Raw genomic sequence first — 121,653 nt, 5'->3', positions numbered from 1 at the left:
TGACAAGAACAATTGGAGAAGCGTAGGGGCTACAGCTCTCCCTAATAATGCTGGCCTCCAACAACTGGTTAATGTGGGACTTCACCACCTCATATTCCGAAGGTGGAATACGCCGGTACCGCTGCCTAACAGGGACAGAATCCAGCAAGGGAATGTCATGAGAAATCAAGTTGGTACATCCTACATCACCATCATGGCATGAGAACACTGACTGGAACTTATATAAAAGAGCCCTGACCTGGCCCTGTTCTACTTCTGGCAAAACAGACAAATCAATCTGTTCCTGTACAGTGGCAGTCGCAGCTAAGGCTTGGGAACCTACGGTGGCTACAACAGATTTCACTTCAGTTACCCCAGCAGGCAGACTTACCATACAAACACTATTTAGCACTCCCAAAACGGTTTTAGAATGCAGCATAACATCCGCAGTTCCCACATTTACCATGGGCAAGTAGGCAGTGCCTCTTATGACCTGTACCAGCGCTGGAGAAGCCAACAAACCCGCGGGCAACCCAGACTCTGGGGGCTCAAACAGTACCACCCCCGCTGCATATTGTTCAGAACAAGTCGCTGCTACAAACTTCATCGTGCCACCTGGGATGCGTCATTGTTGGCCCCGCCCATCCGGTACGTGTGCGGGCATGAAGACATTAAATTAAACATACTTGAAACACTAGAGCCGGTCAATTCCCCAACCGCGCCTTGGCTCGGCGACACGGTGGGGACTAGTTTCCCGACAACGCAGATGGACCAGGCTGTCTACCCTCAGATGACGACGCAGTGGGCAAAGGGGGTTGCGGACGAGGGGGAACACGCTCCCCATCGCACTCTCTAGCAAAGTGGCCAAGTCGTTGGCACCTCCTACATATAATGGGGTCGCGGTGAGGAGGCTGACTACGTGACTGAGGGGCCTGCAAGCGAGCAAAATTTTGAGTTAGCTTATTTAATTGCTCTTGCTGTGATCTCAGCATTTCCCTCAGTTCACCTAGTTCAGAGCGCTGAGGAAATCTACCCACCCGTGACTCACCTTGTACACCATACTGAATCCCATAGGCGGATGGAACGGAATTACTTCGTCCTCTCGTACTCCCCAACATCCCCTCCCTTTCCCATCTAAGAGCTTCGCTTCGAACTTCCAACAATGTTAACATTGGCTGACGACGTATTAACTGTTTTAATTCTCGGCGAAGGGCCACGTCACAAACATGTTCAATGAACTGATCGCGTAGCAAAACTTGTGAATTTGGCATAACATACGGCGATCGCTGCGTCACACGTTCTAGGAGACCCATCAAAGCTAGGGAAAACTCCAACAATGATTCACCCTCCTGCTGCTTTCTAGAAAAAAAATGCCTCCTGTAATGAGACATATGACTGTGAGCAACCATATAATTCCCGTAACACCAAAATAATTTTATCTGGATCATCGCCACCCCTCTAAAGTGAGGGGAACTAAATACTTGATGGAATTTAGACACACAGGTTCGTTACCATAGGAGGCAGAGACAGAGGCACTAGCGTATAAAATATTTATTAAATTCACAAAGTAGAAAATACACCTTTTAAAAGATCAGGCAAAGATATGATTCGACCAGGCATACATTAATCAGTTTTACGAATGCTTACCCCTAGCAGGGTAGGCTAGCTGCAAAAGTGGCTATTCGTAAAGCGCACACACACACACACACACACACACACACACACACAGTGAGGTGAGTGACTACAAACGACAATCCACACTCCGTGCTCCAAACACCACCAGGATACTAGGACAGCTAGCCACCCGACTCAGGGGCCTAAAACACAAAGAAAACAAATTACTAAAATGTACAAAACGAAATTAATCTAAAGCCTGATTGACTGAAACAATTACCAAAACACACAACAAAATGTATAAAATGAACAATGGTCACTTAAAGAAAACTGAAATGAAAAGGAAAGAAATAGTATATATATATTTAAAGCAAAAGGTTTAACAATCACTACAAAATCAAAATCAAACAAATCAATTGTAACGAAAACAAACAATAACCAAAAACCATACAATGATACGAGCAAAACAAAACTTAATTAAATGTAAAGAATATAAAGAACAGCCGGGTTTCGAGTCCAAAAGGAGTTATAGCAAAAAAACTTACAATTAGTAATTGTAAGAATGAAAGGTGGGCCAAAACACACAGCCACCACCTATAGTGGTAACAAAATCAAACCGCTATTTCCCCCAATCACCGGCGTTCATATAAGAACACAAGAAAATACAATGATAAACACAACAAAACAGCAACGCCGTCTTTAATCTGCTATTATGCAGGAGGCGATCTTCCCCACCCGCAATCAGGCGGACGTTCCCAAAACTTTGTCCTACAGGTATTGACTACAGCGTTACACACACCTCATACAGTTGCTCACAGCACAAGTCTCAGAAGATTACTTGAATGAAATCAGTCTAACCAGGTGGCAAGAACAGCCTGAAAACCACAGCGAAGCCAGGAATAATGGGCTATTCAAGCTGCAGAAAGGCGACTCCAGCTTTGTTAGGCGGAAGCGCACACGTACCGGATGGGCGGGGCCAACAATGACGCATCCCAGGTAGCCTAATCACAGCCTTTATAAAGCAATGACTGAGCCCTGATAGGCCGTTTCTAAGTACCAGGGGAGGGAGATTACCTTCTTTGCCACACCAACTTTTTCAACTCGCGGCCCACACAACCAAAAACATATGTTTGCGCGGCCCACTGCAAAGAAATTAACTGACCCCGCTATTGTTGGGTTAATAGTACTCAGAAGCTAGATTGTTAACTGTCTTTATCGAATGAACTGGCAATGAACAGAAAATAACTCGGGCTGGCACCGCTTGGCACAACTGCTGTTGTTCTGTAGCATATACAGCAAAAAAATATAAGATAAATTGGCGGTTAATTCTTAATCAATCAGCGAGCTTGAATAGTGGAAGCAGTTAGAGTTTAATATTTATTTTTTTGTTATTTAATTATATATATGAAATGATGTTATTATGTTATGACATTTTTACATATACTAACAATTTTATTATTTCTTTTAATATTAATTGGCGGCCCACCTGCAATACCACCGCGATCCACTAGGTGAAAACCACTGTGCTACAGAGTTCAGGTCAGAGGATTTGGACGACCATGGCAGATGTTTTGTGCTCAAGGACACATTTTTGTGTTGATATTGATGTTTGTTTTGGATAATTCTCCTGATGAAAGATCCAAATACAACCTATTATGAGCACAGAGACAGTCAGGTTTAGATTTTCTTTATCTGTTGGTGTCTAATAGAAATCATGATACCACCCAGAAAAACAGGCCCACATCATCAAAGATCCAGCAGTATATTTAACTGTGGGCATGGGGTACTTTTTATCTGTTTGCACCAAACCCGTCTTGTTTGTCTTTGGATGAGTGAAGAGGATTTTGCTTGAAACCTTCCGGAACAACATGCGATATAGGGGCTATTTGATTTATTATGAAGCCTCATCTCTGCAATTTTTCAGCTGTGATCCTTGCAAAGTCTTCTTGCTCTTAAACTCTCCCTCGCACCGTGCATTAGGACACATCTTCTTCCAGGATTACACTGTACAAATGACAACTCAAAATTGTTCACCTTACTAAGATTTTTGCATTCACTGACAATACAATTGCTGGAACCTGAACTATCTGTTCACTCTCACTTTCAGACGTTTCTGAGGAAAAGTTCATCTAATTTTATAAATAGAGTTGATTTTATTTTGAAGTTGTAGTCATTTAGATTGAGGTCCACTTTTCTGCACATGCTCATTTGAAATTTGTCATGGCAACCAGCTGCAATGGGCTTTCCAAGGATTTTCCCAGCAGCTTCCTTCAAAAGTTTGAAAGTTTGCGTCCGCCATCTTGTCACGATGCCAGCGGTAACTTTCCCTGACGTCTTGGTCGAAGAGAAACATTCCTTCTAATTCTAGTTCAGACAATTCAGAAACTTTTTGCTTTTTCAACTGGGGATTTACACATTTCTGAATTAATACTTAAACACTATACAACTGTTTACCGGTCATCTTTGGCAATATTGCATTATTTGTAAGGTCTCAATGTGTCACATCTTTAGTTGATTAAAACTTCTTAATAATTGCCCTGATGGTGGAAATGCTTTAGATGTTTTCTTACTGCCACTTTCTATTTTGGGAAGCTCAACAATTTTGTTCTACACATCAGAACTATATTCTCTGGTTTTACTCTTTGTGATGGATGATTAAAGGAATTTGGCCTTTGTGTTCCTCATATCTATATCTATATCTATATCTTGTGTAACAGGAAGCCCCCCACCATTTTAATTGTTTTACTCCAGTGATGGATTAGAATTTAGTGTATTTTTTGAATGAAAGATCAAAAAGATAAATAATGCAGATTTATTTTCACAAGGGTAAACTCATAAGGGTGCCACTATTAGTTGTTGGAACTGTATATGTAATATGAGCAATGACCTATTATATGCATGTGTAGCGGTGTTTTCTGCGTTGTGTTTAAACGAAAGACTACGAAAGTTCTTGCCAGTAGATCCTCGTTTATTCTGTATAACACAAATGGAAATATGAGGACTCGTGCAGCACATAAACCAGCGTGCGGCAGCAATGCACAATGCGCTGTGTCATCTCATGCAGACTGGACAGCAGCAAAGTGCGCCAACCCCCCAAGTCAGCATGGCGGCAGGAAACCCCAAATATGGTCATGGCAAGTGGAATCACAAAATAATTTCCTAAATACACAACTGCTACACATGGACCAGATGTAATATGTGTCAGAGAATGACTCATCGGATTCTAGTTTCACTACTGCATACTACACTGACAAAAACAACCTAACCACAAAGTCTCAATGAACTGTACCTCTTGGCTTCTTGTAAGCATTTCATGCATTTAAACTTTGTTCAAGTGAAATTATTTTCTTTGTTCCTGGGCAATAAATGAATGTATTTGTTTTCTGATGATGATGTGCTTTATGAACTGTGTGAAAAAAATAACTAGCTGAATACAATAGCTGTTGCTACTCACAATTTTCCATTGTAGGCTAAGGAACAAAAAAGAAAAAAAGAAAGAAAACTGCATGCATTACTTTGCATAACCTCAAGCATGTCCTCTAGCACTAACTTTTTAGTAATATATGAATTAACTGTTATGCAAAAAACAAAGCAAAAAATTTGCACAATGTGATTATTAGGAAGTGCTGCATGCCAATGACAACATGCTCATAAGACATTTGGAATTTCCCTTTAGTTATAAATGACATGCATCTACTGAGCATCAAAGGTAGATTTCCTTATCGCTTTTGCTATTTTTGATTGACTGCAGAGAGTTGCAATGACATTAGAATTAAATGGGTAGCTGTTATAAGATATTTAAAAAAAAATTTATTGTTACATTTAGGGAAAAGTTACATTCTCAAAAATATACATTCATACATTCCTCAACTCTGATATAACTTTGTTTTTTGTTTTTTTTTTAATCTGCTGAGCTACGTGAAACTCTGTGTGGGTGTTAACCACAGACTTCCAAACTACAGTTTTGCTTCATTACATAAAATATACAAATGCTACAAAACATTTTTTTTTATGTGTACACCTGCATTTAATAAAAAACCCATAAATATGATAGATCAAAAACAGATATAAGTCAAGTCTGCTTTGTTGTCAAGAATTATTATCAAAAATGTAGAAACAACTATACAATAAGGCAATCTAAAAAAGACACATAATACAATTAAAAATCAAGTTAAATAAAGCAGCACAAGGCACATGGCAGATAGAGTGCAAATCAGTGAAGTGAACAAACAGTGCAGAAAAGACCAACTGGATTGACTTCTAAAAGATCTTTGGATGTAATGGAAACTGAAAAGACAAGAGTTGCAACAGTGCTTTGCCATGACTTCTGCAGGGATGATGTGTTTTTGTAGGTTTTTTGTCTGATGTCTGAAATAAAGTGAAATGATGTGACCATTGTTTAATTAGTTTATAGTCTAAGTTTAGCTTTTTACCTCTGACAGTTGTATGTAGCTTCCGAAGCAGGCTTCATCTGTAAAGATTATTCTTACAAAACGTGTAAGAAACATGAACTGTTGTTGGCCACAAAGCATATTTTCTGCAATAATCCAAAAGCCAATTGAAATTGTGGTTTAAGGGAACCAGGCTGATGCACATTTTTGGATGGCCCTGCAAAAATACATTATCACTGGCCAGATTTTTGTGTGACTCAATGTTGTATTTGTTTCATAAACCAATCCAGTTGGGCTAAAAATTACATCCTGTATTTTTAGATAAAAAACATTTAGACACTCATTTCCAGGCAATAAAAATTAATACTCATCAAGTTTGAATACTCATGAATTTACAGTTTAGGATAATAACAGTATCATGTGCTTGGCTCAGTTTTCCATTTACAGTGTAACAAATGAACTGGAGGTAATGCCCACTGCAGTTTTTACAGTCTGGCTCTTTTGGGAAAATCTTGTCCTTCAGAGTAATTGCGAGTGGTTCCACAGTGAACGCATGAGCAATGACAATAATAACACATGAAGCAATGTATTCAGCCCTCCACACTAAACTCCATCATCTTCTCCATATTTCTCAAACCATGGATGGACAGAGCTAGGGACGCTGGAGATGATGGACACTGGTTCAGTTTCTTCATCTGAAAGTTTGATTTCTGTTAAGACATCACATATAGAATTTACTTTGGCCACGTGATCTCATTGTGTTTCTTAAGATTATAAATAACAAGAACAAACACTGCAACTGCAAGTTATCTGATCTGTGAAGAGTATAAGTGTAGTGAAATGATATTTTGGAAATCCTTTTCCCTACATACCAGAGTCATCAGTCACGTAGCAGAACAGGAGTCTCCAGACTCTTACTAGTGGCCTCCACAGACATTCAAGCATGGCACCTGTGGTAAGATTAATATATATTTATTCTATAGTCGGTTACATTACCCGTTGCACAAACACTAACCAACACGAGAGAGAGAGAGAGAGAGAGAGAGAGAGACTAAAAAAAAAATGAAAATCTCAGACCACAGAAGCACATCCAGGATGTTATATACAGATAGCTATTCCGCTTTTGTGGCGGAAAGAGTGAGAAACATTGCCCAAGTGACCAAATACCTAAACACCTAAACAATGTATTAGCTTTTAAGTAGACTGCTAACAACACAACATGTCTGTAGTCAAGTTTTTATAATGTACGCTGTATATTTATTTTCTCTTCACAACTTTTTTTGGTGTGAATAATGCTTTGGCAATATTGTGTGTAAACACAATCATGCCAATAAAATTGCCTCCTTTAAACTGTATTGAAAATTGCTTTTACGCAGCGGGAGGAAGAGGGTGTTTGGCATGCATTTAAAGTTACTGTAACTCTTCAGTAGACAGAAAGCAGGACAGAAAATGTACCATCAAAGAAAACGTACTGCAGTTATAAGCCCACAAATCTCACCTCCGTGGTTGATTTCCATGACAGTCACTGGTCTTCGAAGTAATTCCTGTAGACTACTTTGAATAAGAGACAAGCTGCTGTGAATTTCCAGCTGTAGTTTGAAATGCCCCACTTTGCAGACTTGCACAGAATGGGTCACTGAGAAACATACCGTAACATTTAAGAGATGTGTTCAAGGCAGTGAGACATCATTCCAACGGGTGCCAAGTTGAGCTGTTTGAGGGAACTGTTTTAAGGTTGAAGCCAACTTTCGATTTGCTCACAACGAGTGATGATGAGTCATTGGTGAACGTGCAAAATTTGAAGAGGGGGTTTACATAATGTGCCAGACATAAACATTCAAGCATTTTATATACTGAAGCTAAATAGATCAGCCTTTTACAGCAGATTTAGACAAAAAAAAAAACAACTTCAGTCGTATATAAAATAAATATGATTATATTTGCAAAAACAAATAGGCTAGTAACTTTTCCCACTTTCAGTCAAACCTTTCTGAAGGTGTGAAATGTTGATATACATTGATATTCATTCTGTGCAGTTGGTAACGTGAAAATCTTGATGTTTTGGATTCTTTTGGAACTATTTTCTTAGTTATATACTCTGGTATTTTGGAAATCCTTTTCCCTACATACCAGAGTCATCAGTCACGTAGCAGAACAGGAGTTTCCAGACTCTTACTAGCGGCCTCCACAGGCATTCAAGCATGGCACCTGTGGTAAATATATATATATATATATATATAGCCTATCCTTCAAACCATGGTCTCAGGGTTTTGCACTATGTGGGTGAAGTCTGTGTGTTACGCGTCTGCACTGATTGGTTTGTGAGCGTCTCCGCTAATTGTCATCAGCAACAGCTGTCACTCATTACTCGTCCCTATATATTGGCCTGTCTAGCGTCTTGTGTTTGTGAGAGCGTTGTTTCATGTACTTCGACTTATGTTTGCTTTCTTGTGTGTTTCTGCGTTGGATGTCCGTGTCTCTCCGGAACCCCGTCCACTCTACGCACATCACCAACAGCAAAACCACTTACCTTCGGCTCGCTTCCCCGCAGTTCCTGTGTCACGCTCTCCTGCTGCCAACTCATCTCCTCCATCTGGATCCTTCACTCACATGCACCTTCCTGGACTGTGTCTTCCCTTCAGCGTCATCTTTGTCTCTTGTTTTTGTCCTGTTTCATTGTTCTCATTAAACTGTGTTAACTCGCACTTGCTTTCTGCCACTCCATTCACCCCGTCGTTACAGAACGCTCTCACCCAACATGGAAGCAGCGAGCACCACTTCACTCTCGAATTCATCCATCACAGCGTCCACCGCATGGATCAGCAGCAGGAGAGTATTGTGAACACCGGACGTGCGATCCAAGCGCTGGTGACACAGGTGTCCGAGCTCACCCAGCAGATCCATCAACTCACCTCTCCCGCTGCACCCACCGCACTGACCGCCTGCGCCGCCCGTCCCCCGGAAGACCTCCCAGGACCACTTCCGGCCAGAGAGTTACTCCGGTGAGCCTTCCTTAACCAATATTCCATGCATTTTTCATTGCAGGCCTGCAGCTTCGCGATGGAAGAGTCCAAGGTTGCGTTTGCTCCTACCCTTCTCTCTGGCAGGGCCGCCTTATGGGGGATGGTGGTGTGGGAGAATCGACATCCGTGTTGCACCTCGTTCCACGCCCTCTCCGAAGAAATGTAAAGAGTGTTAGATCGAGCCGCAGCCGGCAGGGAGGCCGCTCACCAACTCTCGGACCTCTGACAAGGGAAAATCCATCCTGTTCTGTACCCTGGCGGCCGTGTGCCAGTGGAACGAGGCGACGCAGTGGGATCGATTCCTGCATGGGCTGGCCGACCATGTTCAGAAGGAGATCTACCTCCTCGTACAAAAATGTTAAACCCAATTCTTTGTCACGTCTTTTTAATCCATCCGAACGCCCGGTGACTCCCGAGTTTATTTTACCTGAGAAGATAGTCGTCTCAGCACTCTTATGGGAGGTCGAATCGAAGGTCAAGACGGCCTTAGAAGGGGTAATGCCTCCGCCCGGATGCCCACCGAATCGTTTATTTGTGCTGGAAGAGTTACGGTCCGAGGATATTCAGTGGGGTCACTCCTCTAATGTTGCTTGTCATCCAGGGATAAGCTTAACCAAGGGTTTAGTTAAGCAACAATTCTGGTGGCCACTTATGGCTCGCGACGTCCACGATTTTGTTTTGGCTTGCTCAGTTTGCGCCAGTGGTAAGTCATCTAACCCAGTGGTCCCCAACCTTTTTAGCACCAAGGACCGGTCTAATGTCAGACAAAATCTTCACGGACCGGGCCTTAAGGTGAGATGGATAAATACAAAATAAAATGATACGACTGGCATAAAAACTGTGGTATATTGTAAATATAATAAACATAAATCCACTGTGTATTCATATAAAACTTTATTAGAAGTGTCCTTTTAACATCGTGCCAACAACATAACATGAATAACATCCTCTCTGCCCCCTAACCCACTTTTCAACGTATGGTGACGTTGAAACATGCCTAAAAAATAAGATGCACCACAAAAAAGAATATAAAATCCACCGCTCACGGCTCTTCTGGTCCAGTCAGCGCAGGGCTGTGCCACAGTGTTGTTTTGTGTTGAAAATGTAAAAAATATATATAATGAGCGAGTACATCATGAATCCATTTTCCAAACCGTGTTTTTGTCTTTTCCTTAATCACTACGGTACCCTTATAATAAGTGTTTATATTCAGACTATTTTAATCTGGTTGGGGTCGGCAATGCTGCAGAATAGCACAGTACCTGCGTGACTCGCCATAGATGTAAACAGAGAGAAGTAGCTCCGGCTACAATGTTCTTCCACTAGACACGAGCGCCAAAAGTTACCAACTGCAGCTTTAATGTAAATAATTTATTCCTTCTTGTGCGGCCCGGTACCAAATGACACACGGATCGATACCGGTCTGCGGCCCAGGGGTTGGCAACCACTGATCTAACCGACCTCCAGATGGGCTTCTTCAACCGCTGAAACAGTCAACCGTTCTTCAATCGTCAAAGCCTCCCGTAAACGTTGTGGGTCAAAAAGTGTGGCTTTCTACTAACAATATTCCTCTCCGCTCCGTTTCTAACAAATTAGCTCCCAAATTTATTGGCCCGTTTCCTGTCACCAAGATCATTAGTCCGGTGACAGTCCGCCTCAAACTACCTCCTGTGTACAGGAGGATACATCCCGCCTTCCATGTGTCCAAAATTAAACCTGTGTTTTATTCACGTATTAATCTGCCTACCCCGGTTCCCCCACCGCCACGTCTCAAAGATGGGGAACCAACTTATTCGGTAAATCGTATTCTGGACTCGAGACGGAGGGGACGAGGATTCCAGTACTTGGTGGACTGGGAAGGTTACGGTCCAGAGGAGAGGAGTTGGGAACCTGCTAGGGACATACTGGATCACTTCCTTATTGATGATTACAATCAGCAGGTACAGTTGCAATCAAAATTACTCAACCCCCAGAGACTGCAGTACTTTACAAATACCAGCTTTTCTGAAGATCCAGGATAAAATAAAAATTGTATCTATAACAGTTCACTGGCATATTAAAAGTGATATTGTCAATATATAATGTAATACTTTGAGTTATAAGATTTTTTTTTTAAAACTGCTATGTCATAATTATTCAACCCCTATTCAACATTGCTGTTTTTAAATCACTTATTTGCATGGTGGGGAATAAAACAGTCTCAAAACACAATTAAGCTTTTAGAAACTCTATTAAAAACAGAATTAGCTTTAGCCGTTACACATACAGTTAACCCATGCATGTGTTGAAGTTGAGTAGCAAAAATGTCAACAGAGATCTCACAAACGCTAAAGAGAATAAATATCATAGTACTTTAGAAAGGCTAAGGCTATATGAAGATTTCCAAGACATTGAAAGTTCCTAGAGACACAGCTCTCAGCCTAATTCCTTATCTTAAAGTGTGTTTTACCAGAAAATCTTTGAAGTTGTGGAAGAAAAAGCACAATATCATAAAATGTTTAATCAGAGCAACTGAGAAAAATCTGCAATGTACAGCCAAAGACTTGCAAGATGACCCGATGAAAGGAGGAAAACCATTTCAAAGCAGTGTGTAAGAAGATCACTAGATACGTATTGCCTTTATGTTGAGACATCTTGTAGAATACCACTCTTGATCAAGAAGAACAAAAGGACAACTTGAACTTGATAAAATACATTTGTGTAGACTTGGGGAGCTCTGAAGGAATGTTTTATGGAGTGATGTGACCAAACTGGAACTTTTTAGACCCATAGATCAGCGGTATGTCTGCTGCAAAAAAGGCAAAGCTCATAAGCAGAAGAACACCATCTCCATCCTCAAACTTGGAGGTGGATCAGTCCTGTTATGGGGTTTCTTTACTGTAGAAGGAAGTGGAAATCACGACTGTATGAAGGACATCATGGATTCTTTAAAGTGTAAGGCCATTTTGACAAGAATTGTGATGCCTTTGGTGCAAAAACTGAAGCTGATGATCAATGGACTTTCCTGCAGGCCAGTCATACCAAAGCACACATCCAAATCTACTTCTGCTTGGTTCAGGGATCAGTCATAGAATGTACTTGAGTGACCTGTTCAGTCTCCAGGCTTAATTCTCACTGAAAATATCTGGTTGAGTTTGAAGAAAGCAGTGGCAATGTGAAAACCAAATATTATCAGTGATTATCAAGCTTCTAAACACTTACAGACAGCGTTTATTGGTGATTTTAAAGAATAAAAGATTCTGCACAAAGGGGGTTGAATAATTTTGAACATGAATGTTGAGTGCCAATTCGAATTTTATCATGATTCATCAATGTTCCGTTCTCAGAATCACTCAAAAGTGTATTAACAAACTTTCTCTAATACTTTACTGATGCCTTTGTTAAATTGATTTCATAAAATGTTATCCTCCACAGCAAATTGTCTTGCAAGTCAAGGGGGTTGAATAATTTTGATTGCAACTGTAGGCCCTTCTGGGAAATCCAGGAGGCGTTCTTAGGGGGGGGGGGGGGGGGTACTGTCTCATATCTCAGGGTTTTGCACTATGTGGGTGAAGTCTGTGTGTTACGCGTCAGCACTGATTGGTTTGTGGGTGTCTCCGCTAATTGTCATCTTTGTCTCTTATTGTTGTCCTGTATCATTGTTCTCATTAAACAGTGTTAACTTGCACTTGCTTTCTGCCACTCCTTTCACCCCGTCGTTACAATCAGACACCACTATCATGTTTTCAAATGAACAATGAGTAAGGAACGATATTTATTAAATGCAGTGGAACAAAAAGTAAGATATTATACTTTGAAGTAAGGCAAAACTCCAATAATGTATTCATTTACATTCAGTCTGTACATAATTTGATAGCTTGATACTTTGTCTTATTTTGGGACTATTTTCTTTGAGAGAGAAGAAATAAACTTCCTAACTGGCTTTAAATATTCCCATTGAACTTTGGTATAAACGTGTGTGCTGTATACTAGCTCTAATATTCTTCCTTAAGATGAAGCAGGAATGAATGAGTGATTGAATTAATTTGACATCAGAAACCTAAACCTGTTGGTCAAATCTTAGTGACAACACGTGGCATGGCTCTCAGTTACTATCAAATAGACAAGATAATGCTCTAATGCTGCTCTGCATGAACCAAACCCAACCCAACAGGTCCAGAGCTCCTCCTCCGTGCATGGGGCGAGAGCGCCAGTAACTCGACATCAGCTCCTCTCGGGAAGTGCAACAGATGTGGCCGGGGCGACAATGATTTCAAGGGGGACAATCCTCTATCGTATAAATGCTACACTTATAGTTCTTATCAATCTTGATTCAAGTGTTCTGTATTGAAAAAGAACAGAAATGCCATTAGAAACATACAATTTAACACTTCAATGCGACGTCATCAATCATTTAAAATGAATAAATTCAGATGCAAATAATCTCATTTTGATCAAAGCACGTCCAGTTGGTGAATGTAAGACTGTCACGTGTTTCTCACCTAAACTGTGCTGATAATACCTTCATCTTCACCATGACTCCACGGTCTCACAGTGCTGACACCAAGAGATGGAGCCGTTTCTTCAACTGAGAACTGAACATCTGTAACACATATTCACATTAACTTTAGTCAGATTAGCTTCAGTGTGTTTAAACTTTCATTAGTATTCGTCCTCACCAGATTTCTCATAATGTCCACAGCAGCACACGAAACGGCACCGATATGAAGTTGGTTCGACGTTTGACATTTGGTCAGAGATTCAGCCTCTGAAATCTTCAATAATTCTTTAACGATTTAGCACATTGACAAGAAACATACTGTGTTGTAATTGTTTTCAAATGTAGAAGAGAACACACATTGTTTTCTATTGGTTTTAATCTGCCTTACGGAATTATAACTGATAGACTTCATAATGTAAAAGTGCAGGAAAGGGGCTATCTGCAAAGTGCAAAACGAAGAGAAAGATTCCATCTAAATGCTTCACTTGTGAAATGTATAAATAATAAATCTCAAATCAAAAGGGTGTGTCTTATTATGTGTTCATAAAATAACATTTAGCTGTTGGTTTCATTCACATAACTATAACACAACAAAAGTTATTGAAATGTACCGACTGAGAAAATGCTTGCAAAGCATTACAAAGATTGTGCAGTTTACCGCCACCTAGAGGAACATTGCACTTGTTTCGACCAAGTCTGACATTCAGAAGATTAAATAAATTAATTTAGAATGCACACATTTTGATATGCAAATTTAAATGGGTGTGTCTTGTTATTTGTTCAAAGAACAATATTTACAGCCATCTTTTACTATAACATGTAAATCAGGATGCATACTATTTAATTAAATTTGAATCCATTAACACACTCATTTTTAAAACATATTCCATCTCAACTTCAAAGGGTGTGTGTTTTATACTGGCTCCTAGAAGAACATTTTGATGGTGGTTTTAGCCACAGAACTATAATAGAACTCAGACTATTGACAATTAAACCAATACATCATTTAGTTTCAAATAAATCTTTCTAGTCTTCTATTTTAGCTTCAAAGGCTGTGTCTTGTTACAGATATCTTATGGAACATTGTACAGTAGTTTTCATTGTCAAAAGTGATGCAGAAGTCACGCTATTGACTTTCAAAAATCAAATGCAAAGCCTTCCCAAGAGTCTCCAGTATTACTGAGGATATGCATCAATCTTTCATTCATTATCTAGCTCGGCTGTGTGTTCATCTTCAGTTCTCTCTTCACAGCAGTTCAATCAAAAAAGTTAACAGCTTAAGTCATTTGTGGATTAATGTGTATTGGAGACGCGAACTGTTTAAAATGATTCAGTTCGATTTAGTGAACTGGTTCAAAAAGATCCGGTTACATTGAGTGATTCGTTCACGAACTGGATATCCAGACTGCTTTGTTTTGAACTCTCTCACAACAGACACAGAAGAGAATACAATGTTGAATAAAGTCGTGGTTTTTGTAATTTTTGGACCAAAATTTATTTTTGAAGCTTCAAGAAATTCTAACTGACCCTCTGATGTCACATGGACTACTTTGATGATGTTTTTCTTACCTTTCTGGACATGGACAGTATACCGTACACACTCTCAAGAGGGACTGAGAGTGTTTTTTTTTGTTTGTTTTTCTGCAAGTACCTTGTCAGTATTTTTACTGTCTTTGAGGCAATCGGGGGGACGTGAAGGCAAAAAGTCAGTGGAGATAATCAGAATACTTACCAAAATTTGCTCCTGTTCACACTCGCCTTCTCTGCAAGATTCAGTGGGTGATTCAGATCTCTCTTTGGACAGCGGTTAGAAGACTTACAGATTGCTCACGTGAAATCTACGTCATCAAGCTCAGTTTGAGTCTGCGCAGTTACGATAGTAACCCGAGACGTTCCCTCTCGATATGAGGCGGTAACTCAACATTACGTCAGCTAAGACGTATATGGGAACTGTATAAAATCCCGCCGTGAGAGCAGTGAAGATAAGCCCTGAACGGAGTCAATCACCCCCTCACATAAGCAGAACAGTTCTAGCCAATGGCCGTGTCACTAAGAGTGCTTGCATCTGATAGGCGGAACTAGACCAATGAGACATTTGCTCTGAGCCTAACAAAATTTGCATAACTTCAAGCAATAAATCGAAATCTGCACTAACCAGGGCAGACACAACGCAATAAGCACTCAAGCATGATAGTTAAACAGAGTCGACGGCGTTTGCGGTGACTACTGCATAAACCATATAATCCATAACACAGAGTTAGCAGCCATGGTAACTACTGTATAGCTAGTTATAACAGAATGAATAAAACTTAACTCACCGAAAGTATATGTGACGCTACAGAGGGTACATCCAGCTTGTAAAACCTGGCGATTGTGTTCTGGGAAGACCAGCCAGCAGCAAAACATAAATACTGGACAGACATACCTCTAGACCAGGCCCATCAGGAAGCATTTATATTGTCCTCGCAGAATGAGCTCTGATGTTGAGGGGATAATCCTTCCCCTAGCATTTGATAGCGTCCACGATCCAGTGAGAAAGTCTCTGTTTAGAAACAGCACGTCCCTTATTACATCCACCAAGCACACGAACAGCTGGTCCGACTGACGAAAGGCAGCCAAGCGATTCATATACATCCGTAAAACCCTAAAATCCCGGCGCTCTGAGCATCAGCGTCACGCGAGGCTGACGGCTCAACAGATAAGGCGGGCAGGGAAACAAAACGGTGTATTGAGTGACTTCGGAACGAAACCCGGTCTCGGCCGGAGAGTGACATTACAGTCGCCAGGTCCGAAACAGATGCAATATCGTTCACCAAAAACTCATGAAAGTCTCAAAGGCGTTTCGCAGAGGCGAGAGCAAGAAGCCAGGCAGTCTTCAGGGAAGCTCCTTAACCGCAATCGAAGCTAATGGCTCGAACGATAATAAGAGATAGAGCCCTCAAAACTAGAGCGAAATCCCACGGCGGCACCGAGGGCGGCCATGAAGTACACAATCTCCTTGCTCCCCTGAGAAAGCTGATTACCAGAGCGTGCTTACCGATCGTTTGCCCGTCAACCGGGGAACGAAAGCGGCAATAGTGGTCACATACACCTTCAGCGTGGATGGTTTCAAACTCCCGCTATCCATACTGTGCTGTAGAAATCGCAAAACATCCGACACGGAACAGGTCCCCGGGTCAATATAAATGTCCTTGCACCATTTTGTGAAAACTCCCCTTGATGGTGCTCGCGTCTCTGTAAGTGTGTTAAGCACTCGTGAGTACATGGTGTCCCGCTTATTAGGGTCCCCGCAGCGGCCACACATGAAGGTTCCACAGCTCGGGGCTGGGGTGCTATATTGTGCCGTTCGCCTGAGACAGCAGGTCCTGCCTGAGGGGGATTCGCCATGGGGGAGCAATCGCTAACTCTCTCAGGTCCGCGAACCAGGGCTGATTCGGCCAGTTCGGGGCCACGAGTATAACTGACGCTCTCTCCTCACTGATTTTGCACAACACAGGCAGAATCTTCAGCGGAGGGAACGTGTAAGCCTGGCTTCCGGCCAACGCGATGTCAGAGCATCTCCCGGCAGGGGGGAGTGAGATAGCGAGAAGAACGTCTTACAGTGTGTGTTCTCGCTCATGGCAAACAAATCCACTTCCTCCCTCCAAAATCATTAGATCTGATCCTGGGTGAAGCCTCCATCTCCTTGAGGAATCCCGTTCCTCGAAAGCATGCTCACTCCACGGTTCAAAGTACCGAGGATGTGCGACGCTCTTATGGAGATTAAGTGTCGCTCCGCCCACAACAGGAGACTCACTGCCTATTTGAATAAATTGTCGGTTTGAATCAGTACATGTTTCCGCTCCAATTTCGACCGAAAGGCTTGCAGGGATAAGGACACCGCCTCCAATTCCAAACGGTTTATGTGCCACCTTCTCTGTGACTCCGACCATAGGCCTGAGGCAGGTACGCCCAGATGCACTGCTCCCCAGCCTGAAGTAGACGCGTTCGTAGAGAAAAGAACTCCTGGGCTGAACATATCCGGGCTGTTCCATGGTCTCAGAGTGCTGACGTAACTGTGAATGACCGTATGTGCTTGTGGACCAAAGACCACGCCCTCGGCGGAACTTGAGTTACAGCCAAACTGTAGTGGCCGCAATGTAGCAGACCCAGATGGCACACTGAAGAAGCCACAGCCATCAGTCCCCGAAGCCTTTGCAGACTGAGAACTTCCTGTCGCAGAACAGGACGTTTTTGGGGCAAAGTCAGTGACGGACTACGCCATTGAAGCGGGGAGGTCTGCATTTGAATTGGAGAGAATATCCGTCATGAATTATTCCCAGTATCCACGGTGAAACGCGAGGCTAGAAACACTGGCGGGAGGGTTCGCGTGGACTACTCTTGCACCCTCGAGAGGCCATTATAATCATGGGTTGTGGCCCTGTGCTGTTTGAGACAGGGCGAGTGACACAGTGTTGGGTGCAAGAATTTGAATACATGCTTCTATAGTAAAATTTTACTCACACAAACATCATTTAAACATATATAGCAATCGTCACCCATAGTGACATGGGGGACATGATGCATGATGCATGTGTTTTTGTGGTGTTGGCACTCTCGCCCCCTCGCGAGGCCATTATAATCATAGGTTGTGGCTCTACACTGTTCTGAGACAGGGCGAGTGACACACTGTTGAGTGTAAGAGGAAGTAAAGCTCTTTTGTTGATTGTGTACATGCTTCTATTGTGGAACTCACACAAACAGCATTTAAACACACATAGCAATCGTCGCCCAAAGAAACATGGGGGACATGATGCATTTGAACATGGCGCTTGGGGGCGGGGCCTCCCGCACACTCACTCTTTCACTTTATTGGTCAGTCAGGGAGATGGCTCGGTGGCCAAGGATGGCGCGCTGGCTCTCTTGCTGACCCTGACGTTTCCTCCCAGGCTCTTACCACAGCTGGTTTTGGCCGAAACGAGCGTCCGGTTCAGAGTGGGGTGCCACGGCGGGCTGTTTTAGCTCGTCTTAGAGCCTGAAGAGGTGCAGAAGAGCGGAACCTCGCAGATGATGACTGGAGTGAGTGATGGGGCATCACGTGGCTCATTGACTTGGTGCGCTTTCTGCGTCTCTGAGAAACGCTCCATGACTCCATGGTGTCACCAAAGAGGCCGGAGGGAGCAACTGGAATGTTTAGGAGCGTCCTACGGTCCACCTCTTCCAGGTCAGCTAGGGTAAGCCATAGGTGCCTGTAAGGACTACCATGAGCCCCATGAAACGGCTGAGCAGGGCGCTTAGTAGCCATCAGCGCAAGATCAGTTCCCGCACGCAGATCCCTGATGACACAGCGCTACTGTGCCGCTGTCTGCCTGAAACACCTTGAGTATTGCCCTGGCATGAAGAGCAATATGGGCCGTGAACCGCACGGCTTGGAAGGCAGGCTGTGGTCCGAACCCAATGCAGAGGGAGACGGCAACAGGTGCATGGTAACAGTCTCCTCCCAGCTCCGTGATGGCCTTTCTGAAGACCCTGACGAACTCCTCCTGAAGGTCTGCTGGGCCCTCTTGGTCGGGGTGGTCCCACTGAGAGGCCCAAACCTTTTCCGACGTCGAAAGTGACATGGGGTCGTTTTCCTCGCCAGCTCCGAAGAGGATGAAGTTCGCGAGGCGGAAGCTATCGTCCACCAAGCCGACGTCAAACTGGCGGCAGTGGGGCTCATTCCTGCTGTTTACCGAGCCACTCTGGCTCGGAGGGCACGCACTGGTAGCTCGGCACAGTGGGTGCACGTGTGGTCCGTTTGAGGCTCCCAGGCAGGTCAACACAGATCTGGTGAAGGTCCGAATCTAGCATTAGCAGCCATCGGATGCGGAGAGGAAATACAGGGTGAGTAACGTTAGTCCTCTATTGCAACTTCCACGATGACTTAGATAAGACTTCTAGCGTGAAGAAAGAGATTCTGACGTCATTTTCGTGCCCATGCATTTTATACTGCCCACTGGCCTGTCAGTATTTGCATGCTTCGCTTCAATTGGCCAGCTGTCCCCAGCTGGCGTTAGCCAATAAGATTTAAGCGAAAGTGGAGAAGGGAGGAGTTCCCATATAAGTCTTAGCTGATGTAATGTTGAGTTACCGCCTCGAGAGGGAACCACTGTGCTACAGAGTTCAGGTCAGAGGATTTGGACGGCCATGGCAGATGTTTAGTGCTCAAGGACACATTTTTGTGTTGATTTTGATGTTTGTTTTGGATAATTCTCCTGATGAAAGATCCAAATACAACCTATTATGAGCACAGAGACAGTCAGGTTTAGATTTTCTTTATCTGTTGGTGTCTAATAGAATTCATGATACCACCCAGAAAAACAGGCCCACATCATCAAAGATCCAGCAGTATATTTAAAGGGGGGGTGAAATGCTTGTTTTCACTCAATATCCTGTTAATCTTGAGTACCTATAGAGTAGTACTGCATCCTTCATAACTCCAAAAAGTCTTTATTTTTATTATATTTATAAGAGAAAGATAGTCTGTACCGATTTTTCCCGGTAAAACACGAGCGCCTAGAGGCGTGACGCGTGGGCGGAGCTAAAGAATCACGAGTGCGAGTAGGCTTTTGAGTTGAGAGCATGTGGAAGCTGTGACACAGATCCAGAGGCTGAAATTTAACAAGAGCAGCATCAGCAAAGGCGTCTCTATGTGGTATGTACTGAAACTGTATATATTTGCTTAGCGGTTTTGGAAAATGACTAAGTTCCACTTTATGTCGTCTTTTTTTTTTTTTTTTTTTTTTTTTTAAGCTGTACATGTGGAAAGTGCAGTTTGATGACAACATCGCATGTTGTTTACTTGATGTGCTTACGCGCTGATAGCTAAGTTAACAACGCAGAGATATTTGAAGCAGTTTTACTCACCGCATGTGGTTCCAACACACGATCGTGACCCTTTTTCGTTGGGACTGCATTATCCTTAAGAAATAAACGATGTGCAATCCGAAATGCAGGGAACAAACAAAAACACTTGCACAACTCCGTTGATGCTCTGTAAAAATAAACTCCATCCACTGGTCCCTTAATGCTGTTTCTCTTTTGGTAATCTGTGCAGGGTTGTCTTGCCCTGGCAACCAAAAACACACTTCTTTTGTGACTTTTCGCGACGCTCGCGCTCTGATCAGGCTGTGCTCAGCCTCTCAGTGCTCTGCTATACTGGAGCGCGCGCTCTTCCGGCAGAAGAGCGTGCACTTAGGACCCATATAAGGAAATTCCGCTCCATCTAACGTCACATAGAGCCATACTCGAAAAAAACTTTCCAAAACTTGTGACAAGGTTTTTTTGGAACAAAAATACTCCTTCAAACGTACAACTTAATTTTTGAAACTTTGTCCATGTTTAGCATGGGAATCCAACTCTTTAACAGTGTAAAAAACTCAGTATGCATGAAATAGCATTTCACCCCCCCTTTAACTGTGGGCATGGGGTACTTTATCTGTTTGCACCAAACCCGTCTTGTTTGTCTTTGGATGAGTGAAGAGGATTCTGCTTGAAACCTTCCCGAACAACATGCGATATAGGGGCTATTTGATTTATTATTTTTGGCTTTCTGACCCCAAGCCTCATCTCGCAATTTTTCAGCTGTGATCCTTGCAAAGTCTTCTTGCTCTTAAACTCTCCCTCTCACCGTGCATTAGGACATATCTTTTTCCATGATTACACTGGACAAATGACAACTCAAAATTGTTCACCTTACTAAGATTTTTGCATTCACTGACAATACAATTGCTGGAACTTGAACTATCTGTTCACTCTCACTTTCAGACGTTTCTGAGGAAAAGTTCATCTAATTTTATAAATAGAGTTGATTTTATTTTGAAGTTGTAGTCATTTAGATTGAGGTCCACTTTCCTGCACATGCTCATTTGAAATTTGTCATGGCAACCAGCTGCAATGGGCTTTCCAAGGATTTTCCCAGCAGCTTCCTTCGAAAGTTTGAAAGTTTGCGTCCGCCATCTTGTCACGATGCCAGTGGTAACTTTCCCTGACGTCTTGGTCGAAGAGAAACATTCCTTCTAATTCTAGTTCAGACAATTCAGAAAATTTTTGCTTTTTCAGCTGGGGATTTATACATTTCTGAATTAATACTTAAACACTATACAACTGTTTACCGGTCATCTTTGGCAATATTGCATTATTTGTAAGGTCTCAATGTGTCACATCTTTAGTTGATTAAAACTTCTTAATAATTGCCCTGATGGTGGAAATGCTTTAGATGTTTTCTTACTGCCACTTTCTATTTTGGGAAGCTCAACAATTTTGTTCTACACATCAGAACTATATTCTCTGGTTTTACTCTTTGTGATGGATGATTAAGGGTCCTTGGCCTTTGTGTTCCTCATATCTATATCTATATCTATATCTTGTGTAACAGGAAGCCCCCCACCATTTTAATTGTTTTACTCCAGTGATGGATTAGAATTTAGTGTATTTTTTGAATGAAAGATCAAAAAGATAAATAATGCAGATTTATTTTCACAAGGGTAAACTCATAAGGGTGCCACTATTAGTTGTTGGAACTGTATATGTAATATGAGCAATGACCTATTATATGCATGTGTAGCGGTGTTTTCTGCGTTGTGTTTAAACGAAAGACAGACTACGAAAGTTCTTGCCAGTAGATCCTCGTTTATTCTGTATAACACAAATGGAAATATGAGGACTCGTGCAGCACATAAACCAGCGTGCGGCAGCAATGCACAACGCGCTGTGTCATCTCATGCAGACTGGACAGCAGCAAAGTGTGCCAACCCCCCAAGTCAGCATGGCGGCAGGAAACCCCAAATATGGTCATGGCAAGTGGAATCACAAAATAATTTCCTAAATACACAACTGCTACACATGGACCAGATGTAATATGTGTCAGAGAATGACTCATCGGATTCTAGTATCACTACTGCATACTACACTGACAAAAACAACCTAACCACAAAGTCTCAATGAACTGTACCTCTTGACTTCTTGTAAGCATTTCATGCATTTAAACTTTGTTCAAGTGAAATTATTTTCTTTGTTCCTGGGCAATAAATGAATGTATTTGTTTTCTGATGATGATGTGCTTTATGAACTGTGTGAAAAAAATAACTAGCTGAATACAATAGCTGTTGCTACTCACAATTTTCCATTGTAGGCTAAGGAACAAAAAAGAAAAAAAGAAAGAAAACTGCATGCATTACTTTGCATAACCTCAAGCATGTCCTCTAGCACTAACTTTTTAGTAATATATGAATTAACTGTTATGCAAAAAACAAAGCAAAAAATGTGCACAATGTGATTATTAGGAAGTGCTGCATGCCAATGACAACATGCTCATAAGACATTTGGAATTTCCCTTTAGTTATAAATGACATGCATCTACTGAGCATCAAAGGTAGATTTCCTTATCGCTTTTGCTATTTTTGATTGACTGCAGAGAGTTGCAATGACATTAGAATTAAATGGGTAGCTGTTATAAGATATTTAAAAAAAAAATTATTGTTACATTTAGGGAAAAGTTACATTCTCAAAAATATACATTCATACATTCCTCAACTCTGATATAACTTTGTTTTTTGTTTTTTTTTAATCTGCTGAGCTACGTGAAACTCTGTGTGGGTGTTAACCACAGACTTCCAAACTACAGTTTTGCTTCATTACATAAAATATACAAATGCTACAAAACATTTTTTTTTATGTGTACACCTGCATTTAATAAAAAAACCATAAATATCATATATCAAAAACAGATATAAGTCAAGTCTGCTTTATTGTCAAGAGTTATTGTCAAAAATGTAGAAACAACTATACAAAAAGGTAATCTAAAAAAGACACATAATACAATTAAAAATCAAGTTAAATAAAGCAGCACAAGGCACATGGCAGATAGAGTGCAAATCAGTGAAGTGAACAAACAGTGCAGAAAAGACCAACTGGATTGACATCTAAAAGATCTTTGGATGTAATGGAAACTGAAAAGACAAGAGTTGCAACAATGCTGTGCCATGACTGCTGCAGGGATCATGTGTTTTTGTAGGTTTTTTGTCTGATGTCTGAAATAAAGTGAAATGATGTGACCATTGTTTAATTAGTTTATAGTCTAAGTTTAGCTTTTTACCTCTGACAGTTGTATTTAGCTTCCGAAGCAGGCTTCATCTGTAAAGATTATTCTTACAAAACGTGTAAGAAACATGAACTGTTGTTGGCCACAAAGCATATTTTCTGCAATAATCCAAAAGCCAATTGAAATTGTGGTTTAAGGGAACCAGGCTGATGCACATTTTTGGATGGCCCTGCAAAAATACATTATCACTGGCCAGATTTTTGTGTGACTCAATGTTGTATTTGTTTCCTAAACCAATCCAGTTGGGCTAAAAATGACATCCTGTATTTTTAGATACAAAAATTTTAGACACTCATTTCCAGGCAATAAAAATTAATACTCGTCAAGTTTGAATACTCATGAATTTACAGTTTAGGATAATAACAGTACCATGTGCTTGGCTCAGTTTTCCATTTACAGTGTAACAAATGAACTGGAGGTAATGTTTTTACAGTCTGGCTCTTTTGGGAAAATCTTGTCCTTCAGAGTAATCGCGAGTGGTTCCACAGTAAAGGCGTGTGCTCCTAATACATAGTGCATGAGCAATGGCAATAATAACACATGAAGCAATGTATTCAGCCCTCCACACTAAACTCCACCATCTTCTCCATATTTCTCAAACCATGGATGGACAGAGCTAGGGACGCTGGAGATGATGGACACTGGTTCAGTTTCTTCTTCTGAAAGTTTGATTTCTGGTAAGACATCACATATAGAATTTACTTTGGCCACGTGATCTCATTGTGTTTCTTAAGATTATAAATAACAAAAACAAATACTGCAACTGCAAGTTTTCTGCTTTGTGAAGAGTATAAGAGTGGTGAAATTATATTTTGGAAATCCTTTTCCCTACATACCAGAGTCATCAGTCACGTAGCAGAACAGGAGTCTCCAGACTCTTACTAGTGTCCTCCACAGACATTCAAGCATGGCACCTGTGGTAAGATTAATATATATTTATTCTATAGTCGGTTACATTACCCGTTGGACAAACACCAACCAACGAGAGAGAGAGAGAGAGAGAGAGAGAGAGAGCGAGAGAATCTCAGAGAGCGCGCGTCCGCATCCTGAATACACCACCCCAGAAGCACATCCAGGATGTTATATACAGATAGCTATTCCGCTTTTGTGGCGGGAAGAGTGAGAAACATTGCCCAAGTGACCAAATACCTAAACACCTAAACAATGTATTAGCTTTTAAGTAGACTGCTAACAACACAACATGTCTTAGTCAAGTTTTTATAATGTACGCTGTATATTTATTTTCTTTTCACAACTTTTTTTTGAATGAATAATGATTTGGCAATATTGTGTGTAAACACAATCATGCCAATAAGATTGCCTACTTTAAACTGTATTGAAAATTGCTTTTACACAGCGGGAGGAATGGGGTGTTTGGCATGCATTTAAAGTTACTGTAACTCTTCAGTAGACAGAAAGCAGGACAGAAAATGTACCATCAAAGAAAACGTACTGCGGTTATAAGCCCACAAATCTCACCTCCGTGGTTGATTTCCATGACAGTCACTGGTCTTCGAAGTAATTCCTGTAGACTACTTTGAATAAGAGACAAGCTGCTGTGAATTTCCAGCTGTAGTTTGAAATGCCCCACTTTGCAGACTTGCACAGAATGGGTCACTGAGAAACATACCGTAACATTTAAGAGAGGTTTTCAAGGCAGTGAGACATCATTCCAACGGGTGCTAAGTTGAGCTGTTTGAGGGGAACTGTTTTAAGGTTGAAGCCAACTTTCCCTTTGCGCACAACGAGTGATGATGAGTCATTGGTGAACGAGCAAAATTTGTAGAGGGGGGTTACATAATGTGCCAGCATACACATTCAAGCATTTTATACAAGGGTGTAACTTTTGTTTGAGCGGTTTGAGAAGTGTGTGGGGGGGGGGGGGGGGCACAAAATGGGGAATTTTTTTTCGATTTGAATCCCATTTACATACAGTTAGGGACTATGGTGATACAAAATCCAGGAAATAATTAAGTTGATTATAATGATAAATTCTGCACAAAAAAAAAAAAAAATAATAGGCTACTATGTATAAGAAAAATATGTCTTACTTTATTTATTGTTGAATAGCCGAGACTTGAGAGAATAATTTTACAAAGGAAAAAACTTTCACTAAAAATTTTCACGTTTTGTGTGTGAATATAATTTAAATAATGTGAAACACAATTTCCACCGTTAAACAAATTTTTATTTCAAATTAACTGTTAAATCTGACATTTGTCAGAGACACATCTACCAAACCGCAGGTACACAAGATTATGTTACACAAGATGCAAAATTGAAACACAATCTCACAAACATAAAAACAAACATGCAACTTTAATATAAAGATTTTTTTTTTCATTGTCCTCCATCTATCAATTATCAACTATTCAACCTTCTATACTGTCCTGTCTCCTCAAATGTAAGAACCAAACACATGCTTCCTGTTGTCATTTGCCATGATGAACTCCTGGCAAATGTTTTCCTTGCTGACTTTATCCAGCATTTATTTGTGGATGTGACAGACTGATACATTGTTAATGCGAATCTGCTACATTGTGCTTCTCAGCCAGGTCTTCAACCTCCTCAGAGCACTGAAGCTCCTCTCTGCTTCCGCAGAGGCAGTAGGAACAACCATAAGTAGTCGAACAAGTGCTTCAGTTTGGTTGAAAAGTCCACGGACTTCAGGCAACTGCTTCCTCAGAATAGTTGCGGCCTCTGAAGTGGTTGTGTATGAGTATTGGAGCTTAAACATGTTCAGCTGCACCTTCAGTGACCCTTCGTTTTATTCAAGAAACTGGTCCATCACATCAGGGTCTATATCCCAAATTAGGAGGGCTTCCTCCAGCTTCGTCAGTGTTTTCAGACTACCCTGATCAAACCTCTCCTTCAGCTGGATGTCCACAGTATCCAGCACCTTGAAGAAATCAGCTCTTTAGTATTCTTCTGGTGTTGTAGGTGTGAGTGCAGTAGTGACATTACCAATGAAGCGTTTTGGTGGACGGCGGATGTGGGGCATGGTTATGGGCTCAATATTTAGCTTGGTAATCATCTCTGTTGCATGGCTATATATCTCCTGGAACTTCTCCTCAGTTTTCTTTGCCCTCAGGGTGGTCCTTACACAATCTGCTGCAGAGATCATACCAGACACTGTTTCAGTTCACTTCTGCAGTGTACAATTAAGGCACTCCAACTCTTGAATTACTTCGGTGGCCATCATGAGCCCTAAAATTGTGGTACCTTTTCCAAACCTCTCGAGCAGCCCTCTTGCTGTCTCACCAGTGTTTGAGGCATCTGTTTGGGCCATGTCCTCTAAGCTGAGTAGCACAGACTCGTACTGACGTAGCACAGACCAGATTGCTGGAGTCCTGGTCGTCCATCTTGTTTGACACAAGGGTTGCAGGTTGCCAACTGTCCCAGATGCTGCAGCTGCAATGTTCACAAATTTTATTTTGTATTTGCCTGACATTTTGTACAGACAGCCAAGCTTGTGGACCCAATCCAGGGCATCAGATGTCAGTGATGATGCTGTACAAGCAGCCTGGGTGACCAGATTTGCACAGTGGGCGCCACATTGTACAAACAAAGCCAGTGGCTGCATCTCCCGTATCCTGGCCTGTGCTCCCTTTCTGTTGCCTGACATGTTCGCTGCTCCATCATATGTCTGTCCACGCAGACCAGACAGCAGAAGATTCAAGCGCAACAACACATCTGTGGCAACTTTTGCTTGGTTTTCTCCAGTAGTGCATGAGACTTCGTAAAATCCCAAGAAGACCTCGTGAGAGACCAAATCATGGTCTACCTGACACATATGGCTTCCTGTTCAGTTCCTTCAATGTCCTGTGTTCCATCAATAATAATGGAATATTGGAAGAGTTGCAGCATGTGAATTGAGCTAATGATTTCCCTAATTATGCTGTTTGCAAATAGATTTAAAATTTCATTCTGGATTTTGGGGGATGTGTAAGCATATTTTCTTGTTGGTAGCCATTTCTCTAAGCCAGGGTCATCTTCACATCTTACTTTCAGTAATTGGTTTAAGTTACCCTCTTCAGCTCCCTGGCGTGCCAAGAGCTGTACAGAGCCTGCAATTTTCAGGAGACACCGTCTTGATTCCTGTTGTTGTGCAGCTTGGCTGAAGATAACTGGACATTGGCAATGGGTAGTGACAGCAACTTTGTGTGCATTGCTTTGGACATGTTTTGCAAATTTTTGAGTTGCCTTTTTCCAGTTTCGGAAACCAGTTTTGACAAATGTTGGATCTGCATTCTTGGCCAAATTTGATTTTTCATGCCCAAAAGCTTGAGCACAGAAAAAACATAGGATTCCTTTGACACCTGAACTGTAGTGGAGCCAAGGAAATTCACGGTACCACTTTTCTTGGAACCTTAGGGTTTTGTTGGTGAGCTGCTGCACTGCAATGAGCTTCAGGTTAGCATGGTTGGGTTCAGCATCCTGCCTGTCTACCTGCACTTCTTCGCTTGCGCCTGTTCCCTGTCTCACCTATGAAATATGAAAATGTACTAGCCTGTTTCTGACATGACATAATTAAAATTAATTACCTGACCCTTTACACAGCACATACCTGCAACTCTGAGCTAATTCTCCCTGTCTTTAATCAGCTTCACCTCATCGGTTCTCTGATATGAAAGCATGGCATAAAAAAATAAACAAAAGTTCATCACAAGTGAAACTATATTATAACAGTCAACAGAAAAATATCAGGGCCTGATTCTATTTCTCTCCCACCACACAAGTGAGCAGGTAAATAATATGAAACCACACCCATGTGATGATGTGACCATGTTAAAAAATATTCTAAACAAATAACAACACGCAATTTGGCTCCTACAAGGAGAACATTTAATTTGCTAATATTCAAACTGTATTCACTATTTATCATGTACTCACCTTGGCCTTTCATACAGCACATAACCTACCTGTAACGTTGTGCTGCTACAGCTTTTCCCTATCTCACCCTCTCTGTTCTGAAGCAGCTCCACCTCATCTGTGTTTTGATATGAAAACAACTGAGTTATGATCATATTGAGTCCACATAGCCAGAAAAGAGTCTCTGAATGTACATTTTAAAAACTGGGTGTGCTACATTAATTTTCAGATTAATGTGTAAAAAAAACTCTGACTGCGTATCAATAACTTTACAGACTAGACTGGGCTGATGTGTGAAACTATACTCAGGTTCACCACATAACCATAACACTATATTAAATATAGGCTAACTCAGGCTAGCTCAACATTAAGCCTTTTCTGTGAACAAGTAAATCAATTTTTCCAAATTAACTTCCATTTTAAATGAACACATATTATAAGTGAACAACAATAGCTCAAGTTTAGAAAAACATTTATTATTAAGACTTATTTTATTTCTGCATCTGAGTATAATGAGTTGAGTAGCCTATAACAGCAGCCAGAGTCTGCTTGTCATTGAGCCCTTTCACACACACAGACTTTTCTGGGAAAATTACCGTAAATTGCCATAAAGACGGCAGAAAGCATGCCATAAAGAGATCATTTGTAAACGGCCTTTCAAAAAATACCAGTAAATTCGTTCCGGCAATTTAAAGGAATGAGCAGGGCCGGCGCTAGCCATTTGGGTGCCCTAAGCACAAATGCTTGACAAATGCAAGTAGTAACAAATGCAAGTAGTAACTATTTGCGTTACTGTAAAAAAGAAAAAAGAAAAGTTGCTACATATCAGAGAATTTTTACTTTTTTTTTTTTTTTTTTTTTTTGCAGTTTTCACAAGTCAGTTGAAATGAGTAGAACAGACAGGTACATAACTTTCAATATTTATTGCACGTCAACAGACAGCAAGAGTTTTATCCTGCACTTCAAGTATTATCTTTGTAAGAAAGGGTGTTTTTGGCCACTAGCTTTGTAGATGCGTGTCACACATTACATGCACGTTCTTTCCTTTGACCACAATGAATTTGAAGTAGTGCTTATATCTTCACCTTGAAAATGCCAGCTTTTCATCGGATTGCTCCTGACTCACCATCTCGCCATCTCTGCTGCGAATCTTTGTGTAGCTGTTGCGTGTGTGTGTGTGTGTGTGTGTGTGTGTGTGTGTGTGTGTGTGTGTGTTTTGCGCCGCTGGCGCTGGCTCGTGTGACGACATGTGTGTAAAAACACTGGCTCTGATTGGCTACCATGAAACACATGACTCTGCCTTAGCCAATCACAACCGCTTATCTCGTCATTAAAAGGGGGGGTGAAATGCTCGTTTTCACTCAATATCATGTTAATCTTGAGTACCTATAGAGTAGTACTTCATCCTTCATAACTCCAAAAAGTCTTTATTTTTATTATATTTATAAGAGAAGGATAGTCTACCGATTTTTCCCGGAAAAACACGAGTGCCTAGAGACGTGACGCGTGGGCGGAGCTAAAGAATCACGAGCGGGAGTAGGCTTTTGCGTTGAGAGGTCTGGAAGCTGTGACACAGATCCAGAGGCTGAAATTTAACAAGAGCAGCATCAGCAAAGGCGTCTCTATGTGGTATGAACTGAAACTGTATATATTTGCTTAGCGGTTTTGGAAAATGACTAAGTTACACTTTATGTCATCTTTTTTTTTTTTTTTTTAAGCTGTACATGTGGAAATTGCAGTTTGATGACAACATCGCATGTTGTTTACTTGATGTGCTTATGCGCTGATAGTTAAGTTAACAACACATAGATATTTGAAGCAGTTTTACTCACCGCATGCGGTTCCAACACACGATCGTGACCCTTTTTCGTTGGGACTGCATTATCCTTAAGAAATAAATGATGTGCAATCCGAAATGCAGGGGAACAAACACAAACACTTGCACAACTCCGTTGATGCTCTGTAAAAATAAACTCCATCCACTGGTCCCTTAATGCTGTTTCTCTTTTGGTAATCTGTCCAGGGTTGTCTTGCCCTGGCAACCAAAAACACACTTCTTTTGTGACTTTTCGCGACGCTCTCGCTCTGATCAGGCTGTGCTCAGCCTCTCAGTGCTCTGCTATACGGGAGCGCGCGCTCTTCCGGCAGAAGTGCCTCAGGACCCATATAAGGAAATTCTGCTCCATCTAACTTCACACAGAGCCATACTCGAAAAAATTTTTCCGAAACTTGTGACAAACCTGAAGAGGTTTTTTTGGAACAAAAATACTCCTTCAAACGTACAACTTAATTTGTGAAACTTTGTCCATGTTTAGCATGGGAATCCAACTATTTAACTAAAAAACTCAGTATGCATGAAATAGCATTTCACCCCCCCTTTAACCCACAGGTCTGCTCACTCGCTGTGTGAGTAAGGGGTGCGTTCGGATTGCATAGTTTATTAAATCAATGCATAGTAACGCACCGCATTTAACGTTTAGTAACGTTAACAGCGTTGTAACGACGGGAAAAGTAATTAGTTAGATTACCGCGTTACTGAAAAAATAACATCCTTACTTCACGCCGTTCTTTTAAAACTAACATTTTTATTTAAAACATTGGATCTTACCTGCAAGCGACGCAGGAGCATCATCCCGCTGTCTCTTTTTTTTTTTTTTCGCCCCCGAATCGTGGTGCCTTTTCGAGGCCATGTCTGAGGTCGGTGTCTGCCAAATTTGACGTTGATTGAGGCATAATCGAATAGACCACTGGGAGGTGGGGAAGGGGGGTGGGGCACCAGAGGGAGACTGGGACAGAGATTCACCTTTTTCTCGACTCATTTGGTCTAGGCCTATATTACTTTTGTATTGCTTTTGTATATTAACATGCTTTTAGAAATATTTTATTTGTTATTTATACTAGTAGCCTATTGTGATGATTTTTTCACGACCCAGATTTTTTGGTGCCTTCTTGCTACACTGCAGCATAGTAAAATGATTCTCACACTCCTGTTTATGTTCTTTATTTATTATTATTCATCTTTCAGTTGTTCCGTTATTTTTGTCTTATGTTTTTAAATTTCAAGTTGAAAAAAGTCTTGTCTTAAATTTGTTTTCAAGTTTAAGATTTATGACGGTATTTTGAACTATTTGACTTGCCGTACATCCAGTCACGCTTCTTGCGCACGCTAGTTCTGATCGTACGTATAGTAACTCGGCAACTACGCAAGAATTGTAGTATGTTTGCGTAAAGGGGAACAGACATTCCGAGGGGAACAGAATCGACTGCTACACCGGCCCTGGGTATGAGAAGTTGTAACATTACCAGTAAATTGCCGGAATTCTGCTGTGTGTGAACGCAGAAGGAAAATGACCGGTATAGTTTAGATGGAAATAGGGTTTCCTGCAATTGGTCCCTGGTAGCTAGATTTGGCACTTTCACACTGCCAGTGATGACCCGGTATATGTGCGTGCTTTCACACACAACCCTTGAAGATCCCGTAACGACACGTGACATAAGTGCTAGAGCTGTAATCGGGCCTTAAAAGTTAGGCCCGACAGGACCCGAGCCCGACAAGTACATTTTGATTGACAGCTTTTTTAAAGCCCGAACCCGTTTACAGCCCGACATTATTCAAATGTGCGCACGCACACAGCTCTTTTGCCTTTTGCCAACAATGAGAAATTTATTCATGTTTTAACATAATTTACTTATAACTAACGTAGACTAGACCACTTGGAAGTTGGAATAAAGAAATAAAATAAGTCCTGTGTCACATCGTAACATCTCAGCATTCTAGACATAGGCTCATTTAACCTATAAATAGACCAACGCACCAATAAAAACGAGTCATTTAAAAAAAATTAAATTAAGATAAATTTTAAATTAAGATGGGTATTTGGCAATAACGAAATTAAGATAAAGGCTCCGCCGGATTTGCTTTATTTAATAAAAGAATAATGCCAACATTAGCGTAAACACTCTGTCAACATTATGCATTTAAGACTCAATGAATATTTAGTTATCATTTGAAAAACCTTTACTCACAGAGATTAGGCTAGGTCTACATGTTTTTGTGGAGGAAAATGATTGAATCCACTGTAGATGTCTTCAGCGCGTTCCTGCGCTCACTGATGGTGCGTCATTATTCACTCATTATTCTCATTATAAGCATGGTCAAAACTTTTCCACACCTCAGAGTTTGCTTTAGTTGCTAGTGCAACCAAAACGTAATCACCAGAGGCAAGCCTCCGTTACACCTGCTCAGCATTCATTTTCGCATCTTTCTCGCGCTAATCGAAACACATCACATGACCGCTCGTTTACCTCGCAAACCGGAGCGCAAGCTATTGTATTGAATGATACATGTCGTTCGTGAATGAAATGACTGAACTGATACACACATGTCGTTCGTGAATGAGTTGAATGAGCTAATACATCTCGTTCGTGAATGAAATGACTGAACTGGTACCCATGTCGTTCGTGAATGTCTGACCAAACAATTAAAATGCTAATTAGGCAAGAAAACCTTGTGCTTTGTTCATCTGAACAACTTAATTAGACTTTATATATTGAATGCGATTATACACACATTTTAATAAAGCCAGATCAGTTTTTGTAACAAGTGAATACGTTCGTTGACTTAAGACATAACAATGCACTCTTTTTTTTGCCATCTGCTGGCTTGTGTAATACGAAGAAATGGCCACTGAACGAATCAGTGAACGATTCTGAACGAATCATTTTGGTGAACGAACTGAAAATGAACGAATCTCTAGAAAGAATCATAATTTCCACCACTACCTTGAAGATCCCGTAACGACACGTGACATCAGCGCGTGACGTGTAATGTACGAGTCGACAACGCTTGGCACGTTATACTTTAACTGAAGCAAGCAAACGATCTCGGCGTCAGCGCGGAAAGTGAGGAACTAACTGATCTCTGCTTCATTACAGTTTGCACATATGTTTTCGTTGCGAATGTTGATCTTTCTTCAAAACAGCCGGTAAAAGAGTCGCGCGATAACGCGCGTCATCACTTCGATACCGAATTAGATCTGGCTTTTGTTCACACAGCGCTCGTTCCGGATCGATTACCGCAATGTTACTATGTCCCCGACCCGGGTTCGATTCGGTAATCAATTCCGGGACGTGGTTGCTTTCACACAGAAGGCGACCAGGCAATGTTACGGGAATATTGCGGGTCCGACGTGCAGTGTGAAAGGGGCTAAAGGGGCTTTGAGGATGTTCAGCCCATCTTTTTTTCCAATTCAACCAAAACAGCTTATACTACTGTTTCAGCTATTAAAATAGTTCAGTTTTGTATGTTTGGAGCAGTTTTTGATCATTAAAAAGGCCTAGGCCTATAAGTTTTGTTTTTAAAGTGGCCAGCACAGAGAGAGAGTTTACATAGCCTATGTTTAATCAGTTTAGCCTTCTCAAATCATCACGAATTGTCTAAAATAAAATCTAAAGATATAAAACAGTTCAAGCATGTAACTATGTTTTAACGTTAAACACAGATACATGTGCGCTATATCGAATATTTTGTGCGGAGAGTGCACATATAGGTGCCAGCGCGATCATAATATAAAATAAAGAAATAAAAAATAAAAGAAAACAAACATGCTTTCTGCCGTCTCTCTTGAACAGGAGAGCTTGCAAAAATAAACCGAAACTCAGCGAATACATGCCTCACAGACAGGAAAAATATATATATAGAAAGCTTTAAATTATACTACTTAACGAAATAATAAAAACAAACAACAAAAAATCTCAATACAATCATAATCCGTTTAGGAGGCGCGTCTACATTCTAAAAACTGCTGGGTTAAAAAATAACCCAACCTTAACCACGCTGCTGGGTCACTATTGGACAGAACACGCGCTGGGTTGGTTTGACCCAAGTGCTGGGTTTTACCGTTTAACCCATATTACTGGGTCATTCATTTGACCCAACCAGTGGGTAAAATTAACCCTCTTGCTGGGTTAAGTCAAACAAATAGTTTAGTCAAATAAATAGTTATTATTTCATAATAAATAGATTATTTCCTGTCTCACTGCCTTTATACATTAGTTACAAATATATTTTATATTACGAATGTAAAATAATTATTGTCTCTGTAATACAATAAACCAGAGAGGCCATGTATATGTGATTTCAATCTCATTTAATTTAAAACATATTATTTCTTTAAAAACAATAAATTTATTTAATACTTTGTTTGTATACAATATTGAATACATTCTTTAGCCCCTACCATCCCAACCCCCACCCACACACCCTCTGACATTCACCCTTCCCCACAGACTTTATAACAAATGTCAATCTGTCCAAATATTCAGGCATTAAAAGTCATTAAACAACTAATTTGAACTCTCATACGATTACAATTTAATTTATTAAGATGTGTTGATTTAAGAACAGCAACAAAATAGATTTTAAAATCATCTCCATATCATGTGGGCCTGAAACCACTGTTGTCCTCAAAAACTTTACAGAGGAGGACTCTTTTCCTTCAATTTGATATACAGCATGCTGGAGAAACTCCCAGGTGGGGAGACACTGCTTGGTGTACTGAACATCAAAAACAAAAAAAGCTTTAAAGCAAAGATCAACCGCCTCCAACAAAGACTCAGTCTCAATGGCGTGGCCCGGAATAATGGCACAGGTCTGTGATGTCCCCCTTGTCTCATCACTGAGGCACAGAATGTGCAGCAATGCTCCAGTCATCTCATGGTTTAAATATTCAACCATGTTGGTCCCAACCTGTTGATTACACACAATAACTTAGAGTGCTGTAATATAACTGACATGCTAGTTAAGCTTTTTTGGTGGAAATATAAAAAAAATTGTATTGCAAACATTAGCAAATATGACAAAATTTGTATTTACATATTAATAGAAATGGTTATAAAATAATATTTTGGACTAATATTATCAACATTTAGGGATTAAAAAAAGTCTAAATATTACTGTAATGTTGATAGTGTCTTTAACATTAAAACTCACAAACCCGCTTGTTAATCTCCTGACTGGTAGCACTGATGATCATTTAGATAAGCTTAGATCATTTTCATCTTAGATAATTTACATTTATGCATTTGGCAGACGCTTTTATCCAAAGCGACTTACATTACATTTCAAGATACACATTTACATTCTTATCAGTTTTTGCTTTCCCTGGGAATCAAACCCATAATCTTGCCATTGCAAGTGCCAATGCTCTACTGTTTGAGCTACAGGAAAGATAATGTTACACAATAAAATGAAAGATGACATGCATGGTAGGGTATCATGTAAGTTTACATTTTAAACCGGCGCCTGTCCATTGAAAATAATCCAGGCGGAAATTCCTTTACACTACTAATCAGAACCAGATGTGACGACACATACTTTGATAAAGGCCTATAGTTTTCATTTAAATGTTATTCTTCTGGTAAAATGTTCTGTTCTTTGTTTATGGTTGTTTACTTACAGTACTTTTTGTTTTCTCATTTACTGGTTTGGTTCATTTGAAGCCATTTTCTTGATGTGGTTTAAATTCTAAATAATTGCTATAAGAACAAGCTAAAAATGAAGCACCATCACCAGTACTCTGACTTGCGATATAATAGCTTTATATTCTTAGTATACAAACAGACATTTCCAGTGAAATCGGACTCGACAGCTCAAATTATAAATCATTATTATAAATGTACCGTTGTGAATCGGGGGAAGTTAAAGGATTAGTTCTCCCCAAAATGAAAATGTCCTAATAATTTACTTTCCTCGGTGCGAGAGAAATTATAATTTATAGACTTTTTAGTGAGTGAAAGTGAAAGTGACATTCAGCCAAGTATGGTGACCCATACTCAGAATTTGTTCTCTGCATTTAACCCATCTGAAATGCACACACACAGAGCAGTGAACACACACTGTGAGCACACACCCGGAGCAGTGGGCAGCCATTTATGCTGCGGCGCCCGGGGAGCAGTTGGGGGTTCGATGCCTTGCTCAAGGGCACCTAAGTCGTGGTCGTGGTATTGAAGGTGGAGAGAGAACTGTACATGCACTCCCCCCACCCACAATTCCATCTGGCCCGAGACTCGAACTCACAACCCTTCGATTGGGAGTCCAACCCTCTAACCATTAGGCCACGACTTCCCCAGCCAGTGAAGTCGTGGCCTAATGGTTACCTTCAATAGTTCGGATTGAGCTGATCAACAAACGGACAGAGAACTACGCCATCACATCAGTCCGAACTATTGAGGGTAAAAAGTCTATAAATTATTAAAAAAAATTTTTTAAATGACCTATCGTTTCACTAGATAACAACCTCTTCTTCAGCTGTGATTGTGTACAGCCCGTTTAAACACTTCAAAGACTTTTGAAACTGCATTGATTTGGACTTAAAAAAGAATGGTCACCAATGAAGTCCATTGTTAGAAGAAAAATCCAGAAATGTTTTCCTCAAAAAACATAATTTCTTTCGCACTGAGGAAAGAAAGACATGGATATCTTGGATGGCATTGGGGTGAGTAAATTATTAGGACATTTTCATTTTGGGGAGAACCAGGGCCGTGCACAGACCTTTTGAGGGGCATGTGCTGAAACTGAAAAAGGGCACCCCCCCCCCCCTTTTTATATCAAGATTATTTAGTAAGCCTGCATAAAAGGAAGAAATGGTCACATCTTCATGACAAATTCAATAACACAAAATAATAGTCTCAAAAGCTTTAGATTTATTCACGATTAATAACAACCATAATAATAATATTAGATAATTAGATAATATAGATAAACAGGGTTTTAAGGGCTTCTTTAAACCTAATACAACATCAACCTTCTGTGAGCCATGTATCTGGCAAAAATGTTATACTGTGGTGGACCAGGGATGTTGGTCTCTTGAAGGTCTCTTATTCACTAAACTTTCCCTAAAATAAGCCAGCAATGAAAAAATAAATAAAAATAGTGTGAAAAGTACAGTTGCAGTGAAAAGCATTTCTGAAGGATCACGTGACACTGAAGAGTACTGATGTAATGATCCTGAAAATTCAGCTTTGATCACAAAAATAAATTACATTTTAAAATATTAAAATAGAAAACAGTTATTTAAAATTGTAAAAATATTACACAATATTACTGATTTTGCTGTATTTTGGATCAAATAAATGAAGCCTTGTGTAACAACAATGAGTTTTACGTAGTAATTAACTCAAATGATATATAGGGAATTTGAATAATTAATCAGGAATTTGATTAATATATATCTCAGATGACAGTTACATTAAATTTGATTATGAAAAATATCTCAATTGCCTATAACAATAAATAATCACAGGGCACTGTAACTTACTCATTAATATGTCAATATTACATTCTTCATATCAATTATTGTGATATCTCTTACTGTAAATTACTGCAGATCAAACCGTGGTATGTCCAGCACACCACTGTAGACCTATCAATTTTCAATAAAGTTATCACGCCTTATAATTCAAGGAAAAGTATTCTCTGGCCATGAAAATATTATCCTATCCTTATGATAAATTTAGTTTCTAAATTTAGAGCTTGTAGCTATAGATCAGACACATCTCAGTGACTCGTAATGTGAGTGGGGTGGAGTCCAAGCCAATCGTCAGTATATGGGTTTTTAATAATTAAACTAGTAATACATCAAACTACAAATCACACAGAGTAAATATGCGTACGACAATACAAACAGTAAGCTTTATACAATACATAACGAATCCAAATAAACGAGAGAGAGAGAGAGAGAGAGAGAATAGAGAGAGAGAGATCACATAAGGAGCTCAGGTATGAAAATCATAGTCAGTAACTTTTGGAAGCCAACAACAAATCAGATCATAACAACACTTTAAAGCAGCATTTAAATCTCCATAGAGAAAGTGATACTTGCAAAATGTCCAAATGTGAGCGTGGCGTGAGATCGGCGTCGAGCTTGTGAGCTTTGAGCGCTGTTCCCGTTGAAACAACCATGTGCCATGAAACGGAGGCCATGTGACGCGCGTGCACGCTGCGCTTGGCGTGAGCGTGGAGCACGTGGTCCTTTGTTCTGTCCTCGCGCGGTATTTGAAAGGTTCAACAAACATTGTTCCAGAATTCGTCTTCCTTGCGTGGAGAGGCGAATAGTTGAATAAACTTAGTAAAGAAAAGAAAAGAAAAGAACGAAAACGAAAGCTTCTAAAGGAGCCATTAAAATGGCTTTTTCTCTCAGCCCCTGTGCGCGGAAACAACGTTGGAGAGCAGCGTATCCGAGAACGGGGAAGAGGAAGAAGAGAAAGGCGGACCTTGTCTGGTCAATTCTTATAGCTTGAAATAGTTCACGCCCATTTTCGAGGGAGCATCCAATGAATGTCCGCGATCTGAAGCGGAGGGAAAAGTTCCTTTGTCTCTGTGGAGGCACCCCCCGGTGATCTAGTGCTTGTCCAAATTCCAGGGATTATTCTAGCAAGTTTGTAATTCAGGTAACATACATATTTCATTACTTTTTCTCTAGATAAATGGGTCTGTCAGAGCATGACGATTAGAACAAGACTAAACATAATAGATATATGTGATCAAAACATGAAGTTACATTCAAATGTAGAATTAAACATTTAAAGATTTACACACGATAATAAATTGCAGATAGTCCCAATTTATATGGGAAACATCTAATGTACAAAAAGGAAACAATACTATATATACACATTTAGACTACATTTGACCATTCTTTCCTAAGGCTTAGATTTCCTGTTCTGTTGCCCAGGGGTCATAAAGCTTTACGACCTGGTCAGGAGTGGGGGTTGCAGAAACATGACTCTTTGAGAAAGTATAAGGATTAAATCACGCATTTCCACTTATAAGTCAGCACTTTAACCATTTACCCAGGATTAACCATTTTTATGCAATACACAAACATTCAAAATACATATTAATAAGGACTTACAAAAAAAAAAGTAACTTTGAGAAAGTTTCTTTGTGTGTGTGTGTGTGTGTGTTAAGGAATTTGGGGGGGGGTTTTCAGGTTTCCTTTGAGGCTCGCATGGGTATCGTAAAATAATTTAAGTCCAGCCAGGCTGGCGCCAGGCCAGGCGTTTAGTACAAACAGGGTTTCATTTGTGGCTTGAATTGAACCCATGAATCGATGACCTGCATATCTGTTACACCTGGAATGAATCATGAATTACATTCTGTATGATAAAATATAAAGATTTCAGTGATCTTCTGTAATTTTTTTTTTTTAGTTACTACTACATTACTGTAGTAAAACCATGTTTTACAACATTTTATAAAGAGAGTATACAGAGAGTATACCATAACATGATTAGCCTAAATGTTAATAAATTAAGTGTATCAGCAATCATAAATCAAAGAAGAAATTTCTTAGAAATATGTTATCTAGGTGAAGAGGATCACTTGCGCTTTGTGTAAGTTCCAGTACGAAAGAGCGCGGGGGCGCACCTGTTATGATTTTCCGATGGTAAAAACAAATTATATGTTGTTGTATTACTTATCAATATATCGTTTTTGACCAGCGAATGTGTGCAAATGTGATTTTTTTTTTCTGTCCGTCATTAAAACGGCGACGGCGCCTGCCGCTGCCGGCATCACATTACATTTTCATCTAGGTTACAAACTAGTTTTTTTAGCTATATAGACGGAGCGCTCAGTTTTTCCTGTGGTAAAATGCATTTGGCCAAATTAGCATTTTATAAAAGATGAAATGCAACTGTATGCACAGGCTGTGTTGGCTATGTATTGGCTATGACTAGATGGCAAATGCTAGCCCTCTCTCTCAGGCGACGTCCCACATGTCTGAGTCAGTGAGTCAGTCAGACATCAAATAAATAAAACATTAGCCTTTACAGACAGTGTTTAGTAGTACTTATTCAAACAACAAGATATTTATTTACCCTTCGCAAAACTTTGTTCAGCTCAGCTGTTGTCTATACTGTGCGGCTGCTGTGAAACTTCAGTTGATTCAATGAATATAGAGGGGGCGGAGTTATCAGCTTACTGACAGCTTGAGGATCCAATAAGATTTACACAAGCTCGTTTTAAGAACTTTCATTTGGGAAAACAGACAGACAGACGTAAAGGGTGACATATAGCATTGATTAAAAAAAAAAAAAAAAAAAAAAACCACCAAAAAAAGGGCACTTCGGAGTGTAAGGGCAAAAAGGGCATGTGCTCTGCACAGGTTGAGCCCTACCTGTGCACGTGCCTGGGGAGAACTAATCCTTGACTGGGACACTGGGAAAGGACACTGATCTTTCATGTACTTGCTCAATAACAGATTTTTGTAAAAATTTGTATCCAAAAAAAGTTACGAATTGCAGCTTTCCTTAACTTTTACGGGTAAAGCTGCAGTCCATAACTTTTGACGCTCTAGCGGTTAATAAACAGAACTGCATGCGTTTTGCAGAAGAACATTGTAACCGGAGTTACTTCTCTCTTTTTATGTCTATGACGAGTCACACAGGTACTGTGCTCCTCCGGCAGTTTAAAATAGTCTGAATATAAAGACTTATTATATAGGTTTACCGTTAGCGATTCAGGATAAGACAAAAACATGATTTGGAAAATGGATTCATGATGTACTCACTCATTATATACTATTTTTAAATTTTGAACACGCACACAAAAAAAAAAGGTTATGGACTGCAGCTTTCAAAATTATAAATATTGTAAACTATCAATATTGTTACCCTGAATTACTTTCATAGTTATCAAGCATATCAAACAGTGCAAACGTCCACCCTTATTGAAGTAGAAACACTAAAGCAAAACTTACAGGTTGCATGTCAATAAATGACTTCTGGGCCTCCTCTGTGGTGGGTCTGAAGACCTTTCCTCCTCTCGTGTAGATGGATGGGGGAAGCAGAGTTGGCAGGACCTTCAAAGCTGTCTCCTCTTTAGCAGCTAAACAATTTGACCAAAATACAAAAAGTTGCATTAACATTTATATAGTATTTATATAGTATCTCTTCATCACAGAACCTGTTAGTGGGTGGGATATATTAGGCAGCAAGTGAACATTCTGTCCTCAAAGGTGATGTGTTGGAAGCAGAAAAATGGGTAAGTGTAAGGATTTGAGCGAGTTTGACAACGGCCAAATCGTGATGGCTAGACGACTGGGTCAGAGCACTTGAGGGGTGTTCCTGGTCAGCAGTGGTCAGTATCTATCAAAAGTGGTCCAAGGAATGTATGTGTAACATAATATATGTGTCAGACTTTTATGTTAGATGCGATTAATCGATTTTACAGCCCTATAACCAAGAGTGTTGATTCGATAGCCTTTTATATAATAAAAGTCTTATATATGGTGTTCATTGGAAAGCTTGCTTTTAAAAAGAATTCGAAACAAGCAAGAGATATTTAAGCTTTTTTAATTTCATTTAATTAAAAAAAAAGACATTGTTTTTAGAGCTACTTCATGGAAGGCTGAAATGCTTTAGGTAGGTGAACAAAAACAAAATTATGACAAAATTATAACATCATAAGAAATAGCTTACCTGGTGTCATGTCACCCAGTACTGAGGGCAGTTTACCCTCTCGCTGGGCATATGGAAGAATTCTTTCACTTATCGTGGTCCAGTTTTCAAACAGTTTCCTCGCTGCATCAGGATACAGGATACAGAAATCTTGTAAATCTGATACATTTTGAAAACATAGAAAACACATGTAACTAGAACAATACGGTTAAAAAAAATGTGCTTGCAGAAAGTACCTGTTAGGAAAGAACATAGTACTAAAAGATGTTAATTTGACAGATTATCAGAAATTAAAGGAAAAACCAACATAAAATATCTTAAGTAAAGTAAAGTTTTCACTATCATTGTATCCCTGATTGAAGGGGATTTGAAAAACATATTTCAAAACATTTTCAGGGTGATACAAGACCACTCCACGGGTTTATTTTGTGATATCAACCAGCTGGATATATATTATTAAATTACTCTAAATTGTAATAACTAGGGCTATATTATAGATCATTGGTTTAAACTCAAGCTTTTGAAACCGGATTTCAAAGTGCAAAGTTTTGAAAACGATGCCTTTACTCAGTAACGTTACTGTCTCTCTCCATGTCAACAAAAACTGTCGGCGCATAATTATCTGATAATTATGTGTTCACATGGGGAGTTTCTTGACGAAGTGACATCGCCAACTACTGACCCGGCATGCATAGTGTATACAGCCTTTTAAATCATTTTCGCAGATCCGTGTAAAAAGGAAACGTATTTAAAACGTTGACGTCTGCTTTTAATACATCGTTGCCCTCTAAACACTTGTGACATTTCGGCCCACGGTCATATCCGTTTTTAAATCGGTGTCATCTGTTAGTTTATAAGACTTTATTCAGAGCAGTGCCATGACAAGTATAAAAGCAAGACTGTAAAGGATAAACAATAGGTTACTGTCGTAACCCCGGTTCTCTGAAACATCGAGTGGAGAGATCCACCTATGGGAAGGGCATCCGTACCTGACCTCTGCAGAAGCATCCAATTGCACCAAGTCTGGCTAGACAGACAGAAGCGCGCAGCCAATGCCAGGTAAGGCCCCGCCCCCTTACCTAGGGGTATAATAATGGCTGCAGCGCTGCTATTCTCCAGTAAGTATATTCGCTTCTCGTGTGGCAAGCGTGGCAACGCTGGTGGATCTCTCCACTCGATGTTTCAGAGAACCGGGGTTACGACAGTAACCTATTGTTCTCTTTCATCATCTCGTGTTCGAGATCCACCTATGGGAGAGACATGGACAGCTCCCCGATTGCCCAATACACTCACAGTGAGGTTCTAAAAGCCAGAGAAGGACGGTCGCCCCAAAAAGGCGGTGCCTGACACGTCCCATACTCATGAACTTGCAATACTGATGCACAATCGTGACTACTGTGCATATGCAGCACATGAAAACATTTTGCATCACACACATGATAACCAATGTGCATATAATTACACCCAGAAAAGGACTGTAAAAACATGCTTAGTGACAGGGATGTGCATGGCCAGCCAGCCCATTCACTCCGTCGTCACTTCCAACAGGGTTGCAGGGAAGGGCTAAGCAGACCCCACCCCTAAAACCGAATGTGCTACCGAGATATTGGTGACATCCAGCCGGTAATAACGCACAAAGGTATGAGGAGAAGCCCAACTAGCAGCGGAGCAGATGTCCTTTAGCGACACTCCCCTAAACAAAGCCCAAGAGGTGGCAATGCCCCTCGTGGAATGAGCTCTGATGCCCCCTGGTGGCTGCATACCCTTTGATTCATAAGCCAAAGCTATAGCATTCACAAGCCAATGTGAGAGGCGTTGCTTAGAAATAGGATTCCCTCCATGAGGGGGTGCCCATGAAATAAAGAGCTGGTCGCTCTTCCGGAAAGCACTGGTCCTGTTCATATATGTCCGTAAGGCACGGACGGGACACAGAGCATTTAGCCTCTCATCCTCCAGGGAGGAAAAAGGTGGAGGGTGAAAAGCGGACAGCTCCAACACCTCCGAAGTGAACGCAGGAAAGCACTTCGGCATGAAGGCCGGATTAGGCCTAAGGGAAACCATATCTCCACTAAGAGAGAATTTAGTGCACGAGGGATGAACCGAAAATGCATGTAGCTCACTGACACGTTTGGCTGATGCCAAGGCCAAGAGCAAAGCTGTCTTGAAGGACAGCGGCTTTAGGGAAATACTTCCAAGAGGTTCAAAAGGATATTGAGACAGAGCCTCCAACACCATGGAGAGATCCCACTCAGGAACCGTCCTCCTGATGACTGGCAAGCGGCGACGGGCACCCTTCATAAATCTACGGATTAGAGGATGCTGCCCGACTGTTGAGCCCTCAAAGCCCACATGACAGGCCGAAATCGCAGCCAAGTAGACCTTAATTGTGGAAAAGACCTGTCTTTTTCTAGGAGGTCCTGGAGGAAACACAAAATATCAGGAACTGAGCACTGATAAGATGTGAGACCACGCCCATCACACCACCCTTCGAACACTCGCCACTTACTGCCATACAAGGATCGCGTAGAAACGGCCCTGGCATTCTGTATAGTAGCAATCACACGCGGCGAAAGCCCAAGTGCGCTTAGGTTCGTCCTCTCACGGGCCAAGCCCAAAGAGCCACCCTGTCCGGGTGCGGGTGATAAATCTCCCCGTTCGCTTGGGACAATAGATCCGTGCGGGGGGGAAGGCGCCACGGCTCGGCATATAACAGAGGGATTATCTCCGCCAGCCATTGTGCTTTGGGCCACCTGGGTGCTATCAGAATGAGAGACAGGCCCTGCCCTCTCACCCTGGCCAGTGTAGGAATTATCAGGCACAGGGGAGGAAAGGCATACAGCAGCACACTGGGCCACGGGTGAGCCAGTGCATCCACCCCGAGGGGCGCGTCCACGTCCTTTAGCGAGAAGAACATAGGACAATGGTAGTTTTCGCGCGAGGCGAATGGATCTACGGTTGCCTGTCCGAATCTCATCCATAACACAGCCACTATCTGCGGGTGAAGGCGCCAATCTCCGTAGATTGGGTTTCCCCTTGATAGAAGATCCGCACCTCTGTTTAGAAGGCCCGGAACATGAGTCGCGCGTAACGACAGGAAAACCCGTCCGCTCCACACTAGAAGCTTGTAAGCTAGAGCGTGAAGTTTCGACGAGCGCACGCCGCCCTGACGGTTGATATAAGCCACTGTCGTGGTATTGTCGCAGCGTACGAGCACATGATGTCCCTGCAGGCGAGGCAGAAAATGATTCAGAGCTTTCCATACGGCCATAAGCTCTAAATAATTTATGTGCGCTGAACTTAGTCTGCTCGGCCACAGACCGTTCACCGTTCTGCCCTCCTGGGTGGCGCCCCAGCCTGTTAAGGACGCATCTGTCGTCACAACTTTCCGCATCATAACCGTCCCCAGAGGGGTTCCCTGTGCGTAAAAGTCTGCGCTCTTCCAGTGGCGCAAGGCTGCCGAGCAGGCGCGTCCTGCAATACTTTCTCTTTCGATTCGGCTATGATGAGCCAATCGTCTATGTATGTCAGAATCCTCAGACCTGACATTCTCATGGGTGCTAAACCCGCCTCCGCACACAGACAGAAACACCGGGGGCTCAGACTGAGCCCAAATGGCAGAACTGTGAATTCGTAACATGTGCCTTGGTAGGCGAAACGAAGAAACTTCCTGTGTGGCGGATAAATGCTTATATGGAAGAAAGCATCTTTCAGGTCGACCGATGTGAACCAGTCGTTCGGTTTTATGGCGCGGGCGAGCGAGCCATGAGTCAGCATTCTGAAATTGTATTTCCTCAAATGTTTGTTCAACACACGAAGGTCCAAAATAGGACGGAGAGCGCCGTCCTTTTTTGGGACCAGGAAATAACGAGAATAAAATCCCTGATTCATCAGACTGGGGGGCACCACTTGAATCGCTCCCTTGTTTAGGAGGGAGGATATTTCCTCTTTCAGAATGTGTGAGGCGTTCTCTTCCATGTGTGAAGAGAGAACGCCGTTGAAATGCGGGGGTTTCATTGCAAACTGCAGTCTGTATCCCTGCATTATAGTACGCATCACCCACTCGGGAGCCGAAACAGTTCGCCAAGCCCATTCGTGACTTGCGAGCGTTCCCACCCGAGCTGCAGCGGGGCTGTGTAAGCCCAGCTGGTTTATTTGTGATACAATGGCGCCATCTAGTGGACACACCAGGGGCACCATGCAGGGGTTCAGACAGATTTCCTCTCTCCGCAGGGAGATGGACTCTCTCTGCAGAGAGAGATCCTCTCTCCATAACGAATTCATTTGATTCATTTTTTAATGTGTTTTTTGTTTTTTTGTGTGTTTTGTGTTGGGGAAACACTGGGGCCGAAACCTTTATTGGTTGGGTGAGGGGAACAGAGTGTATGCGGTGTGGTGACACTGCTTTTGCACTTTTCCTCACAACAGGCCCCCTGAACATGAGGGGGGAACACACACCGTTCATTAAACACATGGGCTGGGCAGCCTCGAACGGGGAGGAACCGATCCATCCACGGGAGACCCTGCGTTTTTTGAACGGGGGTCCTGGGACAGGAAGAGAGTCCGAAGGGCTCGAGACCCGTGAACGCGGACTCGATGTCCCCATCAACCGAACATCAGGCAGGCCGCTTACGTTTCGAGTCGATGGGGGAAGGGTTAGGTGTTTTTTCGAGTCGATTTTCCCCAGTGCTTAGCAGGCGGTGGGTTATTCTGCCGTTGTGGGGGTTTGTTGCGGGGCCTTTCCTTGCCCTGGTGGAAGTGTCGTCCCATGGCTGGAATGTTAGGCAAACGCGCAGGGGTTGTCTGGCGTGGGGCCGCCTTCCTAGGGAGACATAATTTGAAGGCCTTGTCCTCCTTCTTTTTGTCGTCACACCGTTGTTGCATCAATGCGACGGCGGGACCGAAGAGAGCCCGGCCGGGCTCAACCGACGCGCCCGCGATGCGCCGCTTCTCACTGTCAGGAAGGCCTGACAGGTTAAGCCAGAGCGCGCGCTCTCCCACCACAGAAAGCGCCATAGAGCGCCCAGAGGCTTGGACGGCCTGCCGAGCGTTACGAAGGACGAGGTCGTTCACCGTGAGGATCTCCTTCCACAGGGGTAGAGAAGGAGTTCCCTTTTCTAGCTGTTGGCCTAATTCGTCCAAAAGCTCCGCCTGGTAGGCGGAGAGGAGAGACGAGACGTTGAGGGCCCTGACAGCCAAGGCCGAGGACTTGTATGCGGCCTGGTGAACTGAGGCGGAAAAACGGTCCATCTTGTTTGGCAAGACCGGCTTAGGGGGAGCGAGCAGCCCGCCCTGAGCGGGGTTAAGGTGCCTGGCGATGGACGGCTCGATAGCGGGGGGGTCACCCATACCATGAGCTGCCATATCTTTTACTTCAAGCCCCGAAAGGCCGTGTTTGAAGTCGAGCGGGTCGCTCCAATTGTGCCTCATATGCTTAGCGCACGCTGGAAGGACGGGGAAGAGTTGTTTCCTCGGACTGGGAGATGGTCCCAACACTTTTCCGTCGTAAATATCCCTCTCCTGGTCGGTGGCGCTCTGTGGAGCCGGCCACTCAATGTTGAGGCGAGCGGCCGCTCGCTCACACACTTCCAGGAGGATGGACTGAGGCAGGGCTGCGTGGCCGCTAGCCTGGGGAACGCCAGAGGGCAGGATGGCCTCCTCGTCCTCTGAGACCCCGAGAAGGGCCGCATCATCCTCATCGCCGGAACCGGCCGGTCCGTCGGCGAGCATGAGGTTGCCCGCGAAGATGTCCTCTTCGGGGAATGCGGGATTGGGCTGGTCAGCCCAAACAAGTGAGGATGCGCCCCGGGAGTCCCCCGGTAGCGCGTCGTCGCCACCGTGTCCCCCATCTGAGTCAGAAAAACCGAGCTCGGCGCACTGGGTCGCTGCAACTTTAAGACGGCGTCGTAAAAGCTTTCTGGGCAGCATAAGGCAATTACTGCAATTTTCCGGGTTCTCCAATGCTTCTTGAGCGTGTTTAAGGCCCAAGCAAACCACGCAGAACGGGTGAAGATCCTTAGCAGCGATTAGCGCTCCACACGCGGCCGGGCAGGCCCGTGATAGGCTATTCCCCGGAGAAGCGGTAGGTTTTGAAAGCGACATACCGGAGAAGAAATCGGAAAAATCCGTGGCGGGCAGCCGTGGGAGCAGGTGAACGACGAGAGCGTGGGCGGCTCTGAATGCAGAACACAGCAGAAAAAGGCTGAGAAGACGACAGTCACGTCTGGCGGAGGCTGATCGGTCGATATGTCCTCCTGAAGACACGAAGGTGAGCAGCGTAATCCAACCGAACTGTGTCAATGCAGAGATCGCGAGAAGCGAATGTCAACTGGAGAATAGCAGCGCTGCAGCCATTATTATACCCCTAGGTAAGGGGGCGGGGCCTTACCTGGCATTGGCTGCGCGCTTCTGTCTGTCTAGCCAGACTTGGTGCAATTGGATGCTTCTGCAGAGGTCAGGTACGGATGCCCTTCCCATAGGTGGATCTCGAACACGAGATGATGAAAGAGAACTCACCGTGTTTTAATGGCATCCGCAGTAAAAAAACAAAAAAACAAAACAAAACCTGTATATAACTCCTAGATCTATTTTTCCACAGCTCATATTGACTGGGGAGTTTTATTGAATTTTCTCAGACAAATATTTTTGAGTGTTTCAGCAGAACACAGTAAATAGCAGTACAACTTGCTTTTAGAGATGCATGTCTATTCGTCACAGCCTCCCATGTGAATGGCAAAGATGGCACTGTTATGAATATCGTAAAAAACATTATTTGGCTTCAGAAATTCTTCGCGCACACTCGGCCGATGACCACTGTCTTAATAACGTTACTAAATGATTTGTTTACAGAAACAACCCAGCATTTTTTGAGTGTAATGAGGAGATGATGAGTCAGGCAACTTCATCATGGGACACGGACTCAGAAAACACTAGTTTATTAGTAAATAATTCAAATATATTTTTACAATTTCCCTCTGTCACATTCATGGTAATTTTTCCGGTGCTTTGGGACATCTTTTGAACTCAATTTGAACTCAGAACTGTTTACCTGCGCTGATAGACTCACTATCTGATATGAATTTGGATCAGCATAGGCTACATTTGCAATTTACAATCGTAACTACATTGTGCTATTAATCCTTTCAAGCCGATTTTCATTAAATTGGTCAGCTCCTGACAGCATCGGGTGTTTTATTAATGGTTATTCAAACTAGTCGTCTATTAGGCTACGATGTCTCTGTAACAAAAGCAGTTGCATGAATAGCCTACTAAAGTTTGAAACAAAAAATGAAACCATCAACAGAAAATACTGAAAAATGTAGCCTATTACCCTCCATGTTTAAAAATACAAGCGCAGCTGTTTAGAGATTAATGACGACGTCACAGAATTTACCTGTATTTTGGAATGGATGTGTGAATGGTGCTTTTCCGGAAAAAAATGGAATGTTGTTGACTGTGTTAACAGCTCATTTTTTTATTTACCTGTAAAGTCGTTCCGGTAATTTTACGGCAATTTCCTGGTAGGCTATTACTGTATGACAGAGGCTATATATTACTGACAGAAAACGCTGCTGTTTAAAATGGACACCGAATGTTCTAGGCAACATTAGCCTCTTTCACACAGTAATACCAGTTAATTTCCGTAAAATTACCGGAACTACTTTACAGGTAAATTCAAAAATGCATAGAATAAATGTTTAGGTTAGCTAATGGTCTGAAGTTACCTAGCAACAGTGTATGTTATCGTTAGCTCATCAACAGGTGTAGACCATAGACTGTAAAAAATAAGTAACGTTAGACAGACATTTTGATTACCCTGACCTGAGCTAATTTACTGAACCAACAAACTCACAATTCCTTTCTTTTTTTCATCCATGAAGACATTAAAGTCATCTGTTGCTGGCGTTTCATGACTGACTGCGATACCGGCTGCTCAGTAGAACTTTCAGTGCGCTTACACTATTTAGTAAATAGTAAAAATTCACTATTTAGATAGACGTCCCTGCCTGTACGCGGACGCGCGCATCACAACTGACAGGCATGATGTCTGTTCTGCTCGGCCCTGCTCCTCCCTGACGATGACGACGCGCAGTAAAAAAAAAAAAAACGAACGGGATTTTGAAAAGTGGGGGGACATGTCCCCCCTGTCCCCATAGGAAATTACGCCCGTGATTTTATATACTGAACCTAAACAGATCGGCCTTTTACAGCAGATTTAGATTAAAATATAAAATAAATAAAATAAAAAATATACAATAAATATGAAGGTGTGAAAAGTTTATATTCATTCTGAGCAGTTGGTAACGTGAAAAGCTTGATGCTTTGGGTTGTTTTGGAACTATTTTCTTATATACCTACTAACTAAATATTTTCTCCTTGATATTTTGTATGTATATATATATATATATAAATATATATATATATATATATAAACACACTTGCAATTGTGTGCTGTGTACCAGCCCTGCATTTGTGCTTATGATGATTTAATTCTTTGAGACTACACTTGGCACGGCTCCTTATTACCAATAAATAGAAAGATAATGCTCTAATGCTGCTTTGCATGAATCAAACCAAACCCAACCAGAACAAATTTTTACATCAGCTCTTGTTGTGAATTTGCAACAGTTCAGAGTAATGATATTTCAAGGAGGGCCAGTCCTCCATCTCTGATTTGCTAAACTTGTAATGTTATTTCTCAATCTTGATGCCTTGTGTTCTGTGTGGAAGATGAAGTGAGCGTCCATTGGCAATGCAGCTGAACACTTCAATCTGATGTCATCAATTTCCATCACTCAAAATTGATAATTTCACTTTGTACAAAGCCTGTCCAGCCTGTGAATGAAAGACTGTAACTTGTTTCTCATCGAGGAAAGTAAAATACTTTAATAATTTGAATTGAGTAATAATAGCCATGAGCAATGACAATAATAACACATGAAGCAATGTATTCACCCCTCCACACTAAACTCCTCTATATTTCTCAAACCATGGATGGACAGAGCTAGGGACGCTGGTGATGATGGACACTGGTTCAGTTTCTTCTTCTGAAAGTTTGATTTCTGGTAAGAACTCACATATAGAATTTACTTTGGCCACGTGATCTCATTGTGTTTCTTAAGATTATAAATAACAAGAACAAATACTGCAACTGCAAGTTATCTGATCTGTGAAGTGTATAAGTGTAGTGAAATGATATTTTGGAAATCCTTTTCCCTACATAGAGTCATCAGTCACATAGCAGAACAGGATTCTCCAGACTCTTACTAGTGTCCTCCACAGACATTCAAGCATGGCACCTGTGTTAATTATATATATATAGATGCCCCAAACAACAGCAAAGCTTAAAGAGGTCCACACCTTGGACAATTGTGTGGGATAACCAGTGTGGACAGCTGATCACATTATTAACTTATAGACTGATAGCTTTTTTTTTTTAAATCATTTATTCAATTATTTTAGGTTTTTCAAGCAATCAGATTTAATAATAAATAGGCAAATCTAAGCAGTGCTAAAGCTTTTCATGGTAAACTACTTTATTGATTAGCGGGACAGCCCTGACAGGTTTCTTTGCACGTAAATGTCTCTCTATGTGCTCGAGTGTCTGTGCCTGTACGCATGTAGACATGAAGAAGAAAGATGTACAAAAAATACAAAAAAGTGTAAATCAGCCACTTATATGGGAGAGAGACCCCCAACCTTAAACGTAACCCTCACAGAAACCTATGCAAATTTAATTCGATATAAACATAATTTGGAAGCTTTCTGAGTTCATGAACAACTCAAAGCAGACATAGTATTTTAGAATTATACATTTATTATATCATTTCAAACTGTAAAAGGAAAGACACATTGATCTTTGATGTCCATAAATTTAACATGGCTTTTAATTATAACTTAATATACCAAATTAGTGTATACATTCAAGCATTTTCATTTGGTGTGTCATTGAGAAGGTGATTGGCTACAACTGATTAAGTTAACAAGTCATTTTTTAGGAGGGGGTGATTATTTTTATTTTTTCTGACATGATGGTTTTATGTCTTTCACTTGGATGGTATAAGTTGCACTTAGCAAATACAGTTGAATAAAACAAAAACTGTGTCTGTCTTCATTTCAGCCTGCAAAGCAACTAAATGTGATTATTTTCTATACCCACTGTGTGGTTAATAATGATTCTATCAGACACCATAATGTTTTCAAATGAACAACGAGTGAATATATTTTATGAAATGCAGTGGCGCAAAAAGTAAGATATTATACTCTTTCTTTTTTATTATTACAGAACAAAATAACAAGACAAGCTACAAACCCCCCACCCACCCCACCATGCATTCATACCACAACCACAATCATCCACAGTTATGACAACAAAAGCAAAATAAAACGAAGCACAAAGCAAACAAAGTAAATAACATAAGAAAATGAAAAATAAAATAAATCAATACCACTAATCAAAAAATCAATGAACATAAAACACAATAGAATTTGCAAAACATTTATGCCATAACACATGGAGCATCTTTAAGAACGTACACCTTATATTTATATCTCTAACTCAAATAAGCAGACATTCCATTTATTTTCATGCTCAGTTATTCTGTTTTTATTTGTTGCAATAAATGTTTCTAGCACATACTGATAAAACACTCTATTCTTAAAGTGTTTTATACAAAGGTTTGATAAAGTTTTAGCTTTAAAAATAAAAATTTTACCCATCAAAATAATTATATTCAAAAAATGTATGCATTTTCCCTCAAAGATACATAACAAAATTTTCTGAGGTGTCATTTGCAAAACAATATCCATAGACCTTAACCATAAGTGTATGCTGACCCAAAACTTAGCCACATGTGGGCAAAAATGTAACAAATGCATCAGGTCCTCCTCCTCATCCCCGCAGAACCTGCAACAGGGATCCTGTTCTATCTGCCATTTAAACCGAGATTTTTTTGTTGCAATAATTTTATAAAAGATTTTAAGTTGAAATATAAATCGATTGTAGCTCTAAAAATTGTTCTAAAGTAATCTTTCCATAAAATTGGATCATTAAATTCATCTTCCCAAAACAGGCATGTTCTGTGTGGAAAAAGTGCAGTGCCTGTAATATTTAAATTCCAAATATATATTATTTTATTTATCTTTACACCAGACAGACAACCATTTAAGACATCTTATTGGTGGGAGACAAACCATTAATTTATTCTTCTTTTCATTTTGCAGTTTCATTTTCCAAGTTTTAGGAATTGCAGAAATCAGCTGGTTGAATTGTAACTGATTGAGAGAAATGCTAAAAACATTTCTCAAGTTTTCATAAGAAATAAAATCTCCAGGTAAATCTAAAAGGTCATTGACAAAAATTAACCCATTTTTGACAAATTCCTCCCACAACAATGGCTTGTCTCCAACCGTAATGTTTGAATTCATCCATAGCAACTGTGTCTGAACGTCTTGAATTGTATCTGGAGGGTGGTCCTGGAAATTCAACCAAGCTTTCAGTGCATCCTTGAAGAATGGTGATAACTCTTTAAAATTATTTTGAAATATTTTATCAATATGTATTGCTTTTAATTGGTAAAAAGCAAATATATTATTCGAGAAATTATTTTTGTTTATTGTTCCATATAAATTTGAACATTTTTTGTTCAAAATGTTTGAAGAACCTCATACTAGGTGAAGGAAGAAGCATTAGTAAGTGGGTAAATTGTGGAATTACTAATGTATTAATCAGAGTTACTTTTCCTTGAATTGTCAGAGAGTTCCCCCTCCAAGGTTGTAAAATTCTATCTGCTTTTTCCATCCTTCTCTCATAATTGAATTTATCAATTTCTTTAAAGTTGTCAGGTAGATGAATCCCTAGTAAATTAAAGTCTCCATTAATCAATTGAACAGGAAGGGAACTGTTTAAAATAAAACTTGTGTCTTTAAATGTCCCAATTCTCAGAATGTTACATTTCGCAAAATTAGGTTTCAAACCAGATATTTTTGAAAATGTATTTAACTCCCTTATTAGTCCTTCTAAAGTGGATTGTGTTGGTTTTATAAAAAAGATTGCATCATCAGCATACATTGTTAGCTTAATCTCTTTACCGTTTGGAAATAGACCTGATATATCTGGATTGTTCCTAATTTTAATAGCCAGAATTTCAATACATAAAATAAAGAGATATGGTGACAAAGGACACCCTTGACGGACTCCTTGTGTTAATAAAAATGTGTCTTTTATATGACCGTTATTAATCACTCGACTAACTGGATGATTATAAAGAGTTTCAAACCACTGTATTAAGTTTTTCCCAAAATTAAAAAAGCTAAGACATTGTTTTATGAACTTACATTGAACTTTATCAAACGTCTTTTCGAAATCAGCAATAAACAATAATCCTGGTTCCTGATGGTTCTCATAAAAATATATGGTGTCCAGTATTTGTCTCAAGTTATCTCCTATAAATCTCCCCTTATTAAAACCTGCTTGATTGTTGTTTATAACATCTCCAATTATATTTTTTATTCTTAAAGCAATACATTTAGATAAAATACGAGTATCACAGCAGAGCAGGGTCAATGGACGCCAATTTTTTTTACCATTTTGGATCTTTATATTTCCCATCAGGATCTTGTTGTAAGAGTATTGAGATAACTCCCTCTCTTTGTGAATTAGATAAAATACCTTGTTGAAATGAAAAGTTGAAAGATTCTAATAAGGGTTTTTTAATTTCTGTAAAAAAAATCGTATACATCTCGATAGGAATTGCATCGATACCAGGAGATTTACCAGATGAAAATGAATTAATTGCCTCCAATAACTCCTGCTCTGTCATTTCGCCTTCACAGCTTAATTGCTGCGAAGTAGAAAGCAGAGACATTGTTCAAAGGGAAATATTGCTCAGTCACACCATTAAGGGGCTCCAATATTGCATCGTTAGAATACAGAGTTTTAAAATATTCACATTCTTCCTGCAATATTTCTTGTGGATTTGTGACTAAGACATCATTTCTGTGTAAACTCATGATATTATACTTTGATGAAGTAAGGCAATGCTCCAATAATGTAATCATTTAAATTCAGTCTGTACATAATTTGATAGCTTGATACTTTGTTTTACAATTTTCTTTGAGAGAGAAGAAATAAACTTCCTAACTGGCTTTAAATATTCCCATTGAACTTTGGTATAAACGTGTGTGCTGTATACTAGCTCTAATATTCTTCCTTAAGATGAAGCAGGAATGAATGAGTGATTGAATTAATTTGATATCAGAAACCTAAACCTGTTGGTCAAATCTTAGTGACAACACGTGGCATGGCTATCAGTTACTATCAAATAGACAAGATAATGCTCTAATGCTGCTCTGCATGAACCAAACCCAACCCAACAGGTCCAGAGCTCCTCCTCCGTGCATGGGGCGAGAGCTCCAGTAACTCGACATCAGCTCCTCTCGGGAAGTGCAACAGATGTGGCCGGGGCGACAATGATTTCAAGGGGGACAATCCTCTATCGTATAAATGCTACACTTATAGTTCTTATCAATCTTGATTCAAGTGTTCTGTATTGAAAAAGAACGGAAAGGCCATTAGAAACATACAATTTAACACTTCAATGCAGTGTTAATTTCGTTGACTAAATATTTTCGTCATTATTTTCGTCACGAATATATTTTTGCAGACGAAAACGAAACGAAAACTAAAAAAGAAGGCACTGATGGAGACTAAAACTATGACTAAATTGATTGACATTATCGTCAACGAATAAAGGACGAGACGAAAATAGACTGTGACGAAAATCAAATCAGCAGACGGGAGAGATGCGAGGAATGAACAAAAGAACCGGCAAAACAGAACCGGCAAAACGGAATAGGCGAGACTGCATGAGAGAAGAGAACCAATCCGAGCCTGACTTATTGAGACGTGAAGCGAAGGTTTTCAGTTTTTAAATGAGCTCCCGGGAAGACGGCATTCGAAGAGGTGATGTCTAAAAGAGCGACAAAATGTCCACAGCTGGGAAAAAAGAAGGGGAGACTTGTGGGCTCACTTCACGTTTGACAACGAACAAAACAAAACAAAGTGTAAAGCACGCGGAGCGCTCATTCGTGGCAAGAACACAACCAATTTGAAAAGACATTTACAGACGAGCCACACGGACATTTTCTCAAATGTAATTTCACAACGATGTTCTTTTGTTTATTGAGCTAAGCAAAATTGGAAGACTGCAGTGCGTAGATGTTGTAGCATTAAATATTACGAACTGAAAAGTACTGTAAAATAGCCCCTTCTTCAAGTTGGATGAGAGCACAATACTAATACGTAATATTATGATACATACATTTGATTAATACTAATGTTTAGTATATTTTATAATGTTCTACTTTTTGACAATATCACAAATATTTCTATATTAGTCATGTGAAACGTGAATGTTCACATCCTATCATTATACATACTAATCTAGCAATATTGTAGTATTTAAAACATACAATATTGCTAGACAAATGAATACCTTATAAAATCATGTTACTTTTTTTATCCACCCAACTTATTAAATATTTACTTTAAATGTATGCACTTATTGTTCAGCTCAGCTGTAAGCTTTAAGGTCCTGGACCTAACTTTATTTTTCTTTTATTGATGGTCAATTGGCAGCTAGTTATTGTTTACATTATCATGACAGTGTTTGTTGCTGCATAAAAGCTTTTGAGTCGAAATAAAGACACAGTTGTGTTGAAATAAAGTTGAATTTGTGTTTTATATATTTTGGTTAAGTTTGTTTCCTATACCAGCTGTAAAAAAATTGTCTAGTAAATCTGTTATTGATTTTAGTCTTATTTTAGTCGACTAAAATACCAAGCAATTTTAGTCGACTAAAATAAGACTAAAATTAAAACAAATCAGATGACTAAAACTAAAAAGAATTATAGTCAAAAGACTAAGACTAAAACTAAATTAAAATTTTGTGTCAAAATTAACACTGCTTCAATGCGACGTCATCAATCATTTAAAATGAATAAATTCAGATGCAAATAATTTCATTTTGATCAAAGCATGTCCAGTTGGTGAATGTAAGACTGTCAAGTGTTTCTCACCTAAACTGTGCTGATAATACCTTCATCTTCACCATGACTCCACGGTCTCACAGTGCTGACACCAAGAGATGGAGCTGTTTCTTCAACTGAGAACTGAACATCTGTAACGCATCACATATTCACATTACCTTTAGTCAGATTAGCTTCAGTGTGTTTACATTTTCATTATTTGTTAATTTCTTAAAGAATACTATTCGTCCTCACCAGAGTTCTCATCATGTCCACAGCAGCACAGGAATCTCCGGGCTGTTCGTAGAAGACGCCATAAAAATCCGGTTACTGTATCTGTGGTGAGAGATACTTAAATTTGTATGATTCCTAAAAAGCGAAACAATTGTGTAATCAAGTATAAATGCCATTTTACATAGCTAAACCCGCTTCAATCGAAAAAAAACGTCGTCAAAACGTATTTTATTGTCATATTGAGTGCGGAAAAGTTTATTTGCATCTGTCTAATGATGTTTTAACGCCACTGTTTATCCGTTTAAACATTCTATATTACATGCATTCGCTTGAAATGGCGATTATTATAAGTTAAGAATAATGTCGTCCACCTTAAAAACACAGGAAGTTACAGGAAGAATAAAACATTCAGTCCGTGTGAGCAAGACATAGTTTGACAATACATACAGGGCTAAAACAGAACAATTCTGACCTGTTTTACTAAGTTCCATATTGAATTCCAGTCGTATTTGTTGTTTAAAGTTCGGTGTTTTGTTATTGTCTAGAACGTAACACGAAGGGATTCGGATTTGCCGCGGTTATCGAACGCCCCCTCTGACGTGTCCGTGACGTCACGAGGAGTCTGTACTAGATCGCTCTCTACTGTAGCGATGAGCGACACATGATAAATAATGAAATCGTGAAAAAGGATTTATTCGTAAATTAGCTTAAGCGGAACGAACATTTGCGCTGCCTGATTTTCTGAGATATTAACCATAGTTCTTTATAGGCTATAATTATTTAAAAAAATTTGTAAAAGTGACGAATTAAGAAACATCAATATGTGATACACACAACAAATGTAATATTTGTATTCAGTTTAATAATCTAAACTTGGATCATAACCAATAAAATACTATAAATAACCCGAACTGCTCAACTGAAATGTGTTCATAAGGACTAAGTACATTCTTTTTTGTGACAAAGATAACAATAGAGGAAAACACATAAAAGCTAACCTTACTTACGTTTTAAAGTGTTCCTCTCTTACTCCACTGCAAGCCATCACCTAACTTAAGGAGCTCTAGTATAGAGCTAAAAAAAGTCAACATCTTCATAATACGACTTATAAAGACAACATTTTTCTTCTGCAGAATGCTGTTGTTACATCGCCAGTTGCCGGGAGTTGTTCCCGCGAAAATGACGTGCTCGACTCGTGCACTTTCCCTCTAGCTCCGCCTCTTTCCCGCGGTTCTTACTTCCAGTGCAGTCTTTTTATCTGGTTCTGCATTTTGCCCATTCATTTTATTAACTTTTACACAAAATATCAGATGCACAACAGATCTTGCAGTAGTAGTTGCTGACAATAAATTTTTATTTATGCAAGCTGAGAACATGTATTTGTGTGTGTGTGTGTGTGTGTGTGTGTGTGTGTGTGTGTGTGTGTGTGTGTGTGTGTGTGTGTGTGTGTGTGTGTTGCACACATAAATACAGCGTGTTTTACTGTCTATGATGATGAACAACACAAGCTATCAGTCCAGGTTCTTTAAAACGAATGGACCTCAGCCTCGCTATGATTGGACAAAGAGTGCACCGCCTGCTTGGATAAACACGTTTGATTGGCTGATTTGTCGACGCCCATGTGACATATATCCGCTCTCGCTCTTCTAGTGCACGTACTTTTACTGTACTGCTGACTGTAACAGTGCGAGAGAAATGTCGCTTCGCCCAGCTGTTCGTCTACTCGGGGCTCCGAGCTTCAGGAGTGTCTTACAGCCCTGCTCTGCTGGTGCAAACAGAGGCTACTCGGCCGTGGCTCAGGCGCTGTCGGTGCTGGGGAACGAGCTGGACTCTATCCGGGTCGCGGGCACGTGGAAGGGGGAGCGGGTCATCACGTCCAGCCAGGGGCCTCATATCTGCGTGGACGGCAGCAGAGGCGGTGAGCAGCAGTGTGTGGAGGACAGCCTAGCCAAAGAGTCAGTTAAACACTAGATACAACAATCATATATTCCTTAAATATTCCAGAAGGCACATACCCTAAGCCTAGGGAAAGAAAGTCAATAGCGTGCTGCAATTTCAGTTTTCAACTTTTATTTGTAGCTCCATGGGAATGTATAAAACAAAAACGTAACAAACACGTTATATAAATTGGTTAACAGAGGCGCTAAAATGTTCAAATAATCAGTAATACAATATTAATGAAAAGCTTATCACATTTACGCAAATGTATTACTTTGTTTAATTAAATATACATTTCTATAAAATTATTTAATCAAATGTATTCCTATAAAGTTATATCTTAGTTTAAAAAATAAAAGTGAGGTTAAGGGTTGGCTGAATTTATGCCTTATATTATTTAAACTCTTTTCTTAAGGTTTATGTTTAGATCCTTGAAATGAGTAGTGCAGCAGACAAAAAATATATATAATTACTAGTTGTTGTTTTTTTTAATTGTTAACCTAATTGATTGTTATTATAAGATTTCAAAGCTTTTCCCATTTACGCAAATGCCCTATTTTATTTTATAACAAAATATAAACTGAATGACTTGACTGAATTTATGATTATCGATATTTTAAAACTCTCTTAAAGGTTTATATTTTGATGCTTGAAATGAGTAGCGCAGAGAAATAACGTATATTTATTAATTTAATATTTATACTAACAATATCAACATAAAAATGTTATTGTATACACAATATATATTTTAAGTATTATATATTATATATAATTATTATTCTTTATTATTATTATTATATATTGTATAATGTATTTTTGAATACAATTGAAGTTAGGAGTTTGAATGCATATGACTGAACGTATGTTTATTATTTTCTTATAACTCTTCTTAAGTTTTATGTGTAGATGCTTTAAATGAGTAGTACAGTAATTCTATATTTACAAAGTTCTATTTACTAATATTTTTATTATTTTATATTATTAATTAAATTATAGTGGGCAGAGTTCAATAGCTCAAATTAAATATTAAAATTTTTTGTTTCTCTTCATCTTCTGATCCCATATTTCTCTCTTTGTTTCAGACATATTGAATTTCTGTGCAAATAACTACCTGGGTTTATCCAGTCATCCAGAGGTGGTGAAGGCAGGAATAGATGCTCTGCAGAAGTACGGCGCTGGCCTTAGCTCAGTTCGCTTCATCTGCGGCACACAGGTGAGGTCAAGTACTGTATTTGAACACACACTGATAGCAATGCTTGTTGATGCCTTTAGATGTATTTGTTAATCCGACTGTTCTCTAGAGCATCCACAAGAACTTGGAAGAGAAACTAGCCCAGTTTCATGAAAGAGAAGACTGTATTCTGTATGCGAGCTGCTTCGATGCCAATGCTGGTCTGTTTGAGGTTTGCTTTAACCATTCGTTCTGATATACTGAAGCACCGCTGCCAATACACTGGAACAACACATTGGTACTCTTTGCTTTAGGTCCTGTTGGGTCCCGATGATGCCGTGTTGTCTGATGAACTAAACCACGCCTCTATTATCGATGGCATTCGATTGTGTCGTGCCAAGAGGTTCCGCTACAAACACATGGACCTGAATGACCTGGAAGAAAAGCTGAAAGAATCACAGGTAGAGTCTGTCACTCATGTTACTGGATTTCATGCAAATCAGAGGTTGCACGGCAAGCTTCAAGTGCTTTATGTGCATGGTGATATTTAAATAATGCTTGGATTAAACTGATTGTGTGGTGGCTTGATATTTTGATATGATAATGATTTGTTTGTTGAAAAAACTAAAAATATATAATGCAACAATTTAAGTTAGCTATTACAAATGTCTAAGCTTCAGCAACTCAAAGCATTTGAAAAAAAAAAGATTTCTTGGTTCGTTCACTTGATTTCTTGATTTATTTACAGTCCTCTCGTCTGAGGTTGGTGGTCACAGACGGTGTGTTCTCCATGGATGGTGATGTGGCTCCTCTGCAGGGTATCTGTGATCTAGCTGAGCAGTACGGTGCCCTGGTCTTCATTGATGAATGTCATGCCACAGGATTCATGGGTCCCCGTGGCCGGTGAGTGGACAAAAGAAAAAAACACTTTTTAGGAAAATTGAGTGAAAAGGTCTGGTTAGAATCCCATTTATTTTCTCATTCGGGGGTTTAATTTTTAATGATAACTTCAAAAATGTTAAAAACAGACCCATTGTGAGCTACAAGGTTATGTATGTGTATATTTATGTATATATTTTAATTAACTTTTTTTTTTTTTAAGCCATCAACCCACATTATTTAAACTTAATATTTAAATAATCATGTTTAACAGTGCAATTTTTGGAGAAAAATTACAATACCCATAATTTTGCAGAAAAAGCCCCAACAATAAGAAAACCAAAACAAGCAAATTGTGCAAAGAGCTCTGTAGCAACACCGAAGCATTGCAAATGACATGATAGTGAATCTATTTGTTGTGTATGAATATTTTGCAATAATAAAATGCATTGTTTCTATATGTGTAATTAACAGCTTTTTAATCAACATTTCTGGATCGTTTTTATTGATGAGATTGTAGTTCTGTCATTAAAGTCGTTTTTTTGTTTTTCAAAATACTTTTTTTTTGATGTTGTGTTTCATCTTGTAGCTGGTTGGTTTGATTCATGGCTTTATGGTTCCTTGATACTTTTTTAAAAGGGGGGGTGAAATGCTCATTTTCACTCAATATCCTGTTAATCTTGAGTACCTATAGAGTAGTACTGCATCCTTCATATCTCCAAAAAATCTTTAGTTTTATTATATTTATAAGAGAAAAATAGTCTGTGCCGATTTTTTTCGGAAAAACACGAGCCGCTGGAGGCGTGAGGTGTAGGCAGAGCTAAAGAATCACGAGCGCGAGTAGGCTTTTGCTTTGAGAGCGTTTGGACATTACCGTGAGGGAAAACCCATCATCCAAAACAAACCATGGCTAACAGTCAGATTCAGCCGTTTATTTATGATCCAGAATCAGATCCTGAGGCTGAAACTGAACGAGAGCAGCAGCAGCAATGACTCGCTCCGAGCGGGGCTCGAACCCGGGTCTCCGGCATGGGAGGGGACGCACTAACAAGAAGGCAGAGATATTTGAAGCAGTTTTACTCACCGCCTGTGTTTCCAACACACGATCGTGAGCCTTTTTCGTTGGGATTGCATCATCCTTAAGAAAAAACGATACGCAAATCCGGTGTCAAAATGGGCCTTGTTTGTAAAACAAGCATCTTCGAAATGCAGGGAACAAACACAAACACTTGCACAACTCCGTTGATCCTCTGTAAAAATAAACTCCGTCCACTGGTCCCTTAATGTTTTTTTTGTTTTTTTTGGTAATCTGTGCAGGGTTGTCTTGCCCTGGCAACCAAAAACACACTTCTTTTGTGAAATTTCGCGACGCTCTCGCTCTGATCAGGCTGTGCTCTCAGTGCTCTGCTATACTGGAGCGCGTGCTCTTCCGGCAGAAGTGCCCTAAGGATCCATATAAGGAAATTCCGCTCCATCTAACGTCACACAGAGCCATACTCGAAAAAAACTTTCCGAAACTTGTGACAAACCGGAAGGAGTATTTTTGGAACAGAAATACTCCTTCAAACGTACAACTTAATTTTTGAAACTTTGTCCATGTTTAGCATGGGAATCCAACTCTTTAACAGTGTAAAAAACTCAGTATGCATGAAATAGCATTTCACCCCCCCTTTAAGATTTATTTTTGGTGTTTTTTGCCTTTATAATGATATGACCGTTAGTACACGGGAAGTGAAGTGGGAGAGAGAGTTGAGAATGTGATCGAAAAAAGGTCCACGAGCCGGGACTCGAACCAAGGACCTGTTAATGTGAAAATCGCTTCAGAGAGATCCCCATCTTAGTTCATATATAAAGAGAGTTTCATATTTCTATGTATGAAGACTTATTTAAACTGTTTAAGAAAGTATTATGTCATATTATATTACTAGTGGATGTTCATGCATCTCTTTCCCGCAGAGGAACCGATGAGCTGCTGGGAGTGATGGACAGGGTGCACATTGTGAATTCCACTCTGGGAAAAGCACTGGGAGGAGCTGCTGGTGTGTATTAATATCCAACATCATCTGAAGCACAGTTTTACATAGTCACGCTACTATGGCAGGTCAAATAACAAAAAAAATCGCAAGTTTCATTTTCTTTACTAAGAAGGCTGAAGTTTTTTTTAGCTCTTTCAAATGTATATTTTTCTAATTCTCTGTCAGGTGGTTACACTGTCGGACCCAAGGCTTTGATTGAGCTTCTGAGACAGCGGTCTCGTCCGTACCTCTTCTCAAACTCCCTCCCTCCTCCTGTGGTGGGCTGTGCCACCCGTGCCGTGGAGCTGCTGCTGGAATCCAATGTTATCGCTCAGTCCATGGCAGCTAAAACCATGAGGTGAGATCGGAGGAGGGAGTGGGCGCTCGCTGATATTTATAGACTCAATTACACTCTTTAGCTTGCGTTACCGCTCTCTTTTTGTGTACCGAAGATAAGTAGAAGAGTTAAAACTAACAAAAAAGAGTTTCCTTTTCAAAGTCTATCTGGGGTGACATTGCAGTCAAAACAAAAAGAGCTGACTTTTGCTGGTTCTGTTTGAAAGTAGGAATGCTTTTAAGAATAAGGGATTTTTGGAGTTCATTGAGCTAAAGGTAGAACAATGATCTTTTGTGTTCCTTTTCTTATTTCCCAAAGGTTCAGAAACAAAATGACACAGGCAGGGTTCACCATTTCTGGCACAGCTCATCCCATCTGTCCTGTGATGCTAGGAGACGCCCGTCTGGCTTCACTTATGGCTGATGATATGCTAAAACTGGGTTAGAATTCAGACGTGTTTAATTCATTATATTGTTTTGCTATAAAATAAATGATGCAAGTCCGGCAGCCTGTTTAAAACAATGTTTTTCTCTCTGTTATCAGGAGTGTATGTGATCGGTTTCTCCTACCCGGTTGTTCCCAAAGGAAAAGCCCGGATTCGAGTCCAGATCTCTGCAGCTCACACTGATGAGGACATTGATCGGACTGTAGATGCCTTCATACAGACCGGCAGGAAGCATGGCGTCATTTCCTAAAGTCAGAAACACAGCTGGGAAAGATGAGGACTGTTAGAGTGAGGTTTAAGTTATACATCTTCTGAGATCAGTGAAGGTCAAAGAATATTTGGAGATTTTTTTGGAATCGACAGAATAAATGACTTCCTTTTAAGATTAATATTTGCTTCTTTTAGGGCAGTCTTCTACACCAGCTATGTACCAAATTTGTCTATGTACCAGTTGAGACTTCGTGTCTCATCAGCATTATTTGCAAGTTTATACTGATCATGCTGATGCTGCTGCAACTGTTCATAGATGGGTAAAAATAAAAAAAGTTATGCCATTTAATGTCTTCTCTGGATATTTACGTGAAGGTTGTTGACTACTTAAATTCACTACTTTCAAAACAAATTCAAGACCTGAGATATACTGGCCCTTACACAGCTGTATGAAATCACACCCAAATCTGAATGTTGAATAAAGGAATGCAATGTCCATGCAACAATTTCTCAAACAATATGCCAAAAGTGGGACATGTTGTCACAATGTAAACCTGTCATTATGAAACAACAGCCTATTATAGACTGACACAAATGCATACAATTTGTTGTATGTGACTATTAAAATATAAAAGGTAATATAAATGTCAAACCATTGTTTTGGACCATTAAGATAACATTTAAAATCTGACATTTATATATAAAATTTTTGTCTTGACAACACCGTTTGAGTTTTACGCTAAAATCTATTTTTTTATTTTATTCATATCTGACTTTTGTATTCTTAATGTGAGCTTGGTTTTGAGTTCACTTGTTTAACGTGTTTAACTGCTGTAACAATTATATGATAACATTGGCGTTTTAGTGTAGAGAATAAATTTAACGGTTTTCCCTTTTATAATTGAAACCACCTCTATATATTTATGGAATTTAACTTTTCTCTTAAAACATTATAGTTTGATTACTATTTCATTAATATCAACTTTTATTTTCATATAAATAAGGTTTTGTTGAAATTCCGCGCCAATCAAAGAAGCCAGTTCCGATCCCAGCACTTTGCTTTGTGTTTTTCCCGCCAGTACTCCACTTTGGTTCCACCTTTTTCGTGACGTGGCTCGTCATGCTGCCCTGTGGACCAATAAGCGGGACGGAAAAGTCAGTGAGGGCGGGGTCTGAACTCGGCGCGAGGCAGGTTTTGCCGCGAAAGCCAGTGCGCGTGTTGCAGCGGGGATTTCACTGTTTTCTCTGACCTACAGAGAGTTATATATTTAAATTTAACATTCACAGCACTTATTTAAGTAACACTTTAGTTATCGTTTATTGCTAGGAATCTGAATATTAACAGCATGTCGGGATTTGATGATCCAGGAGTTTATTATAGTGACAGTTTCGGAGGAGGTGAAGGCATCGGTGATGAGGGGGTCGTGAAACGCAGCCAGATCAAAAAAAAGTTTCGAGAGTTTTTGAGACAATTCAGAGTCGGCACCGATCGGACTGGGTTCACCTACAAATACAGGTAACGTGCTGCGACATCAGAGGTGTTTTCATGCGTTCTGGTGGTTCTGTCTTCAGTTTTGAACAACTTGTACCTATAGTTGGTCTATTAATCGTTGGCCATCATTTAGTTATGTAACTTATTTTAGAAAATAATTATTTTTTATATTAGCCCGTGTTAAAGTTGTTGCAGATTAACCTTTAACTTGTGTCCGGTTCGTGAACGCATTGTTCTTTTGAGTGATTCAGTTGAATCGATTCATTGCATGTTGGGTTTTTATCACGTATTTGCTGGGGTAACGTTAATGTTACATTGCACTAAAGATGATATGTGCAAATATTAAACCACAAAAATAATTCTGAAAGCAAATTAGTGACGGCACTATCTAAGCCGGGAATCGTTTTCGAGTCGATTCAATTCAAATGTTCAAAAGAACCGATTCACTCTTAAACATCCATTTCCCATAATACAGTGAACAGTGTACTTTTATTAAACCGAGTTTGTCATCTTCATCTGTTTATGTTGTTGAAGTTCTTTAGGACACTGTTGATTGTGTTTTTGGTTTTCAGAGATGAACTCAAGAGGCACTATACTTTGGGAGAGTACTGGATTGAGGTGGAGATGGAGGATCTGGCCAGTTTTGATGAAGATCTGTCAGACTGTCTGTACAAACTGCCCACTGAGAACCTGCCTCTGGTAAGCACAGACTTACAAAAAAAACTTTTCAAATGAAATCTGAAATTGAGTTGGTTTTGTTTACAGCATACAATTTAAAGTAATTACCTAATTTATTATCAAGTTTATATGACCTTCCTAGATGCTGTATTGTTTATGAAATGCTAAGTGGCTTCGAACATCAGCTGTTTATGATATTTGGCTGTGTTTTGATTGACAGCTGGAGGAGGCGGCGCAGGAAGTGGCTGATGAGGTCACACGTCCGCGGCCAATAGGAGAAGAGAGTGTACAGGACATCCAGGTCATGCTGAAGAGCGACGCCCACCCGGCCTCCATCCGTAACTTGAAAGTAAGGAAATAAACTTTCAACAAGACCATTCGAAATAAAAACTGATGCATATTTGTTTATTCTACTGCTAACTTGAAGTGTGCCTTGGAGCGCCACGTTTATACTTCTACATTAAGATTTTAAGTGTTTTTCTCTCATCTTTTGCAGTCGGAGCAGGTGTCCCGTCTCGTGAAGATCCCTGGTATAATCATATCTGCTACGGCTGTGAGGGCCAAAGCCACCAGAGTGTGTCTTCAGTGCCGTGGCTGCAGAGCGGTTATCAGTAACATCCCTCTGCCACCGGGACTGCAGGGTTACGCTCTGCCCCGCAAGTGCAACACGTTAGTATATTGCAAAATATTTGATTTCTGTTTAGAAATAATGTAGCACTAACTGTTTATATGCTGACCGTGAACGTAAACACAACCACATCTGTCTTGATACAGAGAATGAGCACGTGTAAAATGTTTTAATTTGTTTTGTCGCACAGTGAGCAGGCGGGACGTGTCAAGTGCCCCATGGATCCGTATTTCATTATTCCGGACAGATGCGTGTGTGTGGATTTCCAAACTCTGCGTCTGCAGGAAGCTCCTGATGCTGTTCCACACGGAGAGATGCCACGACACATGCAGCTGTACTGCGACAGGTACAAGCTGTCTCTTGATGCAATTAACTTTTTTTTTTTTTACTAAATTTCCTTGGTTTACTCTCTTCGTGTTGTTCCAAACTAGTATGTTTCTCTTCTGTGGAGTGCAAAGCATGTGATTTTAAAGAATATTAGTAAACCAGATGGTTTCAGTTCCTGTTGACCTCCATTGTAAGGTCAAACAAACTAGTGGAAGTCAATGGGAACCGAAACTGTTGTGTTCCGCAGGAAGAAAAATGCATACAGTTTGGAAAGACATGAGGGTAAGTGAGTAAATGAGGTTTAATTTTTAGGTAAAATATTCTTTGAAGAGCTTTATGAACTTCAAGATGCATATTTTAGCTCTGAACCTGAATGAGGCATTTATATAGCACTTGACTCATTCAGTTACTCACTCATTAAGACGGGGGTTATTTTCTGCCATAGTGGAGGTTTAAGTTTCATATTTTTAGAACATTTAATTTAAAGCAGCCGTAATCTAGTAAATGCATTTATGAACTGCACTGAACCGAAAATGTACCTAAAAGTGCCTTTTTTTGCTAGTAGTTTTATTATATTGATTCTAAACTAAGAATCAGATTCAAATCAAACAGTGACCTCAATAAGCATATCAAATCATGAGATTTCAAGCCCCCCTTTTTTTAACCACTCTACCCAGGTACTTATGTGACCGTGTAGTCCCAGGCAACAGAGTCACCATCATGGGCATCTACTCCATCAAGAAGGTGGCGCAGGCCAAGGGCAAAGGTCGTGATAAGGGAGCAGGTGTGGGCATCCGAGCGGCGTACCTGCGTGTCGTGGGCATTGAAGTGGATACTGAAGGAGCAGGTGAGCATGTGCTGAAACACCTGTGTTTTGGTTGAAAACGGCATCTCTCTTCATATCTCTCACGTCCTTCTGACTGTCTTCCAGGCCGTGGAGCCTCGGGGTCTGTTTCTCCTCAGGAGGAAGAGGAGTTGAGGGCTCTGGCTTCCTCTCCCTCCGTCTACGACTCGCTCGCCCGCTCTCTGGCCCCGTCCATCTACGGCAGCGACGACCTGAAGAAAGCCATCGCGTGCCTTCTGTTCGGGGGCTCCAGGAAGAGGTGAGGAATCACACAAACTGCCTCCTCTTCCCAGCTTATGTCTGTTTGCCATGTTTCTGATCCGCGTGAAACCGTTTTTGTTAGGTTGCCTGATGGTTTGACACGCAGAGGGGATATTAACTTGTTGATGCTGGGAGATCCAGGCACAGCCAAGTCTCAGCTGCTGAAGTTTGTGGAGAGATGCTCTCCCATTGGGGTAAGACTTGTGACTGAAATACACCGTCATGTCATTCGTATGAGTTTAATGCGAAGGGAGATGTTTTTCCTGCTTTCAGTATGTTATAGATCACAACTTTTATATTTTATTTGTAACTTTATAATGATAAATTGTGTATGTGAATGTGCATAAATCAGTCTTCACTTGCATGGATGTTTCCTATAATGGAGTGAATGTGGTCTGTCTCTGTTAGGTCTACACGTCTGGGAAGGGCAGCAGTGCCGCTGGTTTGACCGCCTCAGTGCTGCGAGACCCGCACACTCGTGGTTTCGTCATGGAGGGTGGTGCCATGGTGCTGGCTGATGGAGGAGTGGTCTGCATCGATGAGTTTGACAAGGTTGGACTTTGAACATTCATGCACTCTTCAGAAAGCTTTTTCCTTCATGCTAAACTGTTGCGTTCGTCTTTTTAAAAGATGAGAGAGGATGACCGAGTCGCCATCCATGAGGCCATGGAGCAGCAGACCATTTCTATTGCAAAGGTACCAGGCCTTTTTACTCGATTGCATTGACCAATCCACTATTTCACTGATCCATGTCTTTGAGTAACGCTTGTGTGTTCACCTCAAGGCTGGCATCACCACCACCCTGAACTCCCGCTGCTCTGTGTTAGCCGCTGCCAACTCTGTGTTCGGCCGCTGGGATGATACAAAAGGAGAGGACAACATAGACTTCATGCCCACTATCCTGTCTCGATTTGACATGATCTTCATCATCAAAGACCATCATGACCAACAGAGAGACATGGTGGGTGAACAAAACCACCTCTGCTCACAGATCTCACTGAAGCGTTAGATTTTATATGAACTAATGCACAACCCCATGTGTGTGTTTCTCAAGACTTTGGCCCGGCACGTGATGAACGTTCACCTGAGCGCTCAGACGCAGATGGAGGGTGTCGAGGGAGAGATTTCTCTGGCCACGCTGAAGAAATACATCGCCTACTGCAGAACGTGAGTCTGAATCATTAAGTCTTTAAACGCCGCCTGAAATCGCATTCCTTCGTGTGTGTCTATCAAAATAACAATGCATTAACTCACGCAGGAAATGTGGCCCGCGTCTGTCTGCGGCGGCCGCGGAGAAACTGAAGAACAGATACGTGGTGATGAGGAGCGGAGCGAAGGAACACGAGAGAGAGACCGACAGACGAGTGTCCATCCCCATCACTGTCAGGTAAACACTCCCTTCAGTGTTAGGACACCTTTTGTTCCTAGATGTATGTTTCTACATCCTGGATGTAGTTATTTACAGTATATACTTCTTGATGTGGTCCTGCAGGCAGCTTGAGGCCGTGGTGCGCATCGCAGAGTCTCTGGCGAAGATGAAGCTGCAGCCCATCGCCGGAGAGGAAGAGGTGGACGAGGCTCTGAGACTCTTCCAGGTGTCCACGCTGGACGCAGCTATGTCCGGCAGTCTCTCTGGTGAGTGTGTCAGGACGGGAATGAACTGCAATGTCACGGTCTAGCTGCTATAAACGTAGCTGGAGAGTCTGATGTAGCAGAGCTGTACGATTGCAGGTGTTGAAGGATTCACCACTCAGGAGGATCAGGAGCTGATCTCTCGCATCGAGAAACAGCTGAAGAGACGCTTCGCCATCGGCTCCCAGGTGTCCGAGCACAGCATCATACAGGACTTCACCAAACAGGTCAGTTAACAGCTTCTCGAATCACTATTATAGTTCATAAGTCGTGTGTATATAAAATGTATTTCTCTCTCTCGTCTGAACAGAAATATCCAGAGCACGCCATTCACAAAGTCCTTCATCTGATGATGAGGAGGGGTGAAGTGCAGCACCGCATGCAGAGGAAGGTTCTCTACAGGGTCAAGTAGACGACGACCGCTGGGCGTCTGAAGACCGATGTGCAGAAATAAGCCACCGCAGAAATGATGTCGAGTTCAGATTTATTGTACATAGTTGTTTGGACACTTTATTGCTGGAGAAATGTCCTGTTTGTCATTCCTAATGTTTGCTGAGTTGTCTTCATCTTGCTCGAAGCTTGATATGATTCAAGTGTTACCCTCATGACGATATGCTTTACTGTCTATGTGGTTTCTCTCAGTGGAAAGAGTTCATTAAAAATATAATTTGATTTGTCAGTTCCGTGTCGAAGTAAAATTATGTTTTGTATGGAAACAAAGCATTTAAGAAAATTTATATTTTGCATCTCTTGGCAACAAAAGACAGTGTTGAATTAAAAAATAGCTTTATTACATTTCACAGAAATACATAGAAAGCATTTACAAATGTACATGAGCATTTTAAAAATGTGCACATTTTTAGAGGTTTTTTTTTTTTTTTTTTTTTATGTGATACTCTTTTCTAAAACTATTTGATGTCATTGATTTATTCCTGGGTGGATGTTTTATAATATCCATGTTTGTTCAAGATCAGCCTGTAGATTTTAGATGTTACAAAAAATAGTAAGGATTAAAAAATGATATAAATTAAAATGCATAAACTCCCATTGCAACCGTTGCCATCGTGATTCCCACAGCTAATGCCAACTGAAGCGCTGGAGAGCTGGAGAATGTTTTTGACAGAGTTTTGGATGTGGCGTCATTTCCTTTCTCACCTAAACAAACAGGAAAAATAGTATCTTATACAGGTACTGTTTTTAAAGAATTGAACAACTCGTATTTCTTGAAACTCACTTGAAGCTTCCTCTGTGATGCTCAGCAATTTCTGAAGATCATCAAAAACCTGTTGAAAATGGCAAATGCATCGCATTAACCTTTTAAAGTCTCACTTCTTTAATTTCAGCATTTATCTTGTTCTTTATAGATCTCAAAAGTTTTGGCCAGGTGAGATTTTAAATGTTTTTGACCAGTCAAGTTCACCATGACTGCATTTATCTGAGCAAAAAATACAGATAAAACTGTCAAATTGTTTTCTAAATGAATATACTCTAAAACAATTTATTCCTGTGAAACAAAGCTGATATTCAATCCTTCAGAAGTCGTTCTAATATAATAATTTGATGCTCAAGAAACATGTATTATTATAAACCGATAACTGATACCAATACATTTATTTTTTTTCAAGATTCTTTGATAAACAGAAGATTCAAAGAAAAGCACATTTGATCAAACTAATGCATCTTTGCTCAATAACAGCATTAATTTCCACACACAGGTGTAAGGTGTCACTGCTCACCTCGATGTTGAGCTCAAAAGCTGTGGTGGCCTCGTCCAGGACGTCCCGTCTCTGCTGCTCCGTGAGCTCGATGCTGTTCATTCTGCTCCTGTACAGCTGCTTGAATCTGTTGGGGCTCGTCACGCCAGGGAACGAGAAGAACGAAACCCCCCTGTTCCCACTCAGCCCCAAGGACTTCTGGGTAATTTTTCCCAGCACTTGTCCTCCTGACAGATCACCAAGATAGCGCGTGTATGCATGTGCCACCAGAAGACCCGGGCTGCTCTTGCCAATCTAAAGGGGAACCGGGAGCACAGAGTTAGAATGAGAATCGCTGGAATCTAAATGCAGTTTCTCTTCCTAAAAGAGATGGTTCCCAGACTCGCCTCTCTCAGTCTCTGGGTGTATCTGTGTGTGGCGGCCGGCACGGTGATCCTCGTCCTCCAGTGGGGTCCGAAGAAGTGCTCCAGGTCCCGCTCCAGAGCCTCCAGTCTGGCCAGCTCCTGAGGGAAGTAGACGGGCTGAACCGCGGGATGAGCGGCGTTCCTGTCCAGCTCCTCCTCCAGCGCTCGGTAGATCTCATACAGAGAACACAGCAGCAGCTGGAAACATGTTCAATACAGCTTTCAGTACTCAAAAGATTACAGTGGCTGTACTTCAGACGTCTTCAGGGATAGCTCACCCCCCAAAATGAAAAAAAATGGTCATAATTTACTCAGCCTTAAGTTGCTCCCAATCTGTATGACTTTCGGAATACAATGGAAGTCAATGGCTACCGTAAACTGTTTGGTTACCAGCATTCTTCAAAATAACTTATTATGTGTTCAACAGAAGAATCTCAAATAAATAAATAATATTCAGCAATTGTGCAAAATATGTTTTCCCCTCAATAAGTTATAGGAAATAAAATGCTGAATACTCAAATAAATAATCAGTTATCAGCTCTTAGATGAGGTATGAGGTACTTGGATATGTGCTGAATGGTAATTTTATAGTATTTATGTAGGACTGTAAGGTATTTGCATACAATGTTTGTACCATGGTACATTTAAATAATTTAAAACCACAGTACTGCCATGTGCTTTTACTGTCATGATCATTTTTGGTACTTTTTGTTAGTTCATGTTCTCCTGTTATTGCTTGATCTATAATACTGTATTTTTTTCCCCGTAGTTTTACCTTGTACTGTGTTTGTGTGATCAGTCCTTTCTGGTAGTTGAGCATCAGTTGTGTGTTCTCAGCTCGAACGTGAACGTCTTTGGTGGCTGCTTTTATCAGCTCGGACAGATCACTGAGAAGGAAACACCACACAATCCATCACAAGTAGTTCACTGAATAGATAAGCTTCTTAATACTTGAGCTTTTGTCCATCATGGACTCAACTCGTATTTTTGATATGATTCACTTCAGGCTTGAAATGCATTTATAATCACTATGAATACGATAAATAGTATTTTACCTGCCAGTGGCTTCTCTTGGTTTGCTTGTCATGGAATCCATCCCTAAAACAACAGATGTTTGTTATCATCAGATATCATCTTTATGCCCTGTAGCAGATCTTAATAAAGTTTTGTCATGTTCCTACTTGTGCTGAAGATGTCCTGCTGTGGGTTGATGCTCCTGTCCTGTCTTCACTGCGCTTCCCTGACCGCTTCACTTCACTTTTATACCTTCTCCTTCCCATCTGAGTCACTGGATTCAGTGTGAAAGGAAGTGAAAATGTTGAGTTAGTACCACATGCTTACACTAACCATGACTAGACGTTTTCTCGATTTAGAAATCTCAGCAGTTTCTCATGACGGAGCAACGTGTGTCACATGAGGTCAAACAAACCCTCAGTACTGTGGCTATAGCGTAACAAGTTGTCTGAATCGGTTTGTTTATAGGGTTAAAGTGTTTATTTAATCTAGTCTTAAACATATTTCATCTTAAAAAGATACAAATGTTTCTGTTTATTATTATTATTATTATTATGCATTACACATTAACCATACATAAAAGGCAGAAGATGTAGAACCTCTACAGGATAAAAAAAAAAATTATCACACCAACAAAATAAATGAATAAAATAAGATAATCATCACACACACACACACACACACACACACATATATATATATATATATACTAAAAACTTAAAACTATACTAAACTATAGTTTAGTCTATATATAAAAACCTACACTATTTAAGGAATACTTCAATTCCTTGGATCAAAAATGAAGGTTCTTATCTAAATAAATGTGTTCAAGTATATGTTTATGAATTCTGATCTTTAAATGAACTTCTTTTATTTTATTGGGAATGCAGTAGCCAACTTGTTGGGTAACAACCGGGCTTCTTTCCAGTCTAATAATTCAACTAGAGATGGTCAAAGATCAAGTTTGTAAATGTTTCCATGTTGTGAGTGTTTGAGTATGAACTATGATTTCATGACTGTGCTGTTTCAGTACTGGTGTTGCTAAACATGACACAGCAGACTGTGACGCATTACCAGAGCCACTGGAGGCCAAACAAAGCACCACGGCGGGACGCAGGCAAAGAGACCCCTATTATTTTCTCTCTTTTATAGTCTAACTATTTTAATAAGTCTACAAACAATATCCATGAGGGGATCTGCATGCATCACAGAGAAATTATGTGAAAAAGAAAAAGAACTTGAATATATGTTGGATTATTAGCAGAAATCATACCATATGTGTCGTATACTCACAAGGACATTATGCTTGAAAATAATACTTCATGTCTTCGAATTCATTAATTATTTGTAGTGCACCAGCCACCCAATATTTTTTGTGCTTTTGGTACTTTTAATATAATAAAAATGTTCAGCTTTTAAATTCTTGCAATTTTATAGTGAAATATAAACAATATGTTTTACGATAATGTACATTTCACGCTGTGTATTGTGTACGCCTCAGTTTAAGCAGCATGTTAATCAATCATCTTTTCATTACAATGAAACAATCGTTTCTCTAAATTCTTAAAACCTCTTTACGTCACATTGTGGGAAGATTTGCATAATGCCGCCCAAATGTTCACGCAAAGAAAAAAGGCGTAACTCATTCTCGCTGTAGTATTGTTGCTGCCGCTGCTGCCATGTTGTGGAGTCGCTGTGTGTTTTGTTGTGAAAGTGAAACTACTTGTTTGGACTTCCAAAAAACGTCCAGTTTCAGAACAGTTCAATCCAAATATTCAGATGTGTGCAATGCATTTTACAGAGAACGAGGACTGTTTCCTGTGCGAGTAGCCTACATAACCTAAAATGCCATATCCGTTTCTATAAAGTGGGGCAGTTCCAACATTGCAAGGACAGTCTGGCGCTTGCTTCTCACTCACAGTCTGTATTTACATTTACATATTTAAAGAATTTCCCATTGATTGTTAAAAAGTGAGTTTTGAGCAGTGTAGAGTAACGCTTGTTGTTTGTCATTTCTCTGATCACAAATGCAGACATGGTTTTATGTTTCTGTATACACAGTGCAACCCGTATAAAGACAGTTTAATTCATTATAATCAGTAATTATGTCCCCACTGGATGTAAGAAATGCCTTGTTTGTAATGGGTTTTGTTAGTTTTCGAGACACCTGGCATCACGGTTTACAGGCCTATCATTTCCGTCACACGCTTGAGGCCATTCAGCCAATCACAACGCACTGGATAACTGGCCAATCAGAGCACACCTCGCTTTTATCAGAAAGGCTGTCTGCTCTGTCTGGATGGTCCTTTCAGATCATGGTCTTCTGGTCATGGTCATGAAAAACAACATAGAGGAGTTAGTTTTTGCAGCTGTTCTTGCAGGACTTCATCATTTATTATGTGCCTCTGTGTCTTTTTTCTTCTGAATCCTGTTTCCTTCTGTCCCTCACCAGTAGTACACCACCCCTCTTCTGCCATCAAGGGTTATTTAAGAAAGCAGGGCATTGTGGGAAACAGCCACCTGTGGAAACATGTCCATGAGGCAGATAATCAGGGAGACACTTCAGTATCTGAATACCTGAATGAACTTTGACCTTATTAATCGTACCAAAGACCTGCTAAAATCCTGCTCATCTACCTCCAAATCTCAATCTACTTACATTTCCAAACATCCCACATCCATCATCCTGAGACAACGATCACACATACAGTTAAGATAAATAATGATTATTGCCTTGCCATAGTTTTTATAGACCAAAGTATAGATACATATACTGTTTTATGGTGTTGCAATACAATGCATAACATTTTTTTAAAATATAATTCTTGGTTTGACATGCATGTACATCACATCTCAATAATAAATTACAGAAAAGTGTTTCTGGTTATATTTTTTGTAGCATAAAACACCATTGTAGTCATTTACTAAATGAACAATGTTTTATTATAAAAAAAAAAAAAAACGAAATATTGTTAGTTAAACAATACGACATGAATGGATAGAAGTATATGTGTATGTGTGCATATATGTATATTTTTAATTATTCATTGCTGTTTTATTCATATGCTGTTATATTTCTCGATTATTTTATTTCTCAGTGCACTTTCTGCAATAATTCAAGCTCAGTATTGCAAATCAGAAAATTAAATAAACTTCAAACATTTGTTCTTAAAGAAAACAACAACAACAAAAAAATCCGTCAGTTTAGTTTATGTGTAATGCTGTCAAGATAAGAATGTTCTAAGTACCCGGTTTTAATCCAGAGTAGGACATTTTATTTTTTTTTAACTGTGATTTGTTAAATTATTTGAATGTACTTTACTTTTACATTTTGCGGCTCTTGTGTAAGTATACTGAGGGCCCACGTTGAATGTGCAAATCATAACTAACAGAAATGCAAAAAATCTTCAATAAATTCAAAACCCTAATCTTTTTCATAACATAATAAAATAAGCCAGAAATCACTTTTTTTAATTTAAAAAAATAAATAAATACGTAGGTCAACGTTTTGACGATACGTTCTCTGATTGGAAGATGACTTTAACAACATCGATGTTGATTGGCTGCCTTTATCACGATGACTTCAGACTAAGCAATGCAGACGTGTTTTACTGAAAACACCCGCAAAACATTGAAACAGCGGCGCCATTTTGGCTCAAATAGGCTCAGTGCTTGTCAGAACCATAGACAGTAAAAGAAACACGGTCAGAACACGGAACGGTTTGTATTCAATATCACAAAATTGAATTAGAAATGAAATTTACGCATAAGCAAATTAAAACTTAGCTCGAAATGCAGTTTTGAAAAATACTGCTAGTGTAAAAATGCCGCGTTAGGTTTGTGCAACAGATACAGTATTTTCATCCTGGCGGTTCTGACACTTACATGCTGACATTAGTGCAGCATACGCCTTGTTAGTATGGACGTGTCCTGCCCACTGGTTTCCGCCGCCTCGGATGGCGACCGGTCCAGTTCGGAGGGAGAGTACACGGTAGCGAACGGACCCGCTGTGAGAGACGGCGAGAACCGGGAGGAGGAGGCGCCTGAGGCTGCAGGTGCGGTCGGGTTCAGTATCTCGCGCCTGGACACGCTGAGCGCGCGCAGACTCAACCGGACACGAGCGTGCGCGGACACCGAGCTCCGGTACCTGCACCTGCTGTGGCAGCCCGGTGAGCTGCTGCAGGCGGGACGGAGCTCACCGGGCAAGATCACATCGAGCAGGGTGAGGCGGCTGGGAAGAGCCCGGAGGAACATGGGGCCCATGGGAAAAGACCTGTATGGTGTGTGCATGAACAGACATGGCATACATTAATTCAAAATAACACTTCTATTGTAATTAATTCTAATCTCGATGCATTGCCAACGATAAGATACATAAAATATACAGATGCAGTACGATGCAATGAAAAATATGATGCTATGCAATTCAGTATGGTGCACATAGTTGCATATATATATATATATATATATATATATATATATATATATATATATATATATATATATATATATATAAACCAATCAATGCCTTGTTTTCTCCTCTAAGCTGTGAAGAGGCTCAGAGAAGCTGCCAACTCCAATGATATTGACACGGGTGAGAATAATCAGCATGACAAAAGTAGTCACTCTTGGTGCTAAGATTTGAAATTAAAGTCGGTCCACTTTTTTCCTTTCTAGTTCGTAGATTGCTGGAAGAGGACACCGATCCTTGTGCTGCTGATGACAAGGGCAGGACAGCCTTACACTTCTCCTCCTGCAATGGCAACGAGAGTATCGGTAAGCATTTAAGGAGAACTTCACTTCCAGAATAAACTATCACACCCATGTCATCAAAGATGTTCATGTCTTTCTTTCTCCAGTCGCAAAGAAATTAAGATTTTGGAGGACAACATTCCAGGATTTTTCACCATATAATGGACTTCAAATCATATTGATTCTTTTGAACCTGCACTAAAACTGCAATTTGGACCATCAGTCTTTTGGCCACCATTGAAGTCCATTAGATGGAGAAAAAATATTTTCCTCTGAAGACAGAAAGTCATGAACATCTTTAATGACATGATGGGAGTGAGCGGATTATCAGGACATTTTTATTCTGGAAGTTAACTAATCCTTAAACTTTTCATAGTGGCATGAAAATGAATGTCATTGGTGTCAAATTGCATTGCATAACAAAATATCAAACCGAGTGGCATATATTTTCAAGTAACATAGTGTTAACACGAGTTTTTATTTTTCATCAGAGTAGTTTTGGAGAAAGGATGCTCTGCAGTGAATGGGTGCCGTCAGAATGAGAGTCCAAACAGCTGATAAAAACTTCACAGTGATCCACATGACTCTAATCCATCAGTTCCCGTCAGCTGTTTGGACTCTCATTCTGACGGCACCCATTCACTGCATAGGATCCATTGATGAGCTAGCGATGTAATACCCAATATCTCCAAATCTGTTCTGATTAAAAAACAGACTCATCTACTTTGAGGTGGCCTGAGGTAAGTACATTTTCAGTAAATGTTTCATAATTCATTTCCATTTGAGCTGTTCCTTTAAGTATGGCTTAATTATCCAAATACTTTTTGAGGCCACTGTTTTCCACTATATTTAAACTCTTTCTACTTTCTCTTTTCATCTCCTCTTTTAACGATGTAGTTCAGTTGCTGCTGAGTTATGGTGCTGACCCAAACCAGAGAGACAGCCTTGGAAATACACCACTGCATCTGGGTAAGGATGTGCAGAAGCAGATTACTTTATTCACGTAATAATTAAAATAATTCTGTATGATTAAATCTATGGTCAAAGCTTATGGTGAGTTAAATTGTCTTTTACAGCTGCCTGCACCAACCATGTGCCTGTCATCACAACCTTACTCCGGGGAGGTGCGATTGATTATGCATCTAAATCTTACTCATCTGAGGTTTTTCTGCTATTTCGTAACGATTCTAAACGTCCCCTCAGGTGCCCGTGTTGATGCTCTGGACCGTGCTGGAAGGACTCCTCTTCATCTGGCCCGTTCAAAGCTCAACATCTTACAAGAGGGAGACTCACGTAGCCTAGAAACCCTCAGAGGAGAGGTCACACAGGTGATTAACAGATGACTGAGAGACGTCATGCACATGCGACCTTCATGCTTCTTGTTAATATTTCTACTATGAAGATTGCCTGGGGTAAAAGCATCTCCCAAATGCATGATGTAATGACCTCCAGGTAAACGTAATGATTCCTAATTTTGTGCTGTAGTGCCAGAATGATGTCTGAATATGTCTGTAGATTATTCAGATGCTGCGGGAATATCTGAATGTGATGGGACAGAGCGAAGAGAGGGAGAAACTGGAGCACATCTCAAACCAGCTGCAGAACACATGCACCAGAGAACAGGTAACAGCCGCTGAGTTCACCTACTCTTTCCCTTCAATATTTTTAAATAAAGAGCACTGTTCAGTTCCAAGAGCTATATTTCAGGGAAACAACTGAAATCTTTCATATTTAGTATGTAAACTCTTTTATAGAGATGCATTGGTTATTAAACTCTGGCCTTTTTGGATAAGCCAGTAATTATTAAAATAATCAATGTACATTTATTTATTTTTTTATTAAAAATGAAATGCATTACAGCTTGTATGCTACAAGTCAGCGAATAGTAATGTTTTATGTTTAAGGCTCTGTAGTTTTTATTGTGGGGGCAAAATATGATGGGAAACGTACAAATGCAAAGTCCTCAAGCCTGATGTATCATATCTAACGTACACATTTTAACATGATTTTGGGATAATCAGGTAAACCTGAGTTGATTTACTCCAGTTCTTCTTTAAGATATTGTTTAATGGGAAACCACTAAAGGGGGTGTTTAAAATGAAACTGAAAGATTCTTGTTTAACAAAAGTATAAATTATAAATCAGATTGTAGTGCAAAGTAGATTGTAGATTAGGTTTTTCAGCTAGGTCCGTGTTGATGATTTAGAGGCCTTAGAACGTTGTGTATCAAATACAATACAGTACAGTAGGCTTTATATTGTTAATTCTACAATACTGTACGTTTGATTTCACGGTAGTTTTGGGACATTGTAATTTTTTTCATATGATCCACAGGTGGACGAGGTGACCGATTTACTGGCCAGCTTCACGTCTCTCAGTATTCAGATGCAGAATACAGGAGACAGGTAGAGAGATGGATGGAAGAAAAGACATGGAGGATGAGACAACTGTGGGTTTTATAGAAACTATTTATATACAGTTTATATATTAATGACATGCCAACATATACAGCACAACTGTGTAATTATGGTCATTTAAATCCAACTTTACCTGAGAAAATTCGAAATTGCCTTCATTTTATTTTTGTTCCTGAAACAATTCTCATTCGTTTCTGTTATGCCTTTTTTGTAGCCTGTTATGTCGCTGTTTACTGTATATTAATTTTTGTTAAGTGACTGAAAGAGCCAAATAAATGACATAATGCCAAGAGTGTATGTGGACTCTGTTTTTTGAAACAACTATGTAGTAACTTTAACACTAAAGTATAAGCTGTGCATATGCAAATCGCTTTTATTCTCCTTTTAAATGTGAGCAAAAATGGGTGCTTGCTTTCATTGCTTTGATACACTCTCTGCTCTCAAAGTCCCTCCTCCTCATCTCTGGCTGCTTTTGTTGTTGACTCCTATCAAAGATGGCGTCGCGCGCCAACTAAACCCACATCCAACCCGAGGTAATATCTCACTGATTATTGCACAACACTTCTAATATCTTCACATAAATCGCATGCATTCCGTGCCATTATTGCAGTACTGTAGAAATCCGTTAAAATTGCATGGTGGGAAGGCACCGTTAACCGAGTTGTAACCCGATACCGGCCTAAGTGCGCCGCAGCCGCGGGACCGAGCGCGCGGGACGATCCGGCAGAGACTCGCGACACGTCCGCAGCTGCTCGAATCCTCTTGAGCTGAAACAGGGAAGCGCTGGATCCTGATGAAGAGAGGGGAAGGGGGTGTGTGAGTGTGCATTTCTTCGAAAGTAGGCGGGAAAAGTGCAATAATGCATGTTGAGGCTGATCTTCTCGATCGTGCAAATGTCAATGGCAGCTTGACTAAAGTTGGCTGTTGGAAAGCTAGCAAGCTGATGTGTGGTGCTGATTCTGATCTGTCACTAATGAGTGTGTGTGTGTGTGCTTTCTGTAGCACATCTTCAGAGTTGTTCAACACTTCTGCACGCAGCGTTATTGCAATTAGAAGAAGCTTTTATTAGAATTTTAAGGTGTGGCTATTTAGTTTGGTTTTTGTGATGAGATTTGTTTTCTTCGTTGTTTTTCCTGTATTAGTGATTATTTATTTGGTTGTATGTCTTTAATGTCAAGCATCTGATTATATGGTTCTGAAGAAAACTGTTGTTGCTTTTAGTCCATGATCAAAATGTATTTTTAGCATTTTCGCATATTTCATTATCTTGCAGTGAAAAGGAAATTTTTATAAATTATGATTTTATATATATATATATATATATATATATATATATATAGTGTATATGTTGCTTGTTGGTGTGTCTGTCCAATAAAATGCTATTTTGAATAGTTCAACTGGGTGCCGTCAGAATGAGAGTCCACACAGCTGATAAAAACATCACAATAATCCACTAGTAATTCACACCACTCCAGTCCAACAGTTAATGTCTTGCGAAGCAAAAAGCTGCATGTAAAAAAAAAAAAAAAATCCTTTTGACTTTAAACTGGCTATTGTCTAAAATCCTGTATCCATAGTTTCATTTTTTCCAGTGAAAAAGTTGTCTCGTCTGAATCAGGAGAGAAATATGCACAGATCAAGCAGTGTTTAAAAGCAAAAACACACCGAAACAGATCTAACCAAATATGTTGGTGGATGTTGATGTGTGAGGACAACAGTGGATGGACTTATTGGATTATGCACTCATATATTAGACAGAATCTGCAGTTTAACGTTAAAATGCCTTTATGCAGGATTTTTTCATACATGCACTTTTCACTTGACTGGACTGGACGGTTTGGACTCTTATTCTGACGGCACCCATTCACTGCAGAGGATCCAATGGTGAACAAGTGATGCTAAATTTCTCAAATTTGTTCCCATGAAGAAAAAAACCCATCTACACTGAATACATTTAACATATTTGTAATTTTTGTTGTGTAATATTCATTGCTTAAAAAAGTAGCATGGATAACTAGTAAATACAGAAGTGCAATCACACATTATCAGTTATCTAAGCAGGAAAGGTCATTGTAACTAGAAAGTTTTGAATGAAGTTTTTTTTGGCTGAACTTTATGAATTAAATCTGTTCTTGTGCACTAGAATCACAACACTGACCGGGACTGACCATGGCTTTTGAGGAGATCAAGAAGAAACGAATGATGGGTAATAATTATCATTATACTGTCAGATATGTCCCTTGTCCGAACCTACTCTGAAACATGGTTCTCCTTGTAGATATGTCAGCGATGGAAGGAGAGGTCGGTCTTGTTGCGGGTCGCAGCCAAAGAGAGAAGAGGCGCTCGTATAAAGATCTGTTGAGAGAGGAAGAAGAAATCGCAGCGCAGGTGCGCAAAACCTCCAAGAAACCCCTCAAGGTAACAGCAGGGAGTTAGGGTAACATCTAACATCAAGTTGCATCATTTCAACAAGTGGTTGACAGGAATTATTGTCATCCATTGATTTGTCAGTATACACATATGTGCCATAACTGTGTTGTGCCAGAAATAATTACCACAGAGTCTGTTTGTAAACTCAAATGGCATTAATAAACGCGCAACTTGATGTTTTGTTACCCAGGAAGATATGACTTCTGGTCTGAGAAGGATTTGGACCTGTGTTTTCCCCTGTCAGGCCACTTGTCATTGACTCTTGTTTAGGGATGCTGCGATCAGTTCCTGTGAATCAGCTGGAAGTCTTCTCCTGTAAGACTTTAGCATTACTTTAAAGTCATCACCAGTGTGATAAGTGTTGAGGAACGATGAGATATGTATACTCCTTCTCAGTTTTCTTTAAGCGTAAGAACAATATCAATGTGGGATCCAAAGTGGAATACGCTTCAGACGTCTTTATTAAAGGACTCCAGATTAAAGAGCATTAACAGTAGTCTGTGAAAAGCCTGGTCAGAGCATCCCTACTCTTCCCATTGTTTGTGCAGTCGTAGTAGTAGATCAGTAACCGTATGTGGATTGTTTCCTCACTTACATTACCTTTGCGGTGCGTATTTCACCATGCACTGTTGTCTTTTTAGGATTCTGAGCTTTTCCTATTAGGAGGAGACTCTCACAAGAAGAAAAAGAAACACTTGAGTGATGACCACTATGACAGAGGTGAGGTGGTTTGTCTCTTTAGCTCAGTTAAAAGTGTTTCAAAACTTCTCCTTAGGATGTAACTTTCTAAGGGAGCTTTAAAAATGAAATCAATCCTCTAAAGTTACACAGACGTTATTGAAACGTTCTTTTATGGACTCATTTAACAGCCTCTCATGCGTACCATGCACCTGCACCTGCTGTTTATTTCAGTAGAGTTTAAAAGCAGACAACTGCATGTTTATTATCTTGGCACGGAAAAAAGATACACACAAAATAGTATTTTTTATATGACTTTTATATTTTTGTTGCTATATTATTCTATCTATATATTTTTGTATGTTTAGCACGACTGTTATATAATATAAAATATTATTTCTTAAATTTAAATATTTAAAAAAGGCACCTTCACTGAATCAAATAGGTGACCCTGGACCACATAATGGTACATTTTTCAAAAAAGAGATTTATACATCATCTGTAAGCAGAATAAATAAATTATGATAGGTTGTTATGATATGACAATATTTGGCCGAGATGCAACTATTTGAAATCTGGAATCTGGAAAAATCTAAATATTGAGAAAATCACCTTTAAAGTTGTCCAAATGAATTTTTAGCAATGCATATTACTAATCAAAAATTATGTTTTAATAAATTTACAGAAGGAAATTCACTAAATATATTCATGGAACATGATCTTTACTTAATATCCTAATGATTTTTGGCATAAAAGATAAATCGATCATTTTGACCCATACAGTGTGTTTTTGGCTATTGCTACAAATATACCCCAGCGACTCAAGACTGGTTTTGTGCTCCAGGGTCACATATGATTTGGGATTTTAAATCACTTCTAATCTCTCCCCACAGATCATCAGAGCTCTGGTCAGACGCCCCACAAGAAGAAGCGCAAGTCTTCAGATCGCTCGCCTTCGCTCTCCTCCTCGTCCTCCTCTCATCCGTCCCACTCCACAGACACCGCTATGGGCCTCCTGGAGGCCATCACCTCCCCGCTGACCACGGGCTCCGAGCCCACCCTTCACCTCCACAAAAAACCCTCCTACCCTCCCCACACCTCCTCACACTCCTCCAAAGACCGCAAACATGACGGCAGCTCCAAGAGCAGTCACTCCTACTCACACTCTCGTCCGCCCGGCTCATCGTCGTCTAAAAAACATTCCTCCTCCTCGAAGTCTCTGCTGTTCCACGGAGGAGCTGGGAAAGGAGAGCCGCTGACGCTCTGTGAAGCTGAAGGCCTCAAGATGAAGCTCGTCCTTTCCTCAAAAGAGAAGAACGAAAGTGTAGGGGGGAACGAGGGATTCTCCTTCCCGACACATTCTTCTTCCTCTTCGGGTGTCGTAGGCCATCATCCGTCCTCCAGCTCGAAGAAAGGAGGGATAAAGAAGGAGAAAGACAAAGATAAAATGATGCCGAAGCCACCAAAGAAAAAGCAGCACAGCCGAGAGCCGTTGCCTGAAGTGGGGAAAGAGGTGGAGGTGGTGGGTGAGTAAGAACTCGATATATCTATATCTCTATGATTAAAGATTGACCTGTATTTCACTTTTTGATTTAGTCAGTTCTTTAAAAGCAGGTCTGCTGAAAATATTTCAAGAAAAGCACCACACAACTGTATTCACATGCAATGAAGTTGAGAAAAGAATCCTGAAAAAAAAGCATCAAGGTTTCCAGAAAAAAATTAAGCAGCACAACTGTTTTCAACATTGGTAATAATCAGAAACGTTTGTTGAGCAGAAAAATCAGCATATCAGAATGATTTCTGAAGGATCATGTGACACTGAAGACTGGAGTCATGATGCTGAAAATACTGCGTTTCATAAAGAAATTAATAAAATTTTAAAATCTATTCAAATAGAAAGCAGTTATTTCAAATTGTAATAATATTTCACAATATTACTGTTTTTACTGTATTTTTGATCATATAAAGGCAGCCTTGGTGAGCACAAGAGACTTATAAAAAACACAAAAAATATGCTTTTTGATTAATTTGGAACATTAACAGCTCTGCAGAAATATAATACCATCAATATCAACAAAAATAATAAGTAATAAATTGACTAAAAAAAGTAAAAAAAATATATATATATTTTACTGTTTTTATTTTGTATTCTAATGATTTTTTTTTGTCCAAAATCGGTAATAAAACCTAAATGAAAGTAAAAATCAAATAATTAGTTTTTGAGAAAAATCTACGCTAATCCAAATCTTATTTTTGTTTAACTGGAACAAATATGATCTGTTTCAGTCGTAAAAAAAAAAAAACTCTTAAAAATAAAAAATAAATCCCTCAGACACTAACCACTAATGTTCAAAATGCTCTGATTTTGTCTGCACTGAATTTGTATCGATTTTCTGCATAAATGAGAAGATCGTGCTGTTGATTGAGATCCTCATCTAAGCCCTGACGTGAATTGATAGCAGTATTAAATGTGTGTGTTTGTGTTCATCAGGTCATTACGGCGGCTCTTACGCAGGCAGCTCGTCTTCAGCAGGAGAACTAGAGGCCGGCGAGCTGGTGATTGACGACTCCTACACACATCTCTCGAAAAAGAAGAAAAAGAGCAAGAAGAGCAAAAAGAAAAAAGATAAAGAGCGAGACCGAGACCGAGACCGAGAGAAAGGATCCAGAGAGAAGAAACACAGCAAAGGAGGAAGTGGAGGGAAGAAAAGCTGTCCAGGTGAGGAGTATTTCACTTTCTTTAAAGCTACTACTTATTATTTGGTATTGTCATTTTGTCATTGTTACATGAAATCGAGTTCAACTCTATTTAAATTTCATTTTCTCTGCAAAACAGGTGATCAGTCTAGAAGCCACGCCCACTCTCACAGCTCCTCCAATCACAGCTCTTCTGGTGGGATGTTCGTGATGGCTCCACCCACCTCATCCCATCCCCATCAAAGCATTGAACTGGTGGGCGAGAAGAAGAAAAAGAAGGAGGAAAAGGACAGAGACAAGCATGACAAGGACAAGGTAAATTAAATCACTTCCCTCCACCAGTGGAAATGCCTTGAGGTTTTAATCATTAATTAATGTTCTGTACATCCTGTCAGCCAAAGAAGAAGAACACGACGGCCTATCAGGTGTTCTGTAAGGAGTACAGGGTCAATATCAACGCGGAGCAGCCCGGATTAGGTGAGTGCTGTCGTTGTGTGCACATGTGTCAATCATCTGTGCTGCTTCACGATTGGTTGAAATCAGCTTAATTTTCCGCCTCAGTCTTCGGGGAGCTGAGTAAGAAACTCGCAGAAGTGTGGAATCAGCTGCCTGAAAAAGACAAACTGGTAAGCACTTTTTACCTTTACTTTATAGATTTCAAATAAACTGACTTTATTTTGGGAGAGTTAAAAGGGATACAGAAATATTGCTAATGTTTACTCGCTCTCATGTCGTTCCAAACCTGGATGAATTTCCTTTTTTTCTGCTAAACATAGAAGAAAATGCTTTGAAGAACATTGTTAACCAGACAGTTGCTTGTAGCCATTGACTTCCATATTATTTATTTATTTATTTATTTGAATAAATTATTATTATTTATTATTAACGGCAATTTAATGGCTATTAAATACTAAGCATTTAAATTCTTAATTTAATGCTTATTTTACTGTTATTTTTTACTAAAGTATTTGTTAATCATTTGAATTATGTTTTATATTTTTAACTGAATTTTATATTTCCAGTTTTCATTCGATTATTAAGTAATTTGATGTGCGTTTGCCATTTTTGTAATTTATTTTTAGCTTTATTTTTATTTCAAACTAAAACTTACTAAAATTGTGTCACATTTTTCAAATTTTAAGTTTTCATCTTTATTTAATTTTTTTCTTTTATTTCAGCTTTAAGTTAAAACAAACCAAAAACGTATAGTTTCAGAAGAGGCAATCATGGCAAATAATTAGAAAAATCATGACATAAGTAGCAAGTAAGATGGGTTGTTTCAAGTGCTCGAGCGGTGCTTGTTTTGTCATTTCAGTCAGTTGTGGGACAGTGATGCATTTCCTCTCCTTGTCCTCTTTCTCACACCAAAGGTTTGGAGACAGAAAGCTCAATATCTCCAGCACAAGCAGAATAAAGCTGAAGCTATGACAGTCAAGCGGAAAACTTTAGCAACCTCAGACAGTAAAAGTAAAGGTGAGACCGAAGCTGATCAGTCTACACAAAGTTCAGTCATGAACAGATACTTTTACTCATAATCACATTATTATTGACTTGGCACAGCTGATTGGTTTCTTTTCACACCAGCAGCCAATGCACTTGCTGCTCAACATTCAAACACTTGAAAGTTTCAGTTGCAACACACCTCCTCCTTCCCCAGCTCCACCTGTATAGTTCTTCTAAAGGGTGATTTCATGTATGTTATGTATGGGGGTAATTTTATATAGCAGCAGCAGTTTTTACGACATGCTCACAGCAGCATGTCTCTGGATGTATTGGCAGTAACAAGTTTTGGTACCTGCTTTGCCGCAGCAGCAGCACATTAACATTGTCATTAAGACACATTAACATTGTCATGTACATTACCATACTAAACTCTCCGAGAGTTTTCATGACAGAATTCCAGGTTATCCAAGAAATGTAATTTGTACGCATGCATCAACATTTTTCCTACTTCTCTGTTTATCTCAGGCTCCAGTAAAGCTGTCAGTTTGGGAGCAGGGTTGGCCCCGCTGGGCCGCTCGTCTCTGGGAATGTCTTTGTCTCCGGCGCGGATACCTGATGTGGATCCCATAGATGCAGCAGCTCACCTGCAGCTGCTGGGCGAATCGCTGTCTCTGATTGGACATCGACTTCAGGAGACGGAGGTTTGTGTCGCACAACTGTCCCTTGTAAAGGTCTGTTCACAAAGAAGTCATGTCCATAAACGTCTCTGTTCGTCCTGTAGGGGATGGTGGCAGTGTCTGGCAGTCTTTCAGTGCTTTTAGACTCTATTTTATGTGCTCTTGGTCCATTGACCTGCTTGACAGCACAGGTTCCCCAGCTCAACGGATGTCCACGCAGTATTTTGGTGAGACACACACACTAGAGTTTTTTATTATGAAGTCCTTAAAAATGCAAAGTTTCTATCCAGAACCATAACAAACGTTTCCTATTGCTGTTTAAAAAGAAAGTGTATGATTTCCACTCTTTACCCACTTTTTTTTTTTTGCAGTCGAATACTTTGGACAACATCGCTTACATAATGCCTGGATTATGAATCTCCTGAAAGGCACTTACAACAGACTGGGTTACATTTGGACACATTCCCAGAAGCACCAAACAGAGGACCGGAGTTTCCTTTTTAAACTTTTTCTGATCAGTGGACATTCTTCGCCCTCTGACATCATCGTATTTAAAAGGTCATTTTTTATTGTTGTAAAAAAAAAGATCTTCTATTTTAGAGGACACTTTTAAAGATGTGTTTAGTTTCAATGTTTTAAGATGTGTTTGTGAGAGTGATCTGATTCACATGCTTTCATAATGTTTAAAACATTTGATGTTTTATACATATATGTGCAGTTTCATTTTAGGGCCAAATGTTGTTGTTGTTGTTGTTGTTTTTTCTAATTTAGTGTTGAGTTAATTTATATCAACAGCAGTTTAACTGCACTGTCATAATTTCATGTCTTGCATATTGTATTTTTGTAATGCAAATGTTGTGATAATATTATAATTTTCAAGTTTTAGCACGTTTACAGGGCAAGCATGTAAAATATCATTTTAAAGGTGCAGTAAGTTTTGTTTTTGTCTTTTTACACCTTAGGAAATGTATTCAAATTTCACAGATATTTTTATAATAATGTACACAGGCATGAAGACCCCAACCAAACCAGTGGACAAGGTCCTCCCTGACATAACACTTATTTGGTATTACTTTATCAAATATGCCTTTGAAATCTTTTTTAAATTGAATCAATAATGGAAACATTTTTGCTTGATGCAGTAAAAAACTTACTGCACCAACAATTTAATTTACCTTTAAAGTGAACATTTTAAACAAGTGAATGTTGGTAGTTTTAGAAGATGGGGAAAAAAGTAAAATATATTTGCATTGTTATGTGTATTTTGCATCAACTTATTTTCATTAAATCTCAAAGAACTTAAGTGGGTTTGTTGTTATAAAAGACTTTTATAAAGGGAGTTTTTTCCACATGTGCTGGATATTAAATTTCAAATGTAACTACATTTATGTAGTACATCACATTTAATATGATCATGTTCCATTAAAACATAGTTCCCTCGAAAACGGAAATTCCATCAAAATGAACTCATTCCAAAACTGTATGACTTTTTTTCCTTTTGTGGAACATTAAAGATATTTGGACAAACGTTTCGTTCCAATTGACTGCACTGAAAAAAATATAATGGAAGTCAGTGGGAACCAAAACTGTTTGATTACCAACATTTCTCCAAATATCTTTAATGTTTCACAGAAGAAATAAAGTCATTCAGGTGAGTAAATGATGACAGAATTAAAAAAAATTGTGATTGAACTCTTTAATGCTTGACTTTCTTTTCTTAGTTCTATAAAGACATTCATACATGTGTCTCATAAATGTTAAATGCTGTTATCACATTTAAAAACCATTTCGAACAATCATCTTTTTTCTGTAATTGGTTAAAGAACGCCAAAGAATCAGAACATCAGATTTTGTTAGAACACATTGTATTTATACATATATGTTGCATGTGTTGCTATGATAAAAACAGAGTTATTGTTAGGGGTTTAATGCCTTTTCAAGCCAGAAATTCCTATTGTAGCTTTTCCAAGAAAACTTTGTGTTGCCTCAAGATTAAATTACAACAGCGACAACATAATGTCACAACAGAGACTAAACATTATAAAGATAAGATGAACTGCTGCATTTAGCATATAAATGTATGAAGCATTGGCTGACTGAACCGAGGAAGAGTGCTCAACTTCCTGTTTGTGATTACAGTTGATATAAATGCGGTATCTGTAGCCCTTTATCCACCCAATTCATGAAAACAAACACACCTTTAAGAAGTCTCAATAAAAAGGAGTGATTCAGAGACAGAGAGAGGAGGAGGGCGGCCCAACAGAATCACATGTTCGGGCAGAGACACAGTTGAACTGCAGGAGGAGAAACATGAAGTACAGAAGAACACAGACCAGGCCAGTACATAAGCAAACTGTACACAAAAGAGCAGTCCCTGACTTGAAGGTAAGCTTCTCAAGTCTGTGTGTCAGCTTTCACATAATCAGAAGCAGACATCAGTTGTTTGGTATAGCACACTGAGAGAGGAAACTGCCCTGTTGAAAAAAACTGCATATGCAGATTAGGTATGTTTTTATGCTGGTCCTTTGCTGGTTTATGCTGGTCATGTGCTGGCAAATGACCAGAATGAACCAGCAAAGGACCTGCATAAACCAGCAAAGGACCAGCATAAACCAGCAAAAGACCAGAATAAACCAGCAAAGGACCAGCATAAACAAGCAAAGGACCAGCATAAACCAGCAAAAGACCAGCATAAACCAGCAAAAGACCAGAATAAACCAGCAAAGGACCAGCATAAACAAGCAAAGGACCAGCATAAACCAGCAAAAGACCAGCATAAACCAGCAAAAGACCAGCATAAACCAGCAAAAGACCAGAATAAACCAGCAAAGGACCAGCATAAACAAGCAAAGGACCAGCATAAACCAGCAAAAGACCAGCATAAACCAGCAAAAGACCAGCATAAACCAGCAAAGGACCATTATGCAAAGGACCAGCATAAACCAACAAAATACCAGCATAAACTAGCAAAAGACCAGCATAAACCAGCAAAGGACCAGCATAAACTAGCAAAAGACCAGCATAAACCAGCAAAGGACCAGCATAAACTAGCAAAAGACCAGCATAAACCAGCAAAGGACCAACATAAACTAGCAAAAGACCAGCATAAACCAGCAAAAGACCAGCATAAACCAGCAAAAGATCAGTATAAACCAGCAAAAGACCAGCATAAACCAGCAAAAGACCAGCATAAACCAGCAAAGGACCAGCATAAACTAGCAAAAGACCAGCATAAACCAGCAAAAGATCAGCATAAACCAGCAAAAGACCAGCATAAACCAGCAAAGGACCATTATGCAAAGGACCATAACCATAACCTCATAAACCTAAACCTTATGGGTGGTGTTGGCGCAGTGGATAAGACACATGCCTTTGGTGTGAGAGACCCGGGTTCGAATCCACTGTGAGACACCAATGTGTCCCTGAGCAAGACACTAAACCCCTAGTTGCTCCAGAGTCATGTGACCTCTGACATTTATAGCAATTGTAAGTCGCTTTGGATAAAAGCGTCAGCTAAATGAATAAATGTAAAACAGCAAAAGACCAGCATATATAATAATAATTATTATTATTATAATTCATTACATTTATATAGCACCTTCTAGGCACTCAAAGCGCTTTACATAGTCGGGGTATCTCCTCATCCACCACCTGTGTGCAGCATCCACCTGGATGATGCGACGGCAGCCATAGTGCGCCAGAACGCCCACCACACACCAGCTTACTGGTGGAGAGAAGACAGAGTGATGAAGCCAATCAGTGGATGTGGGGATTGTTAGGAGGCCATGATGGTCGGAGGCCAATGGGACGAATTTAGCCAGGATGGGATTTTTAATGACTACAGAGAGTCAGGACCCCAGTTTAATGTCTCATCCGAAGGACAAACCAGCAAAGGACCATTATGCAAAGACCAGCATAAACCAGCAAAAGACCAGCATAAACCAGCAAAGGACCATTATGCATGGGGCCAGCATAAACCAGCAAAAGAACAGCATAAACCAGCAAAAGACCAGCATAAACCAGCAAAAGACCAGCATAAACCAGCAAAGGACCATTATGCAAAGCACCAGCATGAACCAGCAAAGGATGGGCATAAACGAGCAAAAGACCAGCATAAACCAGGAAAGGACCAGCATAAATGAGCAAAAGACCAGCATAAACCAGCAAAGGACCAGCATAAACCAGCAAAAGACCAGGTTGCAAAACAATTTTGCAGTGCATATTAGTGTTGTCACGGTACCAAAATTTCAGTATTCTGTACCGATACCAGTGAAAATCCACAGTTCTCGGTACCAATTTCGGTACCAAAGCAAAACACAAAAATATGCTAATTAAAAAAAATAACTTTTTAGCACTAAAAATAAAACCTATGCCATTCTTTATACTTATTTACAATTGTGTTTAAAGTTTTTCTACAAGTTATATAATTACGAAAAACAGTAAACAAGTTTCACCCAAATTTAATTTGTCTTTTAATTTATGAAATTTAAACATTTTATTTTTGGTAAATGAAGGGGATTTGCTATTAAAATTAAAACATGGAAGAAATATTGTAATTTATTTCTTAAAAAATTCAAGTTTTTTTATTTTTTCAACAGAAGTAACAGTATCGCATACATTTTACTAAATAATAGTAATATTTCTAGCACAATGCCCTCATGTAAAAATTAACTTTTAGGCCTAATGAATACATATTTGTCATTTTAACTGAACTTAAGACTGGTGGTGATGCTTAAGATATTTTTGGTCATTGAGGGTTTCTGTAAAAAAATAGTAATAGATCAAATTAATTATACTACTACTAATTCTACTATCATACTAATGTATATACAGTGCACTATGAATTGATGAGCTGCTGGGTTCATGAATATTAATCACGTTGTCTGCGTTAGGTCAAACTGATTTGCTGAAATCAAAACATGGACGGTACTAAATCAGCGCCAGCCAATAAAATTGCCATTTGCGCATTAGCTCCGCCCACTACTGGAGAAACCGGTGTGTCTTCTGCTTGTTCGAAAATGAATATGAATAATTCTAAATGAACTCCATTATTTTGACAGGAGAAGACAACAAAGAATATAGTTTACATATAGCGTGTCGATTCAGCGTGGTAAGACTCTCTCTCTCTCTTTGCATCTGTGAGAAACAGCGCTATCAGTAAAGTGACGGTGAGTCGTGCGCCTTCACACAGAGTTTGCAGAGCATCAAATACAGGTGCGCTGTGTTTCCATTGAGATGAACTGAAAAGTTCAGATCGCTTGATGGAGAGAGAACTCTGAAGCTCAGATGCTGAAATTAATGCAGGCGTCACGCGCTTCAGTCTATGTAGTAAACAAACCCACAAGTCTCTGCCATTCATTAAAGCTGAGGTAGGGAACTTTTGACGCTCTAGCGGTTAATAAACAGAACTGCTTGCGTCTTGCGGAAGAACATCGTAGCCGGAACTACTTCTCTCTGTTTATGTCTATGAAGAATCACAAAGGTACTGGGTTACTCCGCCGCGGTATCCCCGAAGCAATCTAAAATAGTCCGAATATAAACACTTATTATAGGTGCACCCTAGTGATTCAGGACAAGCCAAAAACGCGGTTTGGAAAATGGATTCATGGTGTACTCGCTTATTATATACATTTTTCTACATTTTGAACACAAACAAAGTTACGGACCGCAGCTCTGATTGGTTGTTTTTTACCGAGAGCGATGGAGTTTTTGCAAATGGCAATAGGAGCACTGGGAGGAGCCAGAGGAGCTTGATTTTTTCACAGATTATCTGTCTCATATTCTACTGTCAGGACAATGAGGACATAATGACAAGTTTAATAAATATGTAAAAAATATTTTTTTACAAAAGTTCCCTACAGCACCTTTAATTCAGGCAGAGACGCGCAGAACACAGATTCATATTTGAAACAACTTTTGCAGCTTAACATTTACAGATACTGGTCCATATGGAGATTTGATTTGATTAATTTATGCTAACTTTGACAAATTCCATGACTGTCCATATTAAAATGTAAGTTTCATTTTCATGACTGGATTTTGAGATTCCGTCCTCGTTTTCTGCTTCTCGGAAATTATAGCGCTGTATGAAGAACCGGGTTTGAACGGGTACTACCGGTACTTAAAGAAACCTGGTACAGTCACATTTACATTTTTTTTTGTAAAAAGTACCGGGTCTCTTGACTAGTGCATATAAATATCTAAGTGCATGAACTACATCGTGGGTTACACGAAGTCTTTAAGTAGACACTCTCATAAAAAGGAATGAAATTGGTGATACTAATTTGTACCTTTAAGATACTAATATGCACCCTTTAAGGAAAAAAGTACCCGGTCACAGCTTTTGTACCTTTCCCCCCTTTATATGTACCATAAAATACATAAGTCAAAATTTTGTCCTTATTAATCTTTCTCTTTAAATGCCTTGGCATTTTTCCTAATAAACTGCAGAATCTCTTACTGAGACAATAGTCATTAAACTGTCGGCCCACCCATTAGAAGAGGATACTTTCCTATTCAGGAAACAGCCTTACTAAAAATAAAAAGCTGACTCACATGAGTGGAGTGGAGTAACTGAGCTGTGTTTAAAAGGGTGTAACCATAACACACTGCGTTTAGCAAATCCAGTCTTAAACTCTTTTATTAAATATCTCTGTTTTATATCATGAAAGGTGTTATGTGTCAGTTCAGTCTTTAGGTGGCGCTACTGCATCAAAATTATGTGATGCAGAACTAGTCAAAATTGGCATTCATATTATTATATCCTGATAATGTGTGTGTGTAATACATCATAAAAATCCTGCTGTTGCTGAAACTTCATCTATCAAGTACTAGCACAATTCACTTTTTATCTTTGATATCATAATATAATTGTTACTCCAGACATTTCTTATGTTCAGCATTCATTTTAACCTGTTGTTCATGGATTACGATGTAGCCCATTAATATTTTATTTAAAAATATATTTAAATGGTTGTTGTTGTTGTTGTTTGTGTGTGTGTCGCTATGCAAATTAGATTCTTTTCGTTGCTTATATCATTTTGTTTAGTTAGATCTGGTGCTGTACAGGTCCAGTTTATTTATACTGGTTTTTATGAAGTCCACTTCATATGTGGACTTACAAGCTCCAATATTTGTGTAGAATAAAAAAAAAGATTATTTGCATTGATATAGCGAACTGCTGAGCCTGTGAAACGTGCATTTCCACTTAAACAGGATACATATTAAACATTTCTTGCTTTTTGTTTGCTTTGCTAAACCCATATTTGTATCAGTTTGTCACACCATCAACTGACATTGATCAAAATCTATTTCTTCTTTAAATATCAAAAGACGTTAAATTAAACTTTATGTTCACGTTTCATATGTTACAACAAACCAGCTTGCATTGGATAATAGTTAATATATACAATAGATTCTGTATAGTACATACTGAATCAGACCACTCAAATTGTTTCTAAAATAAGACTCTGATTGTTTTAAATGCAAATTAAATGTGGATTTAAAAAGTGCAAAATTAATTTGCCATGCAGTTATAAATTTCATGTTTTAATATGCCAATACTGAAATTAAATGTATTATTTTAAAGATGAGATTGAATGAAGCATTTTTCCCCATTATCTGAAATGTAAATAACTCAACAGAAATATTTAATAACATTATTTATTGGGGCGAGGGAGTGATGTCTGTCTGTAATAATGCTCAGTTTCTGCACAGTTTTTGTATATTTAATTTATAAAAAAAATAAAATAAAGTTGCAACAAAAATTGCAAATCTTGTTTAAACATTTGATTCAAAAAGAGAAACATCATTTTAAAAATTAACATCAAAAGTGTACACTTGAGCAATAATTTCCGATTTGCTTGCATGTAACATGAAAATGTAATAATTGTTAGTTATTATATTATTACAATATATAATTCTAGTAATACATAGTAAATTAATCTCAGTTAATGTTAAGTTCATTTTAGTAATGTTAAACATTCACTAATACATTATTAAAATCAAAAGTTGTGTCTGTGAAAAAAGATTTGATATTCCTCACCTAACATGACCTAACACCGAACAGTTTTAATTACATACATGAACAAAGATGAATAGATACAGATTACAGATCTATTGCTTATTGCTGGGTAATGTTAGTTAATGCATTAATGTTAACTAAATATGCATATAAGTTGTACCAAATATATTAAACATAAAAAAAAAAGCTTTCTTGCTCTGTGTCCCTGGTCACCGGCCCAGCAACTAGAGCTCCAGATTTTGGAGACCATCGAGAAGGTATTTGGCCCTGAATCTGTCAGTAAACACGCAATGGTGTTCTTCACTCGCATGGACCGCCTGCCTGAGGATGTTTCTCTGGACGAGTATCTCAATACAGGACGGCCCGACTTTGAGAGCTCGTGTAGAAGTGCGGGGACCGACATCAACCGCTGCAACCGGGATCCAATGTGGAGGAGCTGTTCAGAAAAGTAGAGGAGATGGTGAAAGAAACTGGGACCCAATTCTACACCTGCGCTCTGTTGCAGGAGACAGAGAGGAGAGTGAAAGAGAAGGAGGAGGAGATCATGAGAAGCAGGAGAGAAGGAGAGGATGATTTGAAGGGAATAAGGGCATTCTATTTATATCTGTTTAAATTATATGTAGAATTTAGATTTTCTACATCTAATTTACATCTATCTATCTATCTATCTATCTATCTATCTATCTATCTATCTATAGATGTTTGTTAATGTTATTCATGAAAAATATAATGTAGTGTTACCAAAAATTCAAGTGCATAAAGAAAATTTTTTACAAAGTCAATATCTAATGGTGAGTGGAAGAGAAGGATTAAGAAGAGATTCATTTTTTGAGTTTTTGTATGCACCGATTAGTTTTGTACTTAAGCTTTTTTGCCTTAAACACTAGATGTTAGGTAAAAATGTTTAGCCTGAATGCACTGTAAGTCACTTTGGATAAAAGCGTCTGCTTAATGCATAAATTAAATTTAATGTTATATGATTATGTGTTTTGAGTTTAAAAAGCAACTATTCATAAGCACTGTAGAGCAATGGAGTGAAGATCACAAACTTAACACTGTCACCAAATAGCTTTATTTCACCATGCACAAGTCAAAATCACAGTCTAAAGCTACGAAGCCTGAAGTGCTTTCTCTGAAGTGAGCATTGAACTCTAAGCGCAACTCAGGATTTGTTTACAAGCCATAAACATCTCCCGATCTTAATCTTAAAAATTATTTTATTACATCATTGTTGCACTAAACAGCCGCACAACTGTTTAACAAATGCATGCTATACATTTTCAGACTGATTGCATGAAGATAAATTTAATACCGCTCCTCATGTAAGTGACTTTCATGTGCAGTTTTGCCATGAAAATACAGTGACATAATGAAAACAATCAGTGATGGTGTGATTAATTTCCATGTTTTATTCATGCACACATGCAATCACTTGTTTCAGTCATTTGGATGGAGTAAAGAAATAATAGAAAAAAGGAAACAAATATGAAATCCCTTTCACATATAAGCAGGCACATGAAAATATATTAAATACCAGTATTTTCATACTATTTTCATAATACTTGAAAACATCTATCTATCTATCTATATGTATCATGTTATACTGTATTGTAATATATGTACATTAAATAAATGCTAGTTGCACATTTAAAATTTTGAGATCAAATCATATATAAAATTCAGTCGCACAAAGCATTTGTACAATTTAAATTCACACTTTTATACAATTGTTGCTGAATGTTGTGATTTTTAGTGGATTTAAGTAAGATTTCATCAAGTTTAAATGTGTAGCTCATCACATTATTTATGAATATATCCATTAGTGTTTAATAACCAGAAAGTGTCCAGATGTATATCGTGTACTGTTATTTTAGCATTTACAACTTCACAAAGTGGGTTATATGCAATGTTTTGCTTGAAAGTGTGCTTGTGCATGCTTGCTTTTTTATATAATACAAAGATTTTCATACACAATACACAAGTGCTGCTAGTGTCCCGAAACTGTTTGGGGCCACTGTATCATATATCCATGTATTTACTGTACATGTATTGTCTGCCACATGTCAGATTTCTGTGTATGATTTGTATGGGACAGAGAGATAAATGATAAATGATGATGAATTCATTCGGCACATTAGCTTTGTCTTTTAACAGCTTCAGGAGCCACAAACAGACAAGAATATTGTGAAAACACTGCAGAAAGTCGTCTCTCTGCCTCTTTTGCGAGAGCAGGTTTATGGTTTTGACATTGACATAAGTGATAGTCCGCTAAACCCATCCATCAAAAAAACAACCCATCCCTATATTTCTGCCTTTAGTACAGCAAGGCGTTTCCTCATGTGGGTGGTCCGCCCAGGGAGAGAGTAATAGACACAAGCCTGCTCTCATGTTTCTATGCACAGAGAGAGAGAGAGAGAGAGAGAGAGAGAGCTTGCTGTGGGGACGTACATCTGTCTTCCAGATGTGGCTTCATGCAGTTGTTCGAAACAGGAAAAAAGAACATTTAAAAAATAAAGGGAAATTGGTGCTACACAGATTTTTATTGTCCGGGATTACGGGTGTAGTGCTCTATAGATTACAATATTTAGCAGGCTGTGTATGACTCAGCCAGTACTGTATATTTTAACCACTGATTCGTCTTAGAAAAACGATGCAGGAATGATGTAGTGCGGTCCCCTGCACACTTGGACTTGAGGATGACGTGTTTAAAAAAGAACACCTGTCCAAATATTATTCTGTCTTATTGGTCATGCATCTAGAAGAGGACAGGGAGAGAGAGGGTTGAGAAAATGAGGTAGAAATTTGTAAAAGAAAGCAAAGGAAAGAATGAATAGGAAGGGACGGTGGATTAAAAACAAAATAAATATATACGGAGGAAAATAATGTAAACACCCCACAATTTGTTTGTTCTCCCCACAATAAAAACACTGAACGTTCTTTTCATGGTGATATAGTTAGGTCTCAAAGGAGCCGATGCCCTTGAGAACTGACATTTTAATGATTGGTGCCAGTATGTGTAGCACAGGCCAGAGCCTTGCGGAGTCACCCATCTTTAAAACGGTAAGGATGAGTTATGCTGCCGCGGCCCTCAGCGGGATGTTGTTATAAGAGCCTTGTGGTCCACTCGGTGAGGAGCAGAAGCAAACGGCAAACTCCTTGACATCGCTCTCATCGCGGCCTGTGGCCTCAAGCCTGAGAAAGTCAAAGCTGAAGAGAAAGAAACCAAGGAGGGACACGCACTCTTTTCCCACAATGCACACGTCATCTTTTAGCTGTTAGCTCGTGCACGCTTTTCAAAATCAAGAAGCCAAAAGCCGTGAACACATGCTAAAGTGCAATCAAAGGACTGCGGATTCGATTACAAATGTAGGATCTCTAGCCATCTATTTTTGTAATTATAAATGCAAAATAATAAGATTACAGTGTTCATTAGGAAATACCGTTTTGCCACTTTAAGCGTTTGTCACAATAACTTCCAACGACGAAAATGTAATAAATGTAATAAATAACCATAGGCTGTTGACTTATTTATTTTTTAAATGACTTTTTTTTTTACTTCCTGCACTTGCTGTACTTTATACTTCAGTACAGTTATAATTGTATAATATATTCAAAAGCAAGACTTTGATTAAGCTAGGGAGTTGAAATGGCAACTGAGCTAATGAGTGATCCTCTGCTGCCATCTACTGGTTAAAATGGTAGTTTCATGTCATTTATATCTTAAAAGTCTTTGTTTTCCACCTGGAGACATTTTTGACACATTTTTAATCTTATTGAATCAACAATGAATCTTTAAAGTAAATATTAATGCACAACTGTAGAGTTGAGAAATAAAGAATAAAAGCTTTCAAATATTTATAAGTGCTTTAAAAATGTGTTGATTATCAAAAATACTATTATTATGTCTTTATGAGATAGCAGCATTGCTAGCTAGCAACATTAGCTTGAACTGTTGGTGTTTAGTTGTCAGCATTTAAATGCACTTGTCTAGGTACTCTCCCGGGAATACAGTGTTCGTTGCTGCTGTTCATAATGTACATATAATCCCTACATTGAATTTTTTATATTCTGTACATACTCTGTTTAATACTGTATATATCAACTCCACTGTACATTCTGTAAATCATACCTTCACTTACTCTGGACTTATATGTATATAAAACACTATATTCTTGCATTTCTGGTTAGATTCTAACTGCATTTCATTAGCTCTGTACTTGTACTCTGCATAATGACAATAAAGTTCAATCATAACACAGAAACTTGCCATAAAAAAATGCTTACTTTTCTGGACCTTGACAGTGTAACTTACTTGGCAGACTATGGGACAGTAACAAGCCTCCAGGTTTTCATCCAAAATTGTGTTCCGAAGACAAACAAAGCTTTTCCGGGTTTGGAACGACATGGGGGTAAGTAATTAATGACAACATTTTTATTCTGGGGTGGAGTATTCCTTTAAAGTATGTACTTTTTTGGTGAAGAAAAGGTACACACTTTTGAGCATGTGGTAAAGAATTTTGGTAAAAAATATTTACATGCACCCTGTCACTGTAAACTGGCCTGTCAATCATCTTGCCTGTCAATCATCTAATTTAACTTCCTACCATATCAGAGAGAAAAGAAGTTGCATGTTGATCTGCGAGCTGTGGGTCTTCATGCAGAGATCTCTCTTTACTTACCTTTCATTCGCATCCACCATATTTGTAGTTTTTTTATTCGTTTTTGTAGTTCTCAACCAAATCATTCGCTAAAGCGCAATGGATTGTGGGTAATATTAGCCATTAGAGTGCATGGATCCACATTTCAAAAACTAGTATACTATCCAGGGGCTTTTGGCATACTCTTTTCAAAATATTATCCATTGTGACACACTAATTATAATCTCACATACTATTTAGGATGGATAGAGTGAACATTGGATGCAGGATAAGTCTTTGTGAAGGGTCACTTAGCGCAATATTAGAAAAATATAAATCCATATAAAGATGCCTTCATGTGCCTTCAAATATGATCAAACATTTATTTGTTTTTTGTTTTTTTATAAAATGCTTTTTTATCAAGCAAAATAAAATGGTAATATGTAACTATACTGTATTTTCAAAAAATTCTAATTAATCGAATAAATTGAAAACAAATCTATATGTAAAGCAAAATTCTAATAAATTGAAATAAAGTTACATAAAGCTTTTATAGTGATGCTAGTGGGTGTTATATAATTTACAGAAGAGACAGAAGTTTATACAATTTTGAAACAAAAATGTTGTCCACAAAATTTTTATCATATTAATTCAATCATGTTCTTTTAATAGATTATGATGCCTAATAAATACAAATTAATTTGAGAGATTTTAAAACTTGTATAATAGTATATGGTTCTGCTACCATATGTATGAAATCAGCCCTAAAACGTGATCCATATATCTTACTGTAAATCAAAGAGATGCTGGAGATTAACTACACGATGCTTAGCCACAGCACACGACTGCTGATTGACTGTAAACAGCGTGAATCTTCTGAAACACATTATCTCCAGCGCACAGAGGGAGCACTCCACCCGAATGAAGTTCCCTCATCTTTTTCCTATTAGTGCTATTTTCATGTTCCTCCCCATAGCGTGAGCGAGTCTATGTGTGTGTGTGTGTGTGTGTGTGGCTGTGATTGTTTAGAATGAGTGTGTAACAGTGTGTGTGGCTTTTAGGCAACCTATAAAGCTTTGATAATAGCCCTGGCCAAATGACAAAATAAAAATGGACCAACAAAAGTTTGCTTTCATAATAGCACGTTGAGTGCTTAATCTTTTATATGCGCACAATCAAACTGTTAAAGAGCAGGTCATATGGGTTTTCGAAAAAATATCTTTTGCAGTTTGTAACGTAGCTATCCTTCAGTGTAAACATTCTGCAAAGTTGTTAATCAAAAAAAGTGCATGATAAATAAAGATATTGTCTCTCAAAAGAAAGAGTCGACTCTGAACTCGTCATATTAATGAATCTTCTGCCTGTTACCTATATACGTCACAAGGTAAGACATTTGCATAATCCCACCTGCCACGAAATACAAACACTCTGACCTTCCCACAAACACTTCACAGTTGGTGTGTTTGCATTATGTCTAGAGGACACTGGTTCCTTTGCTGTGAAAGCAAGTTTGTTTTGTTTTCATTGCCAAAAGGCGATGATGTGAAGAATCAGTGGTTAAAAAGTGTGTGCTGGGCCGGTGTGTGCTGTGATTGGTTAGCTGGGTGATTGGCTCCACTTAGTGCCTGGTTGGGAAATGTCATGCACTTCCCATAGCCGCCTTGCTGTGAGCTTCAGTTTAAATATTGCGTCGAAATCAAATCAATTTCAGCGTGATTTAAACCCGGATGATTGTAACAACTCTAAATTCTTCTGCCTTGGGAAAGCTAGCGTGTCTCCGACATGTGAAAACACTTGGTGCCTTCTCTAGTGCAGCTCAAACAAGTCTTGTCCCATTCGTCGGTATTTGTGATGTCACAAATCTCTAAAAAACGTGTTGTTGCCCAAATGAGTCGTTCGAGTTATTTCTTTTCAATAAAATATCTCCTTTTGAAGTGGACTTTGAGCTTTGTAATTTTGCAGATCTTTTTTATGATCAACATTACAGACTAACTAAAGTTGAAAAGGTGAAAAAGCACAATAGGACCCCTTTAAGCTCAGAACTACTTTGAACGAATCGTTTCAAAAACATTGAAAAATTATTCTAATATTAAATCTATATTCTGAGAAAATTAACAATTTTTTCTGACTTTAGATGCATTTAAACCTGTTGTAGGGGACCCAAACACAACATTAGGACACTTTAAAATACCATATGACCTGCTCTTTAATGTTTAGGAACTGACAACATTTCAGTGCATAAAATGGTGGTGTTATTACATCTGTGAACACAGCTGAAGTCTAGCCATGAGGTATGTGCTCTCAATAGCACTTTACTTTTAAAGCTTTTCTTTGCAGTGTCAACATTCAGCTGGAAATGTTTTGTTTCACTACACAAGTACTACAATAAACAGAAATAAAATCAGTCTATGAGATGTGCTGATACAATCTTATGTAGATATTCTTATAATATTGAAACAAAATATTTTAGTTAGAAAACATTAATTTTTTTTTGGATTCTTTGATAAATAGAAAGTTGAAAAGAACTATATCGACAGAAATCTTTGTAACGTTATCACTGTCTTGCTTACTAAAAGTATTTATTTAATTTAAGATATTGTAGATAAACAAAAACTGAATTAGTTAATTATTCTGTACTTCTGTTAATTATTCTGTACATTTATATGAGAAACATGTATGCAACTTTTCTTCAAAGCGATGTACAGTACTCTGTATTCAAGGTACACATTTAGCCAATTTACCAAATCACTTCAGTGAATCAAGAATCACTGAAATAATTTATCCTGGATGCAGCCTTGAGTGATCTTAAAGTGCCTCAAGTATGAGTATTAATAATCCTTTCCTCAAATCACAGCGAGACGGGGGCCTTGCTGCACTCCGCACAGGCCTTTAATTGATTAATTGTGCTTTCCTCACAAACTGACATGTTCCTGCCGGAGAGCGGGTACGGATAACGATTGAAGTGCAGGCCTGCGGGATGTGTTTGAACATACCATAGAGAGATTGCTGCTCTTTGTAATGGACTCCACTGTGCGGTCTGATCGCGGCTCAGGGTCAAGCCAAAGCAAGCATACTGTTCCTCCCATTACCAGACACAGCCAAAGAGCTGGAAACTGCTTCAAGGATGAATTAATACAATGCAGATCTGACCAGGATTGCTCCTGTCCAATATAGCGGATCAGATGCTTAATCCTGGCCCGACCGCACACTTGTGTAATGGGAGAGTGGGATCTGTTTTGAGACCGTCAACCTAATATCAGTCTGACAAATCAAAGAGACTGAAATGCTAATAGAACAATTACATGATACAGGGCTGTCTTTGTTTTCTGATAGATATGTATGATCAACACTTAGCAAAAGTACAAAACCTAAAAAAAACAAAAAGATTGTGTTTGAAGTGACAAGAAACATAAAGCCTTTGAAACACATTTTCTTTGATGCTCCGGCTGTTAGAAACTTTAGAGCTTGTGTTCAGAAGTACTATCAAGTTGTGTTATTTTAAATGCAAAACATGCACACGCGAGACCTTGGGATGAAGAGGATTGTGAAACAGCAATCGTCTGGTGTCAAGGCAGGGAGAAATGCTGCTGAATCCAGTTTTGGTCTCATTTAAAGGAGCAGTTCACCTATAAAATGCTTCACAGATATTGCTGAATGCAAAATAGCTGTGTACATATTCCTCAAACGTATCCTTTTGTGTCCCACAGAGGGAAAATGACAGCGTGCGTGCTTTGAGAGACATGAGGGTGAGTAAATAATGAGTTTTCATTTTTGCGTGAACTAATCACATAAGAACCCCAACCCGAAGTTTCTCATCATTCAATAAAAGGAAGACAGAAAATGATGAGAGGGAGGCAGAAAGAGAAAATTACGTCTTTCATCCAAAATCTCAAATGAAAGGCAATGTTTTGGGACCAAGGGCCAGACCTCTGATTTTCACTGTGGTCCTTTTGAAAGCATGCATTAAGCAGAAGACTGAGAGTGAGGGAAAAATAGAAAACAGAAATGGCTGCAATTTGTCTATGGGGGTAGGAAATAATGCCCTGGGAAAATTCCTCAATACTGTTCACTATTTATGAAAGAAAGGTTTAACCCAGCTTAAAAAAAGAGAATAGGGAGAGACTTCTTAAAGTCAAAATGAAATGAAAATGCAAGATCTTATTGTGAACGATTCACAATTTTTAACCTCATAATTATTAAACAGAATGTCATAACTCGACCTTCCAGTGACTCCAATGATTTAGTCCACTTAAAGTCCTACAGTATTTTTTTTTCTTCTTGTATATTATGTTTGTCTCTAAAATTACCAAGTGAAACAGAATATTACTGTTTCTAACAGGTAATGAATGCATTGTGAAAACCATTTCTTACTGACTTTAATCCTATGTCATTTTGTGTCCTAAAATTTGTATATGTATTTACTTGATTTTACAAAATGTATTTAATTTTTTTTTTGCAAATAAATATTTATTTTTGACTTTGACTTTTTTAATATGTCTGTTATTTTTAAGAATTTTTATACTCACATTTGCATCCAGACGAGGCCTTTCGATCTCATGTATCTGGACTTCACAGTCTATAGTCTGTTTTTATTTAAGCTGTTATCACAATGCCCTGTGATATTGCTGAAATGGGACAAAACTAGCGTGTTTGTGAATGTGTGCCATGAAAGGCCGTGCGGCCTCTTTGATGCACTTTGATTCAGGCGTTCGGAATAGACACGAGACAAAAAAACTTGGAGAGTTTGGGTCTGTGCAGCAACCACTAATGAACCGAGCACGACACTCCTTCACTCTCCAGTGACTCAAAGTCATTAATGTGTGCAAACTATCGAGCTGTCTGTCATGGCCAATGAAACTGGAAAAGATAGCTTCAAAAGAGGATGAAAAAAAAGCCCTGTCCTGAACTTCCTGAGTGATGCAGTCTTTCCCAGAGGGAAACAAAACACTCTCTGCCACATCTGAATCTCTGTTACAATTCCTCCCTTTCCAGAGAGAGGTGAAAAAAGCAGAAAAGGAGGGGATGTTGCATTGTGTGACCAATATGCTCTCCATATGTCTGACTGCAGCCGCTGTCTTTTAACCCGGCTCATGTTTTTTATGTTAATAGAATTTGGATTTTCTTCCACATATCTATTTATCTAACTTTTATTCTCCATGGATTTATACGAGTGTATTCAATGAGCGTGTACATGCTGCCAGGCCATCCATTCACAGCTCAGGTTATTGATAGGTTGCTGTGTGAGACCAGACTGAATAATGACTTGAAACACAACTCGAAGCCTCCTTGGCAGATGTCCAGCCACATCATCACCACTGTATAGACTATCATCCGTACAATGGTTCAAATTGCTATCAGGTGCTTTTTTTCAGCATCAGGATGGCAGAAGAAACCAAAGTTGATACTTAATTTCATACCAGCTGGACTGGTACTGTGATATATGCTTAACATCTGGCAATCTGCTTTATGACTTAAGCATCCATGTTTGAATGAGAATTTCAGCATGATGATGTCCATCTGCCACTATAAAGGCCCGGTCGTTAGATTATAATAGTGACTGTGCGCTCCAGATTTTCCAAACTGATTGGAGAAATTTCATGAGCAAAACCAGGGTGGTCTGGCTCTGAGTAGCTTGTGCGACTGTCACGGTGGAACAATTCTCGACACACTCCGACCGCTGTGAGACGCTAGATCACAAAGACACCATTGATGCTGACCTTTTGCTCTTTGTTAAAAAAACTGACCTCTGACTTAAGCAAACACAGAGATGCACACCATCTCAAACACACATGTAGACTCTCCCGTAATGCATGTTTGAGGAATGCATCTCAAGTGCAGGACCTGACCTGGTTCCAATTAGGAGAGTATAAATTAGCGTGACTTTCCCCTCTTCTATCCAAACATTCTCTTTCTCCCAACCCGTGCTATCTAAACCCCCCTTCTCTTTTTCAAGCCCCCTCCTCGTTCACTCATTCCCTGACCACCCTCCCATTCTCATCACATAAATTTTCCTTTCTTTACAGCTAATGTCTACACTCCCGCACTGTGTGTCTGTGGTCCAGCAGGTGATATCTCGATTGCTCTTTCATTGGGATCTGTGAATATATAAAATATAACAAATAAGAATAAATTATAATTGTATAATTGTAAAATAATTGTTTCCTCTTACTCATTTCCATGCATCCTTAAGTTCTGAGCAGCTTTTCAGTTTCTTGAAATGAAACATTAAATGAGTCAGTTTGTGAAATCTATAGTCGTGGTCGAGTTCATACAATGAAACCACGGTGTATTATTTTGTTTCTTACAAAAGCATTGTTATTTGTAAATAAGGTATTTCCAGATGTTTTATATTGGGCAGCATTGTTGCATAATGAGGTGGAATAAATGAAAGGAGTAGTTTTGAAGCTACTTCCAAAAGGTAATTTTAATTTTAAATGTTGCCTGAGAAGTTACCCAAGCACTTATTTTAAAACCATTTAAAATGGCCATCAATGACGTGAAAGGGTTTTATTTTTATTTTTTATTTTATTTTTTGCAGATCTGCCATTATAGGCTCAGAAGACCACCTGCGAACTGCTGCTTTGCTGACTAGAACATTATTTTAGAGGTGGTATTTTTGTTAAATACAAATTTTTCATGGTATTTTATTTTGTCATCATGAAAACTAAATAACCTGCATTATTTAACAAAAGTTATATAGCATATACCTTGGCTAATTCTCTTTGTGAACAATTGCAATTTTCAGGAATTGGGTCATAAAGGAGGTTTTATCAAATTTAGTTAGCTAGGACACAAACACACATCTTTACCTCGACACCTGTCATACCCGTGTTTACGGTTGTGCGCGCGCACGTTCTTTTCCGGCGTGACCCGCAGCTTTGACAGGGAAAATAAGGAAATTCACGGAGCATGTCCTGCTGGAACTTCACAGGTTCACAGGAGTCAGATACTCCGAAGGTCGCAGAAGTCTGTATATTTTCTTTCCACAGCCACTGTTTTCAATTTAACTGCGCGCTAGACCTCCGCGTGCCCAAAGCGCGAGCCTTTCACGCGCCGCAACTCATCCAGAGGCGCGCAATGAAAACACGAGCCTGGCCGCTTTATAGCTCTCCGGAGACCGATAAGCTCGACCTGACCCTCTTAAATAAGAGAGAAGTGTGGTTCAGGTCTGGGTTTACCTCCCCGAGGGGGGTTGAGATGGAGAAAAGGACTGAAGGAAAGAGGTGAGCCATGAAGGAATTGGGGTTTGTAAACGCCAGACACGTATGAGGGTAGATTAAAACTGCCTCTGAGAAATAAATTCAGTAACGCCAACAGTGTATTTTTTCCTATTGTAAACGATAGATAGATAGATAGATAGATAGATAGATAGATAGATAGATAGATAGATAGATAGATAGATAGATAGATAGATAGATAGATAGATAGACTCCAAAATGCCATTATTATTATTATTACTTAAATATACTGTGGTATACGCGATCTCACGACCAATTCGCACGTATTTTACGAGGTATATATATATATATATATATATATATATATATATATATATATATATATATACGTATATATATACATGTATATATATGTATATATATATATACATATATATATATATATATATATACATATATATATATATATATATATATACATATGTATATATATATATATATATATATATATATATATATATATATATATATATATATATATATATATATGTAAATAATAATAATGAGTGAAACTGTAGAAGTCAGATTGTAAAGTTATATCTTTTTCTAAAAGCCAATTTGTGTGATATCATACATCTTGCCACCTCATGTGAATTTTCACAAGGTGTTATCATTTGTTGGTTTGCTTGAAAACCAAACAGGATATGAGCAATAATAACAGTTACAGTTACTTTTTTGGAGCAGGTGTGTGTTTTCTAGGGATCTGAACATGTTTAAAGCACCAAGCCACTGACCAGTTTGGATATCTCTAACAACTCACTGCCAGAAGATACAGCAAAGTGTGCAGTTTGCAGCATACATGTGATGCTTGGAGCACTTAATGCATAGTTTACCCTCTTCACTCCTCCACTCAACCTCTCCGGTAAACCTAATAGTCAGATAAGGAGGTCAAACTTTCACCTTTGTTTCATGGAGGCCTGTCAAGTATACAGCCCCCAGCTCTCCCGCTGTCTTTCATGCAGACTCGTGGAATGCTGTTTTCCATCCGTCTCAATCCAGGAGGAACAACTCCGGCTTGATTTACCGTGTGATATATGTATCCCACGCAACACCTGCAGCGTCCTCCAGGGCTTCCATCCATCAAAAGAGCTTTATTGTGTGCCTAGAAACCCCCCAAATGCAAAACAAAACTGGTTTATGTGTAAAGAAGATATATAAGGTATCGTTCTTCCAACTTTCTGCTTTTGCCCATGTGTTTCTGAACTGATATAACTTTCCCATAGAGTTTCCCATCAGAAACAGATGTTTGGAGGGTGTTAGAGCAACAAACAGTTGCTATTATTTTGGCAGTCCAGTGACTTAATTTAATGCGGTGAAGAATTAGCTGCGATATTTCAGAGAATGTGGCATGATTAACCATAACGTCAAAGTATCAGTCGAGTTTTGATTCATTTACTGAACTCTTGGATATGCTCTTCACAGCTGTAAGACCTCCAGTGAGTGTAGACACAGGGAGGGTCGTATTCTATGATGGGGTTCCCATTGCGAATGGCAACTGTGTTGTGTCATTCAACAAAATGAGTTTTTAAGACGCAAACACTTTGCTACTTTTGGCTCGGCTGGCAATGTGTCCGACATCATTAGTTATTGGCACACAACAACTGGTCTAAAGGTCTCACAGTCTACAGCAGACACCCTCCAAGTTTAGTGCTTCTAATTTCAACACTCAAACGCCCGTTTGAGTCCACTTTTCTGTTCCAGATCTCTGACAGGCACAGGTTTTATTTATTCACATTTTGCTCAGGGTGCAGGTTTTACAGTTCTTTTGGGCAATGCGGAGTTAATGTACAACTTTCCGTTTTTTTCTCTTCCTGCTCTTTAAACCTTTAAGTATTTAACCACCCAGGGTAATGATGACGTAGTGTTGTGAAAGCGAAAAACCATGCTGGAGTCAAAGATGCTAAAATACTTCAGCAGCCCCTGAAGAGTGAAAGTGATTAAAGGGAGAGAGTCGGACAATAGTTTTGGACAAAATGGAAACAAAACCCAACCAATTTAATCTCAACAAACGATAATACTTCATAAAACCAATAAAATAAAAATAAACATTTTTTGTAAATTGTTGGACTTCTGGAAAGTATGTTCATTTACTGTACATGTAGGGCTCCCTTTTTTTTATTACATTTAATTCAGCGTGACATGGAGGTGATCCGTTTGTGGCACTGCTGAGGTGGTACTGAAGCAGGTTTCTTTGACAGTGGGCTTCAGCTCATCTCCATTGTTTGGTCTCTTGTTTCTCATCTTCCTCTTGACAATAGCTCATAGATTCTCTCTGGGGTTCAGGTCTGGTGAGTTTGCTGGCCAGTCAAGCACACCAACACCATGGTCATTTTGGCAGTGTGGCCAGGTGCCAAATCCTGCTGGAAAATTAAATCAGCATCTTCAAAAAGCTGGTCAGCAGCAGGAGGAGTGCTCCAAATTTTGTTAACGGGTGCAGTGACTTTGGTTTTCAAAAAACACAATGGACCAACACCAGCAGATGACATTGCACCCAAAATCATCACAGACTGTGGAAACACTGGACTTCAAGCAACTTGGGCTTTGAGCTTCTCCACCCTTCCTCAGGGTTTCCAAATTAAATACAAAACTTTCTCTCATCTGAAAAAAGGACTTTGGACCACTGGGCAACAGTCCATTTTTTCTTCTCCTTAGCCCAGGTAAAACACCTCTGTGGTTCAGGTATGGCTTAAGAGAAATACGATAACTGTACCCAAATTCCTTTACACGTCTGTGTGTGGTGTTCTTGATGTCTTGACCCCAGCCTCAATGTATTCCTTGTGAATTTCACTCAAATTCCTGAATCCAGTTTGCTTGACAATCCTCATAAGGCTGTGGTTCTCTCGGTTGGTTGTGCATCTTTTTCTTCAATACTTTTTCCTTCCTCTCAACTCTCTGTTAACATGCTTGGATACAGCACTCTGTGAACAGCCAGCTTCTTGGAAATTGATTTTTGTGACTTACACTCCTTGTGAAGGGTGTCAATGATTGTCAGAGAACATTCAGAGAACATTCTAAAGGCTCAGGAAACCTTTGCAGGTGTTTTGAGTTGATTAGTTGACTGTCAAGTCATTTTCTAATTTGTTGAGATAATGAATTGGTGGGGTTTTGTTAAATGTGAGCCAAAATCTTCACAATTAAAAGAACCAAAGACTTAAACTACTTCAGTCTGTGTGCACTGAATTTATTTAATACATGAGTTTCACAATTTGAGTTGAATTACTGAAATAAATGAACTTTTCCTCAACATTCTAATTTATTGAGATGCACCTGTATATATACTCCATCCATCCATTCAGTAATATATTAGAATATTCCAACACTGGAAATTATGACTTAATTATTACTTGATTTCATTCAATAATACGTTCAGTGAAGGATTCATCAGACTGATTCACATTGTAACTCCTCAGTCTTTTTTGAACATTTGTACATGAATCTCACTTTGCTGATTGCACTGTGCAGTAGTACCAACTACTGTTTTTTTTTTCATTTATGGGTGAATTATCCCTTTAAGTATGTTCACATTAAAATAAAAAAAACTGTAGAATGGGTTGAGGCTCCATATATTAACTCTAAAAAGTATGATTTTTCCCACCGTCTTTAACAGGACCCAGGACTTCATGTTCGAGAGTTTACATTCATTCACTTACACTTCATATTGTAAGCCCCACATGTTCTTGATCTCATGGGCTTTCAGAAACTACATGGAAACATATAATGATCAAATGTATGGGCTGCAAACAGTGCTAAAGAGGCATACAAAACAGGAGATAACTATGTAAGACAAGGGTTACTTCCTTCCTCAGAGATCAATACATTGTCTTGTTGCACCCTCTGTTTCGTTCCAGTGCGTCCTGTGCTTCATTCTGTTTTTTTCCTTGATATGTAAAAGTGATTGGGTCTCTCGCTGCCAAAACGTGTCCTTGACGGCTGTAAAAAACAGCTTCCCCACAGCAGCTTTTTCAAATTTGGGGCTTGTGACACTCTGCCAAAAGCCGCAAATTACCCCCCTCTAGCAACAGCGAATTAGGAACAATTTTCTGTTTGCTATAAAAAATGGGAAAAAGAAAGGCAAGGGTAAAATATAGCAAACACCAGAGACCACCAAGGAAGGCAGCGCAGAAATGAGGTGCATGCTCGCCCTGCTGACGGTTTGGGTGGCAGGGTGGCATTTCACACACTTGCTGATACTCATAGTAATCAATTCGCTAAAACATGGTGTAATGTTTCAGCTCAGTGAGGTCACACTTAGAGAGAGAAAGACCAGTGTAGTAATATCACAACTTGAAGGGGAACCAGTATTTGTTTAAATGAGGGATTTGAGACTGTTTGTACAGAAGAAAAGTTGTTTTACACCAAATCCTCTCTAGTTTTCTTTGAGCGTGGTCTATTGCATTAAGTATCAGAAGGGAATAAGCATACTTTATTGATCTGATACAAAGTGTGAGGTTTGGCTAAGAGTCCACTATGTATGCCAGCACATGATTTTTCTCTTCTATAAACTCGTTCCAATGCCTTTAAAAGTCCAGGTCCAAGTTCTTCTACACTGCTGCAGACGTTAACATAGAAGAGCGGAAAACCAAATCAAAGCGTATGGTTGAGGTTAAGGAATCGGTAAGGTTAAGAGCCAATCTCCTGCTGCAGCTCGCTGCTGGTGGTCCACAAACCTCATTCAGTTCCAATAGCAACACCCAGCGATTGAGGGTGAAGGAGATCTCAAATAAACCACCTGACCATAGGCAGCATGACCATCACCGTGTCAGCATAATCAGGCTTTTGGCCTCACTGAGAAAAACATGCCAACAGTAACCAGAGACTGAAACGCACATTAACCCAGTTCTGTAGCCTCTGACCCATGTGTTAATTATACTTCCTGCTCCCTTCCTGATTACATGACAGCAGAATTTAGCCCCAGTTTAGCAACTGGAAGCAGCACCATTTGATGAAGTTTGTTCAGTTTTTAGTTGAAAAACATTTTTAATTTAGGAAACAAAACATTGTTTTGTTGCATATGCACGCCACTGAGTGGCATCTGTACTTCCCGGTCAGACACCACCTGTCCAATCAGAGTAGATCACTGTTAAGCCCGCCCCCACGAGAGGTTTGTGTCAAAACACCAAACGAAAAACTGTGAACCGTAAGCGAAATCTGTGGCAATGCATTCAGAATCCACGATTAGCGAAAACGAATCTTTGTAAAACATTAACAAAGAATGAAGCATATTTGAAGAGCCTGTTTAATTTGTGCGACTGAGTTCATTTTTTTTTTCATTTTCATTGTGTTTTTCTTCTTTTGTAATGGCCTATTTTAGATAGTTTCTGGAAAAGTAACGTTCAGTTTTATAAAGTTTCGTTCATTTTTATTGAAGCAAATGTAATTCCATACCACGCTACTCTCACTACTATTGCAATATGTCAAATATATAATTTGTTATCTATCATAACAACATAACATGTTATCTACTCATTCTATATTCCTATACCCACAAAAATAACTTTTCTATTTATAACTTTTATCCAATAAATAAATATATGGGAATTGTTTAGTGACCAAAAATGTTCAGAATGGAAATAAAGCGTAATACTGAATATTGCATTTTTAGTTATGCATATGTATGTTTTTAGTTTTTTATCATTGAATCTTTTTTTTTTAATAGTATCATGCTACATGTGTATCACATAAACTCTTATTTAGTATTTTAGTGGCATCTTTCATGGTGGTTTTGCGTGATTTATTCAAAGAAACTACACTACACTTAAAAATAAAGGTAACTTATTGATATCTATATTGATATCTATACCCTATATTTATACTCTTAGAAATAAAGGTCCCCAAAGAGGGCTTTCACAGTGATGCCACATAAGAACCATTTAGTGAACAGTTCTTGGATCTATTTTTCTTAAAAGAACATTTTAAAAGCTAAAGTATTTTTTTTCCACTAAAGAACCTTTTGTGGAATGTAAAGATTCTTCACAGAACTATACAGGTCATTCTCAAAAAATTAGCATATTGTGAAAAAGTTCATTATTTTCCATAATGTAATGATAAAAATTACTTTTTCATATATTTTAGATTCATTGCACATCAACTGAAATATTTCAGGTCTTTTATTGTTTTAATACTGATGATTTTGGCATACAGCTCATGAAAACCCAAAATTCCTATCTCAAAAAATTAGCATATTTCATCCGACCAATAAAAGAAAAGTGTTTTTAATACAAAAATAGTCAACATTCAAATAATAATGTTCAGTTATGCACTCAATACTTGGTCGGGAATCCTTTTGCAGAAATGACTGCTTCAATGCGGCGTGGCATGGAGGCAATCAGCCTGTGGCACTGCTGAGGTGTTATGGAGGCCCAGGATGCTTCGATAGCGGCCTTAAGCTCATCCAGAGTGTTGGGTCTTGCGTCTCTCAACTCTTCACAATATCCCACAGATTCTCTATGGGGTTCAGGTCAGGAGAGTTGGCAGGCCAATTGAGCACAGTAATACCATGGTCAGTAAACCATTTACCAGTGGTTTTGGCACTGTGAGCAGGTGCCAGGTCATGCTGAAAAACGAAATCTTCATCTCCATAAAGCTTTTCAGCAGATGGAAGAAGCATGAAGTGCTCCAAAATCTCCTGATAGCTAGCTGCATTGACCCTGCCCTTGATAAAACACAGTGGACCAACACCAGCAGCTGACATGGCACCCCAGACCATCACTGACTGTGGGTACTTGACACTGGACTTCAGGCATTTTGGCATTTCCTTCTCCCCAGACTCTGGCACCTTGATTTCCGAATGACATCCAAAATTTGCTTTCATCCGAAAAAAGTATTTTGGACCACTGAGCAACAGTCCAGTGCTGCTTCTCTGTAGCCCATTTCCTGCACACGCCTGTGCACGTTGGCTCTGGATGTTTCTACTCCAGACTCAGTCCACTGCTTCCGCAGGTCGCCCAAGGTCTGGAATCGGTCCTTCTCCACAATCTTCCTCAGGGTCCGGTCACCTCTTCTCGTTGTGCAGCGTTTTTTGCCACACTTTTTCCTTCCCACAGACTTCCCACTGAGGTGCCTTGATACAGCACTCTGGGAACAGCCTATTCGTTCAGAAATGACTTTCTGTGTCTTACCCTCTCGCTTGAGGATGTCAATGATGGCCTTCTGGACAGCTGTCAGGTTGGCAGTCTTACCCATGATTGCGGTTTTGAGTAATGAACCAGGTTGGGAGTTTTTCACAATATGCTAATTTTTTGAGAAGGACCTGTAAGTAAATGGCCATAAAAAACTTTACTATTAAGAGTGTATAGCAAAAAAAAAAAAATGCTTCTTTAAAATTTTTATATTCTTATAAAAGGTTATTTTAAGAACTGCTCACTGAAAGGTTCTTTGGGAAACCATTAATTATGGAATTTCTGCAAAAGCCCTCATGTGGAATTTTTATTTTCACTTTTACTATTTAGAAAGTGACTAAAAACATATTTGTTTAAAACAAAACAGTGTCACTGTATTTACTTCTGGTCCATAATATTAACAATGGATGATAGAGTCAAGCACACTGCCTTGTGCACACTATACATAATACATACTGCAGAAAGAAGTATGCTGTTTTATTGTGCTGTTTATAAACACCAGGTTTCTTTACCCAGCATGCACTAAGCGTGAGCATCATGGCTCCATGTGCATGGAAGCAGCAGGGTGCTTCAAAGGTTAGCAGACAATCATACATGAACACATTAAGCAGTCCTAATTAAATTTCTCATTTTCTTTCCCTATGGACCATTTACACTTCCTTTTTTCTCTCTCCATCTCTGCCATTGCCATTCAATCATATGCTCTGCCCACTGGTGTAGGATCATGTCTGGGGTGTTAGCTCATTCGCCTTCTGGGTGGCTTTCCTGCAGTATTTCACTGTCATCTACTGGCAAAGTGATTTTGGCAAAGAAACCAGCTGGGGTGGGAATGGGGAGGGGGCATATGCATGCACACATTTCCCACATACATATTGAAAAACACTGGCATATGTGTGCACACAAAATGTATGTGCACTACTTGGTCACACCTCAAATAAATAACTGGGGAAAATAGTAAGCAGAGGCCACTTGGTTCTGGAAAAAGGACTCAAGCCCACTGACGAAAGATGAAGTGTGGTGTGGGGTGATTTATAACTCAATTCACTACAAATGGAGAGACAGAGCAGCACACATTTTGCCAGGAAAAATGTGTGTGTGTGTGTGTGTGTGGTGTTGGCAAAAGTGTGTGTAAGCGGAACTGATCATTTAATGTGTGTTACATCAAGTGCTGACATCAAACAACTTCTCCCCTTTCATTAAGGAGGTGCATCACTCTGTCATAGTCGTACTAGTAGATCTTTATTGTGCCTTTAAAGGGCAATTATGTTGCAGTGTCAGATTAAAAAAGACTGTTTACAACTGTCTCTAATGATCCGATAACAAGTGAACAGCTGAGACAGATGCTGTTTACTCCGGTTGTTTACATGCATCTCAGATTCGTTATGGCCTGGGTCTCGTTAGTGTCACTTACTATGTCAGTGTGTTGTCTCAAGCTGTTAAAGGGACAAAAGGAAATGATGTTTTGGTCAGAATGATCACTGTTTTAGCCAAACACCTGAATCTGTGCTTCACACAAATTCCAACTTATATGGATCAAAAGAGAGTTTGAAGCGTGTACCGTACTTGAAAAAGGAAATTTGTGAAAGTCTGAGAACTAGATTGAGCTTAAACTGTAAAAACGTTTTCAGACTGGCTCTTCATCTGATTTTTCAGTCAGATCGGGTCTGCAATATAACCTGTTTCTAATAAGAGATTAGTACTATCAACGCCTTGTTTCCAGAGATAATTTTTGTCAATGCTGCTTCAATAAAGAATGGGTTGTTTTGTGTGTGTGTGTGTGTGTGTTTCTCTCTTTCTCATGTATACATGTATGTACATCACTAGACCTTAGTCTGGCTGGCACCATATTACATTTTTGACAGGAATGAAAACGAGTTTTTTTTTTTTTCAAACATCCATGTTTCAAACATCCATGCTTCAAACATCATAAAAAAGTAATCTTATATAAATTGAATCTACATTAATTGACTCATGAGAATTTGATTTGTGTGTTTTGGTCAGTGTTTATTTAATTAAAAACATTCTAACCTGTGTTTTGAAGATGATCAAAAGTTATATGGGTTTGGAAAAACAACATGAGGGTAAGTTAATGATGACAGTTTTGTTTATTATTTATTTATTTATTGGGTGAATTATTCTCTATGTTGGAATTAATTGTCCACATATTGTCGCATTTTTGTAGGCTATTCCTGTATATTGTAGCACAGTATATTTTTACACCCCTAACTGCTTTTGTCAGAATTGTGGGACTTAACATAAACCCTTACTGGTTTTAGATTTTGTTTATTTTGACAGATTTTGTTTTATTTATATATATATATATATATATATATATATATATATATATATATATATATATATATATATATATATATATATATATATATATATATATATATATATTTTAAGAGATTTTAAACTATTAAAAACTGAATGGAAAAAGTGTCTCAATCATTAAATTGACACAAGGCAAAATATTTTATCATCTTAACTAAAAATGTTAAGGCATCGAGGTAACAAATGTGCTTTAGCTATAATCTATAAATAACAAAGATGATTTCACTTGTTAAAACAACACCACATTACTTGACTGGACTTGAAAGTAAAAATAAGAAAAAAAAAATATATATATATATTTTTAAAGGTTGGCTCCACTCCGAAGGTAAGTTATTTCAAGAAATTAATTGTCAAGGTTACAAAACATTTTAAGGCAGCAATAAAAGTGTGTTTTTTTTTTTCTTTGTTATAGTCTAGACTATATTAGTCTATCGCAACCGAAATAAATGGTTGGTGGTGAGGCTTTGCAACGACAGAGAAAACCCTTCGGGCCAGAATGGCTACAGTAATCCAAACAAGCACAATAAACTGGAACAAAAGAGAGTGGTTTTATTTACGTAATTCAGAAAAAGAATGACAAAAGGTCGCCGTGATTTTGCCAAGTAATACATGTTCCTGTATCAACATATTTTGATGATCCCGGATCAACATTAATGTCCAAAAATATAGACTTAATCCAATCCCTGCCCCTAAACGTAACCATACCCATAATTTATTCCTAAAATCAGTGAGAAATGAGAGCTAATTAACAAGGTGTAGAAGAACCTAACTCTGGTTGTAAGCCTAAAATAGATATTTCCTGAAAAGTTATATCTGAATGTTGTTCCAGGAACATGTTGTTCTTGGTGAAATCACGCTCACCAATAACAAAAGGGTACCAATTTCATAAGGGGGCAAGGCCAAAAATAACACACATAACAAGCTAACTATTTTACAACTAACTAACTAAACTACAAAGAAAAGAAAAGAAAATACAGCAGGCTAAACTAAATCCCTCAACTAACATAACGAAAAGAAGGAACGCAAAACAAAATGTCACCCACCTTCCACCTAAACCAAACAAACAGATATTAAATAATAAAGATAAATCAATGTTGACAAAAGGAAGCTCAAATTAAAACTTTGAAAAAGTCTCAATTAAAGAGGTTATCAATGAGACAAAGGACAGAAGCTCTATACTTCAAATACAGCCCAAATCACCAAACTTATAGAGAGAGAGAGAGAGAGAGAGAGAGAGAGAGAGAGAGAGAGACTTGTTACCTCAGAAACTTGCTGTGGGATTATGGGTAGTGTAGTTCCTTAAAACAAAATATATATATTTTGGAAAGGTTTGGATGTAATCGTTAGAAATCTCTTTCCGAGCAAATTAATTTTAAATGAATGTCTTTTGTTTCACCCTTTGAATCACTTTATTACCTTCACAGCTCAAATGCAACAAAGTAGGCAACACCCCAAACACACAGGAATATAATGAGGGAACCGAATATTCCTTTGGAAACTGCTTGGAAAGAGCCTGATATCCCACAGAGCACCTCTGCAGCTCTGCTGGTACATGACTTTAACCCTCCTGTTTAACTTGGCATGAGGAGACAGGAGAAAGCGCCTCTCGGGTCAGAAGCAGACCTTCAGACCGAACCTGCTCGTTCACTCCCTTGTAAAAGCAAACCGTATCGGAGGGTAAAAATATGAATTATAATAGGCTACGTCATTGCTAATAAAGCGTTGACTCAGTCTCGCGCTGGCAGCGCTGCTGGTGGCTGTCAAATAAAGCAATTCATCTCAATCACAATAATATTAACACGCTTAATGTGACACTGATGGAGCGTGACGTGGAGTTTTCACTGATGACGTATCCAGTTTCAGACCACAAATGTAGGGCTTATTATGATTTCTGTCTTCGTACATGAAATGTCTTATTTTGTTTAAATTATGCGCTCAGACGGCCATTTGACTGGAGAAAATAATCTCGCAGATTGTTTTTGAGGATCACAGACTGACAGCTGGGAAAGACGATAGTCTTTAAACTGGATGTGGGAGCTGGGACACAGATAGCCTACGCTGTGATGGTCACTGTAGAAATAAATATTTGTCTCTATAGCTCTGTTGGGACGCGGATAAATAGAGGCAGCTATTCAAAGCCAACAACAGGAATCTTTCCATCTTCATGAAAGAGTCTGTGGGCGAGCTAAAGTCGGCTGGACACATTTACACTCTTGTGCTCACACACTCACAAAGACACACTCCTTTTGTTTCCTTTATTTTTGTGAGGTGCAGCCAGCGGGGAATTTAGTTATCTCAGCCTCAACTTTGGTTCTGGCTCTTCTACGATTGTTGTATTTCCTTTTCTCACAAATGAATCCAGTGCAGTCCATTTAGGCTATTCATGTTCACGCTCATGGTCCAGTCACAGGAATTAAAGAAAGAGGAAGTCTGAAAGACTGGAAAGCGTCAAACATCAAAGCGCGGGTCAAATCCAAATAAACAAGATTGCAAATTCAAGGAAGTCACGGGTTTTACAGACAAATTAACGATTTCCTTCAGTTTCATATATGAAAGCATTTGACGTTTTATTTAAATAAAACCGAAAATGCTGCTTTCTATCTGATCAAATCTGGCACAAAAGCTCTAGTAGGCGTTACAGTGGCACTGGGAAGGTCATTAAACAGAAAGCAGGTTAAGGCACATGATTTCATCATGATCCATCTGAGATGAATTCCTCCAGATTACGAGCTCCTCTGCTTTCATGACATGCCTTTAATGATACAGCACGCAGACTCATTTTATCAACAGTGAGGGACGCTAAATATAGCCATGCGTGAGACATTTGACTCTCTCGAGGTGTTTTGCTACTAAGCTACCGTACTAATTTGAATGTTTTATTTAAGATTTATTTTAACAATTACGAGGCATGAATTTGCCATACTGTTTGTCAGTATGACAAAATATTAGGGATCGACTAATTAACTAAAAAAAAAAAAAAAAAAAAAAATTGAAACGCTAAAATAAAGTGCACAATTCATAAGTAGACGATTTTAAATGCCATTTTCAAAACGTTATAGTATTAAGAAAAATGACAAAAGGTTAGTGGTCGGAGTTAAAGTGATTATTACATTTATGATAAAACACAAACAATTAATAGGCTACTCTGCTATATCATTGACTTACAGTGGTAGATGTGTTTCGCGCGCACATATATAAATAAATATGAATATATAGGGCTACATACAGCACATTGGATTAAACTCTTATTCCAGTACTCATCAAAGACACTCTGCCCTCTGCATTATATTTATTGCTTTTAATTGGGAATACCAGTGCTAGTGCGCTTCTTTCATTTCAATTTCCACAATTCTATGTTAATCTGAAATTCTCTGATAGGACTCATTATGTATAGCCTGACTGGAGCAGTATTCTGAAACTTTTAGAAATCATATGCACTTACGACATAACACTTACACAAACAGCACACTGCACAACATGAAATAAAATCTGTACATCAAAAGGGTGTCATTCTTCTTCTTTCCGAATCTGTGGACTGCACGTTGTTTTCCCGGGAGAAATATAAGTTATTACTGAATCATTTTAAGCTAAATTTGAGGCCCTAAGATCCCGGCAAAGCAGTCAGAAGAGGGATCAAAGACTTGCGGTCATAGGCTGTATAGATGCATGATGTGTAGGGCTTTTGACATTGACGAATGAAATGACTGGGTTAAATGATTGTCAGACTAATAGAAGTGTGAACATTCACCTGAGTCAGAGTCAGCTGTCAAGACTCATGATGTTTATTACCAATGTGCGCTCAGATGGAAATCTGCTCATGCTCAGGCGAGATACTGTATATTTGTAAAGCGTATTTGAGACTGATCGGGTTGATTATTTCCGCTTAACAAGCTTAAATAAATAAACCGACACGAGACACGTGTTATACTTCGAGTTTTTCAGATTATTTATGATGTGGATATAAACTAACAGCCAATTTAGATCTATGCAAAAACTTTAAGTGACGATATAAATGTCC

The 121,653-nt window shown here is 39.2% G+C and overlaps 7 protein-coding genes and 2 long non-coding RNA genes across 13 annotated transcripts; 4 read left to right on the top strand and 5 right to left on the bottom strand.

Moving 5' to 3' along the window:
- Window positions 1-23,237: 23,237 nt before the first annotated feature.
- LOC127945389 (uncharacterized) lies at window positions 23,238-25,225 on the bottom strand. The gene is made up of 3 exons (XR_008150728.1): window positions 25,087-25,225; window positions 24,444-24,521; window positions 23,238-24,281 (listed from the first exon to the last, which is right to left on the bottom strand). It is a non-coding gene; the product is annotated as an uncharacterized LOC127945389 (long non-coding RNA).
- Window positions 25,226-34,170: 8,945 nt separating this feature from the next.
- On the bottom strand, window positions 34,171-42,163 carry LOC127945319 (uncharacterized). Its single transcript, XM_052541836.1, has 3 exons — window positions 41,962-42,163; window positions 41,241-41,368; window positions 34,171-35,227 (listed from the first exon to the last, which is right to left on the bottom strand). The coding sequence occupies exons 1-3, from the start codon at window positions 42,128-42,130 to the stop codon at window positions 34,853-34,855; spliced, it is 672 nt and encodes a 223-aa protein (XP_052397796.1). The 5' UTR covers window positions 42,131-42,163; the 3' UTR covers window positions 34,171-34,852.
- Window positions 42,164-44,415: 2,252 nt separating this feature from the next.
- LOC127957052 (uncharacterized) lies at window positions 44,416-46,137 on the bottom strand. The gene is made up of 2 exons (XM_052555398.1): window positions 45,421-46,137; window positions 44,416-45,355 (listed from the first exon to the last, which is right to left on the bottom strand). Exons 1-2 carry the CDS (start codon window positions 46,135-46,137, stop codon window positions 44,525-44,527), a joined length of 1,548 nt encoding a protein of 515 aa, XP_052411358.1. The 3' UTR covers window positions 44,416-44,524.
- A 12,681-nt stretch (window positions 46,138-58,818) lies between these two features.
- LOC127945256 (2-amino-3-ketobutyrate coenzyme A ligase, mitochondrial) lies at window positions 58,819-64,537 on the top strand. Its single transcript, XM_052541833.1, has 9 exons — window positions 58,819-59,116; window positions 60,219-60,349; window positions 60,438-60,539; window positions 60,622-60,768; window positions 61,056-61,210; window positions 63,143-63,225; window positions 63,388-63,559; window positions 63,857-63,978; window positions 64,082-64,537. The coding sequence occupies exons 1-9, from the start codon at window positions 58,894-58,896 to the stop codon at window positions 64,231-64,233; spliced, it is 1,287 nt and encodes a 428-aa protein (XP_052397793.1). The 5' UTR covers window positions 58,819-58,893; the 3' UTR covers window positions 64,234-64,537.
- An 819-nt stretch (window positions 64,538-65,356) lies between these two features.
- Window positions 65,357-70,734, top strand: LOC127945122 (DNA replication licensing factor mcm5). Its single transcript, XM_052541705.1, has 16 exons — window positions 65,357-65,709; window positions 66,258-66,384; window positions 66,584-66,712; window positions 66,860-67,032; window positions 67,182-67,337; window positions 67,996-68,165; window positions 68,250-68,421; window positions 68,506-68,617; window positions 68,832-68,975; window positions 69,054-69,119; window positions 69,208-69,384; window positions 69,478-69,590; window positions 69,682-69,810; window positions 69,916-70,058; window positions 70,155-70,282; window positions 70,366-70,734. Exons 1-16 carry the CDS (start codon window positions 65,540-65,542, stop codon window positions 70,465-70,467), a joined length of 2,211 nt encoding a protein of 736 aa, XP_052397665.1. The 5' UTR covers window positions 65,357-65,539; the 3' UTR covers window positions 70,468-70,734.
- A 90-nt stretch (window positions 70,735-70,824) lies between these two features.
- LOC127945303 (heme oxygenase) lies at window positions 70,825-73,462 on the bottom strand. The gene is made up of 7 exons (XM_052541835.1): window positions 73,356-73,462; window positions 73,230-73,272; window positions 72,950-73,061; window positions 72,157-72,372; window positions 71,792-72,064; window positions 71,290-71,338; window positions 70,825-71,210 (listed from the first exon to the last, which is right to left on the bottom strand). Exons 2-7 carry the CDS (start codon window positions 73,268-73,270, stop codon window positions 71,083-71,085), a joined length of 819 nt encoding a protein of 272 aa, XP_052397795.1. The 5' UTR covers window positions 73,271-73,272; window positions 73,356-73,462; the 3' UTR covers window positions 70,825-71,082.
- Window positions 73,463-75,544: 2,082 nt separating this feature from the next.
- Window positions 75,545-77,214, bottom strand: LOC127945378 (uncharacterized). The gene is made up of 2 exons (XR_008150717.1): window positions 77,074-77,214; window positions 75,545-75,708 (listed from the first exon to the last, which is right to left on the bottom strand). It is a non-coding gene; the product is annotated as an uncharacterized LOC127945378 (long non-coding RNA).
- Window positions 76,835-80,647, top strand: LOC127945287 (ankyrin repeat domain-containing protein 54-like). The gene is made up of 8 exons (XM_052541834.1): window positions 76,835-77,468; window positions 77,735-77,782; window positions 77,866-77,964; window positions 78,838-78,909; window positions 79,017-79,064; window positions 79,144-79,268; window positions 79,456-79,563; window positions 80,275-80,647. The coding sequence occupies exons 1-8, from the start codon at window positions 77,108-77,110 to the stop codon at window positions 80,347-80,349; spliced, it is 936 nt and encodes a 311-aa protein (XP_052397794.1). The 5' UTR covers window positions 76,835-77,107; the 3' UTR covers window positions 80,350-80,647.
- A 140-nt stretch (window positions 80,648-80,787) lies between these two features.
- Window positions 80,788-89,585, top strand: LOC127945153 (HMG box-containing protein 4). Of its 5 annotated transcripts, none has more exons than XM_052541781.1 (13): window positions 80,788-80,890; window positions 82,501-82,563; window positions 82,636-82,745; window positions 83,429-83,507; window positions 84,359-84,991; window positions 85,957-86,184; window positions 86,302-86,477; window positions 86,558-86,639; window positions 86,724-86,788; window positions 87,533-87,635; window positions 88,131-88,306; window positions 88,387-88,509; window positions 88,654-89,585. In XM_052541781.1, the coding sequence occupies exons 2-13, from the start codon at window positions 82,527-82,529 to the stop codon at window positions 88,696-88,698; spliced, it is 1,857 nt and encodes a 618-aa protein (XP_052397741.1). In that variant the 5' UTR covers window positions 80,788-80,890; window positions 82,501-82,526; the 3' UTR covers window positions 88,699-89,585. The 5 variants fall into 5 exon arrangements, with proteins under 5 accessions (XP_052397741.1, XP_052397711.1, XP_052397714.1 ...); XM_052541751.1 differs by having other exon boundaries at window positions 82,636-82,775; XM_052541754.1 differs by lacking the exon at window positions 80,788-80,890 and adding an exon at window positions 80,931-81,169 and having other exon boundaries at window positions 82,636-82,775.
- Window positions 89,586-121,653: the final 32,068 nt, after the last annotated feature.

The sequence above is a fragment of the Carassius gibelio genome, chromosome A3 (genome assembly GCF_023724105.1).
Source record: "Carassius gibelio isolate Cgi1373 ecotype wild population from Czech Republic chromosome A3, carGib1.2-hapl.c, whole genome shotgun sequence".
In the NCBI taxonomy this organism is placed as follows: domain Eukaryota; kingdom Metazoa; phylum Chordata; class Actinopteri; order Cypriniformes; family Cyprinidae; genus Carassius; species Carassius gibelio.
The sequence above is the reverse complement of the archived record's forward strand: the minus strand, read 5'-3'. Positions and strand labels throughout refer to the sequence as shown.

Bases quoted from the DNA above. Each gene is read 5' to 3' on its own strand.
- LOC127945319 (XM_052541836.1), bottom strand. From the start codon at position 42,130: ATGTGTTTTCTATGTTTTCAAAATGTATCAGATTTACAAGATTTCTGT. The intron at 41,369-41,961 runs GTAAGCTATTTC...CAAATTGTTTAG, and splicing joins ACTGGGTGACATGACACCAG to CTGCTAAAGAGGAGACAGCT. The intron at 35,228-41,240 runs GTAAGTTTTGCT...TGTAATCAACAG, and splicing joins CATTTATTGACATGCAACCT to GTTGGGACCAACATGGTTGA.
- LOC127957052 (XM_052555398.1), bottom strand. From the start codon at position 46,137: ATGGTGCCCCTGGTGTGTCCACTAGATGGCGCCATTGTATCACAAATA. The intron at 45,356-45,420 runs GTATTGCAGGAC...TTTTACGCACAG, and splicing joins TAGCCGAATCGAAAGAGAAA to GGAACCCCTCTGGGGACGGT.
- LOC127945256 (XM_052541833.1), top strand. From the start codon at position 58,894: ATGTCGCTTCGCCCAGCTGTTCGTCTACTCGGGGCTCCGAGCTTCAGG. The intron at 61,211-63,142 runs GTGAGTGGACAA...TCTTTCCCGCAG, and splicing joins TTCATGGGTCCCCGTGGCCG to AGGAACCGATGAGCTGCTGG. The intron at 63,226-63,387 runs GTGTGTATTAAT...ATTCTCTGTCAG, and splicing joins AGCACTGGGAGGAGCTGCTG to GTGGTTACACTGTCGGACCC.
- LOC127945122 (XM_052541705.1), top strand. From the start codon at position 65,540: ATGTCGGGATTTGATGATCCAGGAGTTTATTATAGTGACAGTTTCGGA. The intron at 69,591-69,681 runs GTGAGTCTGAAT...TAACTCACGCAG, and splicing joins TACATCGCCTACTGCAGAAC to GAAATGTGGCCCGCGTCTGT. The intron at 70,283-70,365 runs GTCAGTTAACAG...TCGTCTGAACAG, and splicing joins TACAGGACTTCACCAAACAG to AAATATCCAGAGCACGCCAT.
- LOC127945303 (XM_052541835.1), bottom strand. From the start codon at position 73,270: ATGGATTCCATGACAAGCAAACCAAGAGAAGCCACTGGCAG. The intron at 73,062-73,229 runs GTAAAATACTAT...TTTCCTTCTCAG, and splicing joins CCAAGAGAAGCCACTGGCAG to TGATCTGTCCGAGCTGATAA. The intron at 72,065-72,156 runs GCGAGTCTGGGA...GTTCCCCTTTAG, and splicing joins ACACCCAGAGACTGAGAGAG to ATTGGCAAGAGCAGCCCGGG.
- LOC127945287 (XM_052541834.1), top strand. From the start codon at position 77,108: ATGGACGTGTCCTGCCCACTGGTTTCCGCCGCCTCGGATGGCGACCGG. The intron at 78,910-79,016 runs GTAAGGATGTGC...TGTCTTTTACAG, and splicing joins AAATACACCACTGCATCTGG to CTGCCTGCACCAACCATGTG. The intron at 79,269-79,455 runs GTGATTAACAGA...ATATGTCTGTAG, and splicing joins TCAGAGGAGAGGTCACACAG to ATTATTCAGATGCTGCGGGA.
- LOC127945153 (XM_052541751.1), top strand. From the start codon at position 82,527: ATGGCTTTTGAGGAGATCAAGAAGAAACGAATGATGG. The intron at 83,508-84,358 runs GTGAGGTGGTTT...CTCTCCCCACAG, and splicing joins TGATGACCACTATGACAGAG to ATCATCAGAGCTCTGGTCAG. The intron at 88,307-88,386 runs GTTTGTGTCGCA...TTCGTCCTGTAG, and splicing joins ATCGACTTCAGGAGACGGAG to GGGATGGTGGCAGTGTCTGG.